The following is a 144,179-nucleotide window of genomic DNA, read 5'->3' on the forward strand; positions in this document are numbered from 1 at the left end:
GCTTGGTAGAAACTATTTTCACAAAGTAATTTCTAGGAACACTTGGTAGACTTTAGAATTTGCTTTGCTGACTAACTGAGCTCGGTAGAATTTGTAATTTTCTTTGCTAACCAATTGAGCTTGATAGACTCTATCTGTTGATTGATATGAAATTTTTGTAACATCAAAGACAACACACAATTGAATAATTGTATCCAACAATAACCCCTAACATACCTTGCAAATACTCAAAAGTCTCCTTAGGAAGAGGCTTAGTCAAAATATTTGCAATCTGCTCTTTAGTGCTCACATACTTCAATCTAATTTCCCTTTCTACAACTTTCTCTCTCAATATGTGTTTCTTGGTAGAAATTTTCTTGGTATTAGAATGCAACACTAGATTCTTAGACATATAAATATTGTGCTTGTATTGTCACAATATATGACAATAGGTTTACTAAATTATCCTTATATCCTTCAGCATCTGCTTCATCCAAACAACTTGATTACAATTGTTTGTTGCTACAACATATTTTGCTTCTTCTATAATTTGTGAGGTACAATCTTGCTTCTTTCTTATCTAAGAAAATAATCTTCCTCAAAGAAAGAAGGCTTCACCACTAGTGTTCTTTTTGTCATCCATACTACCTACCCAGTCAACATCAATATAATCATATAGAGTGAAATAATTAGATTTATCATACCACAATCCAAACTTTGGTGTTTCTTTAAGGTATTTAAATATCCTTTTGACTACTATATAATGTGCTTCTCTAGGGTCAGTTTGAAATCTTGCAACAATACCAACTACATTTGCTATATTCGACTTTGTGTGAGTTAGATATTGCAATACTCTAATAATAGATCTATATTTCTTCTGCTCAATAGTAGGTGTCTCATCCTTTGTAGATAACTTATGTCTAGTTACCATAGGTGTTCCAATGGGTTTACATGTTTCCAAACCAAACTTTTTCAGTAAATCTTTCAAATACTTAGTTTGAGAAATAAAGATTCCTTCTTTGTCTTGTACAATTTGTAATCCTAGAAAATATTTCATCTCTCCTATCATGCTCATTTCAAATTCTTTCTTCATTTCTTCTGCAAACTTGTCACTTTCATCATCATTTTCTCCAAATATGATATCATCAATAAATATTAGCAAAATCATTAATCCATCATGAATTTCTTTCCAATAGAAATTGCTATCTGTCATAGCTTTGCTACATCCAAGCTTTTTGAAATGCTTCTCTAACCTTGCATACTAGGTTCTAGGTGCTTGCTTTAAGCCATAATTTTCTTTCTTCAATTTGCATACTATGTCCTTTTCATCTATCAAAGAATAACCTTTAGGCTATTCTATGTATACCTCTTTGTCAAGTTCTCCATTTAGAAATGTTGACTTGACATCCATCTAATATACTTTGAATTTCTTATGTGTTGCATAGGCTAAGAATAACCTTACTACTTCTATTCTAGCCATAGGAGCATAGGGCTCATCATAGTCTATTCCTTCTTGCTATGAGTAACCTTTACATACCATTCTTGCTTTTTTCCTTACAATATCACCTTGTTCATTCTTCTTGTTTCTAAATACCCATTTGGTTCCTATCACATTCTTGTCTGCTAGTCTTAGAACTAATTCACATGTCATATTCTTATTACTTGATCCAATTCCTCTTTCATATCATGTTTCCAATAGTCATTTCTTAGGTTTAACTTGAGATATCAAACATAGTTCTTCATTGATTCTTCTTCTTATCATCACACCTTTATCTCTACTTCTGATGGTCTTCTCGGGTGGATGATTCTTTGTCATATTCTTTCTCAAAGTAGGAGTTACTATCTCAACTCTTAGCTCTTTTGAAGGTTCCAAGATTTTTTTCTGCCTTGGCTCTCCTTTATTCTACAAATCATTGTTAGTCTCAAAGAATACTTCATCATTCCTTGATTTAGTAACAACATCATCATCTAAATTGTAATCAACTACTCTTTCTTGTATTCTAAATTTCTCGTCAACTCTTACATTTTCACTTTTCATAATAGCCTTAGTTCTCAGATTATAACATCTATAGGCCTTGATTTTCAATGAATAACCAAGAAATATACCTTCATCACTTCTAGCATCAAACTTACCAATATCATCATCTCTTTTGATATAAAACTGACTACCAAAATTTTTGAAATACTTAATTGTAGGTGAGTGACCAAACCATAGTTCATAAGGTTCTTTTTTGTGTCTTTCTTGACTTGCACTTTGTTCATAGTGTAGAATGATGTATTCACAACTTCTCTCCAAGACATCTTCAATACATCATTCTCAACTAACATAGCTCCTACTACTTCAGTTACTAATATGTTTCTTCCCTCTACTATACCATTATGTTCTGGGGTTCTTAGAGTTGATAACTATCTTTTGATTCCATTAGCTTCACAAAAGATATTAAAATCATTTGAAGTAAAATCTCCTCCTCTATATGGTCTTAAACATTTAATCTTCATGCCTGATTCATTCTTGACTCTGTTCTTGAATATCTTGAATTTATCAAATGCCTCATATTTTTCTTTAAGAAATGCAACCCACATCATTCTAGAAAATTCATCAACTAAAATCATGAAATACCTTTCATAATAGAATCCTTTAGCTTTCATAGGGCTACTAATATTTTTATGTACAATCTCCAATTTTAATGTAGTAGTAAACTTCTTGCTGGGAAAAGAAGTTTTGTTATGCTTTGCCAAAACACACTCCTTGCAAATTGTGTTAGTAGGCCTTACAATCTTAGGAAAATCTATAACTACAAACATACTACTAGTATTCACAATACTATCAAAGTTTATATGAAAAAATCTCTTATGCCATAACCAATTGTAACCTACCTTAGCAACCAAACATGTCATTTCAATAGGATTCAATTGAAATACATTACCTCTAGATCTAGTTCCTATTCCAATTACCTTTCCATCTTTGTCTTTGATCATGCATGTCTTCTCTATGAACTACAATTGATAACCTTTGTCCACTAGTTGTCCAACACTCAAAATATTGTGCTTCAAACTATCAACAAAATATACATCCTCAATGTTAGTCTTACCATCAAGAGTTATAGATCCAATACCTTTAACTTGGCATGTTGCATTGTTTTAGACTCTGACAATGCCTCGATCATGACTTTTGAAGTTAAAAAGCTTATTCATATCACAAGTCATATGATGTGAATAACCACTATCAATTATCCTATCAAATTTCTTTTCAACCTATGATACCAAAGCCATTTTCTCTGGATTTTCTTCTTTAATAGCTACAAATCCAATTTTATCATCACTAACACTTACTATTTGTTCATCACAATCATCTTCTTCATTTGCATACAAACATTCTCTCTCGTCTAGGTTTGAAATTACCTTTATACCTTTTCTCTCTTTTAGGACACTTAGATGCATTATTATCATAATCATTACAAGTCCAACATTTATAGATTTTCTTACCATCCTTTTCTCTTCTTACTAGAAGGGTTATTCCTTCTTCAATCTTTCTTTCCTCATTAGTTATACTAATACTAGAAAAGTATCCTCTAGTACTTGTGCTCCTTCATAAACTAGGTTGAATATTTAAGGTACTGAAGGCTATTTCTATTATGGTCAATTCTTTGGACTGTCTAAGCTCATTCTCAACTATTTCAAGTCTTCCAAGCAATGTATCCTTTGTGAAATATTTGGTACAAGATATCAACAACTGTATGATTTGAACTATTGGCCCTAATGGTAGTTTTAAATCTCTTCAATATCTTACATATAACCTCATCATCCTCTTTGGTTCCTCAAGATCTGATAGTTGCAGTATTTCTGATATTCTACCTACACATGTTCTTGTAGATTCATCTTTTATCATTTTAGCATCTTGAAATGTACAAATCCAACTTTGTAACCTAAATTTCTTAGAATGTTCACCTCCTTCAAAGCTATTTTCCAAAGCTTTCCAAATCAAATGAGAAGTAACAAGTGACTTTACCTGGTTGTATTCAATTTGAGGAAGTGTAGACAATAGCACTTTTCTAGTTCTCATATCTCACATGAAAAGATCTCTTTCTTCCTCGGTACAAGTTTCTAAATCTTTCTTAGCAATGATTTTCTTTGATGATTTTATCAAGATCAAATATCCTTTCCTTCCAACTATCATAATTTTTTCCATTAAACTTTAGACTATGTTTCTTGAACATGTTTTCCTTGGATCTCCCCAAGTTGTTAAACTTTATCTTCAAGAACTTGATGCTTTGATACCAATTGTTAGAAATAATATTCCATCAAGGTAACTAGGGGGGTGAATCAATTATCCAATAATTAAAATTTTTGTCAATGTTAAACAATCTTATTCATTCAACCAAAGTAAACAATAACCATAACAAGATGCACATAGATAATTACACCAAATATGTTAACTAGGGAAATCCTTGATCAAAGGGAAAACCCCAGTGGGAATGATGCCCACAAGATAATGTACCAATATAAATATTCCTTGTTAGAGGATGGACCCTATTAGGAGTCTATTACAACATTTAGTACATATGAGTCCTTGTTAGGAGACTTTGAATCCTTGTTGGAAGATTCCAACCCTATTAGGAGTTGTGCCAACCCTATTAGGAGTTGTAGAAGATAGAAGGATCCACCGTCCAAATAGCTTCTAGGGAAAGACCACTAAACTCACTGTCCAACTGATCTCTCAACTATTCCTTGCAGAATAATTATGTTTATTGTACTTTAACTTTCTTCCTTTGTCTTTTCATTCCAACCAATCATTGTTAAACCTTGTAGATGAGGTCACAAACCTCAAATCCAAGTATCCAACTTCAGATCACACAAAAAAAACCTTGGTAATGAAGTTTCCTTCACTTTTTTTTAGCTCTACTTATCTTCGCATTCAACTCTTTTATCTTTCACATTCATCCATGCATACTTATTTCATGATAAAGGAAAATTTTCTTCCTTTATAGCGAATCCATAAAAAAAATTCTTGAGTCAGCTATTACACCTTCTCAATTAATTATTATAGGACCACATTAAGAACATGTTACACTTAGTGATAACATTAATCTTCCACCTTGCAACTTGAATAAATTTTCATACATGTAACATTATGATGAGTGAACTTAGCCACACCATCACCGACATGTCTGCTTCATATCCTTCACTTTGGCTTCTTAGAATAATAAATATGCTAAGAGATATAACAAGTTTACTAGAATATGTCTTTGTAAACTCTATCTTAGAATAGTCTTCACCGAAACTTGCATAACTTCTTCCAGACTTAATATCTTATGCTTTTGAGGTTACTTTCATATACTAGGAACATAGTATAATCTCCCTTTAACCTCACTACTAAAATTACTTGGTGATCTATCTATACCAACTTGATCTTTCCACTATTCTTCTATTAGATACCATAAAAAATTGCTATGTTGACATCAATGACAAACATAGACATGAATGTAACATATCATCATGACAATGATCTAGTCATATTTCTATCATACTTTCCCATAGGAATATCATCAGCATTCATGCTTCCAAAAACTATCAACTCATAGTAGGCTTGCCAAGTTGCAAGCACAAGATGCTAATATCAAATCTACTATAATCAGTATTTGATCAATGATAACTCCTCACATGGAAGTGTTGCACAAGGAACTAGCCTATGAAAAATCTTTGATTAAGAAAGATTCTCATCTTTCAACACATGATATCTTAGTTGACCTTTTTGCCCAACTAGACATACAGTTTCAATCTCTAGAGGTAGAATGCAACAATTGGAATGCAACATTGAAGATAATTATGGAGCTTCACAATCTATTATTGGACAAACACATAGTTAGTACACAACACAAATGACATAACTATCAAAAAGGGTGATTATGAAATTTTGAAGGAAAATATTTGTCAAGGAAGATATCTACTTAGCGAGAGTATTAAAGAATAAAATGAAATGAAATATTTACTTAGGGGGAGTAATAAAGTATGGAAGGAACAACAATTTGGAAAAATGTTGAACTTTTGTATATGAGTGGAGTAATGAAGAATATATTGTCTGACTTATGCATAATGTATAGATGTATATGCCATGACAAAGTGTTTTTGCCACTCATGTCAAAGGGGGAGATTGTTAATTTTAGAATTGGTTTTGACAAGACAATGACAAAACACTTAGTCATAATATATCAAAATTATAGTACATGTTTTGTGCATAGTGTATATTGAGTGATCAGAGTGAGCTAAGAAATCAGTGCAATCCAAATGATCAAAGCATGCCAAGCATAAGTTTCTAACCAATACATGCCGAGTAATATGGATAGTTAGTGCTGAGTCACTCAAGTGCTGAGTAGTCTATACATACCAAGTGATTTAGTTAAAAAGTAAACAAAGATTGTAAAATTATTCAAAAGTTGAGTTACAACATTAGGAGAACAGTGAAGGTCATGCATCAAAGTCTTTAGATGCTAAGTAAACAACTTTTGGAATAGTTGTTTGTAATGGCATAAACTTCTATAAAAACTATTTTTGGGCTAACATAATCATATTTTATGATTATGAAAGATAAGTATGGAGATATATTGTGAATCCCTATGTAGTACATGAAACCAATTAGAAAAAAGGAAGCTTAAGGCAGCAATATGGATCAATTACATTCATTGATTCTTACCTAATCTATTCCCACCAATGCTTATTAAACAAGGGAAACCCTAAAGAGTTTGTATGTGTGTGAGGAGATGAATGCTAAGAGTAGCGAGAGTATTCGTGGTGGTTGAGATAGTTATGACAGAGCTATGCATTGTAGAATTAGTTTGAGAAGAAAAGAGTATAGAAGTGAAAGGACAAAGAAGACATATCTGATCAAGAGGATCAAAGTTTAATCCGTAAAGAGAAGATTTGATATTAAGAAGAAAGGTTCTAATTGAAGGATCATGGTGCTGAATTATTATAATAGGTGATATAGAGAAAATATCTTAACTAGGTAGTCCAAATAGGCTTTTCTAAATCTCTTAACCAAGTGTTTGCTTTATTGTAATTTTAAATCCCATAACAAGGTGAGACCTAGTTGTCTTTGTAAGCCTTTAATAGGGCATACATTTAATAGGGTAGATCATAGATTATGATCAAACACATAGTAGCCATAACAGGCCACACTTTACAACTATAGTAGTGAAGATTTGTGGGTGTCATCCCCACCCCAATTTTACCTTCTCATTGGATGGTTTCTGGGTAACCTATTTACTATGTCATGTGTTATTTTCTTTATGCTATGGATGTGATGCATGTTATGTTATTGTAGTTTACATGTTAAGTTATGACATGGTTTTTAGTGATATGTTTTAGAGGTAAAAAATTTAAGTGTTGATTCACCCCCCCCCCCCCCCGCCCCCCCAACTCTTTCCCATTGTTATTTCCAACAATTTTTTTGCTTGACAAACACTATGTTTTGATGCTTGGCATCCACTAGGTCTTTACTGGTGCTTGGCACATACTAAATTTCTTTACTCGACACCAACTAGGTTTCTCTTTCTTGGCTCACACTAACTTTCTTCACTCGGTACATACTAAACTTATTGCTTGACTTTAACTATTTTCTACTCAGCATGCACTGACTTTACTCAACTTGCATTGTTTTCTTGGTTAGGCTTGGCAAACACATTTATTTACTTAGCCTTCTTCATGTTTTTTCTCAAGTATCCTTTCCTTATTTCCTTAAGTAGATAAACAATACACTATATCATCAATATCTTGCTTTGTCTTTGTGCTCCTTTTATACACCAAATAACTCAAACTTTCTCTAGGTTCTCTCGTTATTCTTTCTTTTCAAATCTTTTTCATCAATCAAACAAATGATAGAATTTAGAACAAAGTAAGAAATTATCTTACCAACAAGTAGTAGGTTTGACATTAGTGACAAAATAATTATTATTCCATGATAAGGTTTCATCAATCTTGTTCACTTCAACAATCTCCCTCTTTGGCATTGATGGAAAACTAATGCCAACAAAAATACCAAAAAGAAACTTAATATCTTTTATTGAAATCTCTCCCTCTATAAATATGTTTACCTTCCTTTGTATATTCTAATATTAGATTTCTCTCTCATCTAATCTTGTCCTTCTTTGACAATCTTTCTCCTTCCTCTGATCTAATCTCTCTCTAATATCTCCTTGATTCTCTTATATCTCCTTCAATCTAAATATATTCTCAGTAAACTCTCCCTCTTTGACAAAAATGCTAAAGACTTGTCATCTATACATCTAGATATAATCAATTCAAATTCTCCCTCTGTTAATTGCATGTGACTCTAAATCGTCTATTTTCAACTCCTTCCCTACTTCAGGCTAATCCTAAAATAAGATACACTACATCAATTTGTAAAATATATCATTCAACTCATTTGACGTAGGACACTACTCATTCTTCTTAAGTAGCTTTGGATAGGGGTATCACCCCTAGCTTACCTATAGTATATTCATGTGCATCCTTAGGTAAAGCTTTTGTGAATATATCAGCTATATGTTCTTTTGTATTCACATATTTCATTCTCACTTCTTTGTCTTGATCCAACTCTCTCAAGTAATGATACTTTATTTCAATGTGCTTTGTCTTTGTATGTATTACAGGGTTATTTGATATGTTTATATCACTTGTATTGTCACAATAGAGTACCATAGGTTCAATAATTTCCTCCTTCATTCCTTTGAGTAGCTATTTGATCCATACCACATTTATGCAATTCACTGCAGAAGCCACATATTTAGCTTGATTAGTAGATTGTGATATACAATTTTATTTCTTATTATCCATGTGACCAATCTCTTTCCTAAGAAAAATGCTCCACCACTTGTACTCTTTTTGTCATCAATGTTTCCAATCCAATCAACACTTGTATAGGCTCTCAATTCAAACTTGTCATTTTTCCTATAGTATAGACCATAACCTTCTATTCCTTTCAAGCATCACATGATCCTTTTAATAGCCATTAAATGATTCTCCTTACGATTTGTAGAAAACCTTGCAACAGTGCTAATAGCTAATACAATGTCAAGTCTACTATGGACTACATATTACAATTTGCCAATCAGAGACATGTAAAATGTTTGATTTACTTCAGAAGAATCATTAGTTTTGGATAATTTGTCTTGTCACCATAAGAGTACTAACAGGTTTTGAATCCTCCATACCAAATATTTTCAAGATTTCCTTCACATACTTGGACTAAGTGATATAAATACCAAATTTCATCTGATATACTTGTAGTCCAACAAAGAACTTTATCTCTCCAAATATAGACATCTCAAATTCTTTCTTCATTTTATTTTCAAATGTCTTACAGAATGCATTTTTTCCTCCAAATATGATATCATCAACAAATATTTCAAATAATGAAATTCATTTACCTCCTTCTATCTTCAAGTATAGATTGTTTTTTTATTAGTCTTCTCAAAACCAATCTTCATGTAATGCCCCGCCCGGAGATCCTTGGAAACAAGGATTCAAATCAAGCCAAGATATTTTTTTTACAAGTATGAATGCACAAGACAACATCATACAGGGATCACAAAGATCGCAACGGAAGACTTCAACACAATCTCGGAAACCAACGAATCTCTGAACGCCACTACCAAACTAACACACACAAACAAAGCCAACAAAGACAACGCACATGATGAGGGCACAAGAAACAACCACTTATCAACAAAACACCAAGCTGGGGTAAAATGCAGAATCCCAAAATTTGGCTAAGCCTGAAATCCTGAAGCCCTGAAAATTGGCTAAGTCTGGATTTCTGAAGCCCTGAAATTTCCTAGAATCCATAACTTATCTCTGAGAGGTCTGAAACCTATCTCAAATGATTTGTCGCATATATTAAAATATATCTTAAGTATCAACTTATACTTAAACGATATATTTTAAACCCCAAGAGACAACAACAGAACATGAAAAACTGCATTCAAAAGAAACCAACAGAATTCAAAATGCATCAACATAGGCTCGAAGAACGCCCAAAAGGGTATCCAAGACCACTCTCAAAAAAATCCGATCACGAAGAAAAGTGCCCGCTGATGGCACGCGCAGGTTTTTCACAAAAATCGTGCGACACTTTTTACTGAGGGCGACACTTCTCCCTTACTGAGTGCGACACTTCTCAAGAAGGCGTGCGATATTGGAAAAGTATCGCACGACATTTCTCATAAAGTCATGCGACACTCTTCCAGTGTCGCACGACACTTCTTCAGTAATGCGTGCGACACTTTACAGTCTCGAGCGACATTCTTTCTATGGGTGTGCAATACTTTATCAGTGTCGCACAATGCTGAACAAATGTCGCCCATAGAAAGTAAAAACACTTCTAGAAATCAAAAACAGGGAAAACCAACAAAAGAACCTCCACACCGGGGAGTTTCGGATCCACAAAGGCTCGAGAAATGAACACTCGAGTGCAAGAACAACACAGAATGAAGAACATCTATCCATCTAAACCATGAAAGCAAAGCACATACTGAAATAAACATCGCAAAGAACAAAAGCAACATTGCAATGAACATAAATACATCTCAGGAACAAAACAACCAAACTAAGTACGCGGTTCCTCCCAACCGTCAATAGCATCATAAGACCATCATGGGTCCTAGCCATCCCTCGTGCGTAACATCCCAAGCCACCGACCAAATCGACGGTACTATTGTAATAGGGACGTCACTACTAAAACATGCAACAATATAAGCACAAGGAAATCTAACATGCTAGTGATAACGCATAAGATAATCCTACAATAGATAACATCACCTATCACATGCTAAATAGCAGTAAGCAACATATATACTACTAAAGCAAATCACATCATCTAATCATATGCTAAACATCATAATAAGGGAATGAGCCAAATAAAATAACATCATCTAAACATGATATACAAGCATCCCAATGAAAGCATAAATCACAAGAAAGCATACTCCAGAACCCGAAGTACCAAGTGAAAACATCCAGCAACGGTCGCACTAGGAAAAAGATCGTCTCTGTACACCAATCCCTAGCAGTGGTGAAGGTAGCTACGCCTCCCAACCACGTGGCACCCATAAGTCCACACTCGCCGTGCTGATGGAGATAATGATCCAACCACAAACACACATAAAGCACAACATCCAAGGCTAACACTCACGCCAGACAGTATGATGGTTGCAACCAAGAACCTAAGACAATGCAAGGAGTAAAGGTCCTGGTCAGACACTCAAAAGGCTACTAAGTAGGGGCTGACATCATGGAGAGTCACTTGGCATCGACAAGCCCAAGCTCGGATCGTGCATTTCAACTCCTCAACGGAGGGCCCCACACACATATTTTATTATCTTAAGTTTTATTATCAGTCACACATTTTTTTTAATTATCACTTATTTAAAACTTCCTCTGCCAACCCTATGGGACTAAGGTCACCAAGCTATGAGATAGAAGCCCCTTCCATATGCTACCCTACCCTACCCAAGCTCATCCTACGACAAGTGCCCATGGGCATGCATACTCCCATCCCAACCCCAATGATCATAACTTCTGGCAAATCCACAGAAGATCAGGCCTCGCAAGTCACCCAAAAAATGTATGCATACATACTCGTGTGTGGCACACCACCATCACAAAGATCATAACACAAGGACAGGAATGAGAACACAATGCAAAGAAAACACCCAACTGAAAGCAACACGGGAAGGACGGATTCTACACGAATCCCAAAGCCAATAAAATCATATATCATGAAAACCACTCAACCGGCCTCAATCTGCGAGTATGGATTCTACACGAATCCCAATGATGTAACAAGACCAAACATCATGAAATCACTCAATCGGCCTCAATCTGAGAGTATGGATTCTACATGAATCCCAATGATGTAACAAGACCAAACATCATGAACTCACTCAATCGGCCTCAATCCGAGAGTATGGATTCTACACGAATCCTAGCGTTCACGAAATAAAAGCAAAGGTCTAAAGGAAACCATAACACCAGGTATAAAATCACTCAACTGAACACAACGTCGGGAGTACGGATGCGACACGCATCCCAATGTAACATAAAAGTGCAAAAGTGGTCTGATTGATATCCAAACAGATCATCAAGGTCCACGACCCCAAAAATCCAAAAATAAATGAAATCGGACACCGTATGCAAAAATGGCCAGCATAACGGCGTAAAATCCCAAACCCTCATCTCAAAAAATAGAGAAATGTTCATACCCGCCCAACCAGGTAGAACTAGCATACAGAAACGGAGGGGAACACTAGTTCTCAGCCTCCAAACAAATGGCTACCAAAAATAGAAGCTGAAACGGAGCAGAAACAATAAAACGGAAAAGCCCTACCTCACAGCCAAAAGGGCAAAACGGGAATCTGAACCATAAAATAAATATCTCGCAGAAGTAGCTGAAAATTGCGGCAATCCAAGGTTTCCCTGAGCTGGATCCAACGAGCCCAACTTCGTGACGATCCCACGCCCGTAGCTCCCACAACGAACAAAATAGTAAATCCTCATGAAGAGGATTTTGGGTTTTACTCTCCAACTTTCCAATTTGAAAGTGAGAAGTGAGGAATTAAATTCCTCTTTGGATACTTATTCACTTTTTGGGTGAATAATCGATTAGGGCAAATAACCAGCCAATCCAGCTAAACCCCGAATCGACCCAAACGAAAACAGGTTATTCCTATAAATAGGAATTCATCTATGGAAAAGTTGCCATAAATTAAAATAAATCAATTAAAAAGCCTGAAAACCCAAAAACACATAAATCTCCTTAACAACTTTCGCAACAAAGCGAAACTCTAAATGCACAGACACGCTTACTGGTCTAATCACATAATGCAAATGAGTTCGGATTTAATAATCACCAAAAGGTTTAAATTAAATATTTAATTAAGGATACGTCGACCATACAAAGGTGACATTGGTAAAATATGAATGGCTGAATCATTAACTCCATGTGCCACTGCCAGGGATATAATCCTGCATACTAAACAACACGATCAAGTGCAATTGCATATAATAACATAGCCAAAGCAATAAATGCATTAAATCACCTAATTTAACCATTTATTTAATTATATTAAAATAATCTATTTACATCACTCACGTTCGCAAACGGCATAGCAACGCAGGAATGAAGTAAATAACCATAGCATTAAATCCATCACATAACATGATCAGAGGTATGTCCAAATACCAGATAACCAAATATCATCATAAAACACACTGTCATCTCAAAATGGCATCATCATGCAATATGATTAACTGAACAGCATAGTAGTCTAATATCTATGATACTGGAATCAAAGAGTAACATTTGACCCTCAGGTCATCTCAAATGTAAACATAACATGAGAACAGATATCTCTCAGATCAAAATAAAACAAGGTAAATGTCCGCAGCACATAACCAAATAATCCAACAAGAATAATCCATTTCTAATCGTTAATGCATTTAATAAGGCACTAAAAACACATAAGTGAACACAGTCATAAACATGACTAACCACTGCTACAGGAACCCAGTCCAATGTAGCATTGTAATAGTACACAGTGCAATCTTTGCACACATCTCAGGGTAATCATAGAACAACCTCATGATACCACATCGATCCAAGTAACCACTGGCACAAACCTCAGTGAACCAAAAATCACATCATAATCTCATAGATCAGTCAAAAGCATAATCAAAGCAACTGATATAGAAACATAAATCTAAACACCTCAATGGTGTAGACCACTCAGGGTCACAATCATGATCCATCACAACAAAAGATCAGCAAGGTTGCATCCATCAAGACGACTTACAAAAGTCAAATGGGAGAGGCACTACACTTCACAAGATAGTTGTGAATCCTTTCATACCATGATCTAGGAGCTTGCTTCAAAACATATAAATATTTGTGTAATCTACACACCATGTTCTTGTTATTTTGATCAACAAATCCTTCAGGTTGTTCTATGTAAATCTCATCTTCAAGTATACCATTTAGAAATGATAACTTCACATCCATTTGATAAAATTTAAAGACCTTTATATGTAGAGTAAGCAAGAAAATTTCTTACTCCTTCCAATCTTGCAACAGGGGAAAATGTCTCTCCATAGTCAATTCCTTCTTCTAATGCATATCCTTTGCAAAATAGTCTTACCTTATTCCTTGTGACTTCACCATTCTCATCTAATTTATTTATGTACACCCATGCACTTCCAATCACATTCTTTGTCTTTGGTATGGGTACTAAAGTCCATTTTTTTTCTTCTCAAATTGATCAATCTCTTCTTTCATGGCTTTACTCTTCTCTTCATTTTCTAATACATCTTTTACTGACTTAGGTACATGCATTTTTAACAAAAAATATTCATTTGTCAACCTCTTCCTTGTTATTGGTGTGTTTTATTTATTTCTAATAATTTTTCTAGTAGGATTATTGATGCATGATCACCTAGGGTAAGGTCAAATCCTAAGTTTACAAAATTATTTATTTTTGTTGATCCTATTATCTAGTTTTGAGTAGTAAACATGAAAAGGGCTATGGCTTGAGTTTTCTTGGTCTAATCATCATGGCTCTTGGATAAAAAGAAAGAGACTCTATGCATATTTTAAATATGTCTTGTGGAGTTTGTGGAAGGCCTTTTTCTATTTCTATAAACAAGCCCTAGGCAAGTAGAGCAGCTTGGAAAGGTGCAAAGGAGATGCTTGTAAAGAAATTTGTGAGGAACAATGGATTGATATGGATAAATATTGACTTGGAAATGTAGTAGTAGTGTATGAAGGTAGTATAAATCAAAAAGAGGAGGTTGGACAAGGATTTTTACACCTGGAAAAGAAGAAACACTAACATTGCCCTTAAAAACCTTTAAAGTAGGGTTTTCTAAATCTATACTATACAAAAATTGGTAAGGGCCAAAACCTAAAAAATATTCAAGGGTTTTTCATGTTAAAAAAAATCCTAGTACATGCCAAGGTGCCTTGTTAAGGGATTCTATGAGTTACAACACTTTCCTTGTTTCTAGGAGGGCTAAAAGGGGCTCTTAGGGCTACAAGGCCTAACTAGTCAATTTAAAGGGTTATGAGGGTGAACCTTGGTAAGTTGGTGCAAAATGATAAGAAATGAGCCAAGAAACATATTTGAGGGGTTCAACCTTATTCTTGGGGCACTTGGTGCATTTTTGTGAAGTTTTGGCAAACTAGGCCAAAGTGTGCATATTGGGTGAACTTGGGGAATGACATGGAGTTTTGAATTTGTGGAGAGTTTCTAACTATTTGTAACTAAAAGGCTAGGTTTTTATGGAGCCCTTTTTGGGTTTGTAAAAGACTATAAATACTGGAGCATTAAACTAGGAAAGGGTTAGCTTTTAGTCATATAGAAAAACACTTGTACCTTAGTATTGTTAGAAGCTTTTTGTTGAGATAGTAATAGAGAGAACTAAGGTGGGAGAAGGATACATGTAGATCAAAATTTCTTAGTCTAAAGAACCCTCATTCTCACATAGTATAAGAATTTAAAAGTGCCTTTAGGATCTAGAAGTTGATCAAATAAACTATGACAGAGAGAGAGAAGCCCACTGAGGAAATTTAGTAATGGACAGTTACCTCTTCGATTCTAAATTTTGAAAAAAATGTTTTAAACTATTTTTGTCTATAACTATTTGTAACCAAAAGGTTGGGTTTTTATGGAGGCCTTTTTGGGTTTGTAAAAGACTATAAATGTTGGAGCATTAAACTAGGAAAAGGTTAGCTTTTAGTCATATAAAAAAAAATTGTAGTTTAGTATTGTTAGAAGATTATTGTTGAGATAGTAATAGAGAGAAGGTGGTGATATATGCTGATGTTATTTCTTTGGAGACTCTTACTTGAGAAATTTACTTAATTATATAGATTTATCAATATTTTCTCATGGTTTGAAGCTTGGAGTTTGAGTTCAATCATTTGTAGTTACTTTAAGGATTGTGATGATCCATCATGGATAATATCTATTACTATTTCTTGTGATTGTTGTATTTGTTCTTTATTACTAGTAATCAGTTTATGTCACTATATAATTTAACTTGTTCTTAGATCTTGTTCTATTGTAGAAAGTCTATTTTCTTTTTAGTTACTTGTTTGATTTCTAAATTTGTGAACTTTACCTATGTACCTAAGAGTACGTGAGATATCGCTAAGCACTTTCTAGTAAAAGTGTGCATTTTTTTGTTCTTTAGTTAATTGAAATTCTTTGATAATCTTTTGGAAAGGGAGTTGTACCTATAAAAATTAAAAGGGAAATGATTAACATAACATTTACCCAACTATTGTGAGCATCATTGATTTTCTACCTTGGGCATAGATCAAATTATTGAATTTTATTGGGAAAGACAATTTGTTTACTAATGGATTATTGGGAACTCTATTGGGGAGTCCCTAGAAAAAGAGAACTAAGCTCTTTAAAGTGGTACTAAATTACAATGGTCCTACACATAATGACATTTTCCCTAGTTTTTAACCTAACTTAGGTTTTGAAGATACATAGAAAGACATCATTTTAGACTTAACTTCAGTCATCTAGGAACTATGTCAAAATAATTAAAAATTCCAATATTTTTTGAAAATCCTATAAAGAGAAGAGGAACGTGTTGAACTTCTAAGAATTATGGCAGAGGTTTAAGAAGTAGTGGTGGTTGATAGACTTGTCCAAGCCCCTGCAAGATACTAAAGTGGAAAGAAAGAAATGCATTTCTGGCTCAGAAAAGGTACAGAAGGGGAGAAAGAGAGAAGGGTATCCGTGATGAAAATTTTGAACCTTTGAAGAATTTGAATTTTCTTCCCGATTTTAATACTCCAAGAAAATAGAGGATTAAAGTAATAGACCTAATTCCCCTCTCAAGTACTCTCCCATCTCACCTCTAGTACAATCTCTCCTTCCACTAAGAGCCCTAATCCCTTCTCACATTAATATCTAGCCATTGTTATTTAGGTTACCAAACATGGCTATCAACCAACCCTGGGGATAGAATACAAGACATTTGAACCTCAGAGTTAACCTTGTTGGATTGTTGAAAGGTGCAACTGGGATTTTTTCCAAGTTTAGTGGTGATGAAAAAATCTCTATAGATGATCACATAAGTGCCTTCCACACAACATGTGAGGTCATAAGTGTTTCCACTCAAGAGATAGTCATGAGGTTATTTTTTCATATGCTTATTGATGCAACCGCAGGTTGGTTCAATCACCTGCCCCAGCATTCCATATCTAGTTGGGATGACATGAAGATAGCATTCGAGAGTAGGTTCAAAATTCCTGACAATGAGTGCTCTGTACTGCTTCAATTAAGCCAACTAAAGAAAGAAATACAAAAACCATGAGGGAATTCATGGCTAAATTCAATAGGTTGATACAAAGGATACATGCTACCTCTAGGCCAAATGGTAAAAGTTAGAAGATTTTCTTTGTAAATGTTGTCCCACCTTATGTAAGTTTTCATCTACTAAAAGATTTAGTGGTTGATTTGGTCACTACTTAGAGACTAGCTATCTAGTTGGAAGATGCATATATCATGACTAGTAAATGAAGAAGAGAAGTACAATCCTTTGGACCTACTCCTACTTCTACCCCCACTAACCCCTTCATGTAGAGATTGATGAATGATATGGTTATGTTAAAAAGGTAGCAGAATATAGCTAGTGCTCCTTACCAATCCCCATATCAGGATTTTAATTGAAGGTATCAACACTCAAGCCATGGAAAAACACCTTTCCTAATAACCCCTCAGCCAAGGTTTCAAATTGAAGAAGTACCTAAGGAGACTATGTATTCATTCCATTCAGTCTTAAAGACATTTCAAAAATCTAGGGCACAAGTCAATGCTTTGCTCTCTCTTATTTTGAATTCATCCTTTAGTTTTCCATTTTTTACATAATTTCCCATAGGTTTCCCTTATCTCCATGTCTCCTATGCTACCCACCTTTCATGTGTAGCAATATCTTACATCTTGAATCATCAAAACTCAAGGTAGTATCATTGACAATGCACTAGATGGATCTTGCTTGTAAGCAATATCAAGAATGTCCCTAAAGTTTGGTTGTCTGATCTCATTGCTTATCAATTGTACATTCAAAACTTCTCTACCCTCTTTAACCTTAGGAGCTTAAGAACTAGACACCGTAATGTAAACTAGGGTTTGCAAATGTTCAAACTACATAGCTCGGCACACAATAAATACCTTTGTAAATTTGTTTTGATGGTGTCAAGCAACTATTGAATCCTACTAGAAAACACTTGCAATAATATCTTCAATTTTCCTTTCACTCTTCATGCTCTCCTTCAAATTTGAATGATGTCAAATGAGTAGAAATTGATCATATAGACCTTAAAACCTTGCATTTAATGCTTAGTGCTTACACAACTATAAGCTTGGCTTCAATAGAGATTTCAACTCACTCAACTTCCATGAATTTTCCTTTTCCACTCAAAAACCACTATGAGCTTGCTCAACACTATCAACTTTGATAACTAAGTATTAAATAACATTTCACTTGGCAACCATAGTGAAATTTTTCATGCTTGATAGTAACATGAAAACTGACAAAACTTAAAGATTTCTTCTAGATTTTAACAACACTTTGCATCTTTCTTCATGCATATATAATCTTCTTAGAACTAAATCCTTGGAACTGATGTATAGTATATATTTTTAAATATCAGCTTCATGTACCTCTTGATTTCTTAATTGGAGGTGGTGGGATCACCTGGCCCATTGGGTGAAGTGATCCCATCTAGACTTGGTGTTTTGCAATCTTCTTTTCTCTTCCATGTCTTGTTCATCTCATCTCTGACATTCTCAATATTTGCCTTTCCTTTGCCTTTATTGAACTCACTGCTCGGTGCCTTTAACCTTGTTGGACAATTCCTACTTATGTGACCAATCTTCAAATAGCTAAAACATGTGGTTTGACTCAACCATCTTTTGTAGTTACTTCCAAAATGTGTTCTTATGCAATTTTCAGCAACATGTCCATACTCTTGATAGTAGTGACAATTATACCTAGTATTATAATCCCACTTATAAGAGTTTCCATTGTGAGTTACCTTTGTCTACCTGTTTGATGACCATTTAGGCTTGGATATGCACACATATGCTCTATGTCCATACTTCTGACAATTATAGTAGTATCCTTCAAATCTTTGTGTACTTATGGTCTTGGTTCTAAATTCATGTGCCTAATGTCCTTGTTTGTTGCATTTGTATCGATGACCCATGAATGTCTACTTAGGATTTTGATTTTTAGTCTTGCTCCTACAAACATTAGTAGTATGACCTATCATATCAAAATTATGACAAGTAGATTTGCAGTTCTTTCCTTTGTTACTTCTTTCTTCACACTTTTGGATGATTATCCTTCTTTAGTACTAGTGTAACCCAATCCACAAGTGTCACTATTGGATCTAAGGGATCCCATCAATTGTTCAAAGCACTTGATGGCTTCACTAGGTTTGTTGAAACTATCTACAAACTCCTTTTCTCTTTTCAGATCAATTCTCAATTGTTCATTCTGCAACTTCAGTGTTGTGATCTCAATATCCTTTGCATTTAGTTCATGATTTGCAATCATCATTTGACCCAAAGTTTCCAATTTCATGTTAGCAATCCTAGTTACCTCTAATGTTTTCTCTTATAGTCTATTGGTCAAAATCCTTTTATCATATTCAATCATGACTTTGTCCTTTTTAGCTTTCTTCTTTTGCTTAGTCACCTCACATAGCAATATTTATTGGACTTCTTGTTCTCTCTTGAGATTTTTGACCTCTTCAATTAAGGTTCCATTATTTTCCATTAGATCTGCAACTACTGCATTAAATTCATTAGTGTTTCCATCTACAAACAATTTAGTAGTGTCAATCTCTTGGTATTGTGTGTCATTCTCTTCAATAAAAATTTCCTTCCTTCTCTTTACTGATTTCTTTAACTCATTTCTTGTTTCATTTAGCTAATGTAGGGCAAGTTGTATTTCAATCTTCTAGTTCTCAATAGTCTTTCCTAGCTTGTAGACTTCCATTTCCAAGATTTTTCCTCAAATTTGCAAAGCTTTCCTTTCTAGAGAACTCAACTATGATACCAATAGTTGGAAATACAATAGGGAAGTAAACTTTGAGACAATGGGATGAATCAGTATTTTAAAATTTCAACCTCAAAAACTATTCACGACACATCCATCTCATAATCTATGCATATAAACTGAAATACCAAATTAAACATATACATCCATAGCATGAAAGTAAAATATTCAACACATGTATAGCACAAGATATTTGGTTACCCGGAAACCCTCCAAGCAGAAAGTAAAACTAGGGTGGGATGACACCCAAAATCTTCACTACTACAATAATAAAGTGTATCCAATGAAGGTTACAATGTTTGCTCATGATTCATGATCTACCCTGTGAAAGGTCTGACATGTTAAAAGCTTACAAGATTATTAGATCTTACCTTGTTAAAGGATTTCAACACCCTATTAGAAGTGTGCATGATAAAAGGACTTTAACTTATAATGAAGTAAGCACCCTATTAAAGGATTTACAATAGCCTATCAAGACTACTCTATTAAGAGATTTTACTGATTCACCTGTTAGAATGTCTCAGCAATGATCCATCAGTTAGCACTCTATTTCTTGATGTTAGATCACCTCTATCCTGATATATACTTGATCCTTTTCGATTAGGTGTATCTATATTATCTTATGATTCCTTTCCTCTATTCTCCTTTAACCGATTCTCTAATGTAACTCAAATTATAACATCTTAGTCACCATGAATTCTCTATTTGCACATGCAAACTCTCTTCAATTCTCCTTAATAATTTATAAAAAAATTAGGGTTTGTCATCCTTAAGAAAACGTAGCTGACTTGGGGTTAGGTATGAATCAACACTAGTAATTCACCAATTTTTTTACTTAATCCTTTCCTTTTTCTGATTGGATGCATGTAATACATAGGGATTAGCAATTAAGGTTCATCCTTATCATCAAAGAGTGTAAAAAAATCCTTAAGTTAGCCTAAAAATGGTTTACATAGAATTTTGTACCATTACAAACATCTATGTCAAAATTGTGTAACTCAGCACTTGAAGTCCTTGATGCTCGACATCAACTGCAACTTCAATGTTGTAACTCAACCTCTGAATGACTTGGCATCCACTAATCACTTGGCATCTAAATAGTTGGCACATACCATCTTCTTGGCACTTGAGTGACTCAGCACTTTTAGTTACTCGACTCATACTAAATATATGTCGCTTGGCATATACTATTTGACAACTTATGATCAACATGTATTACTTGTTTAGCATGAACTAAATAAATGACTTAAGTATATTTTTACTCATATGTCAAAACCAATCTAAGATTAATAGTATAGAATATGTTCTCAATTGTGCATGACCTCATCATCAATATAGAATCTGTAAGACCTCGTTCTATATATGTTGCTCTACCAGTCTTCATAGAAACAATACTATGTTGGCATCAATGACAAAAATAACCATGAATGAAACATGTCATTCATGTTATCCATCTATACAATGCTTAGGATACTCCACCAAAGTAATACCATCAACATTAATGCTAACAAAACCTTCTCACTCTTTCTAGCATACCTACATGTGCTCCACCTCTTATGACTACTTCTACACAAGTGTCCACTCCTTTAAGTGTTGGTCTTTCTAGCCTTTCACTTTAGATGAGTGTTCCTCCTACTTCCATACCTTCTTTGTTACCTTCATATAATGTGGATCCTTTTACTTATTTGGACCCTTCACCCTTTCCTTCTAATCCTTTGCTAAAATCTTTACATATTATTTTCACTTCTTACAAATTTCCTAATACATCTAACATATATATGCCTAGTATCACATCTTTTGATCCTACCATTAGTATCTTGGTTCAAATCATCACTATATTACAACAAGTGGCTCAATTCACTCAATCTAAGTACAAAATTCCTACATGTGATGTTGCTAATACCCTTTCCTTAAATATCCTTCATGTTGTTATACCACAACATGTTGAGGTACCTCGTCTTAAGACTTATAATGGTAAAGGAGATCCTATGATTCATGTAAAAACTTTCCAGATGATATGTAGTGATTTTTCTCATGACTATAGGCTTATGGCTAAGTTATTCCCTCACACTTTTAGGGATAGAGCTTTGCAATTGTATTGCTCTCTAGCTCCTTGTTTTTTTTGTTCCTTTCAAATTCTTTCTAATGCTTTCATTCAATAATTTCATAATTACATCGATCCTCAAATGTCCTTAACTAATTTGATCCATTGTAAGCAAATTGTTAAAGATAAAGTTAAGATTTTATTGGTAGATTTAAACATATATATGCTTAGATTTATTATCTTATGCCTAGTCATGATATTCAACATATCTTTATTTCTAATTTATAGAAAGTCCTTTGAGATAAGATCCTTCTTACTAAATATACCTCCTTTTCACATATTTGTGTAGTGCTTCATCATTACTAGTTACAAGTGAGTCAACTCAAGAGCTCTACTCTAATGGCTCTTGTTTCTAATGATAAGAGTGATGCCACTAATTAATCAAAAAAATTCTTTAAACCTAACAATTTCATCAAAATCAAGTCAAAAAATATAATTTTTGATCAAGTAGCTACTACATCTAAAGGTATGACTAATCTTTCCTCTGTATATCATCTTAATCATAAGTACACTCAATTATCTGAACCTTTAGCTGAGGTGATGACTAAATTGGAATTCTTAAAATTCTCCCTATTCGTCCTATTGACACTAGTAAACTAATGCCTAAGTCATTTGATTCAAATTATTTTTTTCAATACCATCTTGAACCTAGTCATGATACTCAATGATGTTATGCTTTGAATAATTCTATTCACAACATTATTGATTCTAATGCTATATCTATTTATGCTCAAGTTAATAATGTGAATAAATATGTTACACCTGCTAATCAAAATTTTCAAATTTATACTAATACTTTAGCTTTACATTTAGTGAATGTCATTAATCAACCTTCTTCTTTTGACCAAAATATTGACTATGATGATAAACTAGAAGAAGCAAATCATTTGATTATTCATGTTAAGTTACAATGTCAACCTACTATTTCTTCTCCACCCAAACCTAAATAGACAACTCTTATTAGCTTTAGTCAGTCAATTATGTTTAGGGCACATAATGGTCCTCTTTACAACGTCATACTATGCATGAAAACACAAAAAACCCTACATAGATTTATGTATAGTATTTCCTCATGTGTAAAAATTGATGGTAATTCTTCCAACCCCTCAAAACATGACCTACCCTACTCATATACTTGAGCATGGGTACTTACAACCTCCAAAAGTCATAAATGCACTTTTTTAACAAAAATTGCAAAAGTTGATTAAGCAACATTTTTTGGAATTTGCAATTTTGGAGCAACTTTGAATACTTGCAAGCATTCACCTTTGTAATCAAACATGTAAGAATTTGGTATAGCTCTAATACCATGTAAGAATTTTCCTTAGGGAAAAAATTATGTCAAAATCAAGAAGCTCAAGAAGAAAGCACAATATGGATCAAATGATGTATGATCATAATAACAATATGAGAATGAATTAATGTACATGTTCATTATAAGTGCCCATATATAAAGGCATCTAGAATGACTAGGAGTTAGCAAAATGATAAGCCTCACAACTAAGCACATGTCCAATAAGAGTGGATTATCCTCCATTGAGCATAGGGCTTTGTGCATGAGAGGATAAGCTTACATAGTGTGTCACATAAAAAGATGTTATAGACACCATGTGCTTAATTAGAGTGCAAAAACATGTGTTGTCTACATGACAACTCAGTCAAATATGCAAACTCCTATGTTGTAGACACCATGTGCTAAATTGAGTTGCTAACTCCTATGTTGTCAACAAGACAACTCATATGAGTACGCATACTCCTAGGTTTCTAACTAATAAATAATAAAATAATGCATTAACCTAAGTAAACCTAAGTGAAGTGTAATAATAATTAATTATTTACACTAACACCCCTCCTTAAGTACAACTTAGGGGAATGCACTTAAGCTCACAAAAGCTATGATGAAAATGCATAATGGGTCCCGAATACTAGGCCATGTTAGGTACCCATGTACAAATTCAATGCTCTACATATAATTTTATGCAATGCAATCTCTCTAAAAATGGAGAAAGAGGGAAAACCTCATGGGAAAAACCCTCCCCCAAAAAGAGAGATAAGTACAATAAAGAAAGATGCATGTATGGATGGAGTAATCAGGACCCCCCCATTATGACATACATCATGTATATATAATAGAGAATCCCTCCATGAAATCCCCCCTTAGTGAAGGATCTTTTAATGATTATTGATTCAAGAGAAAAGAGAATCTAATGCCTACAAACAACATTTCTCCCTTTAGGAAGAAGATACACCAAGTATAGGTGCAAGTATGCTTCCCATTATGGATAGGAAGATGGAAGAGGTATCCATATGTAGTATGTTGTGGATACTACCTCTGAAGTCTTCTCATATGTTGACAAGTCCTTGAGGAATGTAGATGCCACAAACCAATATAGTGGATGCCAAAAAGAAGGTGGCAAACAAGGTAGCATGTCCATGTATAAAAGTGAATCAACCTCCAAAGACAATGAAGTATCCTGATAGGAAGATATGGGAAGAGAAGCAATGTAGCCTCCCCTTAATGATGTATGCACACACATGAAAGAAGTTCCTTGATGACTAAAGAAGCTACACCATGAAAGTTGAATAATGTTCCTTTTGGTAGGAAGAAATGGTGCCATAGGTGTAGTAGAGAACACTCCCCAACTAGTAGGAAGAATCCTTAGAAGATATGATGCCTAAGGAAACTAGAATACAATCTCCAAAGACTAATATCTCTCCTCTAAAGTAAAAGAGTCATTCTCCATCTGCTATAAAGAAGTATCCACAATCATGCCAGTCTCAAAAGAAAGATCAAGTGGTTGAGGGTCAGAGTGTTCCCTTGCAACAAGTGAAGAAGAAGTCTCCACAACAAAGAGAACATCGATGTCATCAATGATGTCTCCCACATCTTCAATGTAAGACTCCACAAAAAAAACTACAATGTTTAGAAGGAAGTCATCCCATAAAGATGAAATATGAAGACATGGTATTTCCTGTTGCACTAAATAGGAGCATCTATGGTTGGAACTAGATCAGTAGAAGCAACAGGAGCATCAAGAGGTATGATCTCAATTGGAGTTGTAGGTACCATAACTAGAGTGACTAGAGGTAGAATGTCCTCTGGGAATGGAGGAACTGTAGGATCTCCATATGCTTTCCAAAGAGCCATCCAAATATCATAAGGATCAGTGAGCTTTCCAAGGAAATCAAAGCAATCAACATTGATACTGAAAAAATGGCTGACACAATTATGCAAATAGGTGTCAAATCAGTGTAAGAGGGAAATTCTAGAAAAGGAAACACTTTTTTATGCTCTCTTAGATGATCAATCACTAAAGCACTCCATTTGTGACAGTTCCTCTTTGTCAACCTCGGTCTTATACCAAACTGACATGTGTGGCAAGACTCCATGAGAGAAATAAATGTATGCACCCCCCAAAATACAAAAAATAATCAATGAACCCCCCCTAATGTATAATTTGGCACTTTATACTTAGTGTCTTTACAATAGGCCACTTGCCAATTTAGGGCCTAAGTGGACTTCTAAGTTTTTTGGTTACAACAACAAATATGAAGCTATATCAAACTCAACAAGATAAGACACAAGATCTCTCAAGGATCTAATTAATTACAAGTGCTAACAGGCCCAAATGAGACCAAATTCTAAAAGTACTATGTCTACTTAGAATTACTTCAAACTTATACTAGATCTGGAAAGTAGACAAAAAATCATGCGCTCTCAAAAAAATAGGACCTAAATATCTGTCTAGATGAGCCCGAACTAAGCCTTTAAAGTTGCAAATATTGAGATTTGTGATTTAAAGGAAAATTCAAGAATAGAGATCTCAAACATCCTACACCAATGTATTAATCATGAAATTCTACACAAAACATAAAAAATTGCTTGAAAAAAGGAGTCTGTATGAAGGAGATATCGTTGTTTGAAAATCACCTCTGTAATTATTTTTCCTGAATTGTTGCCATCACACCTCTAAAAATCAATTGACTCTAGATTTCACCTCAAATGTGCAAATTTGATAAAACAAAAGTTGATTTGGGTTTTTTTTTTACCTTCTAAATATGATGTCAATATCTGATTGCAGATCTAAAAATCAATTGCACAGATTCAAAGAGATCATACCAATTTTGCAAATTAGGCCTTTGGGTTCTGGTTTGCAAAAAAAATTTGCCTCGTTTGACTATAGCCTATGGTAGGCAAATTTATAGTCAAAAATCATTGATTTGACACTCCAAACACAATGGTGAGGTCCTATTTGGCTCTAGACGCTCCCAATAGCTATTGATACTACGGATCTAAATCATGATCCTCTAAGAGGTAAAGCAAAAATGGTCTCCAATGGCTATGAAATGATGCTCCTATGGCTCTGATATCATTTAAGAATTTTCCTTAGGGAAAAATTATGTGAAGATCAAGAAGATCAAGAAAAAAACATAATATGGACCAAACAATGTATGATCCTAATAACAATATGAGAATGAATTAATGTACATGTGCACTAGAAGTGTCTATATATAAGGCCTCTAGAATGACTAGGAGTTAACAAAATGATAAACCTCACAACTAACCATCCAAGAGATTCAGCTGCAAAGTGTGGGAATGGAGGATCTAAGTGACCTCTACAAGGAGGACAAGGATTTCAAAGAAGCATATGAGGTATGTGTGAAATTTAAACAAGGTTTTAAAACTAATTTTACTGAGTATATGTTGCAGGAGGGTTTGTTGTTTAAGGGACATTTATTGTGCATTCCTCAATGTTCTATGAGAGGCAATGTCAAAAATCATCAAGGTAGCTTGGGAGGACGAATAAACAAACCATTGGAGCAAGTTTCTAGGTGCTACCATTGGCCTAGGTTGTAGACTGATGTAAGCAAGTTTGTGGAGAAATTTCATGTGTTTTAGAGAGCCAAAGGACATAGTAGTAATGCAAGATTACACTAACCACTCACCATAACATAAAGACCATGGGAGTGCTTGAGTGTGGACTTTGTTTTAGGACATCCTAGAACACCTAGAAGGCATGACAGTGTGTTTGTGGTTGTAGATCATTCTAGTAAGATGGCACACTTCATTCCATGCAAACAAACAAAGGATTCTTCACATATTGTAGGACTATTCTTCGAGGAAATAGTGAGGATCCACAATTGGCCACTTAACATTGTGAGTGATAGGGAACTTTTAAAGGACTCTTTGGAGGATTTTTGGGCCTAATTTTTCATTCTCTTCATCTTACCATCCTTAATATGATGGGAAAATAGAGGTGGCAAAAAGATATTTGAGCAATCTATTAAGGCTTTTAACCAAACAGCATGGTCAATCATGGGATCATGTTATAGGGAAAGCAAAATTTACTTATAATGACTCCATCAATAGGAGCATTAGAAGGAGTAAATTTGAAATTATCTATGGAGCTCACCCTAGAAGGATCTTGGAGTTAAAGGATCTTGGCCTACATGACAAAAGGAGTGCCCAAGGGGAGTCATTTACTAAATAGATGAAAGAGCTACATGACCAAGTGAAGGAGACATTGCAAAACCAAATAGCCAAGTATAAAACAAGGGTAGATAAGACAAGGAGGGATTTATAGTTCAAAGTGAGGGATTTTTTCCTTGTGTACCTCAAGAAAGAGAGGCTACCCAAAGTCCATCCAACTAAGCTACTGATGAAGAATATAGGGCCTTTGAAAATCCTCCACAAATATGGAAACAATGCTTATGAAGTAGAACTTTCTCAAAAAATTGGCATATCTCCTATTTTCAATATGTGTGACTTATTTCCATATTAGGTCACTCATGTAGCTTTGATCATCATACTCTTGTAGATGTGGAAGGGGTTGACTGGGTACAGGGTATAAGACTTACCCCAACCTTTACAATTAGAATGTATTGTGGATTCTAAGGTGATCAAGAAGACCAGGAAGTGTACCTACAAGAACTACCTGGTGAAATGAAAGGGACTACCACATGTTGAGGCCACTTGGATGACTAAAGCAGACATTCTAAAACATGGGGTCACCATTGAAGACCTCCTAACTCAAGGGTCTCGATTTCTTTGTCCCAAGGGAGTATGGTTTAGGGCACTTTCCTAAAATTGAGTTTTTGATGTGATTAAGAGTTTGGTTAGTTGGTTAGGTGTGAGAGTGTGTTCAATAAATTCCAAATTTTCTTGGAAGATAACTACTCCAATTGTAAGAGCTAACATGCTCACTAGGTCTCAATTGTTGAAGACATTGCTTATTGATCCAAAGTTGCCCAATAGGGAAAATATGGGAAGGGATGAGCAAATAGGGTCTTTGACTAGCCAAATAGGTCCTAGGTATTCTATCTAGGGTCCTAGGATGGTCCTAGGTGGACCCATTTGGCCACAAAGTCTTGTGAGCAAAAAGTTGCTCCAAAATTGTAAATTGCAAAAAAAAAGTTGCTTCGACAACTTTTGCAATTTTTGAAAAAAAGTACATTTATCAATTTTGGAGGTTGTAACTATCCATTATTGGGTATATGAGCAAGGTAGGTCATGTTTTTAGGGGTTGGAAGAATTACCATCAAGTTTTACATGTGAGGCAGTACTATACAGATATCTTTGCAAGGTTTCTTTGTGTTTTCATGTAGTACTATGGCCTTGTATGGATTGGCATAGTAGATCCAATTCATGTTTTTGGTAGATTAGTTTTTATTGGTTATTTTCCATATTCATTTTGGTACTATAGTGCTATGGTTTGCAAGTTACAAGTCTTTGTTTATTGACTAGCCTGTGTATCAATTCACAGTGTTGTTTGCACAAAAATGCCTCTACCCTAATCACCCATAGTAGAAAATGCATGAAACCAAGGGGGTGATAGGTTATAAGATTTACATAATTTTTCTTTTTTGTTTTTCATTTTTTTTATGGGATTCCAAGTCAAAAACTAAATCCCTAGGTTGATTGTTAGGAATCAGTGAGCCAAGCCAGTTTTACAAATGTCAATTCAAGGCACACCCATGATCACATTGAGCCAAACCAGTGCCATTCATAAAAGCCCTAGGATGTCAAGTTGAATATGCAAAAGAAATGGAGGCTTGATGTGAAACTGGAGGAGTTAGAGGATTTTTTGTTTACTTATTGGACTGGAGGCCTGATGTTAAAGCTAAAAAGTAGGACTTGGTACTAATTGCCATTGTGGGTGTCATAGAGCCTTGCAAGTTTGGATTCTTGGTGTGCTAGGTGATAGCTACCAAATTCCTCAGTTCATTTTTGGGGTTGTATGGGAGAATTTTAATAATAGGAGTAAAGAAGGTTCACTAGACCTAATAGACAAGTTGGAATTCTTTTGAATAAATGAGAGGGGGGTGAATTAGCTATCCAAGGTCCAAATGTAAAATAAAACTTTTCATAGCTTGGTGAACCAATATCCATAAAATATTTTCATCATGCATGCATCCATTAGATTATGCAATCACTTAAACTTTTAGATTACTATCAAATTAATTTGCAAAAATGTAAATATGAAACATAATAGATTCAATAATACATTTGACACAATGATTTAATGTGGAAACCCAATTTGGGAAAAGCCATCGGTAACATGCTACTCATTCTCACTCTTTTGAAGTGATGTCCTATGAAAGGCCAACCTTGTTAAATGTTATAATGCATGCTATTAAATGTGACCTGGTTAAATGATTTCAATCACCCTTTCAGGAGTGAGCCTTGTTAGAGGACTTTAGATCATTCACTTGGAATGTCACACGGTTAAAGGATTTACAAATGACTATTAGGTCAAAGTTAATCCAAAGGATCTACCCTAGTCTAATATAATGATTAGAGAGTAACAATAAGGCTTGATCTAATAACAACTTACAACTCCATTTGTAGATTATAGATCTCTATTTCAGTCCTCCATTTTGCTTGGATTTGACACTCTTCAACTCTGATAGCTTGTTCACCCTTCAAGCATCCATACCCTTAAGCCTTCTTACCTTGTTTTCCAATGTATTCTCTTCTTTTAGGTCATTAAATGAAGCAATACCCTAGACTCCTTTTCTTCCTTAGGTTCTTGCACATGACAACCCTTGCTTATGACTAGCCATCTCTATAAATAGAGTATTAAGATATTTTTTCATTCATCCTCCATCATCCATTTAAGGGTTAGGTTAGATTAGGTAGAATTCAATGAATCTACTCCTCATTTCATTTCATTTCCTTCTAGAAAATTCTCCTACAATCCTCTTTGAATTCACCTCAAAATATTTTATCATGAATTCTGTGCCACTAGCTCATCAACCTTATCTTCCACATGGTTCATACAATCCAAAAAATCAAGCTTATTGACTCGGATTCATTGAATTCACAATTTTTCTCATAATGCTTACACTCGGCATTAACTAGCTTCTAATGCTTGGCACATATTGTGTTGCTCAGCATCCTCTATCAAAACACTTAGTACAAACTAAAGTTTACTAGTGCTTGACATCAACTAAACTTTACTCAACTTATACTAAAATTGACTTTGCTCAGCTCCAATTGATTTTCTACTTGGCTTGCACTAAATTTTCTCAACACTTGCTATGCATAATGTTAAGCTTGGCAAGCAAACTTTATTTAACTTGTTATTCTAAACTAAATTAGTGTAACCAAACTTTGCAACCTTAAGTAGATTATCAATGCACTACAATAACACTGTCTTGATTGATTCTTGTATTCCTTTTCATATCATAACTCAACCTTTCATCTAGGTGTTATTGTTACCTTATTTGATCAAATCCTCTTCATCAATTAAATAAATGATAGCACTCAAATCATATAAGCAATTGTCTTACCAGAAATTAGTGGGTTTGACATCAGTGACAAAATAATGATTGAAACACATTTATCATACTTGTATCAATCTATTTTCAATAATCTCCCTCTTTGGCATTGATGGAAAACCAAACTGACCAGACTTAATTAGTAAGACCAACAAAATACCAAAAAAAATAATTCCTTGTATTGAAATCTCTCCATCTATCAGAAAAACTTTCATCTTCTGAATGGGTTAAAAAATTCTATTCTGACCAATAAACAATCAATCAACTCATCCTTATGACTCCCTCTTGATCACTTCTTATATCTCACTTAACATTATCTCCCTATTACTAGGTAGATGTAATTAGCAAATACACTTTCTCCCATAGCATACTTAATCCCTTAGATTTTATCTCTCAGTACACTTTAACTCTTAGTATATTTTCTCCCTCTTTGACAACAATGCCAAAGACTTGTCATCTTCATATGTAGATATGAATATTTTTAGTTTCTCCCTTGGTCACCTTGCCTGTCACTAATTTATAGCTCTAGTTACTTTAGGCAGCTCCTAAAGTAAGATCCACTGTATCAATGTGTACCATATGTCAATCAACTTGTTTGATGTAGGGCACTCCTCATGCTTCTTAGATAGCCTTTGATAAGGGTATCACCCCTAGTTTACCTCTTAGATACTCATGAGTGTAATGCTTTTGTGAAGATATTAGCAATGTGCTCTTTTGTGTTAAGATATTCCATCTTCACCTCTTTATCTTGAACTAATTCTCTCAAGTAATGATACTTGATTGCAATGTGCTTAGTCTTTGTATGCATCATAGGATTCTTTGATATATTTATAGCACTTGTATTATCACAATAAAGTATCACAGGTTTAGTGATTTCCTCCTTCATACCTTTGAGTAGTTGTTTGATCCATACAATGTTTGTACAATTTATTGTAGCAACAACATATTTAGCTTCAATAGTAGATTTAGATATATAGTTTTGTTTCTTTCTAGTCCAAGTAACTAGCCTTTTGCCTAAGAAAAATGCTTCTCCACTAGTGCTCTTTCTATCATCAATATTTTCATCCCATTTAGCATCAGTATAGGCCTTCAATACAAATTTCTCATTTTTCTTGTAGTATAGACCATAGTCCTTTGTTCCTTTCAGATATCTCATTATTCTCTTAACTGCTATCAAGTGGTTCCTCCTAGGATTAATAGAGAATCTTGCAACTATCCCTATAGATAATGCAATATTAGGTATGCTATGTACTACATATTGTAATTTTCCAATCATGTACCTATATAATTATTGATTCACCTTAGCTGAGTCATCATTCTTTGACAATTTATGTCTGATCACCATCGATGTACTTACTAGCATAGAATATTCCAATCCAAAAAAATTTAGTATCTCCTTTACATACTTTGACTGAGTGATTTATATACCATATTTCATCTTATGTACTTGCAAACCCATAAAGGACTTGATCTCTCAAAACATAGGCATCTCAAATTCTTTCTTCATTTCATTTCCAAAAGCATTACATAAAGTATCTTGACCTCCAAATATGATATCATCAACAAAAATTTTAGATAACATAATACCTTTTTCTTTCTTTGTCTTTAAGTATAGATTGTTGTTATCATCAGTCCTCTCAAATCCAATCTTTAAAAGATAATTATGAAGCCTCTCGTACCATGCTCTTGGTGCTTGCTTCATATCATATAAAGCTTTGTGTATTCTACCTACCATATTTTTTGTTGTTAATATCAATGAATTCTTCTAGTTGTTCTATATAAACCTCTTCCTCCAATATACCATTCAAAAATGTAGACTTAAGATCTATTTGATCAAGTTTGAAATCTTTGTATGTAGAGCAAGCAATTAGAGTTCTTACTCTTCTAACCTTGTAATAGGAGTGAATGTCTCTCCATACTCTATCCCTTCTTCTTGTGTATATCCTTTACAAACTAATCTTGCCTTGTTCCTTGTGACTTCACCATTTTCATCTAACTTGTTTCTATATACCCACTTGGTACCAATCACATTTTTGTCTTTTGGTCTAGGAACTAGAGTCCGTGTCTTTTTTTCTCAATTTTTTCGATCTCTTCTTCCATTGCTTTACTCCAGTCCACATCTTCTAAGGCATCTTTCATTTTTTTGGGTTCTTGCATGCTCAGCAAACATGTATCATTTCTCAACTTGTTCCTTGTCATTGTTCTAGCATCTTTATCTCCAATGATTTGTGCAGCAAGATGATGTCTCTTGACATTCTTAGACAATCTTAGTTTAGCTTTGGCTTCTACATTTGGTCTCTCAACTTTTGAACCACTATGTACATCTTTTTTAGGTAGTTCTACATCTTGTTCATGTACACTCATCTCTAAATTAGAATGTGCATCAACTTCATTCTATAACTTAGCACCTAAATGTAGCTTAATTCCTAAATGAAACTCAACATTCATAGTATGTGACTTGGTAGTCACTAAAACTTGTTGGTTTGCAACTTGATCTACGAAATCTTTTTCAGCAGGCATACCTTCATAAAAGTATACAAATGATTTGTATTCTTCTAGTTCCTTCATAGGTTTAGCCTCATATACTTCTGTATATTCATCAAGTTTCCCATGTACACTCTCCACAACTTTTTTGGTGTTAGTATTTAAACACTTATTAGCTTTACTTCTTATGGAATAACCAAGAAATATACCTTCTTCACTTTTTAAATCTTTGAGAATATAGAATTTTCTTCCAAATACCTTAAAATATTTTACATTGGGTGAGTATCCATACCATAGTTCAAAAGGTGTTGAATGAGTACCTTTCTTGACTTGTACACAGTTCAAGGTATAAATAGTTGTACTTACAACTTCTCTCTGGTATTTCAAAGCAATATTTTTCTCCATCATGAATGTCCTGGCACAATCCATTATATATTTGTTCCTCCTTTCAGAAATTCAATTTTGTGGAGGGATTCTAGGAGTAGACGTCTATCTTTTGATTCCTCTATCATTACAAAACATCTCAAACTCATTTGATGTAAATTCTCCTCCTCTGTTAGATCTCAAACTTTTGATGTTTCCTTCTCAACTCTTGCTAAGTACCACTTAAACATTTGGAAAGCATTAGATTTCTATTTTAGAAACATAATTGTCATCATTCTAGAATAATCGTCAACAAGCAACATAATATACTTATCTCCTTTGTAGCTTTGCACTTCAACTAGTCCATGCAAGTCAGTATGAACAATCTCTAATATTCCTTTAGAGGTATGAGTCTTACTCTTAGAACTTGACTTTGTTATTTTTCCTAACTAACATTGTTTTCAAATTATATTGTTAGGCTTCTTCAACTTAGAAAAACCTCATACTCTTTTCATGTTATTGATACTAACCAAGTTATCAAAATTAACATGACATAACCTCTTGTGCCATAGCCACACATAATCAAATTCTACAACTAAACAAGTAGCATCCTCTATATCAAGGTAGAATATATTACCTCTAGTTTGATCACTTTTTCCAATCAGTTTTCAATCAATATCATATATCTTAGCAATTTTGTTTTCAAACTCAATCTTACATCCCAAATTATTTAGTTGTGACACAATCAAAAAATTATAGTTAAGTCCTTCAACATAATAAGAATTGTCACATAAAATATTTTCTATGAGCTTGATAGACATAGTGCATCATTACCAAACCTTACGCTATTTCCATCATAATAATTCAAGGTAATGAACTTACTTTTATCTCTAGTCATGTGATGTGAACACCCACTATATATGATCTGTCTATCATTCTTCTTAATCTTGTGATGTAGAGACTAACCAGACTCAGGGGTTTGTTCAGCACAATTTTTCTCCCTGTATTATTTATATAGGGGTTGTGGGCCAACACCCCCAAGACAGGGTCAAGGGGCAATGCTCCTGTGGGGGGTTTCAGAGGCAGTGCTCCTTGAAGCCAAAAATGACCTTATATTGTAAAAGGTGTTGGCTACTATTTTTTCTATTATTCTAGCCATAATTTTGTAAGTGGCAAAAACCTTGTATAAAAATTCTTAGGATTAGGGATTTTCATAAAGGTGTGATGCAAAAATTGGTTCTTCTGGCAATATTGAGCTGTAAGGGATTATGGATTGTAATCAAGTTGTAATCACTAAATCATAATAATATTGGACTTTTTGTTGGTGGACATAGCCTAGGGATTGGGTGAACCACATTAAACCTTGGTGTCTTGTCTTCTCTTTTGTGTGATCTATTATTTTTCTAATATTGTTTATATTTGCATGCAATTTTTATTTCTATCCATGGTTAAATCCTAACAAGTGGTACCAGAGCTAGATGGTCATCATTTTTTTTAGCCAGATCATCATCATTTTTTTAAGAGATCCTCTATAGAAAGATCTTATGGTTGAGAGGGAGTCTCATGGTTGAGTGGGAGTGATGGTAGATGAGGGTAAGCTAAGGGTTAACAAGTTTAATGGGTAGAACTTTCAGTTATGGAAGATGCAAATGGAGGACTATCTCTATCAGAAGGATTTATGGAAGTTGTTGGAAGGAAAAACTAAAAACTAGGGAACTATGACAAATGAGGAATGTGAGATTTTAGAAAGAAAGGCACTTGGAAGCATTCAATTTTTCTTGGCACCATCAGTGACATTTAACATTACAAAAGTGAAGACGATAGAAGAGTTGATAGAAACCTTAGCAAAATTGTATGAACTGCTCTCCACTTCAAATAAGATATTTCTCATGAAGTATTTATTTAATATGAAAATGGAAGAAGGTAGATCTATTACAAATCATTTAAAAGAGTTTAATATTGTTACTAGTTAGTTATCTTCTATGGGTATTAATTTTGATGAAGAAATTAGGGCTCTCTTGATTTTGTGTTCTTTGCCTGAAAGTTGGAATGCCTTGGTAATATTTGTGAGTAATTCTATTTCTAGATCTAATACCCTAAAATATGATGACGTGATTGGTATTATTTTGAGGGAGGAAACTTGTAGGAAAACCTCAGGTGGATCTACATCAAGAAGTGCTTTGAATGCATAAAGTAGAGGTAGAACAACTGAAAGAGGAAATAATTCCAAAAATCATGGAAAATCAAGAGGAAAGTCAAAGGCAAAGAGGTCTCAATCTAGAGGATTGAGAGATTGTTGGTACTATGGTAAAATAGCGCATAAGCAAAAAGATTCTTGGGCTCAAAAGAACAATGAAGGAGATAAACCAAAAGGGAACAAGGAGGCAAACGTGGTAACTAACAAATCCAAAGAGAATGCTTTGCTTCTATCTTTAGAAAGTGTTGATGATTCATGGGTTTTATATTGTGGTGCTTCATTTCATGCTACACCATATAGAGGTTATTTCATTGATTATGTTCAAGGGGATTTTGGGCTTGTTTATTTGGGGGATAATGAACCCTGTCAAATTGTTGGAAAGGGAAAAGTTAAGATTAAGTTGCAAAATGAGAATCATTGGCTACTACATGAGGTAAGACATGTTCAAAGGCTGAGTAGGAATTTGATTATAGCAGGGCAACTCAGTAATGAGGGTTGTGTAGTTACTTTTAATGATAAAAATTAGAAGGTTTCAAAATGTTCCCTTGTAGTACTAAAAGGTGTGAAATTAGGAACATTATATCTTTGCATAGGTTATATTGTTCCTTCTACTTTGATTGTTTTAGAGAAAAATGAATGTTCAGGAACAGTTGCTACAATTGAGCAGGGAGAACAAATAGCTACTATAGATTCTGATACAGCATTGTGGCACAACAGACTTGGGCACATGAGTGAGAAAGGTATGAAAGTACTTCATTCAAAGAAAGTTTTACCAAGTCTCAAATGTATCAATATTAATTTCTATGAAAGTTATGTGTATGGAAAACAAAAGAGAGTGAGTTTTGTGAAGATTGGGAAGGAAAAGAAAAGTGAGAGATTAGAGCTTGTGCATATAGATGTATGGGGACCAACTCAAGTATCCTCCCTTGGTCACTCTCATTATTATGTTACATTTACTGATGATGCAACTAGAAAGTATGGGTTTATTTCTTTAGATAGAAATCAAATGTATTTAAAACTTTTAAGAAATGGAATACTTGGTTGAAAATGAGACTAAAAAGAAATTAAAATGTCTCAGATCTAATAATGGTGGTTAGTATTGCAGTCATGAATTTGAATATTATTACTCCACTAATGGTATTCATAGATAGAAAATAGCTCCAAGGACTCCATAGGAAAATGGAGTGATTGAACGCATGAATAGGGCTATAATGGAGTGTATAAGAACCATGAGGTTGCATTCAAGGTTGTTCTTAAACATGTGGGTGGAGGCTATCAATACTACTATATATTTGTGTTGGTATCAGGTTGGTTTTGACAATTGAGTGTCAACACACTTAAGAAAATTTTGAGGTTGATGTCGAGCATAATATAGATGCCAAGCTATAGTATGTGTTGAGCCAAAAGTTCAACAGGTGCCAAGCAAGTTTCAAGTGCCAAGTGACAAGTGATGTCGAGTGATAATAGATGCCAAGCCAGTATAGGTGTTCAGCGAGACAAAGTTACTATAGGAGTTGAGCAAGATAGAAATCCTATATGTGCTAAGCATCAGTAATTAGCATATGTGTTTGTGCCTTCACAAACTCATATGTAAACCATTTTTGAGCTTACTCAAGATGAATCTTGAAGGATCTAAAAGATAGGATCAAATCTATTACATTTCCTATGTAATCAGCATGCAACCAATCAAGAAATATTGAAAGAATTAAGTTGGAAAGATGGATGAATCTCTATCATAGATTCATACCTAACCCTAAGTCTCGAAGCCTTTATAAGGAGATTGAAACCCCATAATTTAGAGTAGATTGGAAGTAAGTAAGAGGTCATGTAGGAATGTATGAAAGAATGCTAGTGAAATTTTGAAGGAAGAAAAAGGAGTGTAAGGACTTAGAGGAAGAGTAGCACTACAGAATCAAGTTGATTAGAGTAGAGTATCAGTACTACAAACAGAGTTATACTAGATCAAGAAGGATCAGATCAGATTGAGTAGAACAAGGATCTAGAATTAGTAATTGAACATTGTAAGTCATCAAGTCAAGACATTCTACTATACTCTCTAACCATTGTATTAGGAGAATGAAAATCCTATGATGATAGGTTGACTTAATAGCTATATTGTAGATCCTTACTAGGGTTGTAAATCCTTTAACAGAGTAACATTCTAAGTGAATGTTTGTAAATCCTCTAACCAAGTCACTTTTCACAGGGTGTAAATCCTTTAACAAGGTAGGCCTTTCACAGGGTAGACCATTGATGGTGGTCAAACTTTGTAACCTTAACAAGTTAGATATTTTTGCAGTGATAAGTTGTGGGTGTCATCCCCACCCTAGTTTTACCTTCTCATTTTGAAGGGTTTATGGTTGATCAAAATCTTGTGTTATCTATTTTCATTCATGTCTCAGTTAAAAAAATTTAGAGGTTAAAGTTTGTTACTTCTGATTCACCCCCCCCCCACTCTCAGAAGTAAATCTTTCCACTTGTAAATTTCAACACTTAGCATCAAAGCTAAGTTCTCACAAGAAGAAGCCTTATAGCTTGGAGAAAAAGATCTAGAAATGGAAGTCTACAAACTTGGGAAGATCATAGAGAACCAAGAAATTTAGATACACCTCATTCTACATTCTTTGGAAGAAGCCAAAGAAGAATTGAGGAAATCCTTAAAGAAAAGAAGAGAGATTGCCATAGCTGAGAATGATACACAATACAAGGAGATTGACACCTCAAAAGTATTTGCAAATGGAGATTCCAAAGAGTTTGATATAGCAATAGTAGACTTGATGGAGAAGAATAGAGCTCAAGTAGAAGAGATTAGAACTCTCAAGATTGAACAAGAATCTCAAGCCATGATGCTTTATGAAGTGACTGAATAGAAGAAAAGAGCCATTGAAGATAAGGTTATGATAGAAGATGACAAGAGAAACCTTGCCAACAGATTGGAGGAAAAATCAATTAAGCTTGCAAGAATTTCCAACATGTAGCTAGATACCCTAAGCCAGATGATGAATGCACATCATGAGTTGAATGTCGAGGACATTGAGATCTCCACACTAAAGATGCAAAATGACCTAAAAAGAGAGAAGGAGATTACAAAGAGCTTCAAAAAACCCAATGAAGCCATCAAGTACTTTCAACAAATACTAAAATCACCAAGAGCCAACAATGATACTTCAAGACTAGGATACACCAACACTGAAAAAGGAGAGTCATCTAAGACTACAAAAGAAAGAAGTGATAAAGGTAATAATACTAAAACCACTTGTCATTTTTGTGGTAAAAAAGGACATACCTCTAATGTGTCTAGGAGCAAGAACACCCATCAACACGAAAAACCTAAGAACATGGGTCACTATCACAAGTGCAACAAGCAAGGACATCAAGCACATGATTGTAGGAGTAGAACCATCAGAACACCAAGATTTGAAGGTCACTACTACAATTGCAAGTATGGAGATAGAGCTTTTGAATGTAGATCAAAGCCTATGTGGACACCAAATCAATCAGTAACGACCAAAAATCATGGATATCACTACAATTGGGACTACAACACTAGGCATAGCTATCATTACTATCAAGAATATGGACACATCCCTGAGAATTGCATAAGAACACATTTCAGTGGAAACTACAATAGATGGTTGAGTCAAACTACATGCTTTAGTTGTTTGAAGACTGAACTTCCCAAGAAGGTCAAAGGCACCCATTTCAAAGTTCAAAAAAGAAAAAGACAAGGTAGATGTTGAACACATCAGAAGAGAAATGAATAAAACATGGAAGAAGAAATATGGAAGTAGCACATCCAATGGAGGGATCACTTCACCTAAAAGGTCAAGTGATCACACTTCATCAAACTAAGAAAAAGAAGGTATGTGGAACTAATATACAAAGTTTTATCATATATTAGTTCCTATACAAGTAAGTACTGAAAAGGAGAGATCAGCATGAGTAGAGATGCAAAGTTAAAATTTCAAGTGTTGTTGAGTTGCCTTCAAATGTCGAGTTAAATCCCAATGTATGTTGAGTTATCTATCAAAGTCAGTAGAAGCTAAGTTGTTAGTTGCAGCTGAGTCAGCAGCGAATGCTAAGCAAAGGGAAATTTGTATTGAAGTTGAGTAAGAGAAACTCTAGTATATGCTAAGTGTTGGAAAGACAATAGAAGTTGAGTAAAGCAAAATTGCTTAAAGAGTCGAGTGAATAGTTGTAAATGCACTAAGCATTAAATGTTATGAAATTAGGGTATATGATCACATTTTGAATCATTTTTCACCATTGTGAACAAAGAGCAAAGACAAAGAAGAGTGTAGAACAATTTCCAAGCAAAATTTCAAGCATTTAAGAAGATTTCTACAAAGATTCAGCATAGTTTCATCGATTTCAAGGTATTTATACTAGTGTCGAGCTAAGTAGATTTAAAATTTCTTCGTGCTTAAACCCTAGATTGCACAAATGACCACTAGTTCTAGAAAACCCTAGGAAAAAGAACCATTTGAAGTTCAATTAGTCTTAAATGAAGTTAAGCAACCTAATTTTTGACCTATCCCTAAAGTTGCCTATAAGAATGACCCAACTAGAGCCCTATCTATAATTCCTCCTAAGGTAGTAATGGTGCAATATGTTAGGAGATGTTATAACTACAAAATAGGTGCCATTGGAGACAGAAATTAGGGCAGCATATGATAGATTTTGTGAAAATGGATTCTTGAAGGAAGAGTTCCAAATGATTGAGAGGAAGGGCTTAACCCATGCCCTAGAAATCCCTACTATTTTTAGGACTAAATAGATTGGAATTGTGTTGAGTAGGATTCATGATGGTAGCTTGTGGTTAGAAGATGGGCCAGTCAAAATCTCAAAAAAGCATCATTCATACGGTAATAAGGTATCCAAACCTAGATCATCCTAAGACACTGAGAAGTGACTCCAAAGAAGCCATTAAGAAGAACATTAGAGCCAAATGGAACAAGAGAGGCATGACCATAGATACCATTAAGGACCCTTTTGTTGATTTTTCTATTAGAATCATTTCCCACAAATTTTACCAATCTAGCAAACTCAACAGTGTTCCATGCATTGTAGTAGATGTTGGCTACAAACTTGTTAAAAAGGATCATACTTATGATCTAGCAAAACTATAGCTACAACAGATCAATGAAAATCTAGGAGAACAAAGCGAGCCCAATGTAAATTTGGAGCAATTTTGATAAGTATATTCTTCTATGTATAGAATGAATTCCCATCTTTTGGAAAGGTCAGCTGGAAAACAAACAAGTCCATAGTAGCCCAGGTGAATGAATACATTGAACAAATGGGAGCAAATTTTGAGACATTAATGACTAGTTATTTTGAAGATTTCAAGAATTCAATGAAGCAGAGACTTAGGATTCCAATCTCACTTGTTGAGAAGCACACAAATGATATTTGTTTTCTTGATGACATTGATTACACTTACATTCAAGCAATCATACCAAAGGTAAGATGGCTTAGACCACTTGGGTATGAGATAAATATTGATGAGGCATCTGCAGCAATAACAACATTTTTAGTAGAGGAAGTAGATAAGAGTGCCCGACATTTTGGCACATATAATGTGGTGAGATCCAAGGTGGATATGGAGCTAAAGAATGCTTCTGCATCGAAGAAAAAGGACAAATTAGTGAAGAAGCTCAAGGCCAAATTTGGAGAAGGCATAGTAGAGGTAGAGGAAGAAGAAGATGAAGAGGAATAGGGGCAAGGGCCACTAGCACTAACCTAAGGCATGGGTGAAGATACTAAAGATGAAGAAGGTGTTGAGCAAGAAGAAGAAGCACCTAAGACAAATCCCAAAAAGAGGAAAGCACAAAAGTAACCTGCTACATAGTCTAAAGGCAAGAAGAAAATAGCCAAGCCAAGCCCAACAAAACCCACCACAAGGGTAGATACAAGGGCTACAACAAAGGTAGCCAAGGAATAGGAAAAGAAGAAAGTTGTAGAGGAGGGAGGGAAAGTAGAGAAAAAGAGGAGAAAATATGTGGCACCTCCAAAATTAGATGAAGAGAGGAAAAATTTTGATGATAATGAACAATTTAGAGTGGTAAGTCACACCACTAAATAAGATTTGGAAAATATTTGTGACAATATTAGAGATAATGTAGACTTGTCAGGGCTTAAAGGCATTGATTTTAATAAGCTGACAAGAGAAGAAAAAAACATAGTGGAAGAGTCAATTTACACTATGATGGCCAAGTTCAAGAATACTCCACTTGAACTGGATAATACTATGCCTAAGGAGCTATATATAATTGTAGAAAATAAATGGCATTATTTCCTAAATATGGAGAAGGAAATAAGAGAGTCAACATTGGCTTGCGTAATACCTAACCTCACAAAAGGTCAAATAAGCAAGGCAAGTAAGAAACCTAGGAGCAAATTCATACCCAAATAAAAAGCCTTCAGCATATTGCAAAATAAGATAGAAGATGTTGTGAAGAAGTCCACTCTCATGAAAAAAGTGATTTATGGCCTTTAGATAGTCAAGGAAGGACAAGAAGATCCCTTTGAGGGAAGGAATAATGATGAGGAAGAAGAAAAAAATGAAAAGAAGGAAGGAGAGAAAGAAAAAGAAGAAGTTGTAGTGGAGAAGGAAACACAAAAAGGTGATATGGCAACAGTTGAAGAGTAGCAATAGAAATAGAGTTTGTAAGACACACAACTACCACCACCTAGTCCTCCACATACAAAACCTACACCTATAGAGACAATAATTATGAAGGATGTTCCTGACACCTCTAGTCAGAACATTAACCCATTGACTACAGAGAATCTTAGAAAGATCCTTCACCAAACTACTTTGTAAGCACAATTGTGTACTAATCTAGTTTTGGTGAGTGTAGAGGAACTATAGAAGTTAGTAGCAAAGATAAAAAAAGGAGAAAGTGAATACACAAGAAACACCTTCACAAACTCCAATAGCTACAAGTGGACAACCACAAAAGCAAATAGCACAAGATGCATTTGCTAAGGTTGACACCACAGTCGCAGTAACTTCAATTGTCTAGAAGAAAGCAAAGGAGAAAATAGGATAGAAGGATACCTCTATTCCTTCAGCACAAAGTCAAGGTGCACCTCCTCAGATCACTATAATTGATCAAGGAAAAATTGAACAAGACAAGGAAGAGGAAAGACTCCTAGGGAGAAAGAACAAGAGGCCATACAAACATTGGTTAATTTTCCTACTACAGGGACTCCTACTAGAATAATGCAGTAGTCGAGCACTGATGTAGTACCATTGCAAATATTAACACCAGGCTCAAGCTCTACCAAGGTAGCAAGGGTACTTCACTATGGAGACCTTGTACTTGATGAGGAGATAGTCATACCAAGCTATGACTATAAAAAAATGAACATAGAGCATATCAATGAAGTGCAAGAGGCACTGGAGAAGAAGAAAAGGAAATAGATACTTAGGAATGATTATAGGCAAATGCAAGCATTTATTGAAATCAAAGACATCTTTCTTGATACATTCAACTTGCAAGTACCTGATGAGACAAACCCCATCATGGAGCAATTATCAAACATAGTGGACCAAGTATAGAATGAAGACCTAGATATCAATGCTAAATTGCTTGAATGGTCTGAGAAGAAATTCCAGTTGAAGGTAAATGAGAAAATATTTGGTGAAATAGCACTTTCTCAAGTAGAACTGCCTAGAAAGGTTGAAAAGGTGAAAGCAGAACTTGAGAACATATTCTTGTTGTACTCCAAATTGTGTGATTCCTCATACTTCACACAAGAAACAAACTAGAGGATATTAAGCTTGGAAAGAAACCTCAAGGTATCTAGCATGCAGCTACCAAAGGATCCAGCTCAAAGTGAGAAGCATTTTGCTACAATGCTTCACACACAAAAGGAATTAGTTGTACTCATAGAAGATGAGGCTAACACCAAGGCCAAGTTGATACAGATACAGTCTGCCATAACCCCTCACATGGAAGTCTTGCACAAAGAGATGGCCTATGTAGAAAATGTCTTGAAGAAAGATCCTAATCTTTCTACATTGGAAGGCCTAGTACACCTTGCAGCAGAGATAGCCATCCAACTTAAAGCACTAGAAATTGCATAAGACAATTGGGATGTTTCTCTAAAGATCATTATGGAGGTAAATAAATATTTGTTGGCTAAATATTTAATTCATTCATAGAACCCTTTTTGACATAAGTGCCAAAAAGTGGGAGATTTAATAAATTGGGGGAGATAATAAAATTTTGAATTTTTGAGGAGAAATAAGAAGATAAAGCCAAAAAGATACAAAAACTGCAATGGAAGATGTGTGAAAGGGGGAGTAAAAATAGAGCAGACAAGGGAATTAATGACAAGGTAGAGATAAAGAGTATCAAAATAATCAACATGATTCAAATCTAGCATAAAGAGTTTTGGTTACAAAAATGGCACATCAACTCAAGGGGAGTTACAAGTTTTAAGGTATATAGTCTTCTACAAAATTTTGAACAAGTTTTTGAAGTTTTGTATATATGCTAAACAAGATGTGTATTATACTCATAAAGATCATATTCATAATGTTTAGTTAAGTGTTTTTTATACTAATGTCAAAGGGGGAGATTTTTGGTCTTAGATTGGTTTTGAAAAATGAGTGTCAACACACTTAAGAAAATTTTGAGGTTGATGTCGAGTATAATATAGATGTCAAGCTATAGTATGCATCAAGCCATAAGTTCAATAGGTGTCAAGTCATTCAAGTGTTGAGAAAGTTTCAAGTGTCGAGTGACAAGTGATGCCAAGTGATAATAGATGCTGAACCAGTATAGGTGCCAAGCGAGACAAAGTTACTATAGGAGCCAAGCAAGAAAGAAATTCTATATGTGTCAAGCATCAGTAATCAGTAAGTTTCGAGTAACACAAAATCAGCATATGAGTTTATGCCTTCACAAACTCATATGTAAACCACTTTTGAGCTTACTCTAGATGAATCTTGAAGGATCTAAAAGATAAGATCAAATCTATTACATTTCCTATGTAATCAGCATGCAATCAATTAGAAAAATGGAGAAAGCATGTAATCAATCGAGAAATATTGAAAGAATTAAGTGGGAAAGATGGATGAATCTCAATCATAGATTTATACCTAACCCTAAGTCTCAAATCCTTTTATAAGGAGGTTGAAACCCCATAATTTAGAGTAGAGTGGAAATGAGTAAGAGGTCCTATACGAATGCATGAAAAATTGCTAGTGAAGTTTTGAAGGAAGCAAAAAGGGTGTAAGGACTTAGAGGAAGAGCAGAACTACAGAATCAAGTTGATTAGAATAGAGTATTAGCACTACAAACAAAGTTATATCAAATCAAGAAGGATCATATTAGATTGAGCAGAACAAGGATTTGGAATCAGCAATTGAAGATTGTAAGTCATCAGGTCAAGACATTCTACTATACTCTCTAACCATTATATTAGGAGAATGAAAATCCTATGATGATAGGTTGGCTTAACAACTATATTGTAGATCCTTAATAGGGTTGTAAATCCTTTAATAGGGTAACATTCCAAGTGAATCTTTGTAAAACCTCAATCAGGTCACTTTTAACAGGGTGTAAAGCCTTTAATAAGGCACACCTTTCACAAGGCAGACCATTGATGGTGGTCAAACTTTGTAACCTTAACAAGTTACATATTGCTACAGTGATAAGTTGTGGGTGTCATCCCCACCTCAGTTTTACCTTCTCATTTTGGAGGGTTTCTGGGTGATCAAAATCTTGTATTTTCTATTTTCATGCATGTCTTTACTTTCATGTTTATTAGATATGTTAGATGAATTTTATTGATCTCGGTTAAAAAAATTTAGTGGTTTAAGTTTGTTACTTTTGATTCAGCCCTCCCACCCCGCCTCCCCCCCCCACCTCAGAAGTAAATATTGCCACTTGTAAATTCCAACAATTTGATTAATGGAGGTCCATTTACTCCTTTTGGCTTGGTATTCCAAAGGAAGCATGGAATGGTAAGAAGGTGTGTTATTCTTTTCTCAAAACCTTCGATTATGAAGCATTTTCTCATATAGATTCTAAAAATAGAACCAAGCTGGAAGCTAAGTCAAAGAAATGTGTATTTGTTGGATATGGCATTAATGAATTTTATTATAGGCTTAAAGATTTTTAAAATCATAAATTGTAAGAAGCAAGGATATCATATTTAATGAGAAAGTGTTGTACAAAGATCTATTGTAGCAACATGAGAAGAAAGAAGATGATTATGTAGTGCTAGATGATACTCCAAAAGATGATGTTCTAGCAATTCCTCATGATGTGCAACAACCACAACAACAAATAACACACACCTCAGTGAATGTTAGATGATCAACAAGGCTAAATAGACCTCCATTAAGATTTTCTCCTTCTTTGTACCTTATTTGACTAACAGATTCTGGTGAACCTAAATGTTATGATTAAGCTATGTAGGTGGAAAAAAGATTCAGTGGGAGTCTGCAATGAAAGAAGGAAATGAATCTTTGCTAAAAAATAAGACATGGAATTTATGCCAGTTGTCTGCAAGTAAAAAGGCTTTACAAAATAAGTGGGTCTATAGGTTGGAAGAAGAGGATGGAGGTAAGAAAATATTTAAAGCCAAGTTAGTTGTAAAAGGATTTGTACAGAAAAAGACATTGATTTTGATGAGATATTCTCTAATGTTGTTAAAATGACTTCTATCTATATTGTTTTAAGTATTGTGGCTACTGAAGATTTGGTTTGGAGTAGCTTGATGTTAAAATATCCTTCTTTCATGTTGATTTAGATGAAGTGATTTATATGGCATAGCCACAAAGATTTGAGGTCAAAGGCAAGGTGAACTTAGCCTATAGATTGAAGAAAAGTTTATATGGCTTGAAGCAAGCACCTCAGCAATGCTATCTAAAATTTGACAGGTTTATGCATGAGCATGGATACAGTAGCTGTCATTCAAATCATTGTGTTTATTTTAAGAGGTTGGATGATAATAGCTACATTATTTTATGTTTATATGTTGATGATATGCTTGTAGCTAGGTCTAACATGGATCACATTAAGGGGTTCAAATGTCAATTAGCACATGCATTTGCTATGAAGGATTTGGAGAATGTTAAAGCTATCAGCACACCTTTACTTGGTCATTTGAAGTTAACTAAGGAGATGTGTCCCAAGACACAAGAAGAGGAGGATAACATGTCCAAGGTACCTTATGCTTCAATTGTAGGAAACTTGATGTATGGTATGGTATGTACGAGGCCAGTTATTACACATGCAATGGGAGTCGTTAGCAAGTATATGAGTCATCTAGAAATTGAGCATTAGAATGAAGTCAAATGGATTCTCAAATATTTGAGAGGAACATCCATTAAGTGTTTACACTTTGGGGGCTCTACTACTTATTTACAGGGATATGTTGACTCATATTTTACAGGGGATATTGATACCAAGTGGAGTACTATAGGTTATGTATTTATTGTTGGTGGGGCAGTAGTGAGTTGGGTTTCTAGGTTATAGAAAGTTAATGCTTTATCCACTACAGAGGAAAAGTATGTTGCTTCTATAGAGGTAGCCAAGGAGATTATATGGATTTAGTTTTTCATGGAAGAGTTGGGACATTCTTAGAAGGATAATTATTTGTATACAAATAGCTAGAGTGTCATTCATCTTGTAAAAAATTTAGCTCTGCATTCAAAAACTAACCACATACAGTTGCATTAGCACTTTATTCAATCAGTTTTGGATGATGGATAGTTAAAGCTGCACAAGATACATATAGCTGATAATAAAGTGGATATGTTTACAAAGGTAGTGACAAGGGAGAAGTTTAACTCCTCTTCATTTTCAATTGGTCTTCTAGACTGAACATAATAAAAGAATAGCAGAATCTATGGTGGTTTGATATATTCTAGTGGGAGCTATAGGTTTAGTAGTGCTATGATCAATCTCCAAGTGGGAGGTTATTGTTGTGGAGTCTGATTAGTCTCCAAGTGGGAGATTGTTGTGATGTGGAGTCTAATTAGACCTAAAGGTTTATTCAATGCAATTTTTCTCCCCATATTATTTCTAGCCTTGATTTTGTAAGTGGCAAAAAGCTTGTATAAAAAGGCTTAAGGTTAGGGATTTTCATAAGGTGTGATGCAAAAATTGGTTCTTTCAATAGTATTGAGCTATAAGGGATTACGAATTGTAATCACTAGATCACAATAATATTGGACTTGTTGTTGGTGGACATAGCCCAAGGATCAGGTGAACCACATTAAATCTTGGTGTCTTGTGTTCTCTTTTGTGTGATCTATTATTTTTTTGATATTGTTTATATTGTTATTTGTGTCTATGGTTAAATTTTAACAGTTCACACAAGACACTAGTCCAGTTGTCTCATCTTCATCAGATTCATCCTTCATTGCAACATACACCACTTCATCATCATAATCATCAGATCCATCTCGTGTTTCTTCTTTAGCAATGTAGAAAAACTTCTTGCCTTTGCCTTTGTAGTATTTTTTGTCTTCATCTCTTCTACTTTTGTACTTGTCACCACCTCTATATTTCTTCTTCTCTAGAAATCTAGTAGCAATATGACCAACCTCATTAAAATTGAAACACATGATAGGTAGCTTACCTTTAAACTTACCTTTACTTTTGCGAAATCTCCTTTCTAATAGTGCTTCAAGTTGATCTACATTTGCCTCATATGTATCACTTTCACTGGACATATATTTTTCCTTTTACTTCTTCTTCTTCTCATCAAGTTCCTTTAATAATAGCTTATCTTTGAAAGTAGATTCAATATTTTCAAGTTTTTAATTATCAAAATTAGATAGCTCAAAATTAATGATCCTACCTACCAGACCTTCAAGAGTTAGATCATTCCCTACCATACATCTTAGTTCTTGTATTGTAGAAACTCTAATAGTATAAATAGGTAGTAGTGTTCTCAAAATGTTACTTAGTACGGTATCATCATCTATTTTACCAATAGCTCATTTTATTGCATTAACAACATCTTTTATCCTATAGCAATATTGAGCAATATTCTCACTTTCTTGTATTCTCATATCATTGGACTTACCTCTGAGACTTTCAACTTTGGCTCTTAGAACATTCTTCTCACCTCTATAGATAGTGTGTAGAGCATCCCACATTTTATTTGCACTGTCACAAACTTTGATGTCATCAAATTTGTCATAATTAGGGCAGAGGCAATCTCCAACATTGTCTAGTTGTGTTTTTTCTTCTTTTTTAGATCTTCAGTAGTTAGTGCTCTAGCAAGATTAGCATGCTCAATAGTAATGGTAGATTTTACATGATCTCCAAGACCTCCTAGGTGTAGCTTCATCAAACTTTTCCATGCAGGAAAGTTATCTCTATTAAGCTTGGGTGCTTCTCTTTTAACATCTTGATCTTTTTGCTTCTAGTACCTTCAAACTAGTCCTCTTAAGCAGATAGCTCTGATACCAATTGTTGCAATTCTTTAGAATAACTGGTGGGTGAATCAGTTATCCAAGGTCTAGATGTACAAATAAAACTTTTCACAGCTTAGTGAACCTATATCCATAAAATATTTCATCATGCATGCATCCATTAGATTATGCAATCAATTAAACTTGTAGGTTACTATCAAATCAATTTGCAAAAATATAAACATGAAACACAACAGATTCAATAACACATTTGATACAATGATTTAATGTGAAAACCTAATTTGGGAAAAACCACCAGTAACATACTACTCATTCTCACTCTTCTGAAGTGATGCCCTGTGAAATGCCAACCTTGTTAAAGGTTACAATGCACATTATTAAATGTGACCTAGCAAAAGGAGTTCAATCACCCTATTAGGAGTGAGCCTTTTTAGAGAACTTTAGATCATTCACTTGGAATGTCACCCAGTTAAAGGATTTACAAATGACTATTAGGTAAACCTTAATCCAAAGGATTTACCCTAGATTGATACAGTGATTAGAGAGTAACAGTAAGGCTTGATCTGATTACAACTTAAAACTCCAGTTTTAGATTACACATCTATATTTCAGTCCTCCATTCTACTTTGCTATCACACTTTTCAGCTCTAATAGTTTTTTCCACCCTTCAATCATCTATACACTTAAACCTTCTTGCCTTGTTTGTCAATGTAGTCTCTTCTCTTAGGTTACTGAATGAAGCAATACCCTAGACTCCTTGTCTTCCTTAGGTTCTTGCACATGAAAACCCTTGCTTCTAACCAACCATCTCTATAAATAGAGGGTTAAGATTTATTTTTATTCATCCTTCATCATTTATTTTAGGGTTAGGTCAAATTACGTAGGATTCAATGTATTTACCCCTCATTTCATTCCATTCTCTTCTAGAAACTTCTCCTTCAATCCTCTTTGAGTTCACCTCAAAATAGTTTACCATGGATTCTATGCCACCATCTCATCAACCTTATCTTCCACACTGTTTGCACAATCTAAGAAACCAAACTTGTTTGCTCAGATTCATTGAATTAACGATCTTTCTCATAATTCTTACACTCAACATTAACTAGCTTTTGATGCTCAACACATACTATGTTTCTTAGCATCCTTTGTCAAAATAATCGGCATGAACTAAAGTTTACTAGTGCTCAGCATCAACTAAACTTTACTTGGCTTAAACTATTTCACTTGGCATACACTAAAATTTACTTTGCTCGGCTCCAACTAATTTTCTACTCGACTTTCACTAACTTTTCTTGGCACCTACTGTGAAGAATGTTAATCTTGCTAGACAAACTTTGTTTAACTTGTTCTTCTAAACTTAATTAGTGTAACCAACCTTTGCAACCTTAAGTAGATTATCAATGCACTATAATATCAATGTCTTGACTAATTCTTGTACTCCTTTTCATATCATAACTCAACCTTTCTTCTAGGTGGTTATTGTTACCTTATTTGATCAAATCCTCTTCGTCAATCAAATAAATGATAGTACTTAAATCATATAAGCAATTGTCTTACCAAAAATTAGTAATTTTGACATCATTAACAAAATAATGATTGAAACACATTTATCATACTTGTATCAATCTATTTTCAATAGACAATAGGTCTAATTGGCTTATGAGAAGAGTTTGGAATTTCTTCGTGTTTTGTTGTGACCAGAAGTGGCAAGTGAGATCAAGAAGGCCATGAAGATTATCTACTTGGTCAATAGAATCTAGGGCATAGGAAGGTTAAGATCTTAAGCAAGGGTTAGGGTTTTAGGAAGAGGAGGACTAGTTGGACTAGTGCCTTGGAATAGAGTTTCATCCATGTCAAATCAACTATACTTAGGAGGCAAGTTGGTGGAGAAGCCTTGGAGGCTTTTATTGGAGAAAGAGACAAGGAACAATAATCTTTGGAAGATTCAAGCTTAGACCTTAACTAAAGGTTGTTTGGTTTAGAATGCCTGACATGAACTTCATTTAGCATGGTAGTCTTTATTTTCCTATGTTGTATTTTCTCCTATGTTGTGTTTTTGTTATGTGCTCTAATTAGATTGCTTAAATTATCCTTGTTGCTTTGTTGAGCAGAAGAGGATAAAGTGGTTGACTTGTTCATACTTATTATTCTATTTGTATATATTTTCTTTGTAGACACCTAAATTTGTCCAAAACTTGTTCCTAGCCAATTAAATAAATATTCATTATTTATTTAATTCCCCTACCTTAATTAAATAAATTTTACATTTATTTAATTATGTTTACCTTTCCTTGATTTAAATAAACTAAGGTTTATTTAAATCCTAACCTTCCCACTTGCATCCTAACACATTCCTTTTAATTAAGTACTTTGTTTACTTAATTAATTCCTTGCCTAAACCCCCATGGAATTAAATATTACATTTAATCATATTTGAGCACATGGCTCCTACCTTTAACCCTCACCTAACCTCACTATCCTACCTAACCCACCTTGCTAAACCTACCCACTTCCTAATCATGCTTGCTTTGCATAATCATCCTAGCTAATCTCCTTTTAATCCTAAGTGTGTGCTCACACATGTGTGAGGAATCCTCACACATGTGTGAGAGATGTTCACACTTTCCTCATCCCTCATGTCTTGCACACCTCTTGCACACTTGTCCTCTTGCATGAGAGTCAAGGTGTCTCACACATGTGTGAGAAGCCATGCCTTCTCACACCTCTTGTACACTTATCCTCTTGCATGAGAATCAAGGTGTCTCACACATGTGTGAGAAGCCATGCTTCTCACACCTCACTGATCATGTCACCATCAAAGGTTTCTCACACATGTGTGAGCATATTGCTCCCTTTGAATTGGTCAAAACCCTAATCCATGTGGAGTCTACTCGGCCTCCAACTCAAGACACCTCATCGATCCTGAGAGATCCTAGCCCTTCATCTTGCCTTCAATCTTAACCGTCCATTGCATCCATTTTCTTATAAATGGAGAGCCCTCTCCTCATTTTCAAAAGCACTATCTACCTCATTGTTATGCTACTGGATTTATGAGCAACCACATCCCATGAGTGATGAAATCATCTCCACTTGATGGTTTCATGAGGTTTGCATAGTGGTGTTTTGATAGTTTATACTCTTTTTTGTTTCATGTCATGTTCATGTCCATGTCTTCTTTCATATTTTGAGATTTTGCATGATAATGTAGGAATAGATGTTAGTTGCTTAGCTTTTATTCCTTGGTTACATTTTTTATGCAACACATTTTGGCACACCCGGTGGGACCCACTTCACGGGTTCGAACTAACTATCTAAGGTGTTTTTGAGTATTTTGTGAGTTTTCAAGCGTGTAGGTTGAAGAAGCACTTGGAGATCAAGTTTCATGAGGAGCCTCTAATAGAGCCAAGGAACCCATCATCGTTTTTGGAGTGCATAAGGGAAGTCTTTTGACATATAACACTTTATATTTTATTTCCTTTTGCTCTATTTTCAAGTTCTAAAAGTGTATATAAGTTGAATATATCTCTTTGCTAATAGGAAAATTTAGAAAAAAAAAAAATTAAAAAAAATACTCCCTTTTTATTAATATATAAATTGTTTGAAAAAAAAAAGTGAGGAGATTTTTTGTTTCATTTCATTTTGTTTTGTTTATAAGCTTTTTTTTAAAATAAAAAAAATCATTTATGTTTGCATATTAATAGGGGGGAAGATCTTTTTTAAAAGCATTTAAAAAAAAAAGGGTTAGTTTAAATCAAAAATCAAAAATCTTTAAAAAAAACAAAAAAAAAAATTCAAAATTAAAAAAAACAAAAAAAAAATTAAAATTAAAAAAAATAAAGTGGTGTTGTGTGTGCAGTTTAAGCATCGAGTGGCGCAACCACCCGCGAGCAGCGCAACTGCCGTCGTAGCCACCTACTCCCCCCTTCTTGCAACTTTCCCTGGTGGCTCCCACCGAGCAGCCTCCTCACTCGTCCCTACGGCTGCTATGCCGCTCGGCATCCCCAACCTCCTGCGAAGACCCCACAATAGCGCGCCGCTGAAGACCTATGCTCCCTTTTCTACCGTGCAGCTCGCAACCCCATCGCGGCTGAGATCCCCACGTCGCCCCCTGCACTTCCCGTCTGTGGCCAAGTTGCCTCCCCTACCCTTCCTCCCCCTTCTCCTAGCCGCGGCCACCTGTTATCTGCACCGCTGCCGCTATCCTTACTCCCTTTGCTACCGCTCATCCACGCAGGCGCCTCCACCAACCTGCCACCCGCAGCTCGCTCTGCAATGCTGGTGAGCCTCACTTCCAAACACCACCACTGCAGTCTCCACCGCCCCTTGCATTCAGAGCTCCACGCGTGGCCACTCCCGTTGGCAGCCAATGCAAACTCCCACCTCACCTACTGCTGCTCCACCTCCCTGCTTTGCACTTGACACCACCCGCTGCGGCACCTCCTGCAACTGCCTACCTCAAACCCTTCCCTCCGCCCCTTCGTCTAGCCATACCTTTGCCCAAATATACCTCCGCCTGCTCTCCCATAGTGTGTTGTTTATTTTTTTGAATTTTAATTTTAATATTTAGATTACACTTAGACGTGCTGAATGTCTTTTCCATTTTATTTTTTTTTAAATCACAAATAAAATAAAAATTATCTTATTTTCTAAAACCATCTAGCTTTCTTTTCTTTTTTTTTCTTTTTTCAAAAAAATTCAAAAACAAAAAAAAAATTGCTTGACGTGCTCCTAACTGTCAAATTTAACCTCGCAGGTCGCTGATGTCAGCACTGCATCAGCAATTCGCGTGCCCTTCTAAGCCATAAGGAGCAGCTTTTGGTTTTTTGCTTATAACTTGAGCATATAAACTCCATTTTTAAAAAATAAAATATTTTCGAAAAGCTAATTCCGAGCCCGTCATCATGGTTTTGGTTTCATGAGATTTTGATGCTATTTATATCTTTGTTTTTCTTGTCAAAGACAAAACTTTGTGCTAACCTTTTCATTGCAGGGTTGTTTCACGTTTGTCCTACATTTTTGTTGCATTAACTTGTGATTTTGCAAGGATATTTTCTCACTAACCATATTGCTTGGAGAGTTTTGCTTTAATTATGTTTTGAAAATGAACTTGTATGCTTAAGCACTCATCTTTGAATGCATGGTTAAACGCTAAAACAATCAAATTCAATCTTGAATGCCTTAAGGGAATGGACATGTATGCTTAGGCTAGAAAATATTTGGAATTGGTCCTTAAAATGAACTCACGCAATCTTGAATGCCTTAAGGAAAATTGATTTCATTTTCAGCAATCTTGCTTATGCACATGCTCGGTTTACTTTCTTGTTGACGAATTTGTGCTTTTCATTTATGTTGACGACAATTTCAAATTGGAAAGAACATTGTATGGTTTAATCACATGTGTCTCCAAGTAGATTACAAAACCTAAAGTTTCATCAGGAAAGAATGCGTATCTTTTAAACCCTAGGGCCACTTACATATTCTCTCCCCTCACGCCTTCGGGTGATCTTGGATGCAAAAGAAATAAGTGGTCTTATTTTTCCTTTTAAGAGGCCTGCTTGGGAATTTCATCACCCCTTGGGATGACCTCAACTCCAGCATTCTGGCGGAGTGTAAAAATCGGGAGGTGAATCGAAAGACACCTCTCTTGGAAGTAAAATATTGTCACTCTTGGCTAAGCCTCAAAGAACTTTATACCTTTGGGAAGTGAAGGAGGAGATTTGGGTTACCCTCTCCCCCTGACTATGTGGCAGTATTTTCTTTCATCTACAAATTTGGGTCTCACGTACCTTGTGTATATCGAGGACACCCCCCTAGTTGATCCTTGTACATCCTAGTCAAAACCTTATAGGATTGTTGGTGTGTTTGACATTCTTGAGTGTTTGAAACACACTTTCCTTGTACATATTTCCTTGTTTTCTTTTGCATCTTAAAACCTAAAAATCCAAAAACATCATAAAACATAAAAATCCAAAAAAATTGTGAAACTTCAAAAAACCCAAAAAAAAAATCAAAACAATTTCAAAAATAAGGAAAACACATCTTGGTCTAGGTCTTCTTAGTCAAGTTGTCCAAATCACTTCCACGTCACTTCCTCTTTCCATCATAGTCATCACCCTTATCCATCTCTTGTCTTCATCATTCAAACCATTCCTCCATGTCTTAATCATCTCTATTCATCCACATCATTTACTTGTCTTCCCTTGTCATTCAATCTACTTCCTAATCTTCATTCTAGTCATGCTTCATCATCATCCAGCTTCAATTTCCTCTGCCAATCTCATAATGCATTCTTAATTCAATCCTCCACATCATCATCCTTCTAATCCAATCCCTTGTCAAATCCAATCATTTCTAATCAAAATTCTTAATTTGATCCATTTACATCTTCCTCCAGAATCAATCTTTCTAATTTCATTGACGCCTTCTTCTAATTCAACTTTTCATCAAATCTTCTACTTTGGACATAAGAGTATAGTCATACACATTGGAATTTCATTCAAATTTCACATTCACTTGGTTAGGATTTTTATCCAATCAAATCATATCATATCCAATCAAATCAAATCCAATATCAAATCAATATCAAGTCAAATCCAATTCAAATCAATTCAAATTCCAAGGCTCCTAGTCCTAAGTTCATATCAAATCTTCCGTCACTCTTCTTTTAACATCTATGGATCCGAGTTTACTTAATCAAATGGTTGAAAATCTTCAAAGACAATATGGAGTTATACCTCTCGTTCAACTTGCATATCAAATCCATCCTTAATACTTCATATCCAACTCTAATCCATCTCATGTTCATTATTCTTCTACCTTTGACAAGGGAAATCCACCTCATTATCCTTCAACTATGCACAATCCCATCCCTAGCCCACACACTTCCTCAAACACAAATGCCCTTGCCTTGGAAATGGAACAACTAAAGAATTATCTCCTAGCAAGTCAACAAAAATAGTCAAACTTCCATGTCATATGTCCTCTTCCCCCATGTTTCGAAGATCCTAGTCCTCATGTCCCATCCAACCCCAACCCTCCATGCAATTCTCATCATAATCCTAATCCTCCAAAATCCAAATCATCACCACCTTGTAAGGGGTTTTTCACATTACTCTTGGCTAAGTTTAAAATACAAAATGAAGTGATCCAATCACCCACAGTGATACCCCCAATTCCATCTCATGACCTTCCTCTAAAGCATGACATTATAGATGCTTCTTCTCCTCTAGATCTGAGCATTTCTCCATCTCATTTTTCCCTTATTCCTCATTATCCATTTATCCCCCCTAGTCCATCTCATGATTCTCTTCCTAATCAAGATCAAGACATTCCATGTACCATGCACCTTACCACTTCCATTCCATCTCAAGAGTTAGCCTCCATAGATCCTCCACTTCATGAAGAGATTCCTTCCACTCCATCCACTAATATTCCTCAATGTCAAGATCAAATCACTCCATCTCATGGTTCTATTCCCTCCACTCCATTCAATGATCCTATTCCATCTCATGATCCATGCATTCCACTCCATGATCCTCTTCTAAGTCAAGATCAAAGCACCCCTTCATTTCTCTTTCATGATCCCACCCCATCTCAAGATACCATTAGCCCTCATAATCTTCCACATGATCCTATCCCACCTATGCAATCCACTCATGAATCCCATGCACATGGACTCGTATCTTGTGTTGAAATGGATACGCATCCCATTGAAGAAATATTATCTCAAGATGTTGGTACACCTCCCACAATTCCTCCATCCAAACCTAAAGCTTCCCATCATTCATCTTCCAAGTCCATTCTAGGTCCTTATATTCCATCCCTTCTAGGTCCTTATGTTCCATCATCCAGCCTTCATCCGTTCCATCCATTTTGGGCCCTTACATACATTCATACACCATATCCATGTCTGCCATTTCATTCGCTCATGCTCCTACTAAAGATCAACAACGGCACACATCCATGACTTCCTTCCAATGTCCACCATCCATTTTCTCTTCTTCATGCACCCCTACCATAGCCAATGGAAACAAATTGGATACTAAAGATAAAGTGAATAAAGCCAAAAATCCACAAAAGCACAAGGATCAACATGTCCCCTCTAAAAGACATGTCCAAGAAAAGAAAAATCTGATCCAAAGCAAAATCAAAAGGCCACAAAGGCTAAAAATGAAAAATGCAAAGATTATGTGGATTCCAAAGCTATTTAATGTAGCAATGAATCTCAAAGAAAGATTCCAAATGGCATCCAATCTTGGTAATCCAAAGGCTTTCCTCATTCGTAAATCATCCAAGCTTCCATTTTCCAAATCCATTTTGGGTCCTTATATACCCAAATCCACCATCCCTAATCCATTGTCTCTTTCATCCATTTTGGGTGCCTATATCCCAAAATCCACACTTTCTCCTACATATCCTCCACAATTTCCTCCTTTCCATCACCCTTCAAGGTGTGTGCTGATGAAGATCTTTCTGCTTCCTTCACAAGTCTTCCAACCTAGCATCCATCAACCATGTCTTCTTCCATCCCACTCCACCCCCTTAATCCAACCTTTTTCATAAGCCATTTTCCTCCGTTCACTAACCTACCAACATCTATGTGCAAATAGTAAAAATTCCTTGAAAATAACAAAAAGAAAAGAAAACATATCAAGGGATACTATCCATATATCTAGATGCTGGAGTCCTCCCTTCATTTTCCTATCATGTATCCATTGCCTTCCACTTCTGCTTATCCATCCATTCACTTTTCCTCTTCCACTTGCACTCTATACTAGGGGAAAGCTCCATATGTACTACACTTACATACCACTCTTCCATACTTCCATCCACCATTCATCATCCTCTTCCCTCTTTGATCTTGACTTTCACTTTCGTTTCATCCATCCATATGCACTTTCCATATCCTTTGTGCATTATCCACACACCATCCTACATACTTCCATCATCCTTTTACATATTTGATCTTGACATGCTATCCATCTCTTGCATTCCATAGTCCTTGTCATGTTCATTCATCCATTTTCCATCCATACTCCTACATATTTTCATCCCCCTTTCATATGTCCTTGATCTTGGTTAGCCCATCTATCCCATCCATTTCATATCCCACATTTCCTCCATACCCTTCATATCATTATCCCTTTTTCACACCCTCCCTCCCATATCCCTTATTCATTCCCCTTTCATGCCCATGCTTGTGATCCATACTAGAGATATAACCACAAAATGTTCATACATGCTTTAGAAGAACACATGCCTTCTCTTCCTCCATATGCTTGCCTTCATTCCATCTTTCCATTTTCACACATCCTTTCCCACCATATTTCTTTCCATTTTCCTATCCTTGGTATGGGGCATTTGGACTCCTTCAAAACATGATCCTTGGCCCTGCATTTTTTTGCCACCATATCATTTGGCCCCTCATATCCTTTCACTATTCCTTGCATCCACCAACATCACATTGCTTTTCCTCCATTTACCATACCTTGACCCTCCCTTGTCATTGGTTCCATTATATTCATTCTATCTCACATTCTTTCAATCCATTCATTTTATCCATTCTCTCACACATTTGTCTAATCAATTCATTTCTATCTATTCTATTCGTTCATATCACATTCAATCTAGTTCTTCGACTCAATTCAATCAAATTCATACTTCAATCAAATTTCCCTTCTTCTAATCCTTTCACATCAAATCAATTTCTATTCTACTCTCATCAATATCTATTCTTCCAATCTCATCCACGTTCATTCTTCTATCCGCCATAAAATCAAAAAAATCTCACTTGTGCAATCAATACTAATTCAATCAATCTAATATTGTAATCTTGTACATCAATCCCTAATCAATTCATCAATTTGACCCAATCAGCTGATGATCCATTAACCATATTTCAACATTATCATGGGATTAATCCTTCCCAATCCTTGGATGTGCATTACACTTATTGTTAGCCCTGCCATCCTTAATCAATCATCATCAATCAATCCATTAATGGGTTTTCAGCTTGAGTAGGGGCAAAATGTTGGTTTTCTTTTGGTTTATTGTGCATGATTGCTTGTTACTTGTATGTATTAGTATTTTTTGCATTTCTCATTGTCTTTACATCCTATTGTCCCAGGAATCATGGTCTTCCATATCATGGTTTCACAAGGCATATGGTTGTATTAGACCCCTATTTTCACGTACTTGACACATTGTCATCTTGGTTCCTCATACCTTGGTGCATAGTGTTGAGTACAATATCAATCTTAGGTTTTTCACACCATTGCAACATAATTTTTCCACTCCCTTCCATCTTCCTATCCATTTCGAGAGAATATTTGTGTTCTCCTAACCCGCATGTCCTCTCGAGGGGCATACCCTTCCATCCTCGTCATCTTTCCTCATCCTTCCATAACTGGGGCATCATGCTACTAGTCTTATCCTCCTAGCCACTATATTTTATTCTTCTTTGATATAACATTACTAATGCTATATCAAAGAGGGGCAAAATGTAGACACCTAAATTTGTCCAAAACTTGTTCCTAGCCAATTAAATAAATATTCATTATTTATTTAATTCCCCTACCTTAATTAAATAAATTTTACATTTATTTAATTATGTTTACCTTTCCTTGATTTAAATAAACTAAGGTTTATTTAAATCCTAGCCTTCCCACTTGCATCCTAACCCATTCCTTTTAATTAAGTACTTTGTTTACTTAATTAATTCCTTGCCTAAACCCCCATGGAATTAAATATTACATTTAATCCTATTTGAGCACATGGCTCCTACCTTTGACCCTCACCTAACCTCACTATCCTACCTAACCCACCTTGCTAAACCTACCCACTTCCTAATCATGCTTGCTTTGCATAATCATCCTAGCTAATCTCCTTTTAATCCTAACTGTGTGCTCACACATGTGTGAGGAATCCTCACACATGTGTGAGGAATGTTCACACTTTCCTCATCCCTCATGTCTTGCACACCTCTTGCACACTTGTCCTCTTGCATGAGAGTCAAGGTGTCTCACACATGTATGAGAAGCCATGCCTTCTCACACCTCTTGTACACTTGTCCTCTTGCATGAGAATCAAGGTGTCTCACACATGTGTGAGAAGTCATGCTTCTCACACCTCATTTATCATGTCACCATCAAAGGTTTCTCACACATGTGTGAGCATATTGCCCCCTTTGAATTGGTCAAAACCCTAATCCATGTGGAGTCTTCTTGGCCTCCACCTCAGGACACCTCATCGATCTTGAGAGATCCTAGCCCTTCATCTTGCCTTCAATCTTAACTGTCTATTGCATCCATTTTCCTATAAATGGAGAGCCCTCTCCTCATTTTCAAAAGCACTATCTACCTCATTGTTATTCTGTTGGATTTGTGAGCAACCACATCCCATGAGTGATGAAATCATCTCCACTTGATGGTTTCATGAGGTTTTCATAGTGGTATTTTGATAGTTTATACTCTTTTTTGTTTCATGTCATGTTCATGTCCATGTCTCCTTTCATATTTTGAGGTTTTGCATGATAATGTAGGAATAGATGTTAGTTGCTTAGCTTTTATTCCTTGGTTACATTTTTATGCAACACATTCTTCTATATGTTGTTACATGTTATGTTGTCCATGTTATATTGTTTGTACTAGTGATCTTGTATAGTCTTCTTGGTTGCTTATGATATGGTAGCACCAATTATTTTTTGTCTCCATGTTATTGGCCCAAAAATACTCTTCTTCATAACTCTTATGTATCTTTTCCTCCATTGTGTTGTAGTTCTACTTCCTTTGGGGAATGATGGTACTTCATACTTTATAATATTCCATATTTTCATATGATCATACTAACCTTAAAGTTAGTAGATCACTTTATCTTCTTTCTTTTTGTCATGTGCCCATTTCCCTTGACATCTTTATCTTCTTGGGGACATCTCATAGTGGAAATTTTCTTTAGTGGATGCATGTACACTTTCATTAAAGTTATTACTCATGTTAAGGTGTTTTTAATTACTTTAATGTGAGGGCATACAATCTACTCATCCTTTTGACCATGAAGTTGTAAATATAGATTCTATGTATATAAATTGTAGTACTTTAGCCTTGTATGCTTGGTATGATTTTTGAGTTATTCCTAAATCTATGCATTGTCACTTCATGTTGGTTTCTTACTCTTTCTTTCCTTTCATGCTTTATTAGTTTCCCAAAACTATTGATAGTTCCTAGGAGCTTGGTCTCTTTGGATATATCTTTAAACTATTGATAGTTTGGGAGGCTTGATCCTTGTTTTAACCCTTCTTTTGACTATTAATAACTTGGGAAGCTCAATCTTGTTTTGATCCCTTAAGGACACACATATACTTATGATTGGTTACTTTTTTATTCTTGTTTTTGGGACATACAGTTCCCTTGAAGTTGGATCCTTTGATGGACTAACTAAGATGCAATAAACACTTGCTAGATCATTCAATTCATCTTGTGATGGGCTAACTAGCATGTCATGCATGCTTGTAGACTATTCAATGAGATTCCCTTTTATAAAGACCTTTCCCCCTCTCTCTTCTTTCCCCTACTTATGTAGTTCACAACAAGGCACACAAACCTTTTTTGGTGAGTAACTACACCCCTCATTAGTTTTTATCTCTCTTATTGTGATTTTAGATGTAATGAAGACTCAAGTCTGTTTGGGGCTTGATGATTTATTTGTCTCCTAGATCATGATAAGATTGATACTTTTCTTTTTATCTACTTTACTATGAGTTTGAGGAATCCCATACCCCACTAAAGTGAGGGATAAATGAACTATCTTAAAATGGATGCACTTTCCATTTAAGACCTTTTATCACCCTTTCCATAATGCCTTCCAGGACCATGGATGAACCTATTCAAGGGGGAAACAACATTAATGATAGCAATGCAAAAAAAATTAAATAGGTTTAAGTCTTTTTCCCTAAGTTGTTCACTACAAGAGAAAGAGGGGCTTCTAAGCATAACTCTCAACAAGCTCTAAATTTGATTAGAAAAATCCAAAGAGGACAAAGGGATGCCAATAAAAAATCTAGATATTTATTAAAGAAGTACACTAGAAATTCCTCTTTCATGTAATGTCATTAGATTAAAGAGATCTAAACAAGATAGATATGAAATGCAGATCTGAAATGTACACAAATTGCCCAATATAGATATAAAAATAATTATATACTAGGAGGGAAAATAAGGGATGAGGTACTCACCTTGAAATTCATACTAGAAGATGTATTTTAGCTCTAAAAATCATAGATTTGAACCTATTTTTGAATATCTAGTCAAGAATCCCCAAATGAAATGATGAAAGGTGTTGGAAATGTAATGATGACTGGGTGAATGAGAGGGTGGGTGAATCAAAAACCACTTAAATCTTCTTTCTCTTAATTCCACTTTATTATATTCTCTAATCTATTTGCATGCATGGAACATAAGGCAATAAAGTAATAACACCATAACACTTTGACACAAGATTGATAACCTAGAAACCCTCCAAGTAGAAGGTAAAACTAGGGTGGGGATGACACCCAAATGCTTCACTACAAAATTTGGCTTTTCAGGGCTTATAATTGATCACTTCTAATGATCTACTTGGTTCAGAGTAAGAAGCAATGTTAGGTTCACCTGGTGAAAGGATTTATACAATACAATTAAGTATGTACTCTATTAGGAGTTTCTGAAAAGGGTTGTTAGGTCCACCTTGTTAAAGGATTTGACTAATGTACATATTATTATGAATTAGTGCATTGATCTTTGTTGTGCAACTTGGTTTACTAAATAAGATCCTTTGATGTGAACTAATCACCTGACTATAATAGATGACCCTTTGCTTTTCCTTGATACTACTTGTAGCCTTCTAATTACTCCACTCTTTCATATTCACTTCTTATGCAATTTTCATTAATGGATACTTCATATTTGGATAAACAAAGTAACTTACATTTATATCCCTACAAAATTATTACATTAACAAGTCTACTACATAATAGTTTCAAAAAAAATTACCAAGTCATCACGATGCTAATACTCGGGTCCAATTATCCACTTGGGTGATATGCTGACACATGGGAAACACAGTGGAATTCAGAACTATAGCATTTGGTTAATACTACGCACTTGATTTACATTGATCACTAGGTGAGCGAAGATCACTCGGTCAACATTGGTGTCTTGGTAGATGCTACTTTAAAGCCAAATGCTTGGTTAACACTGATGCTTAATAGATACTGTCAACTTGGTTAACACTACTCATTGCTTTTCTTGGTTAACATTGTTAACTTGGTTCAGTAAACACGTTTCTTTTTGGTAACTTGGTCAGTATTGTCTTCTCATGATAACTAAGTGTTTTAGCACTAATAGACAATATGTCTTTCCATAAGGTCAACAATCTCCCTCTTTGGAATTAGTGACAAAAATACTTATTATGCACAAAATTTGAAATCAAAATCCTTTAGTCAAACTCCCTCTTTGTGTGTGCTCTATTCTACAACTCAGTTTGAACTAGAAACTCTACAACTTAGTTACAAATTATCTATTTCTTTTATTTTTCAAAATTATTTTTTTTTATCAATTTTTTACATATCTTATCTTTATGTTGTACATATTTCCTCCATTCTATACATATCTCCCTTTTATATGCACATATATACTTTCCCCCTTGTTTTTGTTATAAATGTAAAAAATTTACAAGGTTATGCCAAAATGAGAGAGGAAATCATGGTGTACCTTTAAAATTAAAGACATGGTCTTATTCTAGTTATCTTGCAATACCTTTAGTATGTGTAGATCTATCTAAAGCTTGGCTAATAACTCCAACATGTTTTCTTCTACTGAAAGATTTGTGTCCTTAACTAGTGTCTTTGAATGATCCATTCTCTTTTGCATAATATCCATATGCTAAAGCATCATACTCTAAATATCTACCAAGTTTTCCCTTATTCTAGCCTCTTCTCTTAATAGTTATACCTGAAGATTTGTCAAAAATATGACTTTTGCAAAATGATTTGAACTAGAACTTGGGTTAAGTGCCAACTAACTAGCATTGGCCTTTAAGTCCATGTCAATCTTAGCCAATTTATCCTTGTTTTCCTTGTAAATTTTGTTGTATTACTCAAATTTATAAATAAAGATACAACATTATTCACAACATTTTCTAATGTAGAAATTAAAGTACATAATTCTACTTGATTAATAGCTATTTCTGTGTTACATTTTGTAGCACTTTATTTTTAAACTTCCTTTCAGCCTTCTTAAGAATTTTATCATGTCCATTTGCATCTTCATTGAACTTATGTACAATGTTAACTAGTTGTTAAATGATAGGAACTTTTTCATTTACTTATGTAGATAGTGCATCCAAAAATATTTCTTTGATATCCTCGAGGACTTTGCTTCTATCCCTTTCTTCCCTTAGCATCTATTGCTTGGCTCTTTTCTTCCATAATTCTCCCAATATGTTTATTTTCTCTATAGATAGATTAGATTGGTCTCAATTTAGAATCACAATCCCTTCATCAAGATCAATATCATCAATTATATTTCCTTTTCCTTTTTCCTTGGCTGATGAAGAAGGTATGACTTCCTTTCCTTTGTGTTTGTCTTCTTCATCAACCAAATCCTTCCTTAGTTGATGTTTGGTTGATACCTCTAGAGCCTATTTCTCAATTATTGGAAGGGAACTCAGAGAAGATGTAATAACCTTCACTTCACTACTCGGTTGAACTAGGTTCAACATGGTAAGTTGTAGATTGGGTGCTGACTTAGGAGGAGAGATTGGGAGAGATGCCATGACTTCTATTGCAATCTTCTCAAGATCAAACTCTTCAATAGTCTAAACCTCTGCTAGATCTCCATCTTCTTTAATATCAAAAATAGTTTTCCATATATTGGATGTGGACTATACAAAACCCTCTCTTTTATTTGACAAAATATGAAAATATTTAAATATTCAATTGTGTCTACTTTCATGCTTAGACATTGACTCCTTTATTTCGTTTTTAGAGAGATTTGGCATTATTTTCCTTAAATTATACTCTCTAATGTCTTAATCTATCTTGACTACATTTTCCCAATGATGAGAAATAGTCTTTAGTATGGCTTCAGGAGCATTTCTTTTGATTTCATTAGGGTCATACTGTTAGAAGTCTTTAGAATAACTGAGAGGGAGGGGGAGGGGGGGTGAATCAGTTATTCAAGGTCCAAATGCCCTATTAATTCTTTTAATAGTGAATCCATACTCTTTTCATCTATTCAAACTTAAATCAGTCATATAAGCAAATTACTGTAAATCAACATGCAAAGATAAAACATTCAAGATCAACGCATGACACAATGATTTACGTGGAAACCCAATTTGGGAAAAACCACCAGTAACATGCTACTTGATTCTCACTCTTTTGAAGTGATGCCCTATTAAGAGCCTGCCCTATTAAAGGCTTACAACACACTATTAAATGTGACCTTGTTAGAGGATTTCACCAAACTGTTAGGAATGGGCCTGGTTAAAGGTCTTTAGAACATCCACTTGGAATGTCACCCTGTTAAAGGATTTATCTAATGGCTATTAAACCAACCTAAGTCCATAGGATTTATCTTACTATTACAATTGCTAGAAAGTAATGATAATGGTCTTTTGATCTGACATAACTTACAACATACTTTGCAAATTTCAGATCACTCTTTCAGTTCAATCCTTATGCTTGGCTTCAATCACTTCAGCTCTGACGGCTTGTCTTCCTCTCAAGCTTCGTCTCCTTGAGTCTTCTTACTCATTCTACCAATGCAATCATCCTTTTGGTCATCTATTTAAATAGGGTTCTTGTGCTTTCTTCTCCTTAGCACATTCTTCAGCATTTCATGCTTTTATGCTTGACTACGGCTCTCTCTCACACTATCCCCTCTATTCCACTCTATTTCTTTATTAACTTATGTCTTCTTATATACAAGTCTGATTTTCCTTCTCCACTCAATTCTCCCTCTCCAATTTTAGGGTTTCAAAATTGATTAGGTAGGATACAATGTATCTACCCCATATCTTGTTCTCTTCTTGAAACTTCGCCAGTTGTATCTTAAAAAATGTTCTACATGGTGTTCTGTGCCACCAACTCATCATTCTTATCTTCTTTTTAAGTCATAGATTTCTAGATAACAACTTTGTCGACTTAGTTCTGATGAATCTTCGATTTCCTAAATAATGCAGCAACTCGGCATTATTGAGTTACTGGTGCTCGGCACCTCTGTGTCACTCGGCACCTGCTCGACACTTGATTCTGCTTGGCACTTGAACTTACTCAGCACTTGAACTTACTCGGCACCTGAACTTACTCGGCACTTCAACTTACTCGGCACTTGCTAGCTTGCTCGTTCTTCGTATCTTTTAGTATGTCATCCAATACACTGTTTCATCAATGGCTTAACCAATCCTTGTACTTCATCACAACATCATAACTTCAACCTTTCTCTAGGTGTTCTAGTTACATCTTATTAATTGCCTCCACCTTGACAATCAACTAATTGATAGGATTTGGATCACTAAAGTAATTGTCATCCTTGCAAGTAGCAAGTTTGACATCAATGACAAAACAATGATTGAGGACATTCTTTATTATTCCAAAAAATTTTCTTATGATCATTTCAATCATTTCCAACACATACTTCAACTTTTTCATTTTCTCAACTAATGTATCTTCAATTTGCCTTTGCTCATCCTTGCTTCTGGTTTCATATTTGAGTAATTTGAAATCAACCATACCACTTCCTTCCATTACTATTTTTAGTCTCTATTCAAAGGTATGTGGGGGCCTTTCTAGAGAGATTATTGGAGTGTCATCTTCATTTTCATTATCATTCTCATCCTCAAGCCTCAATTTCTTTCTTGGTTTCCTAGGCTTGGAGGCAGTGATCACAGGAGTTGAGGAACTTGTAGTTTTCCTTAATGGAGTCTTTGCCTTCTTCTTTGGGGGTTCCTCTGCCTCTTCTTCTTCATGATCACCTTCCTATTCTTCTTCCTCTTCTCCATCATCACCTTTACCCTTAGTAAACATGAGAGGGGAATCATATTTAGCAAATTTATTCTCATGTTTTTCCAACCTTTTCTTTCCTCTCTTCAAGATTCGAGGAATCTAAATCTCAAGTAAGATTCTAGTCTTGGCTTCTTCATGTGTTCCAAAATATGTAGCCTTGGGATCTATAGGCTAATTTACAATGTCTTCAATGATGTCTCTAGTTTCATCAATGTTCACTTCATAGCCCAATGGCTTTACCCATGCAATCCTAGGTCTGCTTGCCTGAATATGCACTTTATTATAGTCAACAGGAAACAAATATCTTGCTCATAATCATCAACCAATTATTTGGGGATCCTAAACCTACTCTACATCCTCTCCTTGAAAATTTGAAAATATGCATCCATGATGCCTTCAAAGTTCTCACCCATTTCATCTATGAAATCATTGATCTAATATAACACGAGGGTCTCCTTCTTCCATAAAATAGTCCCTTTTGATGGAAAGAATTTTTGCACATAAAAGAATAAATAGACCAAGAGTGAACCAAACTTACATGAATTATTCTTGGAGGCTCAGATTCTCTCCATGTTCTTACTCAATTAAATGTGTTGAAGCTTAGTGAGGTCAAATGACAGGTTCTTCTTCACAACTTTATATAAAAGGTTAACTACTTCACAAGGCACACTATTTGGTCAACTTGAACTATAAATCTTGTGAGCTATGACATGAATATCAAACTTGATTTCCATTTCAATCATGTTATTCAACTTCATGCCTCTTTTGTCCCATTCAACTAGGATTAGCTTAGCCAATTTTGCACATCCCAGGGTTTTGGTTGCCTTGGATTTCTCTATCATGGGGTAACTAGTGATTCAATGGATCATCTTCTTGGTGATTGGAATTGGTTTCTTGAGCCCAAAGGTCATGTAATAGACATGGCTCAATACAAACATAATCCACTTTATTCAAAAGTTCCTTGGCATATGAATAATGTGTGTCAAACCCTTAACTTCTAGATGCTTGTGTTCTGGTTTCAACACTTCATTCTCACTCAATGCACTGTATGCTCCTTGTGGATCCTTCTCTTCATCAATTGAGGGGTATACTTTGAAGTTGGGCACTTTTTAATCTATGCTTTTTACCACATTTTAGAACCCTTCTTAACTTTTTTGTTTGATTAAGTTTCCATATCACTCAGTTGACGAAGAACTATACATAGTAAACTTGCATGCAACTTAGTTCATCAACAACTTCACTTAAAATTACTAGGGGCTCAAAGAATGCTCTTGATCTATTTGATCTCTTGATATGCAATGAAAGACAAGCCTTCAATTTAACCTTTTATTTGAATTTCAACTTTCAGGGCCTCGTCAATGCTCTGTGCCATGGTAGGTGAAATAAACTCGGTTAAGTCTTCAAACTTGACTACATTGTGAAGCTCAATTAGGACTAGTTGTCAACTTTGCTTGGTTAAGTCATATGACTCAGTTGAGTCATAGAACCTAACCTTGCTTGGTTAAGCTTGAGTAACTCAGTAAGGTCTAACAGTTTAGTGATAACTAAGGCTTGACTTAATCAAAACATGATTCTTACATATTATCCTAGTGCATCTGATATGTTGATTTGGACTTTCTTGTTTGCATTACTAGAATTGATTTAGAAAATGATTTTTGTCATAGCTCTAGTGTTCTCCTTCTATACTTATACAGAGGTGATTGAGTCACCCAACTCATTACCTTGGGTGTCAATGACTTCATTGTTATGGCTTGAGCTCTCTGGAGATTTCCTCACCCATTGTTGCTTCATTTGAGTCCTAATCTTATCAGCTTTTGATTCTTCTTCATCTTTAACTGTAGCTTTGTTCATATAGTTATTAGCTAGATGACCAAGTTCTTTGCATACGAAGCATCTTTTGGTAGGATTCCTTTATCTAAAGTGAGTCTTCATATAGTTAGCTTCAATGTGTCCATACTCACCACATAGATAACATATGCACCAAGTGTTGTAATCCCAACCAAAGATATCTTTAACAAGTTGTTCAATAGGATTAAATTTATTGGTTCTTGCACTCTAAAGATTTATGACCTTGTTTGTTGCATGTAAAGCATTTTCCTTCAAACTTAGTTTTCTCTATGTATTCACTTGTTCAATGTCCATGTTTATTACAAATATAACATTTAACATTAAACTTTGACTTTCTATTACTCCAACATTTTTTTGATGAGTGTCCTAACTTTCCACAATGATTACAAGTAGATATTTTGTTACTTTGAGCTCCTTGTTGTGATGATTCTCCTGGTCCAATGTAGCCTAATCATGCTTTCCCTTTGTGTCTCTTCTAAGATACCTCAACCAATTGATCCATGCCTTCTTGTGATCTCATCATTCTTTCATTGGTTTCTTTTTCTACTCTAAGATCATTTATGAGACTATCATTTTTTGTCCTTAGATTAATGACTTCTTGATTTACACTATTCAACTAATTTATCATATCTACCTAATGTGTTGAAAGCTAGTGGATTTCATTTTCCTTTTCTTCTAGTTTGGTGTTGAGTAATCGTTTGTCTTCATTTTCTATCTCTTTGTCGTTATCATCTTTGTTCTTTTGTTCCATAACTTCACATATCCTGACTGAATGAATTTCTTGTTCTCTTTTCAATTTCCTAATTTCTTGCAGAAAGAGGTTTCATCCAAGTAGATCTTTTATAGCTACATCTGCTTCATCTAAACTTATTTCCCTAAAAATATCTTCAATTATTTCTTCTATGTATAGATTGGCATTCAAATGTATTGCTAACTCTTTTCTTCTTTTCAAGGAATGAGAGAGTTGGTTGTTCAATTTCTTGATTTGCTCCATGGTCAACCATATATCCAATTTGTCATTTTAAATGGCTTTCTCTAGTTTGTACACTTCCATTGCTTCTGATATTTTCTCTCAAGCTACTAAACTTTTGATAAGACAACATTTCTTTGATACAAATTGTTGGAAATGTAATGATGATTGATTGACTAAGGGGGTGGGTGAATTAGGAACCACTTAAATCTTCTATCTCTTAATTCCACTTTATTATATTATCTAATCTACTTGCATGCATGAAACATAAGGCAATGTAGTAATAACACCATAATACTTTGACATGAGATTGGTAACCTAGAAGCCCTCCAAGTAGAAGGTAAAACTAGGGTGGGATGACACCCACAATGCTTCAATACTACACTAATAAAGTTGGCCTATTAGGGCTTATAATTGATCACTTCTAGTGATCTTCTTAGTTAAGAGTAAGAAGGACTATTATGTCTACCTTGTGAAAGAATTTATACAATACAATTAAGTATGTAATCTATTAGGAGTTTCTTCAAAGGACTGTTAGGTCCACCTTGCTAAAGGATTTGACCAATACAACTATTAGGATGAATCAATGGATTGATCTTTGATATGAAACTTGATTTTTTGAATAAGATCCTTTGATGTGAACTAATCACCTAACTATGATAGATGAGTCTCTGCATTTCCCTAATATTTCTTATAGCCTTCAAATTACTCTAGTCTTTCATATTTGCTTCTTATGCAATTTTCTAAAATGGATACTTCATATTTGGATAAACAAAGTAACTTGCATTTATATCCATCCAAAATAACTACATTAACAAGTCAACTACATTATAGTTTCAAATAATAATTTACCAAGTCATCTCAATGCTGATACTCAAGTCTGTAGACACCTAAAAATCTTTTAGAAAATAAAATATTTTTATTTTCTAAAAAAAATTCCTTATGAGATCATCATTTATTAATTAAATTATTTATTTAATTAATTAATTATTATTTTTATGCCATTAAATCCCTTTATCTTAATTAAAAATATTTAATTAAGGAATCCCTCCCAAAAATGTTTAAATCTTATTTAAACATTATTTCCTTATTTATTAATTATTTAATTAATAAATTGACCAAAAATCCCAAAATAAATAAATAATTTATTTTTTGCCCAAAACTTGGCCAATTTCCTTAAGACCACTAACCTCTTCCAAAATCTTCTAATCCTTCTTTAATTTCGATTAAAGGCTAATCCCATCATTTCCTACCCCTAATCCCAACTCAAAATATTTAATTAAGATTAAATATTAATCATCATGTTTATTAAAAATATTTTAATACATATCTCCTCAACCCAAACCCTTGAAATAAATAAAACTTTATTTATTTCCTAAAAACTTTATTTATCCTCATCCTAGGAAGTTCTAGACTCTTTTAGAAAGTCTTCATCCTCATCCAAAGCCTAGACTCTTCTAGAAGATGTCAATCCTTATCTTTGACCCTAATCCTAATCCCCCTCCTAACCTTGTCACATTTACTAAACATGGGTTAAGACTTGCTAATCCAAGCCAAAGCCAACAAATATCTCCTCCTTCACCCACCCTCATTAAATGACATCCACTTGCCCATCTCTAACAAGCCTAATCTAATCTTAACCCAAGCCTAATCCAAGCCTTAATCATTTGCACATTCTTAAGTCAAGCTTAAGACTTTCTTAATCCAACCCAAGTCAAAATATCTCAACTCTCTCACAAATATCTCAACCATACAACTTTATGAAGCCCACAAAGCCATAAATGACTCTTACAAGCTCATTCATTGCTCTTACGAGCCATTATGAGGGTCTTTATGAGCTTTGAGCCTCCTTTGTTGACCCCTCAACCCCTCTTGCTCTAACCAATGACCTTGTGACATGTGTCACTTCCTGATTGGTTGTAAGGAAGCACAATCTATGTGCTCTCCTCTCATTTAATCTAAACCTTCCATAAGCTTTCTCCCATCCTTGCATCCTAGCCCTTGATCCCTCAAGCCCTTTGCCTATTTAAGGAATCCTCTCCCAAGCCATTTTAACACAATCTAGAAAGTAAAGCCATAATGTCATTTTGAGAAGCCATTTTTACATCAAATCCATTCACCAAAATCTATCAAAAATCCTCCATTGAAGCCGATTTGAGAATTTGAGCATACATACATAATCAAGCCATCTAAGCTATTAGACACACATCTACATCAAGTGATCATCCTCATTGAGAGAGCCTATCCATGGCTCATATTCTCATTTGAGGACTTCACGTTGTCTCTCATGAAGTTATGTTAAATTAGTATGCAAATGCTTTTGATTGTTTTAATTTAGTGTTTCTAACATACTAAAGTAGCATATACATTTTGGCACGCCCAGTGGGACCCCGCATGGGTCATCTTCATTAGATTTTTTAGTCAAATTTTGTATGTCATTTTCTAATTTTGGTTAATTTTGCTTGTTTTTGTGATTGGTAGGATTGTATAAATTGGTTTTGTAGGTCCACATGAGCATCAAGAAGACAAAGAAACTCATAGTCTATCTCATAGTGTTTGCAGATTTTTCAAGCTTATAGGTGGATGGAGCACTTGGAATTCTTCTTCCTCTTCTTGTCTATATTCTTCTTCTATTCTATCTACTACTTCTTCTTCTTCTTCTTGAAGGATCTTGGCTTTTTTTTTTTTAAGGAAGCAAAATCATACACACTTTTTTTTAAGTGCTTAAAATGAACCCCCAAATCATACTTAAATCCATTAAAAACTAAAAATTTGCTAAAAAAAAAAAATCTTTTAACAAGTGAAACTAAACCAATCCAATCATTTGCATCCTTGCAACATCAAGGTTTTAGATGCATTCATGCAAAGTTAGGAACACTTCATTTTTGGGAATTTAAAAAGAACTTCAAATTTCCATTTCAAAAGGTTCAAAATCAACACTAAGTGCACACTAAAATCTAAATCAAACTCAAAGGATCCATCAAGGATAAAATGAACCTCATTTGCAAATATTTTAAAGTTCTTTTAAAAATCTCATGAAAACTAAGAGTCCTAAATGGTTGCCAAAATTTTCCTAAAAGCTATGTTATTTGTTCCAAACAAATGTCTTGTTGCAAAATCTTGAATGTTTCCTAGGTTTTTCATGCATCAAAACAATCTAGGAATATCATTTTTTTAGGCTTAAAACATGCAAACTAGAACACAAAATCTTGAATGAAAACCAAAGTCGAAAGAGTCATTTTCATTTTTGAGTCCAAAACAATCTTGAATGATCTAAGGTTAAAACAAAGCACTTTAAAGTTCTTAAAACAACACGCAAAATCTCAATCTTGAATGCTCAAAGGAAAAAACTTGAATGTTTAATCACTTGTCTTTAAATGCATGTTGCTAAAATCACTCTTGAGTTCCATGGATTAAAATCAAGTTTTTTTTTTTTATGAATGCATGATTAAAACAAAAAATCCAATCTTGAATGCAAAAGGTCAATTAATCATTACAATATCTCACACTTCATCTTTTCGGGCATAAAAAGAATCTACATTTTAGAAATTTTCTAAGTTATAAAAATAAATAAAGACACTTTGAGTGAATTTTTTGTTGGACTCACCCTCTTTAATCATCCATCATTCTAACCATTGGTTGCAATATCAGCTCCATATATTAGGATGGGTCTACCTAAGAAGGTGTTAAGTGCTCCACAAAAATCAAATTCCACTCACTTAAGTTTTTATTGGTTTTCTAAGATAGAAAATTTCTTGAATGCACATTAGTCTCACTAACACTTCATTTGGGAATAAAAATTGAACAAATCTTGAAGTGGAGGGCCTCTGGGCTATGCTTGAAATCGAGCTTTACACACATCTTTGTTTTGGGCTTAAAACAAACTCACACTCAATCTTGAATGCCTTAAAGAAAATCAATCGATACTTGATGTGGAGGGCCTCTGGGCATGCGAGTTTACTTTTTGTTGACCCTAAATCTTGTTGGTGTATTCATTCTTCGATCACTTCTCTTTTGTTGGCACATTTCAAATTGGAATTGAACCTTTGCATCTTAAATCGCGTGTGTTTTCAAAAGGTCTAGATTAGAAAAACTTAAAGCGTCAGTTGGAAAAGAACTTTGTCTTTTAGCCCAAGATCATCCAAGTCTTCTCTCCCCTTGCTATCTTTTGAGGCCATCTTGGGTGCATAAGATTAGGATCCAAAATCTTGTCTTAGCTTTTAGGAGGCCTACTTGGGGATTTCATCACCCCTTGGGATGACCTCAACTCCAGCATTCTAACAGAGTATAAAGATCAGGAGGAATCCAAAGACACCTCTTTTGGGATCAAAATTCTGTCACTCGAGCTAAGCCTCAAGGAACTTTATACCCTTGAGAAGTGAAAGAGGAGAAGTGGGTTACCGCTCTTCTTGGCTGTGTGACATTTTTTTGGTTTCATCTATGGATTTAGGCCTCACATACCTTTGGTATATCGAGGACTCCCTAGCTAAACCAACTATCAGCCTTGTAGACAACCATCTAGGATGTTAATGTGTTTGAAGTGACTGATCGAAACATTTGTAGAATATACACACTCCTTGGCGCACGTATCACATTCTGAGAATCAAAAACTTCTATCTAGTTGTTCCTATCTATTTCTTGATCTGTTACTTGTTGAATGAATGTTTGCCAAACTTGGTCAATCCTAGCTTAGGGCACACTTAGCATAGTTGAACAAGTTGAAGCAAAACAACCACGATCTTTCAAAGCCAAATAGATTTCAGAATTTATGTCAGAACAACCCAAACCCAAACAGAAGTTTCACAAAGCCAAACTCAAGCCCTCTCAGGCATACCAAGAAATTTTAGCCAAGAGAAAGGAAGTAACACCAAGCCCTCGAATTGCCAAACTCCACAAAGCAGAAGACAAAGCAGTCGACAAAACCTGTTAGGCTACCTGGTTAGATCGCACTATCAGATTTAGCAAGCATCCAGGAGTTAACCTTGCTTATGTCTTACCAACTAGGCATGATTTCTATGATTAGGCCCCCTTGTTTTTCCACATCTTCTTGCATAAGTTTCACTTTATAGTCATCTTTGTAGGAAAGCTAGCCACTCTAGGTTATCCCTTTAAATCATTTTAGCTCATCCATCTCATCTAGGTCTTTGCCTTAGAATCAAAACAATCCCCTCAAACCTAGCTAGCATCCCAAAAAGCCTAATTTTCACATCCAAGCCTTCAAAATTGTTGTCACCTTGCCAAATGTTTTCCATTCCTACCATCTTGCAAATCCACCAACCTCACCGAGGTTATCCCTCTAATAGAGCTTTGTCTAGGGTAATCTAGCTTTGTCACTTGTTATCCCTCATCACATTGAGCCAAAGGTTGGGATCCACAAGTGTTCAATCTCGTGGTTTTCCTAAAGGATCATCAGTCTATCCTTAAAGTTGACATAATCACCACCAAGCTTGCACATAGGAAAGTAGACCTTTCATGCTTTGGCAACATATCTTCGAAGTTAGAATCCCCAACCCAATCCTCCTTAGGTTTTTCATATAGCTTTGCCTCAACCTAGGAAATCATTTGCATAGAAAAGCCTTCCCCCTTTGCATCCATCAGCATTGTTGAATCTCATCCCTAGGAACATTTCCATGCCACCCGTCACTCGCTTAGCTAAGAAAAGAAAGAAACAATGGAGCCCTATCATTTGGATCAAACAGCATTGCTCCCCTTGAGCACTCAACCATCTTTCAGCCCAGAGAATGCTATACCATCACCCACTGACATTGAAGCTTTCATGAACCAACCAGGAAATGCAGTATTGGTGAATGTCATTATAGACAAGAACAAAGAAACAATCATGGCTAACTTTCGAAGGGACAATATAGGAGCCTTCGACTTTGGAAGACCTCCTCCCTTATCAGATCCATCTCACCCATTGTTTGGACAACTACCACTCCCAATAGGCTCTTATGATTCAGATTATCCTCAATATGTGCCAAAAAAAGAGCCTCAAGCCAATCCTTTTGACCCAACAGACCCAAACATACCATCCTCCACCCAAGTTGAAATCTCCATTCCACAAGCCAATCCAATTACCAACACTCCATCCTTGGTTCATACCTCACCACTCCAAACTATCTTTTCCCAAAACACCTCACCATTAACTCCCTTCACTATTGCTACTGCTGCTCTCCAACCCAGCCTTCCAAATCCGCCCATCTCCCAAATCAGTGCTAGCATCTTTGGCCAACCTCAACAATATACAATAGGGATGCCACCCATGGGGCCAAGTAATCAACCCCTCATAACCCTCAGCTTGTTTACCTCAGCTCATAACACAATTCCATCATTTCCACTAGGTCCTTGGAATTCAATGCCATCAACCACAAATCCACAAGGTAATGCCCTCACTCCACAAAGCTGTCAAATCCCACAAGCTACTACCAATTTTCTGTCAAGCTCTCAAGTGACCCAAGCTCCTACCACCACTCTACCAAGCTTTCAAATCTAGCCACCAAGCTATCAAACCCCATCAGTTCCATTCCCAAGCTTTCAATTCTCACCACCTCCACCACCAACTAATCCATTACCTCCTACTACCAACTATTTTTCTATGCCACTTCTAGGAGGAAATCCACCACCACCAACCACCAAATCCTTGGCCTCTTTTGCCATGCAGATACCTTTTCAAATGGGGGCACAGCCCACATATATTGGTCAAACTCCTCAAATCCAAAGTCAAGTTCCACAAGCTCCCCAATCCTTTCCCCAAGCTTCACAACCATCTTACACCTTGCCTCCACAAAGCAATCCATTTATCCCACAGCCAACTTATGTTCCTCAATCCCAACCTCAAATCCAATATCAATAACAAGCCTCGCAACACATGCAGTAATATGTGCCACCTCCACCTCAGCAACCCATCATCCACCATTTAGTTGCCCAAGCCATGTACAATCCCTAACAGCCCATACCTCAAAGCCATCCATATTCCATTGCCCCATCTGGCACATACCTACCTCAAGGCACTCCTACATTGGGGGCACCCCAGCCATCACCCATTAATGCAGAATAGGAAGCCATGAAGATAGCTTTGAAGAGCGTCCAAGAGGGAAATGATCCAAAAACCTTCAAGTTTGAGAATGTGTGTCCTTACCCATTTGACAGAGCCATTACCATGACACCATTTCCCAAACAATTTGAGATACCCAAGTTTGACAAATTCAGAGGAAAAGGAGACCCTATCACACATATCAAATAATTTTACATGCACTACCAAGAAGTGGCATATGGTGACATCTTCCTCTTGCATCTCTTTCCCAAAAGCTTGGCCAGACCAGCTCTTGAATGGTTTTGTAGAATCCCATATGGCACAATTAAAAATGTTGTTGAATTGTCTGAGGCATTTGTAGCCCAATATGCCCATAAGCAAAAAGGTGGAGAAAGCCCTCCTGAATATCTGCAAAGATGGCAAACCCTTACCACCCGCATATCTTGCACCTTGCCAAAGCGCCATTTGGTGAAAATGTTTATTGATAATGCCCATCCCAGCTTGGCTCACCACATGACCATGAACTATTTGCAGACCTAAAAAGATATCAAAGAGAAAGGAATGATCCTTGAGCAAGGACTCATTAAAGATGGTGTGGTCAAGATTTACAAGGAAGCCAACCAAAATCAAACACATTCAAATGACAAGTCTAGGTATTGGAACAAAAAAAAGCATGTTACAATAGATGGGGTTATTGATATGAGACATGTGAATATTGTTGGTCCTTCCCAAAATTAGTCCAACCCACCATATCAACCAAACAATCAACAAGCTATCAACTACCAATAGTAGAACCACCAAAGCTATTAAAGCCACAATCCAAGACCCAACTTTCAAGGGTCTAGCAATCAAGCTAATGCCATCAATGTAGCTGTAGGACCAAAGCCCAAGTTCCAACCTGCACCTAAAAACTATACACCCCTTGGTGAGCCATTGGATGTCATTTTTGAGAAATTGACTAAGGAAAACCTCATCGAATTTCCTCCTACCCAGCAAATTGACCGAGGCCAATCCAAAGCTGCATGGTACAAAGAAAATGAGTACTACAAATTTCATAGGGTAAAAGGTCACACCACCCTCAGATGCATGAAACTAAAAGATTATGTGCAGAATCTCATTGATCAGAAATAAATCACCGTTGGTGCCCAAACCTCTCCCAATGTAGGCTTACAGATCTATCAAAATGCTTTTCCTCCTCACAACAACCAAAATCCTGGAAAAGCACCTATCCAAACCAACCACAACAACACCAACAACTGCCAGCCAAACCAACAGCATGGGAAAAACAATGACCACACTTCATCCTACATAAAATATGGTAGTCTCATCAGTTGTATATCTGAAAAGGAGCCTTCTATCAATGTTATCAATATCCAAAGCCCAAAAAATGAGTGTGCAGTCACCACCAGAAGAGTGCGATTGAATATTGTAGCCCCATCAGTCCCATCAGCACTATCAACCCCATCAGTATCATCAGCTCCATCCAAAAGCCAATACAATATCTTGGAACACCTTGGGAACATGCCAGCCCAAATCTCCATTTTAGACCTTCTCTGCACTAGTCTTGCGTACAAAAACATCTTTGACAGTGTCTCATAGAATCTCGTGTCCCTTTAGATATCAATGCTACTAATTTTTGTAATCTTGTTGGATACCTATCCTCCTCATGTGCCCTATCATTCAAACCCACCGACATACCCATGGTCGAGCTAGATCACACCCTTCCACTTCACATAGCCATCATGGTATCCAATTTTGCTATAAAAAGAGTAATGATAGATAATGGATCAGCCTTGAATATTTGCACCCTAAAATTCATAAAACAAGCTAGGTATATTGAGGCAGATATCATCAGTGAGGTTATCACCATCAAAGCTTATGACAACTTGGAAAGAACCATAGAAGGAACTATTTTGCTACCAATCAAGGTTAGGCCAGTCATCCAAGAAACACTCTGCCATGTTATTGATCTAAACCTACCATTTAACATCCTCCTCAGTCACCCATGGATTCATGCCATGAAAGTTGTTCCATCCACTTACCATCGGTGTGTCAAATTTCTACATCAGGGCACTGAGGTAACCATCCATGCTGATCCAGAACCCTTTGCTTACTGTAATGTGATTGAAGCTTCATATGCAAACCATTTCCCTAGAATTGATATCGGCACAGCCATCACCAACTCATCCCACACTTGTAATGACCCAAAAACCATCCTCGCCTCCACCCTGTCTACCATGAGGATCAATAACAAAGGTTGTGGAGAGTATAGTCTGTCAGACGCATTTGCTGTCAGGGCACTCCCACTTGATCCACATGCCCATGGATGATCGACATATCACAAAGCAAAGGAGATTCCACCTCCTCGATACAAATAGTTTGGCCCAACAACCTTTGTATCCTCGAAAATCCCTCTCCATGAGGAGCTCACTCCAGATATCAACAATCGATTACATAAGGATGCACCTCCAAGAAATCAAGCACACCTTGATCACTTTACCCAGAAGTATCCCCAAGAACATAAACTCATCACTGACAAATGGAACTATCAAGGTGGTGGTCTAGGATCAAAAGAAAGAGGCATGCAGTGCCCCATCAACACACACAAGTGGGAATCAAAGTCAAGTCTTGGCTTTGGCATACCCACAACTGTGGGCACCAATGAGAACTGTCATGCTTTTTCAAACATTCACTGCGACCTTTTTGAATCGAAGACATTCCTGAGAAAGTTGAAAAGAGAGCCTACGATGATATCCTGGACCAAATCTTCCTCAGAGACTCTGTTCTTCAAGAACTATCCATCCATTTCATTAACCTACCACTCACCCATCCACAACTCATAGATTGGGACCAACCAAGCATCATACACATTGATGAGTTCACATCAGAGGAAGCACTTTTGAGATTCATGGGAGCCGAAACTCCTCACAAGAAAACAAAACCAAGTTTTTCCTATATCTATAAGCTAGATCCCAAAGGGTATTTTGGAGAAAATCCCCAACCTAGTTTTGATACACACAAAACTAGAACTAAGGTGAATCTAGGACTAGCTAAGGCAGCGAAGAGAACCCCTCAGCAAGAAAATCTAGAGTCACAAGTAGAACATGAGGATTTAGCATTGCCTCCTCAAGATAATCGACCAGAGGTGTCTTCTATTCTAAATGAGGATACTAGAGAAGTCAACATCAGTTCTCCAAAGATCCCTAGACTTGTTCGCATTGCTACATCCCTATCACAAGACCAAGTTGACCTCCTCTTTGAGGTCTTAAGAGAGAACATTGGCCGACTTGCATGGTCATATCAGGACATGCCAAGACTTGATCCAAAGCTTGTAGTTCATTATCTTGCAGTCGATCCAAAGATCAAGCCCATCAAACAAAAGCTTAGAAAAATGCACCCCAAGGTGGCATTACTGGTCAAAGCTAAATTAGAAAGAATGTTAGCTGCTAAGGTTATCTAACCTATCGACTACTCAGAGTGGATCTCCAACATGGTCCCCGTCAGTACGCCTTTCGATGACATCAGAATCTGCATTGATCTTAGAGATCTTAACAAAGCTTGTCCAAAAGATGATTTTCCCTTACCCAACATAGATATGATTGTAGACCTTATAGCTGGACATGAAATTTTGTCCCTCATGGATGGATTTTCTAGGTATAATCAAATTAAGATTGCAGAAGAGGATCAGCATAAGTTAGCATTCACTACCCCTTGCGGAACCTTTTGCTACAACATGATGCCTTTTGGCATAAAGAATGTTGGGGCTACCTATCAAAGAGCTATGACAGCCATTTTCCATAATCTTATCCATAGCATTTTGGAGGATTATCTAGATGATATCTTGGTTAAATCTCATACCTTCATGGATCATTTTGCTGATCTAGAGAAAGTATTTGATAGGTTAGCCAAATATCATCTCATGCTGAATCCCAAGAAATGTATCTTTGGGGTCACATCTGGCAAGCTTCTAGGCTTTATAGTTTCTAAATGAGGTATAGAGATTGACCCCAAGAAGGTCAAGGCTATCTTAGACATGCCTCCTCCCCAGACACTATGACAGCTTCACACTCTTCAAGGAAAGCTTCAATCCATTCGATGCTTCATCTCCCAGCTTGCAGATAAGTGTACGCCATTTGCACATTTATTGAAGAAGGATGAAAACTTCAAGTGGGATCCTTTATGCCAATGCAGCTTCGATCATCTCAAGTAGTATCTCATTAATCCCCCTATCTTGGTTCCACTAGTTCCTAGTCGTCCCTTGATCTTGTACATATCAGCAATGCCTGCTACTCTAGGGGCACTTCTAGCATAGCTCAATGACTACGATAGAGAAAGAGCCATCTACTACATCAGTAGAACCCTAGTTGGTTATGAACTCAATTATACTCGTATAGAAAAAGCTTGTTTGGCACTAGTTTTCTCAACTCAAAAACTTTGCCACTACATGCTAAGTCATACCATCCAACTAGTCTCCAAGATTGACCCTCTCAAGTATATGCTCTCCAGAATAGCACTTACATGTCGTTTGGCCAAATGGGTTATGCTCCTTAGCGAATTTGACATCCAGTATGTGGATAGAAAGGAAATCAAAGGGCAAGCTATAGAAGATCACCTAGCTAATGCACCTCTAGTAGATACATATCCTTTGATCACAGAATTTCCAGATGAGCATATCTATCTAATTGAAGAACAGCCCCCATGGAAACTTTATATTGATGGCTCATATACATCTCATGGATCAAGGGCAGGAATATTGTTGGTCACACCTCAAGGAGATTACATTCAAAAAGCCTTCAAGCTACAATTCCCTAGCACCAACAATATAGCTGAATATGAGGCTTTCATAGTAGGATTAAAGATAGTTGTAGAATGGAACATCACTGAGTTACAAATCTTTGACGATTCTCAGCTCATCATCAAGCTGGCCCTAAATGAATATCAAACCAAAGATGAAAAGCTATTACCCTACAAAGAGCTAGTTGATCAGCTAACCCAGCATTTTACAAAGCTTTAGTTTACACAAGTGCCTCAAATGCAGAACAAAGCAGCAAACGCTATGGCTACTATCAGCTCGCTCTTGGAAATTCCCCAAGCAGTTACATAGTATGAGTTTTTAGTCAAGCAACTCCTCACACCTGTCTATGCGAATGATGACTCAAACCGTGTTTGTATCTTGGTTGGTCCCCAATCCTCTTGGTACCATGAGATTCATGCTTACCTTAAAGATGGTATCATCTCCCCTCACCTCACACGTACCCAATGCCAAAACCTCATCCGAAAATCATCCTTCTATGTTATCATAGCCAATACCCTATATCGTCAGGGTTATCATGATACTCTCTCGATGTTTAGACCAAAAAGAGGTCGTGATGGCGTTAAAAGAAGTACACTCTAGACTTTGCAGTGCCCACAAGAGTGGTATTGTCCTAGCATGACAAATCTTTAGAGCAGGCTATTATTGGCCTACCATTGAAGAAGACTCATGTGACTTTGTCAGAAAATGTCTCCCATGTCAACAGCACGCCAATCTTGTGCACGCTCCAGCACAAGATCTACAGCCTATTGCACCACCTTGGCCCTTTGCATGTTGGGGCCTTGATCTAGTTGGAACTATCACACCTCTCTCATCTAATGGACATAAATGGATAATAACAGCTACAAACTATTTCACTAAATGGGTGGAAGCAGTCCCCCTAGTCTCAGCTACAGGAGTTCAGGTCTCCAAGTTCATCTTGTACCACATTTTTTGCCGCTTCGGCATCCCATCCACCATCTTCATCGACCATGGAGGTAACTTTGAAAATCTCAACATGGAAATATTATGCACTTCCCTCCACATCCATCACCGCTTTTCTAGCCCATATTTCCCACAAGGTAACAGCCAAGTAGAGGCAACTAAAAAAACCCTCCTCAAATCTTAAAGAAAGTTGTCAATGATTCTGGCCACGATTGGCACCTACAAATAAATCTAGCCCTATGGGCCTATCGAACCTCCTTTCATACATCCACAAGAACAACTCCATACTCCCTAGTCTATGGTGTCGAAGCAGTACTACCCATAGAGGTTGAACTTCCCTCCTTGCACATATCTTTGCTAGGGAAAATATTAGATGAAGAATATAGAGTAGCTTGGCTCACCCAGCTAGATCTCCTAGATGAGAAGCGACAACATGCCTATGATCACCTCACAGTCTATCAATCTTGTCTCAAAAGGAACTTCAATAAGAAGGTGCTTCCCTGACACTTTTAGCCAGGCGACATGGTCCTCAAAGAAAATATGAAAGTCCAAGCCGATCGAGAAAAGAAAGACAAGTTTGAACCTACATGGCTTGGTCCTTATGTTGTCACTGCCTCCTTTGGCTCTGGAGCCTATCAGTTATCTACACTAGAAGGAGAACACTTGAATGATCCTACTAACATCATTCATCTCAAGAAGTTCTATGCTTGAAGATCCTTGGTATACCTAGCTTTTGAAAAATACAAAAAAAATAGTAAAGAGAAATAAGCGTCCAATGGTGAAAACTTTGCAATTCAAGCACCTTGGATAGGTACCTTGGTGAAAACTTGGTAATTCAGGCACTTTTTGTACAGCTTGTAAATCCCTCCTGTACAGCTTGTAAATCTTGTACCTCAGCTTGTAAATCTTGTACCCCAGCTTGTAAATCTTGTATCATCCCTTGTATCATTACTTGTATATCCAAATCTTGTCCAAAGCTTGTACCATATTCCAGCTTGTATTATATACCAAAGCTTGTATCCTAGTTTGTATCCTATCACATGCACACAAAGAACCCCATTTCCACTTAAGCTTTTTGCAAACCATCTACCTATCCACCTATCAACTATTACAGACATCCCACCCTTCACAAACATTTCCATCTCACAAAACCAAAACATAAACAACCTTGTACATTTGTAACATATCTTGGTCCATCAGCTTGTATATCCTCGTTAGCTTAGTACCATTGTATCTATCTAGCTTTCGTGTCAGTTCATCCTTGATCAGCATCTTGCACACATTGCACAAATATTGGTTAGCTATTCCAATGCATCCTTTACCTAGATCTCCTGTCACCAAAGTGTTATCCTTCTTAGTTCAGCTTGCCAAGTGCATCACTCATCCAAATCCATCAGCTTAGGTGCTCTCTGATAGATCCTTGTAGGATATAGCTTTCCTCATGTCTGATCTTGGTCCGTTAGTACCTCATACTACCCATCTTATTTGCAAACAGTTCTCTTTTAGATTTTTTCTTTCTTTTGATTTGGAATTTTCCCTTTGGGTCTTGAAGTATCTTTTCCAAGAAATCTTTTTGTTCCCTCCTCAAGGTTGCCATGATCTTCCATATCACGGTATACTGCGAATGGGGCAATCTGAGCTTAACGTTTTGATCAAGTCTTTTGTTTGTTTTTCTTTTCTACTTGTGGGTTGCCCAGTGTCAGTTCCATGCTGCTTCCTTTAGGATTCATGTGTGTTATTGGGGCAATCCTTGCATGCTTGTTTTGAGTCAAGTTCGTCAGCCCTCTAGACAATTGGTGAAAAGGCCTTGGTGTTCTTGGTAACCTTGGCAATTAACCAAAAGTCCTATAACAATCTAGTACTCAACTACATGGTGGTACTTCTCTTTGACGTATCCCCCTTCTCAAAAAGCTTCAATGGAATCCCTTCATCTCCATTATTCTCCATCCATATCCAGCATCTGTCTCTCCTACCCCAGCTTATGCATCACTATCTCTTTGAATCAATCTTCACTTTTAGCTTTAGGGATCCATAATCTTAGTCTTAGGGATCCATAATCTAATCAATCCACCAAGCCTCATCTTTCGAGATCCACAATCCTAGTCCTAGAGATCTCTGAAACCCATCTTTCGCCAATCTGACTCTTTGAAATCCTGTTGCATCAGCTTTTATAATCCCCTCATCATTCTCCCTATCCTGGATTCCTTTTTATAGCGCTCTGCTCCTTCATCCTCCACCTTCCCTGAAGTCTTAAGCTTATTTACTCTTATGCCTCTGATTTTCCCCTTTATCATTCTCCCATAGTGAGAGTTTGAGCTAACTAAACCTCTTCTCTTAAGCCACTCTTTGTCCTCCCACCCGCCAATATTCTTGTACTTTTCAAGAAGCCATCAAGCCTCGCTTTCTCTCCTCACCGCCTTCTTGAGGGGGCATCTCGCAATCCATTCTCTCCTCTTCTGCTCTAGCCTTGGGCATCTTATTTTCTTATCTTTGATGTCATGCCACTTGCGGCATCACATCAAAGAGGGGCAAAATGTAAAAACCTAAAAATTCTTTAGAAAATAAAATATTTTTATTTTCTGAAAAAAAATCCCTAATGACATCATCATTTGTTAATTAAATTATTTATTTAATTAATTAATTAAATTTTTTATGCCATTAAATCCCTTTATCTTAATTAAAAATATTTAATTAATGAATTCCTCCCAAAAATGGTTAAATCTTATTTAAACATTATTTCTTTATTTATTAATTATTTAATTAATAAATTGACCAAAAATCCCAAAATAAATAAATAATTTATTTTTTGCCCAAAACTTGGCCAATTTTCTTAAGACCACTAACCTCTTCCAAAATCTTCTAATCCTTCTTTAATTTCGATTAAAGGCTAATCCCATCATTTCCTACCCCTAATCCCAACTCAAAATATTTAATTAAGATTAAATATTAATCCTCATGTTTATTAAAAATATTTTAATAAATATCTACTCAACCCAAACCCTTGAAATAAATAAAACTTTATTTATTTCCTAAAAACCTTATTTATCCTCATCCTAGGAAGTTCTAGACTCTTTTAGAAAGTCTTCATCCTCATCCAAAGCCTAGACTCTTCTAGAAGATGTCAATCCTTATCTTTGACCCTAATCCTAATCCCCCCCTAACCTTGTCACATTCACTAAACATGGGTTAAGACTTGCTAACCCAAGCCAAAGCCAACAAATATCTCCTCCTTCACCCACCCTCATTAAATGCCATCCACTTGCCCATCTCTAACAAGCCTAATCTAATCTTAACCCAAGCCTAATCCAAGTCTTAATCATTTGCACATTCCTAAGTCAAGCTTAAGACTTTCTTAATCCAACCCAAGTCAAAATATCTCAACTCTCTCACAAATATCCCAACCATAAAACTTTATAAAGCCCACAAAGCCATAAATGACTCTTACAAGCTCATTCATTGCTCTTACAAGCCATTATGAGGATCTTTATGAGCTTTGAGCCTCCTTTGTTGACCCCTCAACCCCTCTTGCTCTAACCAATGACCCTATGACATGTGTCACTCCCTGATTGGTTGTAAGGAAGCACAATCCATGTGCTCTCCTCTCATTTAATCTAAACCTTCCATAAGCTTTCTCCCATCCTTGCATCCTAGCCCTTGATCCCTCAAGGCCTTTAATTATTTAAGGAATCCTCTCCCAAGCCATTTTAACACAATCTAGAAAGTAAAGCCATAATGCCATTTTGAGAAGCCATTTTTACATCAAATCCATTCACCAAAATCTGTCAAAAATCCTCCATTGAAGCCCATTTGAGCATTTGAGCATACATACATAATCAAGCCATCTTAGCTATTAGACACACCTCTACATCAAGTGATCATCCTCATTGAGAGAGCCTATCCATGGCTCATATTCTCATTTGAGGACTTCACTTTGTCTCTCATGAAGTTATGTTAAATTAGTATGCAAATGCTTTTGATTGTTTTAATTTAGTATTTCTAACATACTAAAATAGCATATACAGAGTCTAATTATCCACTCGAGTGATATGTTGACACATGGGCAACACAATGGAACTTGACAATTGTGGCATTCGGTTAACACTATGCACTTGGTTCACATTGATCACTCATTGAGAGAAGATGACTCAGTTAGTACTGGTAACTTATCAGACACTACTTGAAGCCAAATGCATGGTTGGCACTATTTCTTGGTAGATACTATCAACTCAATTGACACTGCTCACTACTTTGCTCAGTTAACACTGTTAACTTGGTTCAATAAACACACTTCTATCTAGTAGCTTGGTCACTGCTATCTTCTCATGATAACTAAGTGTTTTGGCACTAATAGACAATTTATCTTGCAATAAGGTCAACAAAAAGGAACATAAATAAAAAATCATTCTTTAGGAAAGCAGAAAAGACTAGGTCAACTTGAGGAAGGATGTCTTCCCACAAGTTGACATAGTCAGATGACACTATGAAAAAATTGAACCAACTTCTCCAAAAATTCCTTAGGGAGTAGTTTCCATATTTATATGCACCAAATTTATATCTTGCAAGTCTATAGTAAGTTTTTTGTGTGTGGATGGCTATAAAGGGGTTTTTCTTAGTCAACCCCTCATTTTGGTGATTTCAACCTCCATAAATAGTCATTAGGAAACATTTTTTGTTTATGTGTTTGACCTAGATGTGTAGATCTATAATATAAATAAGCTTAAATGTTATAAAGCTACTATGTAAGTGAAACCCTAGCATGTAAGTTTGCATGTATGTAAATGTATGAAGGTGCAAAGAATTAGATCTGAAGTATGATATAGAAATTGTACCAAGCCCCCAAGGCTAAAGTACCAACCATCTTCGAGATCCTTTCATAACTCCATGTTGATGTATTCACCTTTGAATTATTGATGAATAATAATAACCTCACTTTGCAATGAAGAATAAGAAACCAACCCTTTTTTTCACCATGTAATTTCCCTATATCAGATTGGAGTGTCCACATGTGCTTGTTTCTTGCCCTGCTCGTGAAAATGAGGGATTTTATGTCTTTTTTTAGTAGATTTTAGGAATATTTATTAAATTACCCTGCAAGGGTTGACTGCACAAATGATATTTTACCATAAGGGTAAAATAACATTGAGCCAAGAATCACTGAAAGCTCCCCAACTAGGTCAAACTGAGTTGACATAGTCTGGACTAGGTCAACCTAGCTTGATCTAGTCTGGACTAGGTTGACCTAGGTCAACCTTGTCCATAAGGTTAACCTTCTGAGTCTACATGTTCTAGATTCCAAACTAGCAAGGGTCAAGGATGAGATATATTCCAAACTATCAACTAGAGATCCAGTCTAGCATTTGAGATCCTCAGAAGAGAGGATACTCATGAGTTAAGTCCTAAATTAGTGGATATGTGAGAAAAAAGGAAATCAAGGAGGATTTTTTAGGTCCTACCTCAGTTTCACCTAGGAGTAGGAGAAGAAGAGAAGAGAAGTGTGTACTCAAGGTGTGATCATGAAATAAAAACACACTAAAGAGGAGCTAAAAGGTCCTAAATTTAAGATGGTACAAGACCTATGCTCGATGCTCCCTTTTCCCTATTTACTTCCACTTTCTTGCTTATTCCTTCTGGCATCTACCTAATCTTCTAGTGTCTCTCCTATCCTCTCATCTAGGACTAAGTTGATCTAGGTAGTCAGGGTTGACCCAAGTCAACATTGACCCTAGGGTTTAATGTAGAAGCATCTTGAGGAAGTCAGCAATCCTCTATAGAGGGGTTTTATGCTCAAGTTTGTGGAGTTATGAATTACACAGTTGGGGATCTTTTCAAGGCATATTGGGGAACCTTTCCTTAAGTGCATGTGATTTTTGGATAACCTTTCATTATGTTGGGGATCTTATTAAAGCACCCCCTTTCCCCCTAAATAATGGATATCTGAAATCAATCTTAAACTTGCATAAATGATTAAACACAAAAGCAATAATAAGAATTCTACAAAGAAAGTCTTAACACCATATTTTGTTAATGAGGAAAACCTTGGTCAAGGAAAAACCTCAGTAGCAATGGTACCCACAAAATGATCCAAAAATCAAAAATACCTTGTGAAATGTTTTGACACTAATAGGAGTCTCTGACATACGGGTAAAAGTACGTAGTTGTGTCACCTTTCAGGCTAACTTATCAAAATGACTGAATTTGAGTACTTCTATCTAAAAATCAATTTTGTTCAAATATATGATCTACATGAATTCATTCTAGCTAACTTATATATGGTCTCATACTTTTCAAATTGGAAATGTCTATTAAATACATGTTTTATACTAGTTTGTATCCAATTATTAAAGAAATAAAATTATTTCAGAAAACCGATGTTACAATAACTCTTTCTAGTTTAATGATATATTTTTAATAATATATAAACACCATTTTATAGAGCTCAAAGTCAAGAATATTTTCATATAGATTTTATAGTGTTTTAATTAGATATAGTATATTGTAATTAAAATATCCTACAAGCTTAGGCAAGAGCCTACAACACAACGGTAACTTGTGAGTCTCTCATGTCAAGGTCTTAAGTTTGAATTCACTTAACACATTAAAAATTAATTAATTATAATAAATTATTATTATTAATCTAGACTTCAATCGTTTATATATATAAACTTGAAAAAATGTCAATTTTGAGAAAGAAAAAATATTAAATCATATTAAAAAAAATTTTAAATTATATGATGTTCTAGAGGAGAGAGTCCTCTTCCAAAATGTATAATTTTTCTTCTAGTTAGAATTGATTTATTTTTAAAAATGTGGTGGGAGATGAAAACTATCGATTTCAGGTGAGTTAAAATTTGAATCACTATAAAAGAGAAAATATAGATCTAAAGCCAATTTTTATTTTTGATTGTTCTAGCTATACATGGTATCTATAACATAGTGTGAGATCAAAGGGAAATAAGTTTATTTCCATATAGTTTTGTGGGGGGAACTAGATCCCTAATTTTCAACATTTTTCAGCAGCTAAAAATTATCTATAAAAATTAGGAAAATATATCTATTCTTATTCCAAATAATTATTAAAAATTATAATCCTAAATTTCATCCATTTCAATACATTTCATTAGTTTACTTCAGTTTCAAATTCTAAATAATAATGTCAATTTTATGTCACTGAATGTGATTACAAAAAGATGACACAAATTTGTGCTTTTACCCATACATATAGTGGTAAACTTCTGGTTGGGGGGGGGGGGGGGGTGTGGTGGGGTGAATCAGCAGTTTAAGCTTGGACCCATAAAACTTTCACCACACATCCATCTCATGCATTCAATGATTAGACTGAAATAACATGTAAATCATATACATCTAAAACATGTAATCAAGTAAACATTTACACACATATGACACCATATATGATTACCTAGAAACCCTCCAAGTGAGAAGGTAAAACTGGGGTGGGGATGACAATCACAAATCTTCACTTATGTAGTAATAAAGTGTATCCAATGAAGGTTACAATGTTTTGACCATGAAACATGATCTACCCTATGAAAGGTCTAACCTATTAAAGGATTTCAATACAACCTATTAGGACTACTCTATTAAGATATTTTAACTAAAATCACCTATTAAAATGTCTTAGCATTGATCCTATGGTCAACACTTGTTTTCCTAATGACTAATCACCTCTAAACAATTGTCTTCTTGATCCTTCTTGATTAGATGTCTCTTTGTTGTATCCTTTTCCTTTCCTCTGTTTTGCTCTAACTGATTATGCAATGTTGTATCACTTCATAACTCCTTAGTCACCATGAATGCTCTATTTATGCATGCAAACTTTTCTCTTTGATCCTTCAAAATTCATAGAAAGTTTAGGGTTTGTCCCCTTTAAGAAGACATTGGTGACTTAGGGTTAGGTATGAATCTACGGCTAAGATTTATCCATTTTTCCACTTAATCCTTCCCTTTTTCTAATTGGCTGCATGTAATTGCATAGGGAATCCAACTTAAGATTTGTCCTTATGTCCATAATATCATAATTCATTCTTAAGTCGATTCAAAAATGGTTTACATAGTTGTTTGTACCATTACAAACAAATATGTCAAAACTATCTTACTCGGTATCTGAAGTCTCTAATGCTTGGCATACACTAATCTTTATGTTGTGACTCAACATCTGTATCACTCGGCATCCACTGTTCACTTGGCTCCTATGTCACTCAGCATACACAATCTACTCAGCACTTGAGTGACTCAGCACATGAGTGGCTCGGCACTCACTGTGAGCTTGGCATGGTCTATTATTTACATGTTGTGCTTGGCAAGTACTATTTGTTTGACATGAACTAGGTAAATAACTTAAGTGTGTTGACACTCACTTGTCAATACTAATTTGAGATCAAAAATCTCCCCCTTTGACATGAGTGTCAAAAACACTTGAGTATGCATTAATATCCTTAATCTTATGAGCATAACATATCTTAACTCGACTTATATACAAAACTTCAAAATTTCAAAATTTTGCAATAACTTGTATACCTCAAAATTTGATAACTCCCTCTAAGTTGATATGTCTATTCTATATCCAAAATTTGTGTACTCCTACTAAGTAAATATGTCTTATCTGATACTTTTTGACTTCATACTCTATTTTGTGCTTGCTCCCCCTTAGCTTAATCTATCTTTACTATGTCCTTTTTCTTACTTTCCATCTTTATTTCTCACTCTCCTTATATCTCCCCAAAATTCTTATTCTCCCCCAAAATATGTCTCCCCCTTTGTCTTATTCTCTCCCTTTTTGACACTTATGTCAATGGGCTATGCACTTATAGTGTGTTTGTCCATAAAATACTTATGGACATCTAAGATTATCTTGAGAGTTACATCCCAGTTCTCACATGCTACATCCAAAGACTTGATTCATAGAAAGATTATCATCAATCTTTCCACATGAAGAAAGACCCAAAGCATTCTACCTTAGATGCTTCTCACTTTGAGCTAGATTCATGGGCAACTTTCTACCTAATGCATTGATGTGGCTCTCAAGGCTCAAAATGTGACTTCTGATTTATTGGGTGAAGAGTGATGGATTGCACAATTTAGTATATAATGAGAATATGTTCTCAAGTACCTTCTTCACATCCTCAACCTTAGTTACCAATGCAACATGTGTTAGTGCTATATCACCTGATATCTTTTTATTGACTTTGCTTTGAAACTTCTTTTCTGACCATTCTAATAACTTAGCACTAGTATCTTGGTCTTCAAAACTAACCTTCCCCACTATGCCTATCAGTTGTTCCATTAATGGCTTGGTCTCATCAAGAGTTGGAAGACTAAATGCATCTAAAAAGATGTCTTTAATATCTTGTAGTGCTTGCTTTTTCCTGTGCTCCCTTCTAAGCATTTCTCGATGCTTTTTCCTTGCTAAGGCTCGTTGGATTATGCCCATTTGTTCTATGGTCATTGTATTAGTCATACTTTGGTAAAATGATTTCTTCATCAAGGCTCACATCTCCATACTATATAACTTCCTTTGCCTTTGATGAACTTGAGCTCTTTACTAAGATCTACAATGGAGTTACATTTGTTCTCTACTTTTGAAGAGTTTGGGTAGAAGGAGTGCCAAATGCTGGTAAGGTTACCAGGGCTTGGATGGAAACTTGCTCCTTCACCTTAGGTGTTAGTAATGCCTCTTCAAGCTTGCCCTATTCTGCCACAATGACTTGGCTTGATCAAGTTCTACCTCTTCAAGCTTGCCTTGTTCTACCACAATGACTTGGCTTGCACCTTGATCTTGTGTTATAGGTGTAGATAAGTCTATCTAACCTATTTCTTATTATTCTATAGTAGCAACTTATGTTTCCACTATCTCTTCTCTATTGTATCAACCTTTGTAATTGTATCAACCTTAATAGATGTATCTTCTAGTATTTTGACCAAAGGTTGTACATTAGTGACTTAAGGGATGATAGAAGGTGCTTCTTGTGGATTCACCTTTTCCCTTTCAATATCAGTCATTGTCTTCTATAGTTCATCCACACTGACCAATAAAGGATTGTCACAAAGTTTCACCTTTAGTGTGGACTAGTTTAGGATCTTCTTGAGATCTTCCTCAGTAAGGGGATTAATTTTCTATGTTGTGACATCAGAAACATCCTTAACAATTATTGTTTTAGTATCCATACTTGTGACATGTGGAGGACTGACACTTGTAAATTGTGTGTCTTGCACACTCTATTCTTCATGTTGCTTTGGCTCAACTATTGCCTTGTCATCTATTTGCATTTTTTTTCCTCCCTCAACTATGTTTTCTTGATCATCTTCTTCATTATCCTTGACCTCTATGGACTCTTCCTCACCTTCCTTTGTTGTAGTCAACCCATAAGTAAGTTTCTACATTTGAGTGGTCTTCTTAACTACATCTTCAATACTATTTTGTAAAATGCTAAAGGCTTTGTATTTAGGTACAAACCTAACTACATATTTCTTTATAGCCTTAGCAATCTATGCCTTAGTTAGTTCAAGCATCACTTGTGTTAGAGATGTTTCTCTAATTTGTCTCTCCAAGTTCAAACAATAGTGCCATTTTTTCTCAACTCTATCATATAAATTATTTGTCATAGAGTTGGCAAGTTCTAGTGGGGCAATCTTGAATTTTTCCATCATGGCATGTATGGCTTCCTCCACTTGATTTTTCTCCACTTTACCCAAATTATCAAAATCAGCATGTGTAAATCTTGATAAGTCTGCACTATTCTTAACATTTTTACATAAATTTTCTAAATCTAAAAGAGGATTGTGGCTTACAACCTTAAATTGATTGTTGTCATCTGACTTTGTTATCTCTTCATCAAACTCGGCTTATGCCACATATTTCCTTCTTGGCCTTTTTTGCTCTTGACCTCCTTGCTCTGTTGGTTTGGTCTTTTCCTTAGCACTTGTAATAGGTGTAGTTGGCTTGGGTTGACTTAGCTTAGCTACCTCTTAGCTTTAGTCATTGGTTGGGCCTTAGCCTTCCTCTTCTTTGGCTCAACACGAATAGGTGCTTCCTCAGCTTCTTCTCCCTTAGCACCTTTAGTCTCCTCCTCTTCTTAGTCTTCTCCCATACCCTAAGTTAGTGCAAGAAGTGCTTGTGTCTAAGATTCACCTTCCTCTTTATCCTCCTCCTCTTCTTCTTCTTCCTCCTACTCGATGCCTTCTCCAAATTTGGCCTTTAGTTTCTTCACTGGCCTATCCCTCTTCTTGATAACTAAGGCAGTCTCCAGTTCCATTTGATTTTGGATTTTTCTAATTTATAATTTCCAAATGACTTAGCATTTTTATCCACCTCTTTTGTAAGAAACGTAGTTATAGCTATACAGGCTTCATCCACATTTATTTCATAACCTAAGGGTCTCAACCATCTCACCCTTGGTGTAGTAGCTTGTACAAAAGTGTGGTTAGCATTCACTAGGGAAAAAAATTCATCATAGGGTTTCTCTACTAGTGACACTAGTATTCTCAACCTCTTCTTCATTGACTGCTTAAAGTCTTCAAAATAACTTGTCATTAAAGATTCAAAATTCTCACCTATTTGCTCAATATATTCACCAACTATACTACCACTGATCTATTTGCTTTCCATCCCACAGTGCCAAATGAAGGGAATTTGTTTTGAACATAAAATAATATGCATATCAATATAGAACCAAATCTACATTATGTGCTCTTTGTCTTTCTAATTGCTCCAAGGTTCTCCATCAATTGTTGCAATTGTAGCTCTGTTAGATCATATGTATGACTTTCTTAACAATTTTGTATCCAACATCCACTACTATATACGGAACACTATTTAATCTACTAGATTGATAGAACTTGTGTGATATAACCCTTACAGAAAACTCTATCAGAGGATTAGTGATTGTGTCAATTGTCATGCCTCTCTTGTTCCATATAGCTCCAATTTTTTTCTCAATCACCTTCTTTGAATCACTTTTCAATGTCTTAAGCTAATCTAGGGTTGGGTAACCAGTAACCCTATGGATTATTCTCTTAGTAATTTTGATAGGTCTGTTGTCCAACCATAATGAACCATCATGAATTTGGCTAAACACTATCCTTATCCATTCTGCCTTGAATACATTTAGAAAATCTAGGGCCCGTATCAATCCTTTCCTCTCCACAATTTTGATTTCTTCTTTCAATACACCATTATCATGGAGTTTGTTGTATGCTTCCCTAATCTCCATATCACCAATGCTTCCAATTTTACAATTATAGCATTTTCTTAATATTGCACCATTAAGATGTTAGTGGTATCATGGATAATGCACTAGAAGGGTCTTGCTTGTAAGTGTAAGAATTTTCCTAAGGGCAAAATTCACCCAAGATCTAAGAACTCAAACACAAGCACAACTATAGACCAAAAAATGATATGATCAATTAATCAAAGTATGTCTGAATACATTGCTCTGTTCAAAATGCGATGTATGTGATGTATAACACACTAGGAGTGCCTATATATAAAGGCCTCTCAAGAAGTACCTAGAATGTCTATAGAAAGAACCAAGAGATAAGATAAGCATCATGACAACTAAGCATTCTAGATGAGTGGATATGAATGAGAAGGTTGTAGACATTGTGTGTTTAATTAGTGTACTAACTCCTGTGTTGTAGACAACATGTGCATAAAAGAGGTGCAAACCCCTATGATGTTAGCATGACAACTCACAAGAGTGCACAAACTCCTAGGTGGCTAATAAATAAATAATAATAAAAAAGATGCAGTAACCTAAGTAAACTTAAGTAAGTGTAAATAGTAAATACTTATTTACACCAACACCCCCCCCCCCCTTAAGTAAAACTTAGGGGAATGCCCTTAAGCTTACGAAAACTAGGATGAAATGCATAATGGGTCCCAGCTACTATGCCATTTTAGGTACCCATGTACAAAATGCAGATGCAAATCTCCCATAAAGAGAGGAAAGAGAGAAAACCTCATGGGAAAAACCCACCCCCAAAAAGAGAGATGAAAAGGGATGTATGGATGGATAGAGTAATCAAGACCCCCCCATTATGACATACATCCAATATATACAAGAGAAAAAAGAAAGAAAGACAAAGCCCCCTTAAGAGGAAAAAGTCCCCCCCCCAAAAGGAGAAGAAGGAGACGAGGTAGTCCCCCCCCCCCTTAAAAGCAGTGTACTGACCAATGAGAAATTCCCAAATGTAGAAGCTAATCCATGACCATTAGATGATGTTCCTCCCATTTGGAAGAAACAAATGCAAGGGCACCTGTGAGATGCATTCCCTAGATGGAGAAGGAATCTCTATGATGACTGGTGTCGCTAAAACCTGTCCAAAAATCCTTTATTGATACCAATGATGGCTTCCTCCAAAACTACTGTGAACAAGTGCAGATCAAACAAGGAGTGATGAAGAACCTGCTTCAGGAAACCAACAGTCTTCTCAAATATGAAAGAGACCTCCTACAGATATTGTACATAAGAATCCACAATCATGCCAACCTAGAAGGATTGATCATGTAGAGAATGTGCAATAACTATAGAAGAATCAACCTCGACAAAGAGAAGTGAGAAATCATCATAAAAGTATCCCATATTTTTTGTGTGTGACTCCAAGAACAAAGCTGAAATTTTTGATAAGAAGTCATCACCTAGAAGATCGTGTGTACCCTGCAGTGCTAAAGTACATGAATCGATCACTATGGCAAAAGAAGAAGAATTCACCTCAAAAAGAAGACGAATGTCATTAAGAATTTCTTCCACATATTCAATTTGAGACTCCATGAATGGGCCTAAAAGGGTAGAAAGGAAGTCATCACATGAAGATAGATTAGGAAGACATAGAGGGTCCTGCTGCACTAAATTTGAAGCATCTGTGGCTGGAATAGGAACTAGAGGTGTGATCTCATCTCAAGAGGAGTCAGTTGCAACTAGAGGTAAAAGATCTGTTGGGAATGGAGGAATGTTTGGATCTCCATAGGTCTCCCAAAGATACATCCAATGAACATATGGATCAATTTCCTTAAGGTCAATAAGTGAATCTAAAATGTCCATATCCGTATATAGAAAGAGAACACAAGTAATGAAGGAGAAAGTCTCAATATCATAGTCAAGTCCTCTCGCATATGGTAGTGCATTATGCTAACTAAGATGTTTGATAGCAATTTGACTCCATTCCTAATAGTTGTCTAGGTGCAAATAGATCAAATTGTCCTCTTCCATGATGGATCAATCAATGAAACCTCCAAAGAAACAAAGAACACCCCCCCCCCCCCCCAAAAGAAAAGATGTTGTCGGTACTTTATATGTGTTGTGTGTACTTGTCAAAATGAACAAAGTAGACTTCTAATTTTCCCTGTTGCAACTACCGCTTGAGGCCTAAGACTGGAACTAAGAACTGTAGCTAAATTCTTAAAGTAAGAAAATGTAGAAATGGCCCTAGTTCTAAAAGTGAGATTTCTGTCTACATAACCCTAGTATTTGACTATAGATCTAGAAAGTTTTTTTTTAAAAAATACACACTTTCAAAAAAAATAAAACCAATTTTCGAGTCTAGATGAGCCTATACAGATCATTTCAAGTTGCAAAATATAAGATTGTGTAGGTACACTCACCATAAGATGCAAATTTTGATAAATCCTTGAACCAAAACTAGAAAATAATACCACCACTAGAAAATTTAGGAAATTATACCCAATTTCAAAAAAAATACACTTGAATCAGAGTATGAATGTCTGAGATATGAGCTCACGAAGTCAGGTTGCCAATCTAAAAAGAAATTTGAGAAGGGGTCTAGAGAAAGTATTGCAATGTTAAAATTGATGGTCAAATGGAAGTCACTGCAATTGTAAATTGACTAGTTATGATGGTCCAATGGACATCAAATTTAGCCTAGTGAAAATGTGACATCAGCAAAATGTCCCCTTTCGGTGACATGGCAGGCTGATGTATCATCTATATAGTACAAATTGTGTACGTGTCAAAATGTGCTGACATGGCACAAAGGTCTAGCTGGCATATGCATGGCAAATGATTTTGGGTTCCACATGGTGATGTGGTAGTCATGACTGAGTGTGCAATGAGTAGCTATCATGGTGACACTTGGCAGATCTCACAGGCTTGCATGGATAAAAGAATAGTTCCACATATCACAATCATTTGCAGGTTGAGATATGACATAGGTGACCAAAAATAAGGATATCTACTAGAATCATGATCATAGGCTGGCCAAAAACCTTAGCGCACAGGCGGGAGGTGTAAAAAATAGTGGCAGTCAGAATATGCATTAATGATATTGGGATATACCACTATTGTTTTCGAAGATCTCTGCAATGTTGGAATACAATCAAAGGCAGCTAGAATCACTCAGAACACCAGGATATTCTACTGGTTTTCGTGAATTATCCATAACCAGTGCTAGATCCTGCTCAAGCTGCCAGATTTTTAAAAATTTCTTATCCCACATTTATTGTGGGTTAGAGCACTACGCTTTTTATAATAAAACCCATGCACACATAAAAAAAATAAGCCCACCGAAATATGAAATGTTGCCACCAGTGTAGTATTGAGGGGGCCAAAATATTAGCCCTTTTTGACTATTGTGAATGGAGTGCAATACCTAGAAAATTTTGCCAAAAATTTGTTGTGCGAACTGAGATGTGGTATAGTTGAAAGTTGCAGTGCCAAACCACAAAAAATTTCTCTGTCAAAAAAATTCCCAAAAATTCTACCAAGAATTATGATAGGAAATTTTTAGAGAAAAATTAAAAGCCTAAAATGATCATACCTGTAATGCAAATCGAGGCCTTTGGGTGCCAATTTGTAAAAAAAAAATTGCCTCACGGTTGACTATGGCTGAAAATAGTTGAATTTATAGTCAATTTTCACCGAATCAATGTTTTGGATGCAATGGTGAGGTCAGATCTGGCATTGGACACTCCCAATTTTTGTGATACTCCAGAGTCAGGCTGTGATGATGAAGCAAGATGCTAGTCTCGAACGGCTTTGTAAAGAGGAATTCTCGAAGAGCTCTGATACCATGTAAGAATTTGCCTAAGAGAAAAATTCACCTAGGAACTAAAAAATCAAACATAAGCACAATTGTAGACCAAAAATGGATGTGATCAATTAATCAAAGTATGTCTGAATACAATGCTCTATTTAGAATGTGATGTATTGGTTGTATAAACACACTAGGAGTGCCTGTATATAAAGGCCTCTCAGGAAGCACCTGGAATGTTTCTAGAAAGAACTAGGAGATAAGATAAGCATCATGACAACTAGGCACATGCCTTATCCATCATTCTAGATGAGTGGATAAGAATGAAAAGGTTGTAGACACCATGTGCTTAATTAGTGTACTAACTCCTGTGTTGTAGACAACATGTGCATAAAAGAGGTGTGGACCCCTGTGATGTCAACATGACAACTCACAAGAGTGCACAAACTCCTAGATGGCTAATAAATAAATAATAAAAATCAAGATGCATTAACCTAAGTAAACTTAAGTAAGTGTAAATAGTAAATACTTATTTGCACCAACAGTAAGCAATATCAAGAATAGCTTTGAAAATAGGTTGCTTGACCTCATTACTCACTAACTAAACATTCAAAACTTCCTTTCCCTCTACATTCTTCGAACTTAATGCCATAATATGAAACTAGGGTTTGCAAAAATGTAAACTACATAGCTTGGCTCTTGAAAAATACCTTATGAAATCTGATGATCTAGTGATGAATCATTGCTCAAACCTTTTGAAATTTCTTTGAATGTGCTTTCTAGATTGCCTTCTACTCTACTTGCTCTTTCTCAAATTTGAAATGATGTGAAATGAGCTAAAATTGATCAAATACCCTTTGAAACTCTTACAATAAATGTTGAGTGTTTACATAGTTGTAAGCTCAACATCAACCAATTTTAGGCTCACTTAGCATCCATTAACATTTCCACTTACTCAAAAACCACTATGAGCTTAGCATCGACTAGCCAGTCTATTAGCTCGGCATCTTCTAATTTCACTTGACACACATAGGAAATATTTCATGCTTGATAGTAACACGAAAAACTTAAAGATTTTTCCTAGATTTCTAATAACATCTTGCATCTTTATTCATGGTAATGTAATCCTTTTAGTACTAGATCATTTGGAACTAATGTATGATATAGCTTTTAAATATCAGTCCCACATACCTCTTGATTTCCTAGTTTGATGAGGTGTAATCACTTGACCCATTGGGTGAAGTGATCCTTTCTCCATTTGATGTACTACAATCATCTTTCTTCTTCCATGTCTTATTTGTTTCATTTCTAATATTTTCAACATTTGTGTTGCCTTTGCCTTTATCAAATTCACAACTTGGTGCCTTTGACTTCGTTGGACAATATCTACTGATGTGACCAATCTTCAAATAGCTAAAACATGTGGTTTGACTCAACCACCTCTAATAATCACCTCTAAAGTGTGTCCTAATATAATTCTCAGGAACATGTCCATATTCTTGACAGTAATGACAGTTATACCTTGCATTATAATCCTAGTTATAAGAGTTGTCATTATTCCTTACCTTTGTTTGCCTATTTGATGACCACATGGATTTGGATCTGCATTCAAAAGCTCTATGTCCATACTTCTGGCAGTTGTAGCAATATCCTTTAATTCTTTGTGTATGCATGGTCTTAGTTTTTCATTCATGTGCCTAATGACCTTGCTTGTTGCACTTATGGCAATTAACCATGCTCTTATGATTGACATTCTGATATGTAGTCTTGCTCATGCACACATTAGCAGCATGTCCCTTCTTTCCACAATTATGACAAGTAGGTTTGAAATTCTTACCTTTGTTGTTCCTTTCTTCTGCACTTTTGGATGACTCTCCCTCTTCAGTGTTTGTGTATCCCATCCCAAATATTTCATTATTGGATCTAGTGGATCTCAATAATTTCTCAAAGTATTTGATGACTTCATTTGGCTTGTTTAAACTTTCAGCAAATTCCTTTTCCCTTTTTAGGTCACTTTTTAGTTGTTCATTCTGTAACTCCAATGTAGTTATCTCAATGTCCTTGACATTTAGTTCATAGTTGGCATTCATCTTTTGACTTAGAGTATCCAATTGCATGTTGGAAATCTTGGTTAGTTTTGATGATTTCTCTTCTAGTCTGTTGGCCAAAATTCTTGTCTTCTTCAATCATTGCTTTTTCTTTCATGGCTTTCTTCTTCTGTTCAGTCACCTCACATAGTAGTATGGCTTGTGATTATTGCTCTAACTTGAGACTTTTGATTTCCTTAGCTTGGGCTCTATTCTTTTCCATTAGATTTTCAATTGTTGCATCAAATTCATTGGACTCTCTATCTACAAATACCTTAGTAGTGTCTATCTCTTAGTAATGTGTGTCATTCTCCACAATAGCAATTTAATTCCTTCTCTTTAAGGATTTCTTTGGTTCTTCTTTTACTTCATTCAGTTGATTTAGAATGAGATGTATTTCAATCTCCTGATTCTCAATAGTCTTTCCCAATTTGTAGACTTCTATTTCAAGATCTTTCCTCAAAGTTGCAAAGCTTCTCTTTTAGAGAACAATGCTCTAATACCAATTGTTGGAATTACAATAAGAAAGGTAAACTTCTGAGGGGAGGAGAGGGGTTGAATCAATAGTTTAAGCTTGGACCCATAAAACTCTCACCACACATCCATCTCATGTATTTAATGAATAAATTAAAATAACATGTAAAGCATATACATCTAAAACATGTAATCAAGTAAACATTCACACACATATTACACCAGATATGATTACCTAGAAACCCTCCAAGTAAGAAGGTAAAACTAGGGTGGGGATAACACCCACAAATCTTCACTACTATAGTAATGAAGTGTATCTAATGAAGGTTATAATATTTTGACCATGAAACATGATCTACCCTATGAAAGGTCTGCCCTGTTAAAGGCTTACAAAGATTGTTAGGTCTCACCTTGTTAGACGATTTCAATACTTTGTTAAAAGTGTGCCTTGCTAAAGGACTTTAACTTACAACTAAGTAGGCACCTTATTAAAGGATTTAAATATAGCCTATTAGGATTACTCTGTCAAGAAATTTTGATTGAAATCACCTGTTAAAACATCTCAACATTGATCTTGTGGTCAACACTTATTTTCCTGATTAGAGATCACCTCTAAATAATTGTCTTCTTGATCCTTCTTTATCAAATGTCTCTTTGTTGTATCCTTTTCCTTTCCTTTGTTCTTCTCTAGCTGATTCTACAATATTTTCTCACTTCATAACTCCTTAGTCACTGTGGATGCTCTTTTTGTGCATGCAAACTTCTCCCTTTGATCCTTCAACATTCATAGAAAGTTTGGGGTTTGTCCTCGTTAACAAGACTTTGGTGACTTAGGGTTAGGTATGAATCTACAACTGAGATTCATCCATTTTGCCACTTAATCCTTCCCTTTTTTTGATTGGTTTCATGTAATTACATAGGGAACCCAATTTAAGATTTGTCCTTATCTCTAAAATATCATAATTCATCCTTAAGTTGGCTCAAAAATAGTTTAGATATGTGTTTATGTCATTACAAAAAAAAATATCAAAACTATCTCACTCAACATTTGAAGTCTCTAATGCTCGGCATACACTAATCTTTTTGTTGTGACTCGGCATCTATCTCACTCATCATCCATTATTTACTTGACTCCTATGTCACTTGGCATACACTATCTACTTGGAACTTGAGTGACTCATCATATGAGTAGCTCGACACTCACTGTGAGCTCGGCATGGTCTATTTTTTACATGTTGTGCTCAGCATGTGTTGAAAATCTGATTGAAAAGATCATTGTTGAAAAAAAAAAAAGATTGTTGCAAAGAAGGAAGAATGTTGTTAAAAGAATATTTTCAATCATGGTTTTTTCATTGATGTCAAACCTACTAATTTTTGGAATGAAAATTGCTTATAAGATCCAAGTACTACCACTTAGTTGATTGATGAAGAGGATTTAATCAACAAGATGTAACAAGAGTACCTAAGGGAAAGGTTGAGTTATGGTTTTGTAATGAAGTGAAGTGATTAGTTAAGACATTAGTAAAATGATGTGTTGAAAATATACTTGAAGATACAGAGGTTGGCCACACTTAGAAACTTTAGAAGTTTAAGTTGTAACAAGGTTGACTGCAAAGCTTAACTAAGTTCATTAGTGAGTGTCGAGCAAGCTAGTTCAAGTCAAGCAAATTTTAAGTTTGTGCTAAGCAAATTCAAAATCTAGTGTGTGTCGAGTGATATAGAAGGAGCCGAGCGTGTATAGGTTCCAAGTAAAGTAATAGGTGTTAAGCGTCAGAAAAACATAGTGGATGCTGAGTGAATCCACAGTAGGTGTTGAGTATCAGTAAAATGTAGTTGATGCCGAGTAACACAATATGTGTTGAGCAACTGAATTTCAATAGTGCAGGCTATTACATTATTGGAAATGTCAAAGATTCACCAAATTTGAGCTGACAAATTTGTTACCTTAAATTTTGTGAACCAGATGGAGGATAAGGATGATGAGCTGGTGGCACGTAAATTTAGATAAACCATTTTTGAGCAAATTCAAGAGGATTCTTCAAGATGTTTCTAGAAGGAACAAGATGTGGGTTAGATTCAATGAATCCTACATAATCCATTTGAACTAAAATTAAAGGAGGGAAGAATTGAGCGAGAAGAGAAATTCCAAACTTCCATTTAAGGAGTCATAGGCCAAGAAGCAAGAGTGGTTGGTGTGCCAAATTGCAAAGTGGTTGAAGGGTGTTAAGGAGAAGACATCAGAAGGAGAAGGAAGAACAGATCACAGAGACTTTGCTTTGATAAGTGGTCAAAAAGAGAGGATTGCACTGGCATATTGAGTATGAAGACTTAAGGAGACAAAGCTTGAAAGGAGGGCAAGCTGTCAGAGTTGTAGAGACTGAAAGCTAAGAAAATTGTGAAGAGTTGAACAGTGATCTAAAATCAGCAAGATAAGTTGTGAATTGTAATCAAGTCAAAACCCTTTATTGTTACTCTTTAGCAATTATATCAGTTAGGGTAAAATCCTATGGACTTAGGTTGGTATAATAGTCATTTGTAAATCCTTTAATAGGGTGGCATTCCAAGTGAATGTTCTAAAGTCCTCTAACCAAGCCCATTTCGAATAGGGTGGTTAAATCCTTTAACCAAGTCACATTTAATAGTTTGTTGTAGCCTTTCACAAGGCATCACTTCAAAAGAGTAAGAATTGTGTAACATGTTACTAGTGGTTTTTCCCAAATTGGGTTTCCACATAAATCATTGTGTTATGTGTTGATTCTTCATATGTTATGCTTGCATGTTGATTTATAGTAACCTGCTAAATTAGAAAAGTTTAAGCTTGGATGAATGAACAGTTTGATGGGCATGGTTTACTTGATGAAAAAGTTTGAATTGGACATTTAGACCTTGAATAACTGATTCATCCCCCCCCCCCCCCCCCAATTATTCTAAAGCATTTCTTACAATTGGTATTAGAGCCATCTATTGATTTAGTTTAAAGGTACTAGAAGCAAGAAGATCAAGATGTCCAAGAGAGAAGTTCCCAAGCTCAACAAAGATAACTTTGCTGCATAACAAAGCTTAATGAAATTGCACCTTGGATCAATAGGTGATTATGCAAAAACCTCAATTGGAGTAGAACATGTAGACCAAACTGGACCTCTTACTGTAGATGATCTGAGCAAAAGGAATGAGCACAATCAAGCAATGATGGAGATTGTCTCTACACTCATCTATGTTGAATTTGATGATATCAAAGGTTGTAACACTACATTCAAAATGTGGAAAGCCCTATCAATATCTATGGAGGAGATCAGAATGTTCAAAGAGCAAAAAGAGAAAGCCTTAGAGGAAAGTTTGATGACATGAAAATGGAGGAAGGTGAGAATGTTGCACAGTATGCTGCTAGAATGAAAAAAGTGGTAAGTGCAATAAGGAGATTAGGTGGTCAATTGGAAGATGATATTGTCAATAGCAAATACTTAAGAAATCTGCTCCCTATCTATGCTATTAGGGTTTCAACCATCCAAGAGTTGAGATGTATACTAGGAATCACACTAACCTTTGAAGTTATAGTGGGAATACTTACTGCATTTGAGTTGTCCAACTTTGATAACTACAGACCTGAGAACCTTGAATCTGCTTTCAAGGCCAAGTTAACATTAAAACACACTGAGGAAGTGAAATAAAAAAGGAAGAGTAGAAAAGGAAAACATGTATCTAGTGATAACAACACAAATGAGGAAGATCTGGAACAATTGGAAGCTCTATTGGCCAGAAGATTTCATAGAGGCAAGGGTAAATTCAAAGGTAAGCTCCCTATCATTTGTTTTAACTACAATGAAGTAGGACATATTGTTGCAAGGTGTACACAGAAGAAGAAATACAAATTAGGAAACAAGTACAAGAACAAAAGAGAAGATGATAACAAAGATTACGCAGACAAAGGCAAAAGATGCTACATTGTTGAAGAAGATTCTGATGAGAATGATGATGAACTAGTTTATGTAGCCATGAAGGATGAATCAGATGAAGATGAAGCAACAACACTGGTAACCTATGTGAACAAGAATGACAAGTGGAACATAGATAGTGGATGCTCTCATCACATGATAGCATATAAAAGAAAGTTTATTACCTTTACCCAATATGATGGAGATAGTGCTAGATTTGAAAATGATGCTCCATGTCAAATCAAAGGAAAAGGTTCAATTAAACTTACAGAGAAAATTTCATGTGATAATGCATACTATGTTGAAGGATTAAACTACAATTTGTTGAGTGTATCACAATTAGGCAATGTAGGTTGCAAAGTAGAATTTGGAAAAAAAATTGCCAAAATTTATGACACTAATGGAAATCTAATAGGAAAAGGTGAACAAACTAGGAGTAATCTATTTTACCTAGATATGGAAGATGCAACCTATCTTGTTGTTAGACTTGATGATGTATGGTTATGGCATAAAAGGCTATGTCATGTCAACTTTGATAATCTAATTAGCATTAGCAAAAAGAAGAAAGTTAGAGGCTTGTCTTAGCTAAAGAAACCTAAAAACACAATGTGAAAACAATGTCGACTGGGAAAGATGACTAAATCCAGTCTCAAGAGCAAAATCTATACTTCCAAAGAAGTACTAGAGTTAGTCCATACTTAGTTATGTGATCCAATAGAACTACAAAGCTACCAAGGAGATAGATACATAATGTTATTTGTGGATAACTACTCTAGGATGATGACTGTCATGTTCTTAAAGAAAATCTAATTCATTTCAAATGTTTAAGTGCTCTTTGACCAAGGTAGAGAAAGAAACAGGAAAGAGTCTAAAGTGCTTAAGATCAAACAAAGGAGGAGAGTTTACATCAAAAGAATTTTAGATATTTTGCAATGATAAAGGTATTAAAAGGCAAACATCAACACCAAAAACTCCCCCACAGAATGGTATTGCTGAGAGAAGGAATAGATTAGTGATAGACTATGCTAGAACCTTGATGATGGAGAAAAATGTTGCTCTGAAGTACTAGAAAGAAGTTGAAAGTACTAAACTCTACACCTTGAATTGAGTACAAGTCAAGAAAGGTAAAAATGCAACACCTTTTGAATTATAGTATGGTCACTCATCTAATGTCAAACATTTCAAAGTATCTAGTTGCAAATGCTATATTCTTAAAGATACTAGAAATGGAAAGTTTAATGCAAAAAGTGTTGGCAATGATTGACAAGATCATGAATGAAGAGTAATGGAACTGGTAAAGAATGTCTTCAATCATTGTTTTGTCATTGATGTCAAACTTTCTACTTATAGGAATGACAATTGCTTTAGTGATCAAATATTATCAATTGGTTGATTGACAAGGAGGTGGCAATCAATAAGATGTAACTAAAGTACCTAAAGAAAGGTTGAAGTTGTGATGTTGTAATGAATTATAAGGATCAGATAAGCCATTGATGAAATAGTGTATTGATGACATACTCTAAGACATAGAGGATGGACACACTGAGACACATCAAAGATGTAAGGATTAACTAAGTTCATTAGAGAGAGAACCGAGCTAGCTAGTAAGTGCCGAATAGATTCTCAATTGAAGTCGAGCAAGTTCAACTTAGTGTGTGCTGAGTGATCTTCAAGTGCCAAGTGAAGATCAGGTGCTAAGTAACACAAAATTTCTTTAGGTGCCGAGCGCTAGTAAAATAACAATAGAAGCCGAGTAACATAGAAGGAGTCGAGCATCAGTAAATCAATGATGTCGAGTTGCTGCATTATTTGTTAAGTGAAAGATTTGCTAGATCAGCAGCGATAAGTTTTTTACATTGAATTTTGTGAATTAGTTGGATGATAAGGATGATGACTAGATGTCACCAAATTTTATGTAAACCATGAAAACCAATTCAAGGTGAATGCTAATGGATTTTTCATGAAGTTTCTAGAAGAAACAATTTGGAGAGAAAAAAATATCGTTTTCTCAAGATCAAATTAAGATTTGAGCAGGAAATGAAGAACATAATTTCTTTATAAGGAGTTACAGATCAGAGATAAAATGCGTATGTGAGAGAGGGAGTTGGTCTTAAGTGTGGTCATGCTAAGAAACCAAGAGGAGTAAGAACACGACATCAAGACTCTGAGTTGATCAAATGATCATGGAGTTCATTGGCATAATGAGTGGAAGAACTTAAAAAGATAGATCTTGAAGGGTGAACAAGTTGTCAGCACTGCAAGGGAGGAAAGCCAAGCAAAGAAAAGGACTGAAGAGCGATCTTAAATTTGCAAGGTTGAAGTTGCAATCTGTATCAGGTCAAAACCCTTCTAATACTTTCTTACCATTGTATTAGATATTGAAATCCTACATTGCTAGGCTAGCTTAATAGCTAGGTGGATAAGCCTCAGTTAAAGGATAAAGAGATCCTCAGGAAAAGAATAAGAGATCCCTAGGAGGAGGATAGGAGATCCTTAGAGAGGGATGAAAGATTCTTTTGAGAAGGTGACTATAAATCCCATGGACTTGGGTGAACCTAATAGCTCTATGTAAATCCTTTAACAGGGTGACATTCCAAGTTGAATGTTCTTAAGTCCTTTAACAAGGCACACTCCTAACAAGGTGTAGAAATCCTTTAACAAGGTAACATTTAACAGTGTGTTGTAGCCTTTAACAGGGTAGACCATCAGAAGTGGTTGAAATTGATTGTGCAGTTATTCAGTGGGTATCATCCCCACCCCAATTTTACCTTCTTATTCATGGAGGGTTTCTAGGTCATCAAAATCCTTAGTGTTATGGTGTGATACATGTTTACTTTTCATGATTGTTTAATCTTCAATTGCATGCATGATAATTTTAGTTATGTGCCCTTAAGGATTAAAAGAAAAAGTTGTATTGGACATCATTGGACCTTGGATAACTGATTCACCCCCCCCCAACCCCCTCTCAATTATTCTAAATAATTCTAACAATTGGTATCAGAGCTCACTGCTGATTTGTTTCAAGGTACTAGTAGCAGGAAGATCAAGATGTCCAAGAGAGAAGTTCCCAAGCTAAACAAAGACAACTTTGTTGCATGGAAAAGTCTGATGAAGCTACACCTCGGATCAATAGGTGACTATGCACAAACCTCAATCACAGTTGATCATGTAGACCCTATAAGACCCCTCACTGCAGATGACATGAGCAAGAAGAAGGAGCACAATCAAGCGATGTTAGATATTACTTCAGCACTAAGCTATTTCGAGTATGGTGACATCAAAGGATGTGATACTGCACATCAGATGTGGGAAACATTGTCAAGAATCTATGGAGGAGATGATAATGTCAAGAGAACCAAAAGAGAGAGCCTAAGAGGAAATTTTGATGATATAAAAATGGAAGAAGGAGAGAATGCTGCAAAATATGGTGCAAGGATGAAGGAAGTAGTAAGTGCCATAAGAAGCCTAGGAGGACAGCTAGTAGAAGAAATAGTATGTAGCAAATACTTGAGAACTTTGCTTCCCATCTATGTTATAAGAGTATTAACCATCCAAGAACTAAGGTGTGTACTAGGCAACGCATTATCATTTGAAGGAATAATTGGAAGACTCACTGCCTTTGAGCTATCTAACTTTGATAACTACAAGCCAAAAAACTTTGAATCTGCATTCAAAGCCAAGATGACATTAAAAGACAATGAGGAGATGCAAACAAAGAAAAAGAGTGGAAAAGGAAAGTATGTATCTAGTGACAGCAACACTAATGAAGATGATGTGGACCAATTGGAGGCATTACTAGCAAGAAGATTTCATAGAGGAAGAGGCAAATTCAAAGGTAAGTTGCCAATCATTTGTTTCAATTGTAATGAAGTTGTGGTCACATTGCAACTAGATGCACACAAAAGAAAAACTACAAGGATGGAGGCAACTTCAAGAACAAGAAAGAGGACAACAAGGACTACAAAGGTAAAGGCAAAAGATGCTACATTGTTGAAGAAGACTGACGAGAATGATGATAAAGTAGCCTATGTGGCTATGAAAGATGAATCAGATGAAGATGAAGCAACTGCCCTGGTAACCTGCATAAACAAGAATGATAGATGGATCATAGACAGTGGATTTTCTCATCACATGACTGGAGACAAAAGTAATTTTATTACCTTTACTCAATATAAAGGAAATAGTGTTAGATTTGGTAACAATGCACCATGTTAGATCAAAGGGAAAGGTAGTATTAAGCTTACTAAAAATATATCATGTGATAATGTATACTATGTTGAAGGCCTAAATTATACCTTGTTAAGTGCCTCACAGTCAGGCAACATAGGATGTAAGGTCGAATTTGAAAAAGGAGTTGCTAAGATCTATGATTCTCAAGGAAGTCTAATAGGAAAAGTTGGTCAAACTAAGAGTAATTTGTTTTACCTTGACATGGAAGATGATTCTTGTCTCATTGTTCAAACTGATGACATATGGTTATGGCATAAGAGGCTATGACATGTCAATTTTGACAATCTGATAAGCATCAGCAAAATGAAGAAAGTCAGAGGTCTACCAAAATTGAAGAAACCTAATAACACCATGTGCAAACAATGCCAACTAGGAAAGATGACCAATTCAACCTTCAAGAATAAGACCTATACTTCTAATAAAGTATTAGAGCTAGTTCATATTGACTTGTGTGGTCCTATTGAAGTGCAAAGCTACAAAGGTGATAGATACATAATGCTATTTGTAGATGACTATTCAAGGATGATGACAGTCATGTTCCTAAAAGTAAAATCATATGCATTTCAAATGTTCAAATGGTACTTGGCCAGAGTAGAGAAAGAGATTGGAAAGAACCTAAAATGTCTCAAATCTAATAGAGGAGGATAATTCACATCAAGAGAATTTGAAGATTTTTGCAATGAAAGAGGAATCAAAAGGCAGACATCAGCACCCAGGACTCCACCTCAGAATGGTATAGTAGAGAGAAGGAATAGATTAGTTATTGACTGTGCCAAGACCTTAATGATGGAGAAAAATGTTGCACTCAGGTACTGGAGAGAAGCTGTAAGTACTACAGTCTACACACTCAATAGAGTTCAAGTCAAGAAAGGTACAAATGCAACACATTTTGAATTATGGTATGGGCATTCTCCTAATGTAAAATATTTCAAAATATTTGGGTACAAATGCTATATATATAGAGTCTAGAAATGGAAAGTTTGATGCAAAGAGTGAGGAAGGGACATTTCTTGGTTATTCTACTAGAAGCAAAGCTTATAAGTCTTTGAATATTAACACTAACAAAGTAGTAGAAAGCACAAATGTGAAGTTTGATGAGCTTGTAGAAGTTCAAAGTGTTGAGAATACCAAGAAAGAAAAAGAATACAAGACCTTTGTATAATTTTATGAAGGTATACCTAATAATGGTGAAGTTGCAACTCAGAATGACAATCAACAACAAAATCTAGCATCTGTTGAGTCATAGACAATGAATGTCGAACTACAAACACATTCAGAAGCTGAGCTGCAGAATGCAGAGAATGTTCATTCAGATTCTGAGAACAGACAACAAGAAGAAAATGAACAAATACCTGATGAAAATATGCATGAGGGATCAAATTCTGAAAGAGACAACATGCAAACAAGGAAAGAACCAGTATTGGCAAAGTATGTGAAAAGACATCATCCTGCAAATCAAATTATTGGAAACAAAGAGGCAGGACCAATGATAAGGAATAGACTCGGAAGTGAAACATGCCTACTCAGCAAAATGGAACCAAAAATAGTAAGTGAAGCCATAAAAGATGATGACTAGTACAATGCTATGAAAGAAGAAATAGAACAAATTGAGAAGAACAAGACATGGACCTTAGTCTCAAGACCAGCTGACAAGAATATAATTGGAACCAAGTGGGTGTTTAGAAACAAGTTAGATGAGAATGGTGAAATCACAAGGAACAAAGCAAGACTAGTCTGTAAAGGGTATGCACAAGAAGAAGGACCAGACTATGGAGAAACTTTTGCTCTAGTTGCCAGAATGGAAGGAGTAAGGACCTTACTGGCATATGCAGCCTTCAAAGGATTTAAAGTCTATCAAATGTATGTTAAGTCTGCATTTCTGAATGGTATACTTGAAGAGGAAGTCTACATAGAGCAACTAGAAGGTTTTGTTGATGAGAAGAACAAAAATAATGTATGAAAATTACATAAGGCTCTATATGGATTAAAGCAAGCCCCTAGAGCTTGGTATGAGAGACTTCACAAGTATCTAGTGCAAATAGGATTTGAAAGAACTGATGATAACAGCAACATGTACATCAAATCAGAAGAAGGTAAGGATATTCTTGTATATAAAATATTTGTGGATGACATAGTTTTTGGAGGAAAGGAAGTACTTTGCAAAAGTTTTGCTGACAAAATGAAACATGAGTTTGAGATATCAATGTTTGGAGAAATCAAATTCTTTGTAGGATTGCAAGTACATCAACTAAAACATGGTATATTTGTGACACAATTAAAATACATCAAGGAGATACTCAAGAAGTTTGGATTAGAAGATTCCAAACCTGTCAGCACACCAATCGCAATAGGACATAAGCTATCAAAAAATGATGAAACAGTTGAAGTCAGTCAAATAATGTACAGATCCATGATTGGAAAACTACAATATGTTTTGCATAGTAGACCAAACATAGCATTAGCAGTTGGAATAGTGGCTAGATTCTCTGCTAATCCTAGAGAAAATCATCTCATGGAAATAAAAAGTATAATGAGATATCTCAAAGAAACTGATGATTTTGGCCTATATTACAAAAAGAATGAGAAGTTTGAGCTCAATGCATACACAGACGCAGATTGGGGAGGCAACATTTATGATAGGAAAAGCACAAGTGGAGGAGCATTATTCTTAGGTAAAAGGCTAGTTACTTGGACTAGCAAGAAACAAACATGCACATCTCAGTCCACTGTAGAAGCATAATATGTGGCAGCAGTAGTCAATTGCACAAACATTGTGTGGCTCAAACATCTATTGAAAGGAATGAACGAAGAGGTAACCAATCCTGTAATATTGTATTGTGATCATACAAGTGCTATAAACATATCCAAGAATCCAGTAATGCATGCAAAAACCAAGCATATTGCAATCAAGTATCACTATATCAGAGAATTGGTGGAAGACAAACAAGTGAAGATGGAGTACATTCACACAAAGGAACAAACTGCAGATATCTTCACCAAAACATTGCCCAAAGATCCTTATGAATACCTTAGAGGCAAGTTGGGGGTAATGCCCCTAACTCAAGTAGTCTAAAGAAACAAAGAAGTTGCCCTGCATCAACAAGAGTAGAACATTTAAATATCAGAAGAGTGATGCAAAGGATGACAATAGGAATAGAAATTTTAGATTAGTCACAAGCATGGTGATAGGGGGAGAAAAGATGAAGATGCAAAGCTTATATTTAGCATGTTGAAGATGCTACATCTTTGGCATTTATGTCAAAGAGGGAGATATGAGAAACTGATCAAAAAAAGGTAAGAGGGAGATGTATATGTATGAAAGGAGAGATGACAGAAGGAGATTTAGAAGAAATAAGAATCAGCAAGAAGCTATAAAGGATCAAGAATACAAAGTAAGGATGCAGTAGTTTAGAGGGAGAAGCAGAACAAAGGATTATGTTTCTATCAGCACAAGAGGGAGTTATATAACAAGTAGATAACATATGTAATTTTGGTGGTAACTAAGTTGATCAATTGATCAATTTGGTTTTTCATCAATGCCAAAGAAGGAGATTGTTGGAAATTATTGAAAAGATTATGAATGAAGAGTAATGGAACTGGTAAAGAATGTCTTCAATCATTGTTTTGTCATTGATGTCAAACTTGCTACTTGTAGGAATGACAATTGCTCTAGTGATCCAAATACTATCAATTGGTTGATTGACAAGGAGGTGGAAATCAATAAGATGTAACTAAAGTACCTAAAGAAAGGTTGAAGTTGTGATGTTGTAATGAAGTACAAGGATTAGATAAGCCATTGATGAAATAGTGTATTGATGACATACTCTAAGACATAGAGGATGGACACACTAAGACACATCAAAGATGTAAGGATTAACTAAGTTCATTGGAGAGAGAACCACGCTAGCTAGTAAGTGTCGAATAAATTTTTAGTTGAAGCCGAGCAAGTTCAACTTAGTGTGTGTCAAGTGATCTTCAGGTGCTGAGCAGCCTTCTAGTGCTGAGTGAAGATCAGGTGCCAAGTAACACAGAATTTCTTTAGGTGCTGAGCGCCAGTAAAATAACAATAGAAGCCGAGTAACACATAAGGAGCCGAGCATCAGTAAATCAATGATGTCAAGTTGCTACATTATTTGTTAAGTCAAATATTTTCTAGATCAACAGCAATAAGTTTGTTACATCAAATTTTGTGAATTAGTTGGATGATAAGGATGATGAGTAGATGTCACAGAATTTTATGTAAACCATCCAAACCAATTCAAGGCGAACGCTAATGGATTTTTCATGAAGTTTCTAAAAGAAACAATTTGAAGGGAAAATAATATTGTTTTCTCAAGATCAAATTAAGATTTGAGCAAGAAATGAAGAATAGAACTTCTTTATAAAGAGTTACAGATCAGAGATCAAATGCGTTTGTGAGAGAGGGAGTTGGTCTTAAGTGTGGTCATACTAAGAAACCAAGAGGAGTAAGAACATGACATCAAGACTCTGAGTTGATCAAATGATCATGGAGTGCATTGGCATAATGAGTGGAAGAACTCAAGGAGATAGATCTTGAAGGGTGAATAAGCTGTCAGCACTACGAGGGAGGAAAGCCAAGCAAAGAAAAGGACTGAAGAGCAATCTGAAATCTGCAAGGTTGAAGTTGCAATCTGTATCAGGTCAAAACCCTTCTAATACTTTCTTACCATTGTATTAGATATTTAAATCCTACATTGCTAGGTTAGCTTAACAGCTACGTGGATAAGCCTCAGGAAAAGGATAAAGAGATCCCTAGGAGAAGGATAAAGAGATCCTCAGGAAAAGGATAAGAGATCCTTAGGAGGAGGATAGGAGATCCTTAGAGAGGGATGAAAGATTCTTTTGAGAAGGTGACTGTAAATCCCATGGACTTGGGTGAGCCTAACAGCTCTATGTAAATCCTTTAACAGGGTGACATTCCAAGTTGAATGTTCTTAAGTCCTTTAACAAGGCACACTCCTAACATGGTGTAGAAATCCTTTAACAAGGTCACATTTAACAGTGTGTTGTAGTCTTTAACAAGGAAGACCATCAGAAGTGGTTGAAATCAATTGCGTAGTTATTCAGTGGGTATCATCCCCACCCCAGTTTTACCTTCTTATTCCTAGAGGGTTTCTGGGTCATCAAAATCCTTGGTGTTATGGTGTGATGCATGTTTACTTTTCATGATTGTTTAATGTTCAATTGCATGCATGATAATTACAGTCATGTGCCCTTAAGGATTAAAAGAAAAAGTTGTATTGGACATCATTAGACCTTGGATAACTGATTTAGCCCCCCCCCCCCCCCCCCCCTCTCAGTTATTCTAAATAATTCTAGCAAAAAGTGATGAAGGCATATTCTTTGGATACTCCACTAGAAGTAATGCATATAAGTGTTTGAATACTAATGCTAATAGGATTGTGGAGAGTGCAAATATAAATTTTGATAAGCATGCAGAAATCCAAGCTAATGAATACAAGAAATCAAAAGATTATAAATCTTTTGTATACTTCTATGAAGCAATGCCTATTGAAGATGAAGTTGTCAATCAAGTTGGAAATCAACAACAAATTTTAATATCAACCGAGTCACGATCAGTGAATGTCAAGCCACCAAGTTGTAGAATGAAGAAAATGCACATTATGACTCTGAAATTAGTACACATGGAAGAGATGATGAAATACCAAATGGTGATGTGCAAAGTGACTCTAAAGTTGAAGGATTAAACATGGAAAGAAGAACAAAACCAAGACTAGCCAAGTATGTAAGAAGACATCACCCTGATGAACAAATCATTGGTGACAAGGATGCAAGACCAATGACAAGGAATAGACTAAGGAATGAATCTTGTCTACTAAGTAAGATTGAGCCCAAAATAGTTAAAGATGCACTGAAAGATGATGACTGGTATAAAGCTATGGTAGAAGAGATAGACCTAAATAAGAAGAACTAAACATGGACCCTAGTTCCTAGACTAGCTGATAAGAATGTAATTGGTACCAAATGGTTGTTTAGGAACAAACTTGATGAGAATGGTGAGATAACAAGAAACAAAGCAAGACTAGTTTGTAGAGGCTATGCACAAGAAGAAGGACTGGACTATGGGGAAACATTTTCCCCTATTGCAAGAATGGAAGGAGTAAGAACACTGCTTGCATATGCTACTTACAAAGGTTTCAAAGTTTATCAGATGGATTTGAAGTCTACTTTTCTGAATGGTATACTGGAAGAGGAAGTCTACATAGAACAACTAGAGGGATTTTTTTATGACAACAACAAGGATATGGTTTGCAAACTACATAAAGCACTATATGGTTTGAAGCAAGCACCTAAAGCATGGTATGAGAGACTTCACAAATATCTTGTGAAGATAGGATTGGAGAGAACAGATGACAATAGAAACCTGTATATGAAATCAAAAAAAGGTAAAGACATTTTGATACCTAAAATCTTTGTTGATGATATAATATTTGGAGGAAAAGATGCTCTATGTAAAGATTTTGATGATCAAATGAAACATGAGTTTGAGATGTTAATGTTTGGAGAAATCAAATTCTTTGTTGGATTGCAAGTACATCAACTAAAGCATGGCATATTTGTGACCCAATCAAAATACATCAAGGAGATCCTCAAGACATTTGGATTGGAAGACTCAAAACTAGTCAGTACACCAAAGGTAACAGGACATAAGTTATCCAGGAATGATGAGTGAGATGAAGTGAATCAAACATTGTATAGATCAATGATTGGAAAGCTATAGTAATATTGTACATAGTAGACCAAACATAGCATTAGCAGTTGGAATAGTGGCAAGATTTTTTGCAAATCCCAGAGAAAATCATCTAATAGTAAAGAGAATACTGAGGTACTTAAAAGGAACTAATGAGTTTGGTTTGTACTACAAGAGAAGTGAAAATTTTGAGTTGAGAGCCTACACTAATGCTGATTGGGGAGGAAATATTGATGACAAAAAAAACACCAGTGGAGGAGCACTTTTCTTAGGGAAAAGATTGGTTACTTGGACCAGCTAAAAGCAAAGGTGTACCTCATAGTCTATAGCAGAAGCTGAATATGTTGCAGCTGCTATCAATTGCACTAATATTGTATGGATCAAAAATCTATTGCAAGGTATGAAGGAAGAGGTAATTAAACTTGTGATACTTTATTATGATAATACAAGTGCCATCAACATATCAAATAATCATGTGATGCATGCCAAAGCAAAGCATATTGCAATCAAGTATCACTATGTAAGAGAATTGGTGGAAGATAAGGAAGTGAGGATGGAATATGTCAATTCAAAGGAACAAATTGTTGACATATTTACAAAGGCTCTACCTAAAGATGCTTTTGAGTATCTTAGAGGTAAGTTAGGGGTGATACCCCTAGCCAAGGCTACTTGAGAATAAGCAAGATTGTCCTGCATCAAATGAGTTGATTGTTGGCATATTACAAATTGATGCAGAGGATATTTACTTTAGGATCATGCCTAAAGTAATCAAAGTGTTGAAGTTCCAAATCAGCCACAAGCAAGGTGAAAGAAGGAGAAAGTGGAAGTTCCAAAAGATGTTATACTTACATGTTAAGATGCTAAGATATTATGTCTCTGGCATTGTTGTCAAAGAGGGAGAAGTAATGTAAAATTAATCAACATTTGAGGGAGAAGTGATGAAAAAGTTGAGGAAGAAATAGCAAGAAACTAATCAAATCTACAGGATCAAGTGAACAAAGGGAGAAGAAGTTGATACCAGTACAACAAAAAATGATCAATGCATGCAAAGGGAGAGATAATGAAAGAAGAAGTCAGAAACTATACAAGATCAAAGTGAATAGTGGTAAGTCATAGAAAAGAGGAAGAAAAAGGATGTTCAAGAAGATATAGCTCATAGGGAACAACAGCTAAGAGGATGAAGCAAAATTAAAGTAATCATAAGTAGAATCAATGGTAACATAATTTCTTTTTAGCATTTGACTTATTGTTCTAACCTAGTTAGCATTTTGATAACTTGGTTGAATAGTTTGGTTTGATGGTTGACCAATTTGGTTTGCCATCAATGCCAAAGAGGGAGATTATTGGAAATTTGATTGAAAAGATCATTGTTGAAGAAAGAAGAAGATTGTTGCAAAGAAGGAAGAATGTTTTCAATCATTGTTTTGTCATTGATGTCAAACCTACTAATTGTTGGAATCATAATTGCTTATAAGATCCAAATACTATGACTTAGTTGATTGATGAAGAGGATTTATTCAACAAGATGTAACAAGAGTACCTAAGGGAAAGTATGAGTTATGGTTTTGTAATGAAGTGTAAGGATCAATTAAGACACTAGTAAAATGATGTATTGAAAATATACTTGAAGATATAGAGGTTGACCACACTTAGAAACTTTAGAAGTTTAATTTGTAACAAGATTGACTACAAAGCTTAACTAAGTTCATTAGTGAGTGTCGAGCAAGCTAGTTCAAGCCAAGCAAATTTTTAGTTAGTGCTGAGCAAATGCAAAATCTAGTGTGTGTTAAGTGATATAGAAGGAGTTGAGCGTGTTTAGGTGCCAAGCAAAGTAACAGGTGCCGAGCATCAGAAAAACTTAGTGGATGTCGAGTGAATCCACAGAAGGTGTCGAGTATCAATAAAATGTAGTTGATGTCGACTAACATAGTATGTGTCGAGCACCAGAATTTCAATAGTGCTGAGCTACTGCATTATTGGAAATGTCAGAGATTCACCAAATCTGAGCTGACAAATTTGTTACCTTGAATTTTGTGAACTAGATGGAGGATAAGGATGGAGAGCTGGTGGCACAGAAATTTAGATAAACCATTTTTGAGTGAATTCAAGAGGATTCTTCAAGATGTTTCTAGAAGGAATAAGATGTGGGTTAGATTTAATGAATCTTACATAATCCATTCAAACTAAAATTAAAGGAGGGAAGAATCAAGTGGGAAGAGAAATTATAGACTTCTATTTAAGGAGTCACAGGCCAAGAAGCAAGAGTGGCTGGTGTGCCAAATTGTGAAGTGGTTGAAGGGTGTCAAGGAGAAGACATCAGAAGGAGAAGGAAGAACAAAGCACAAAGACTTTGCTTCAATAAGTGGTCAAAAAAAGAGAATTACACTGGCATATCAAGCATGAAGACTTAAGGAGATAAAGCTTGAAAGAAGGGCAAGCTATCAGAGCTATAGAGACTGAAAGCCAGGCAAATTGTGAAGAGCTTAACAGTGATTTGAAATCAACAAGATAAGTTCTTAATTATAATTAGGTCAAAACCCCTTATTATTACTCTCTAACAATTGTATTAGTTAGGGTAAAATCTTATGGACTTAGGTTGGTTTAACAACCATTTGTAAATCCTTTAATAGGGTGACATTCCAAGTGAATGTTCTAAAGTCCTCTAACCAAGCCCACTTCTAACAAGGTAGTTAAATCCTTTAACTAGGTCACATTTAACAGTGTGTTGTAGCCTTTAACAGGGTAGGCCTTTCACAAGGCATCACTTCAAAAGAGTGAGAATTTTGTAGCATGTTACTAGTGGTTTTTCCCAAATTAGGTTTCCACGTATCACTGTGTTATGTGTTGATTCTTCATGTGTTATGCTTGCATGTTGATTTACAGTAACCTGCTAAATTAGAAAAGTTTAAACTTGGATGAATGAATAGTTTGATGGGTGCACTTGATGAAAAATTTTGAATTGGAAATTTAGACCTTGAATAATTGATTCAACACCCCCCCCCCCCCCCCCAGTTATTCTACAGCATCTTATAGCATGTGCTACTTGTTCAGCATGAACTAAGTAAATAACTTAAGTGTGTTGACACTCACTTGTCAAAACCAATCTCAGATCAACACCTTGACCCTATTAAAATTTGTGATTATAGAAAGGTGAGCTCACTATTCTTACAACAATATACAACTTTACAAGTAGTATAAGGTATTACGAAAATTGTGACTATGTTGATATCCCAAATATCTTATTAGTCCTTTGATGTTCCTTGCTTCTATCCATGCATGTAAACCTTCTCTTTTCTCTAACCATAGAAATAGAATCTAACCATCATCAATAAATTGTGCATAGCATAATCTTATCATATCATAAGCATTGGCATCTTCACTTAATCAAAAGGTCTACCTTTATACACTTTTCATTGTCCACTCATCCTTACACTTTTTCAACACATTACTAAAACTAATTATTAATTTATGCTAGCTGACGGTTAATGAATAGGATGTCATCTCTACCTTGTCAAGTCCTTGAATTGAAAATTCAATTCAATTCCTTGACCAAATTGATCATACAATTCCATATTCTTTTTTTATGTGACAGTAAACTTTCATTAGGATTTCTTTCCAAAATATGTGAAAAAATAAAACTATCTTAAGAAGCCTTGAATATAATAATTATATTATCCATGTTAATATCTCCCAAAATACATCTCTTTATTTGTTACCAATGAAGTTCCTTGAAACAAATGATCCTCCTATTTATTGATTTCTAGAGTAACACTTAGACAATTTTCTTCATAATCATATACCAAACAAAATAGTTGCCTTAAGTGGTCTTACCTCTGCATAATGTTTTCATTAATGAAAACATCTATGAACTTCCTTCAACCAAGTTTCTAATAATCTCCCACTTTTCATTGATGGAAACATTGCAAAAAATTGGTGATGTATAAAAAAGGTGTGTTCAAAGTTTCAAAACTTTGTACAGTTTGGTTTTGTATGGCCATGCAAAATGTAGATCATCTTTATGTATAATATATGCATAGATGCATTCTATGCTATTTACCGCATGCTCCCCCTTTTATCATACTTTCATATCTATACTCCCCTTTGTATATAATTTTTGCTCCCCTTTACTTATACATTTGTCACTGCCTTCACTCCCCCTTTGACATCAATGATAAAGGTGTTGAAAACAATATTCAATTGTATATTGTTGTTGATGTTACACAAATGTCACACTCTAACCAAGTATAATTAGTGTAAGTTGAGCTCAGTCAGGCACCAAAGAAGATTCTGGTATCAACCAAGTAGAAGTCAGTGTAAATTGAGTTAGGTCAGTTAATGGAGAAATTCAGTGTTAACCAAGCTTGTTTAGTCAACATAGTAGAAGATTTTATGATGTGGACCCTAATTAGACTTAGAGGTTTATTTGGTGCAATTTTCTCCCCATATTATTTCTACAGGGGTTTGGGGGCAATGCCCTCAAGACAGGTTCAAGGGATAGCACCCTAGGTGTGCTCCCTGTTGTAGTATAGGGTGGGGTTAAGGAGCAATGCCCTCAGGGGGGTTTTGGGAGGTAGTGCCCCCGAAGCCAAAAATGACCTAGTATTGTTAAAGGTGTCAGCTATTATTTTCCTATTGGATGACTTATTCTAGCCCTTATTTCTTAAGCACTAAAGAGCTTGTAAAAAAAGGCTTAGGGTTAGGGATTTTATAATTTAATGGTGATATTGTAGCTTCTTGCAGCGCTAATGAGTTGTAAGGGATTGCAAATTGTAATCACTGGATAATAATATTATTGGACTTGTTGTTGGTGGACATTGCCTAGGGATTGGGTAAACCACATTAAATCTTGGTGTCTTGTGTTCTCTTTTGTGCGATCTTATTATTTTTTGATATTTATTATATTTGCATGTAACTATTATTTCTATATGAAGTTAATCCTAATAGAAGATAGTGTTAGCTAAGTTGAGTCCGTCATCGAAGGAAGTTCAATATTAACCCAGTGTTTGGTCCAGTGTTAGCCTATTGAAATCATATTACTTTTATTAATTATTTGGTTAATACAAGCTAACTAAATGGATGTTTATTGATGTTTTGAAAGGATTTACAAGCCAACTTTTCCTAGCTTATGGTATATAATAAAGGTCAAGTTGTGGGGATTATAAGGAGTATGTAGTTGAATAAAAGAGATGGATATGTGAATGAAGACAAGGTAGAGCAGAAAGTGTGAAGTTTAAGCTGTAAGAAAACATTTGGTTAGGAAGGATCTAGAGGTTAAGCTAGAATAGTGATCTAAATTTGCAAAGTTAGTTGCTTCATCAATCAAGTCAAACTACTATTACTTTCTAACCATTGTAATAGTAAATAAATCTCTTAATAGAGTTGACTTAACAATCATTTTTCAAATCCTCTAACAAGGTAGCATTTCTTGATTGAAGTGTCTAAAGACATCTAACAAGGCCACTCCTAACAAGGTGATTCAAATCCTCTAATAGGGTCACACTTAACCGTGTGTTTTGTAACCTTTAATAGAGTTGGCTCCTAATAGGGCTCACTTCGTAAGAGTGAAAATTTGTAACTAGTTGCATTGGTGGTTTTTCCCAAATTAGGTTTCCACATTAAATCTTGGTATCACATGTGTTCATGTTATGTGCTTAATGCTTTATGTTTATGCAACTAAATTACTAAAGGTTAATACAAATTAATATCGTAAGATTTCTTTATTGATGTAGTTATAGTGAATATCTAGTTCTAACCAAGCAATGCAAGTATTTGGTTTAAGAAGTAAATGTTTGTGTTGACATTTAAGGCAGTTGGATTTGTTTTTGTGGTAACTAATTCACCCCTCCAACCCCCCCCCCCCGCACCAGTTACTCCTCTTACATTTCCAACAAAAGGTAAGTCCAAACAAATGTACATGTCAAAATTATGTTCCCAAACTACTTGCTAAAGCAAAAAAATTGTACAATTTGAGAAATTTATTTTCAATTTCTCATATTCCACATCCCATGTCTTCTTCCTATATTATGATACTTCCATATGCAACAAGTTCTACTCCATGTAAGTTCACAGGGATGAACTTCTCATAAGATTTATTTGCCCCAAGTAAGGTATCCAATTGTTTTTATACCATGTCTATCTTTGGAGTCATGATCTCTAAATAGATTATACCTTTCCATTACCTTGTTTCTCTCATGCTCCAATATATGAAGTGCATCAAATGTTTTACTTACTCTTTTATCAACTTCAATAATATTAAAATCATTCTACTCCAATTTTGCAAACTGGCACCCGAAGGCACCAATTTGCAAATCGAGTATGATCTAATTTGATCTACAAATTTATTTAAAATCTGATTTTTAATTTTATTATCTGCAATTTATTTTTGATTTGGGTATTTTCAGAAAATTATTCTGCCCAGTCGAGCTAGTAGAGGAAAAAAATTTAGCAGAACTGGGCAGTCACACCTCGGCCTTGCAAATTTGTGGGTATATTCATTGGTGGTCAAATATTCCTAGGTTTCAATGAATATTCTCAAAAATCTGGCATTAACCACTTGCAAACTACAAATTCCAAATTTTGACTAAATACAGCCACCACAGAGAGCACACTAGTGGCAACACTTATCTACCATGCCCACACCAACTGGTAGGGCATCTCTTTGTTTAAACCCCCATGTGTGAAGTGTTTTATGCACTCACCCCATGCATGTGGGATAAACTGATATTAATTCTGGCATCCATTTGATAGCCCTGAAGCTGCTATATACTTTTTCAACATCGTTGTAGAGCCCGCCAGCAATGTCAATAGCTCCAGCCAAGAAATTGATTTTTGGTCCCCATGCGAAGACCTTTAGCAATTGCATTTAATCTACCTACTAGTGTTCACAAATAGACAACTTTCTAACCACGCGGCCTCTCTACGATTTACCACATGGAACACTCAACGCTGCTCCACGGTGAAAAGTGTACCTCTTAGTGCCTGAGATGTGGCACAATTCAATTGGATCATAGAAATATAGTCAACAGCCAACATTAATCCATGCTATCATATCCAACATCAGCAGTGACATGTGGAGATTAGTCACATCTGAATTAGCGACTGTACGCTAATCACCAATCGTATGACATGTCAAATCTGATGCAACATTCATACGTGTGACTCAGTAGACACATGTCTAGATCGTATGCCAAGTCAGCTAAACACGTCATCCCTATCTATACAATTTTGTACAATACTAACATCATGCTAACGTCATCACAAGGGTGGAAGTCACCGACATCATCCAGTTCTTGAGCTTAAATTTGACAATCATCTGACTATCATTCTAGGGAAAATTAGAACTACTGTAATAGTCATATGACTATCAAATTTAACTCCATCTTTAGCTTATGCAACCTCTCTCCAGATTGATTTTTTATTTTGTAGTTTGAATTTGGGAGGCCATATCTCAGTCATCCAGACTCCAAATCAGGTACAATTTTTTTTGAAATTAGGTAGAATTTCCTAAAAAAATTAGTGTTGTAGCTCTTTTCTAGTTTTGGTGCATGGATTTGTCAGAAATTACATCTTTTGGTGACTATACCTATTCAATCCTACATTTTTTCAAATTCAAATGCTTCGTACAAGCTTATCTGGACTCAAAAATAAGTTTCATTTTTTTGAAAGTGCATTATTTTTTATCTACTTTTCAAATCTACACTCAGATTTTAGGGTTGTGTGGACAAAAGTGTCACTTTCAGAAATAGGGCCTATCTTTGCTTTGTATTACTTCAAATTGTTGTTAATTGTAAAGTTCCAAATTTTTAATTTTTCAAGAGGTTGTAACAAGCAAAATCAGAAGTCCATGAAGGCCAAAATTAGCAAGTGGCCATTATAATCACACTACATTTAAAGTGCCAAAAGCATCTATTTTGGGAGGGTTTCTTGACTTAGTGAAAAGGGGGGATGTTCTTGGTGTTGTGTTCCTTCTTTTCTATAATTTTCTTTCATTTTCTGCATTATGGGAAATTTTAAGTTTCCAAAATTAACTCCACATAACTATGCTACATGGTCCATCAAAATGTGGTATCACTTAATGCATAATGGAGTTTCTCAATATGTAGATGGTACCCTTCCTAAACTAGCAAGTGATAATGTACCAGCAAGTGATTTTTCAGCTTGGGTGACAATGGATAGGAAAGCCCTAGGTGATATATGTTTGGGGGTTGATGACAAGATCATGTATCAAATTAAGAAGTCTTCTACATCCAAGGAAGCTTGGGATACCCTCAAAAACCTATATGGTAAAGTGTCTGAAGAGGATGTTTTCAAAATTGAAGATGAGCTTGTCTCCTTAGATCCTAAGTCATTTGATTCTATATAGGATTTTATTATTAAGGTGAATGAACTAAGGACAAAGCTTACTGATTGTGGGAATCCTATTAAAGATGATAGGTTGGTCTATCTTATTCATAATAAGCTGCCATCGAAGTATTCCACATTTGTTTCTTCTTATAACACTTCAAAGACTACATTAGGGTCTGCCTATAAGAAAGTCTCTTTTGATGAATATGTTGATCTATTGGATACAGAAGAGAAGAAGTTGAAATCAATGGGGATTCTTAATTCACCTAAGTCTAAAGCATTGGTGGCCAACAATGAGGGTTCTCAAAATTCAATTGGACAATCTTCAAATAAAGGAAAGGGTAAGAATAAGAAGTGGAAGAAGAATAAATTAGAGGATGCAGAAAAGACAACACCATCATCCAATCAAAAAGGTAAGTCTTCCTCAAATTCCAACAAAAAGGGGGACAACAATAAGGAGAAGAAAAATTCTGCCTATTGCAAGAAAATGGGTCATGAAGAACATGAGTGTTATCATAAAAAGATTGATGAGTTGACTGACATCATGAAGAAACATAATGGTCCATTGCCTAATGCTTATAAGGATAAAGGGTCTTCTTTAGATTCAAAGGGCAAAGGGCAAGCACTCATGGTAAATTCAAATTCTTCAAAGGAATGGATACTTGACTCAGGTGCCTCTTATCACATGGGTTCTTCAAAGCAGGATTTTTCTTCAATGTAGTCAAAGGTACCACACATCTTTGTGGGAGATGATACTAAAATGGAAGTTGAAGGAAAAGTAAATGTAGAAATGGAAAATGGAGAGTTTCATGATGTTTTCTATGTTCCAAACCTAAGTTCTAATTTCTTCTTTATTTACCAAATCACTCACCTTGGATATGGACATAGAGTTGAGTTCCTTCTAGACTCAGTACAGGTGCACAACCTGAAAGATGACTCATTGATTGTAGTGGGGAAAGTAAATCATGACAAAAGGTTATACTCTTTCTCCCATTTTGTGCCCAAGTCTCCTTCAAAGGCCTTGTTATCTCAATCCAATTCAACAATTAAATTATGGCATGAATGGTATGGTCATCTTGCCTTCTACTACCTTTAGCAACTTTGCACAAATAGAATGGTCAAAGATCTACCTCAAATTAACTTTTCCCATGGTGAATGTTCAACAGATTTAGTGGATATGCATCCAGAAGGGAAGTTATAGAAAGGGAAGTCTTCAAGAGCACCAGTTGTTCTACAGATGGTTCACATGGTATTAGCAGGACCTTTACAGTGACATTAGTTAGCCAAGGTCACTATATACTTACTTTTTTTGATGACTTTTCAAGATACACTTAGGTCTAATTTCTTTGTCATAAGAATGAAGTGTTGGACAAGTTTCTAGCCTTCAAGACTCATGTTGAATAGAAATCAAGGAAAGCCATCAAAGTTCTAAGAATGGACAATGGAAGCATGTATGTGAATAGAAGACTTACAAACTTTTGCAGACTTTAGGGAATTGATCTTCAAAATCCACCAGCATTCAATCTGCATAAGACAGATGTCACAACATTGAGGATCCAAACTCTTAAGTCTATGGCAAGTTGCATGATACAAGCCAAGTCTCTAGATCCATCACTTGAAGTCAAAGAAATTAGTAGTGCCACTCACATTCTTAATAGGTCTCCTCATCTAGCCTTAGATGGAAAAACTCCTTTTGAGGCATGGTGCGGTAGAAAACCTATTGTGACACACTTCAAAGTCTTTAGTTCTCCTGCATGGGCAAAGATATCTTCCAGGGGATGCAAGGCACAGTCACCTCGGCCTTGTACTTTCATTGGTTATGAAGATGGTGTGAAGGCATATAGACTCATGGATCTTGAGACACATCAGATTTTTGTGGAGAAGGATGTGCACTTTAAGGGAAGTTCACCAAACTTGTCCTCTAATCCTCTTCGCACATCATATCATATGGAAACTGATAGTGACACCAGTGATAGTGCTTCAACAAATTTAGACATGTGAGGTTCTATCAACAGTTGCAGTGAGAGGTCGCTACATTAGTCTAGTCCACATGCATATATCGCCACAGTGATAGGTCCAGTATAGTGGGGTACATCCAGTCTTCTAGGTCTAACTTCAGTGATAGATTTGGGGGACAATATTGATGATCTACCTCTTCATCTTGATTCAGTAGCACCTTCTTTAGTTGTCATGAGGGATCCATCTGACCCTCTTATTCATTCTCTACATGATCAATCATTATAGGTTGAAGTGATTGTGGATACTTATGATCAGCAGTTGCAGAGGGGTTCTTCATCAGCTAAGGAGCTAGATAGTTCTTTGAGACAAGTTCTTCACCCAGTTGAGCAGGTTTCAGAGACATCACTTACCTATGGGATTCTTTCCACACATAGCAAAAGTGTCTCATTTGTACCTTTGACCTTGTTTCTTCCTAAGGGGAGGAACACTATTCTGCAGTCTTTGATCAGCTTCTTTATTGGAGCAGTCACTAGCAAGCATTCTTCTTTGGTGGGGGGGGGGGGGGGGAGGGGGAGTCTATCCTATCTCTCTTCCTCTTCTCATCATTCTCTATTGTATGTATTGGATGTATGTCATAATGGGGGGGTCTTGATTACTCCATCCATCCATACATCATATGTGTTTTTCCTCTCTCTTTTTGGGGGAAGGTTTTCCCTCTTTCTCTACTTTATGAGAGATTGCATTTCATTATGTACATGGGTACCTAACATGGCCTAGTAGCTGGGGCCCATCATGCACTTCATCCTATTTTTCATAAGCTTAAGGGCATTCCCCTAAGTTGCACTTAGGGGGGGGTGTTGGTGTAAATACATATTTACTATTTATACTTACTTAAGTTTACTTAGGTTAATGCATTATTTTATTATATTACATTATGTTATTATTTATTTAGGTGGGACACTTAGGAGTTTGTGTACTCTCATGAGTTGTCATGTTAACAACACAAAAGTACGCAACTCTATTTCAACACATGGTGTCTACAACACTAGAGTTTGCATTATTCATTGAGTTGTCATGTAGACAAAACAGTTATTCACACTCCCTTTTTAGAACATGTTGTCTACACTACTAATTTGCGTGCTACACCATTGTAGGCTTATCCTCTCATCATCACACTTACTTATGTGCTTAATGGAGGAGGCCTTTATATATAGGCACTCTTAGTGTACTTTCATATGGCATATTGAATGAATATATCATCATTCCGATCATACTCTCTCTTTGGTCTACTGTTGTGCTTGTGTTTGAGTTCCTTGGTCTTGGGTGAATTTTGCCCTAAGGAAAATTATTACAAACATAATATCTCCTAAAATTACCAATATAATTCATATTATCTTTTCATAAGTTCTACTCATCCTCTCCATGGGTTGCATCAAGTGATATAGGTATACCATTGATATAGAATCTAGGTTGCTTGATAGTACTTACAAACTATTATGTCTCCTTGTCACGACTTGCTAAAAATTTAGGTTCATTAATGGATATTCCAAATGATTTCTTCTTTGTCTTAGACTTTATTGCATTTGGATCCTTTAGTACCTTAAGAAGTGTTCTTTTAGTTTCAACTTGAACTTCTTCATATAGACCTACCATTAGTTTCACTATCCTCAGATTTTTTGAGTATAGGTTTCACATTCTCAAGAACATTATTCAATTCATCATAATTGATTAATGCACACAATTTTCCTATTGTATCTTCTCTTATCTTTTTCAAATCTCTAGTAGTACTTATGAATTTGGTTTGAGTTACCATCATGTTCAATTCCTACAGTAACCTTCTTCAAGTCTAGTTTCCACCTTTTCTACTCATATTCTAAGTCCATTTCTTGCATATTAGGTTCCTCTGTAACTTGTTCAACCTCTAGTTCTATAACCTCCTCTTCTTTTTTTATATACTTAGTACTTTTCCCTTTCACTATAATCTTAGGTTTCTTAAAAATGGGGTCATGGGCCTTGGCCTTTTTCCTAGTAGTTTTCTTTGGTTCATTTTCAAATTTCTCTTCTACCCTTGCCACTTATCTTGTAGATCTTTTAGGTTCACTCCTAAGTTGATCTTATTTCTTGATCATAAGAGAATATCTTTTAGATCTTCTAGGTTTATGAATCTGAGCGATGAATTCTACTTTGGTAATCTCTAGGTCATATTCATCCTTGACATCTTCTATGGTGGCTTCTATACTAGTAGCCTTTGTATTAGAATCCATTGATTGTTCGTTGCTTGATGCTCCAAGCTTGGCCTTTGCATGAATGTCACTTACCATTTTCTTAGCTTCTTTCTATTCTTCCTTTCTCACCCATTGTTATTTGCCTATGTTTTCCATCATATTCTCTACGTCCCTTTTTCTTGTTCTACTATATAGCTTCTCTCTCACTACATTATATTTTTCTTGATATATACCTCATCTTTCACAAGTTGGGCCCCTTTCTGATTCTAACATCACTTTGACATATCCTTCAAGCATTTCTTGTGTCACCTCCAATCCCATTAGATGTATAAATAATTTTCTTCATTCCATTGCTTCCATATAAGTATAATCTATCTCAACAATGAAGCAAATGCTCTCTGCATACTTTTCAACAACTGCTCTTTGTATCCTATGTCTTTCATTCCTTTAATTTTGGAATCCTTTCACCATACAAAAGATATTTATTGTTATCATTGACTTATTTTTCAAATTATAATAGTGTATAATGATTTCCATGGTGCATTTATCTTTTATCCAAGTTGAATGTGGAATATTGGAAAACTTGTGCAAAATATGGAAGAATAAGTACATAACCAGTCTGAAAGGTTGATATTTTTCATGTTGAATCCTCTTAATATTTTTAAGCAATTGTTGCCTCAAGATACCATAAGAATTAAATTTCTCTCTATCAACTGTCATTTTGTATGTTGTCTAAATCACACATGTTGACACTAAATTGTTACTTATACTATAATGCACTTTGTGACCAATTATCTTTGTAATTAATCTAGAACATTAGTTTGTATAATGTTTGTTATGGTCATTCCTCTTATATCCCAGTTATAACATGTGTTCTTCTCAACTTCATTCTTGATTAACTTAGTTGCAACTCGATAGTGCCAATATTGATTAAACCAGTCACCTTATGTATCCATTCATTTGTTATCATAGTTGGTTGATGTCCCATCCAAAACATATAATGTAACCTACTCAAGACTATCCTTATCCATTATTGTTCATCAAATTCTTCATAGTCGATGAATCATAATATGTTAAGGTTTTCTAAGTATCCAAACCCTAGTTTGAATGACTTGTCATCATGGTATACTTGATCAAGATCTGTACATATATCCCCATCTCCAATTATTTCAAATTTACAATGAATATGTGCTCTTATATCTTCTACGTGTAGTACACCCTTAGGGGTTTGAGAAAATGCACTCGTAGGGTCATCTTACATGGAAATAAAAGGATGCTTCTTTTACTGATAATGAGATCATTGACATTACTAACTTGTGGAGTTTCTATTATATCTCCCTTTAAATAAACTCTAAATGATGATAAATATCTTAAATCATTTTATGTTTGAGAATCCACCAAATTTTTATCCAACACTTCAATTCTCCTTCAAACTGCTCTACTAGCTTCTTTCTCAATCTCTTTTTCCAAATGGTGATGAATGCATCCAATTTTTTCCCTTAAATCATTTTCAAATCAATTATGCATGAATTGTGTTTAGTAACATTTCCAAAAAGAAAATAAACCTTATAGAGTCATCAAAATCTTTAGTAATCTTCCAATCCTCAAACTAGATTCTGTAAACTAAGATTTAGAGTTCATGATACCTAACAATGTTATATCTGATCTTGTACAGCTTACGTTGATCATTCATGTGTCTAATAATTTACTAGTGAAGATTCACCCCTTTTGGTTATAAGTGTTAATTCACGATGAAGTAGAAGTGCCAGTGTTGGGCATTGCTTCCACCTTGTTCTATGTGTTCTCCTTTATATTTTCCCTCCATACCTTTGTGCTTGTTGAAGATCCTTCTCTTAAAAATATCTTATCAATGCTTTTAACATGTGTTTAGTTCACATTCTCAATTCTTCTTCTAATATTGAAGTATGACTTATTTGTTAAAGTTTTATATGACTCTTCTATAGATGTGTTAGCCTTAATTGATATTTGAAATGCAATACTTTGGCATTGCTTCCACCTTGTTCTATATGTTATCATTTATCTTTTCCCTCCATACCTTTGTGTTTGTTGAAGATCCTTCTCTTAAAAATATCTTATCAATGCTTTTAACCTGTGTTTAGTTCATATTCTCATTTCTTCTTCTAATATTGAAGTATGAAAAATTTGCAAAATCTTGTTGTATGTCTTAAGTTGTTACAAATATGGCATGAAATGACTCCATTCCCATACCTTGTGTTGGTGTTTTGAAACATCAAATATTCAAATTACCCCGTTGAGAACAAAATACATCTAGGGGTAGCTACTTCCCATCTACAACATATCCTTTCAGACACCAGGCCAACTATAAGGCTAGACCCTTCTTCTACTTTAGGCTCTACAAAACCTATGCGGGTATACCTATAGATTCTTCATATGGTACCAGTATTCAAACCATACACTAAATCTAAAACAAAGAAGATAGAGCCCTTATATCTTCTATACTTATGCAAAGATCATAGACATGAAATAGCTAATAACATCACCTAAGAAATTGATAAGCTAAGTGAGGGAATCCTTTCATCTCTTAAACAGAAAGGGAAATGGATGATTATAATTTTGATTTCAACAAATCCCAAACTATGCAACAGTAAAAACAAGTTGATCTTTTAGCTGATCAATGCCTTATCTATTGGGAAGTTTCACAAATCACACACATACATCTATGATACTAGTGACATATTCCATACATCAAGATATCAGATCTATCTTATCACTTTGTGAATCAGACATCGATGTTCATAAAGACCTCATTCTCATGAAATATCCTTCTCAAATAACCAGCAACCCTATCAAATACATCAAGCATTTACTTGGCTCTTTGTTCCAACAACAAAACATATCAGACATACAACCTTAAGGGGATGCAGATGGGTCTCAGTTCTTTGTCCCTAAACCACATAACATCATAGATTATAGAGATAGGAGATGAGAATCAGAATGAAACTAAGAAGATTCTAGCTCATTTGTATTCATTTCTTTGAAACTATACCTTCAAGATGCATGTAAACAACTCATGAAACCACTAAATAGATCAGAACTATCTATATTATCTTAACTACTATTGTTCATACAAGAGAAATATGCTAAAGAATGGTATCACAATCACGAAAACATATCACATACTGGAACCCTTGGTCTCACATTGAAAACTGCCAACCCTTTACAATGAGTCAGAAAGAGAGAGATATAGAAAAAGAATGAAATCATGGATCTAATCTAGAAGTGACATGTGCCCACTTGAATTTTTATTCCCCACTATTGTAAAACATCTCTCATCTTTCTATAACTAAAATTTGATATGATTTTCATCATTGTTTTGTTACAAACTTGAAATATCTCTTCTTCAATGATGAAAACCCTTGTGTTACGAAAATATCTAAAATACATCTAAAATGTTGACAATACCTTGAACCAACTGACTTGGAGGTAACAAAAATTTTCCCTATCTACATTCATACTACCTTTTATGTTCATTCAATTCACCATTTCACTGGAAATCAAATCTGAACTGCCCCAATTGAATGAAACTAAAAAATAGACACCTGAGACAAATCCTTGTATAACTTGAACTAGTGGCTTCTTGTATAAAAAAGACTCCAAAAATGGAAAGTTCGTTCTCTATCAATTCTGACAATATATAATAATGCTATACTTTCTTACCAGAAACCTCCAAAATTTCAAAATGAAAAGTAGGCTCCTGTCATGGCTTTGAGATTGCATTTTAGCAAATATTTAACTTTCAAAACTATAGGTTAAAAACCATTTTGAATTAAAAAGCCCTATACGTGATTTTCTGGAGGAAATAATAAAATATTTATTTTTATGAATTTGGTTTTTTCCCTCCAAAATTTTCATCCTGGTCAACTGAGTTTGATTGAGTTGTGACACATGTCACACTCTGATTGGCCCATTTCCTACTCAATCATCTGACACTCACCACTTGGGCACCATGTGTCACTATCCCATTAGTCCCTATTCTGCCATGTGGTGGCCCCATGTGCAAGGTATGTGTGGCTTAAAAGGTTGTGTCTCTTAAGACAATGAGTAATAGTGCGGAATGGTATTAAAACAAATAAAAAATAGGCCAGTTGTCGAATGTGGGACTAAAAACATGAATAGTTTTCATTCTTCCTACGGGTTTATGTTACTAGCAGACTGGATCAACCCGGACGGGGTGTGGAGCAAAAGTGACAATACATTTCTAATGCTTGGCAACTCCTTTCTACATGAAAGCACATGCATTAATAAATTTCTCAAAGTGACTCCCCTCTACATCCTTGGAGACCTCACCCAGTTCATTGTCACTTTGCCTCTATCTGGCTCGTGCTTCTCTGTATCCTTTTAATTTGCAAGTCCCTATGAATTGGGTATAATGGTGAGTGAACAGAGCACTTGATGAGGGGCCATCTTTTTTGGCTTACTTCCACTCTCACGTGCCTTCATCATTTCATACAACACTTTGCCTAAAATTTGACTTGTCACTTACCATCGTCTTCATGTCTTCCATGAATCCAATGTATCTGGCCACCTTTTGCACTAGGTATCTGGCTACCTTTTGCAGTGGCTTCTAATCCCCCTTTTTGTGGAAACCATATTTTAGCACGAGCAACCCATCTACAAACTAGATAGTATGGTCTTCATGCCCTTTGAAAACAAATTAATGGTGCATCTCCAAAATGAAACTCCTCAGCCATTACTAGACTTGTGAAAGTCTTCCTCGATGGCCTCCCTGAACTCTTTAATGGTGACTTCTCTGGCATGTCTCAATGTAACTCCATGCATTCTTAGTGCATTGGTGCAATCTACCAATGAGGATCCAAAGTACTTGTTCTTGCTATCTTCATTATGTAATTTGACCAGTCCTTTTCTCTTGCACGTGGAGCTCTTTGGCATTGATTTTCAACTAAAATAGGATGTCTCCCCTATCATGTCTACTTTGTTATGGGCCTCTTTTCATTGTCGGCTTTCTTCCATTTCTGAGCTTTTGTAGAGGATAAACATTTCTAATCTGGGGTCCATGGTGGAATGCCTATCCAGTAACTTCAACATTAGAAAGAGTCCCACCAATAATGAGATATAAATAATCATTTCATGATCTTTGGGGTAAATTTTTCTTCTAATATTTCCCCTATAACATCTATCCATAACTTGTCTCCATTAACATCTCCATACTCTTATATTGAAATGTGAGTCTAAATTCAGAAATTGCATCAAAATTGCCATTAAAATGAGAGAAAACTGTGAGCAAACAAGATGATGCCCTTCCTTTTCAATGGCTTCTCCATAGTGTGTTGCAACAAAATGGTTCAATTCTTAGCAATGGGGATGCAATATCAAGATAATCTAATTCATGGGTATAAAACTCCAAGAAAAGCTCCACATTGAGGGAGAGAAGAGATGGATCATGGGAATTGACCTTGAGAAATTTCTTTTCTTTTGCACAATTGCCATGGATTCAGGCCTCACTCCACTTGATGGAATACTAACAATACATTATTTTATGAGAAAAATCCTTCACACAATGAATTTAAAGTCACTTTAAATTCATTGTTGAGATATGTTTTAATAATTGTACAGCCTTGGACTTCCCTAGCAAGTCTCTGACCTGACCATAAAATTTATTCATATGCCATTTGGATTCGTATCTTTGTGATAAAACTGGGACAAGAATGAAATAGTAAGGACCCTCTACTTTGATCATGGCAATGGCCCCATGAAGGAAAGCATGTGAGAAAATTGATCTCCTCTCTTTTACTATTCCTTGTGCATCTATGTTATTTCCATTCTCGCATTTGACCCTTATCAATCTAATTACATCAGTCAGGCCCCAAAGTGGGTCCAACTTTAAAAATAAAAAAAATCATTTTCAAACAACTAAACTATCAACTGATCTACTGAACACCTAATTCTTGACTAAAATCAATCTGCATCATTGGTTCAACTTTTAAAACTCATTTTCAACTCTTTCTGCAAATTGTTGACTGTGTGCCAAGGGATCTTTTGATTGGCCTTAAAAACTGACAAAAACACCTGACCGAGCTCTGAAAATAGATGTACTGATTCTCTATTCCACATTCTTGTAGCCTATTGAATCTCGTCTCCTAATGAATTCTCAATCAAAAGATATTGATTGTTAAATTTGCCTTCTTAGAATTGCCTACAAGCAAACATGTTATAAAATAATAAATCATGTTCGGTTTTGGCTTTGAAAATAGGTCGAACGAACACCTGGAGACATGAAAATTGGGGAATTGGTTCACTATCATGAGGAGAGTATAAATCTACCATTTAGGCTCATGAAAAATAATTGGGTATGTTTGGTGAGTGGTCAAAGTGGGCTACTTGGATTTGCAAAACTAGAAACACTAGCAGAAAAATGAGTTTTGCAAATGGAATGTACCTAGGAAAGTGTGCAGATGGATTTGTCAAGACATGCAAACTGACACACTTAAAGAATTTTTAGAGTAGAACATAATGATACAATCCATTTAATCTCACATATCATGGATTCAGGGTTATAACATCCCGAATAGGTGTACCGACCAATCTGCACTTTATAACACCAGTAAAACTTTACAATTTTCAAATGGGATCATGTTCAAAAACTAATCAAACAGATTCATTGTAAGCTCAAATGAAAAAAATAACAATTCACTGGCCTCTAGAATGAAATTCAAAAGGAATTATCTCATTTTGGTCAACTAGATCAAAGTTACAACAAGTCAAACAAGGCCTCCTAGAATTCTGAACAATTTACATCTACATGACAACAGTAAACAACCAACTTTGAGGGATTCAAAACCTAGTCAAGACATGCCAAAATGACTCAAAATATGAAACATAGGTTCTTTTATATGGATATTAAATAGTCCCAAAGTGGCGAGTCATGAAACATAATTGGGTGCGAGATATTCAAATGCAAACTAGGCCTCCTATCGCAGTTTGATACTTAAGCAAAAATGTATATTTAGACATTGTTCAAAATGAAACTTCACAAAATGACTCAAAATGGAAATTTATCTTCATGGGATGAGTGGATATGCTAAATGTAAGGTGTTAGAAACATTAAACACCTCTTAGGCCTTAAAAGGATAGTCAAATACAAATGCATTAAATGCACTTTAAAGGGCTCAAAAGCTTAGAATGGTACTCAAATTGGGAAGGTGATTTTGAGTCCCAACACCTTGGTCCAAATTGATTAATTGATAATTTGCAATCCCTAGTAATATGTCCAAAGTTGTTGAATTTGTAGTGTATAACTCCATTGTTGATAATATTATTCATTCCCAAAGGTATTTTAACTATCATGATAGTCCTTTCATTCATCCTCATGCTTAATATCTAATTAGGATTCTTGCATTCATGTAATTTGTTCCCATAAAGAAAACAATTGTAATAGTAACTAGTAAAGGTTTTTTTGTTTAAGCTACCTCTATCGTCTCTCTTTATGTTTTCATACTTATTGCATTAGAAATATATGCCATTAAATGGTATCATCTATTCTTTAGGCTGCTCAAATTGATCTCCTGGTTGCTTTCCCTTGTAATACCCCTCCTTTGTTTTTTATTAAGGAAAACGAGTTTTAATGGGCCCCTGAAACCCTACAATAGATGAACATAGATAAAGTGCTTAAAGAATCATCAGCATAAAATCCACTGACAAAAAACAATAGCCTCCCACAACAAAACAAGAGAAAACATAAATAAACAAGGAAGCAAAGCAAAAAACCAGGATAGGCCCAAAAGGCTAGGAGAAAGGCTCAAGTAATTTCTTTGAGGATTTCATCAACATGAATCTCTAGCTTAGTCATTCTTCCAAACACCTCTTTTAGGTCTAAAAGATCTTTTTCAAGTTCTTGGATGTCCTTTTCCTTTGTGTTGGATCTGGTTCTCTTTCTCAAACCATCCTCCAGAGTCTTATCCTTTCCACTGTTGGGAGACTAGTCATCCTCCTTAGTGGCCCTGTGTTCTTCAAGTTTTCTTATGAGCACCTTTATGTTGTCATTTGATTATTTTAGAATGTTGTAGCTTTGCTCAGTAATTCTCTACAGAGTGCCCTCCATAGTTTTAACTCTACTCTTCACTTCCTCTACTATTTTATCCATTTCCTTTTCCTCCTTTGTTTTCCTATTCTACATGTTGCAAGTATCCCTTTCTAGTCTACCCACTATGTATTTGAGCTCCTAAATTTTATGGAAATTCCATGTGATGGTTCTATAACTATCAATAGCACTATTTTTAGATTATTAAGCACATCCATCTGAGGGTTCTACCAAGGCAGGGTCAATTAGCTCCTCCATTTGAATTTTTCCCTCTTTATTCTCCTTAACTAGAGTTTGATCATATCTCTCTTGAGCCCCATCCTCACAAAAATATTATCCAAATTTCTCCAAACCACTTTCCTATCTTTGCCTAAAATCATACATGTGTACTAGCTAGACCCAAATTCCTCAAATTCCTACTCATTATTTTCCCCACTTCCCTGTTTTTCATCTTCCTCGTCGCCATCCTTCCCCTCCTCCTACCTATCCTCCTTAGAGTCAATATCTCTCCCTCTTTTTAAACTCTTGTTAGGCTTTCCCTCAAAATCCTCATCTCTATTGGTAGGCATCTTAATAGTGATATTTCTCTTTCCACCTATCCTCTCCTTACATGTTGGAAATAATCAAGACTAGCTAGGTTACTAAGAGGGGAGGGGTGAATCAATAACCTCAAAAATTTAAATTAATTTAGCACTTAATCCATTCATCATTAATCCATCTAATCTACTACATGCATGAGAAAGATGAACATTCATAACACATGAACATAGTATTTTGGTGACCCAGAAACCTTCCAAATAGAAAGTAAAACTGGGGTGGGGATGATACCCAAAAAACTTTACTACTGTAGTATAAAGTTGGCCTGTTAGGGCTTACATTGACCACTTCTGATGATCTACCCTGTTAAGAGCAATTTAGACAGCTAGATCCACCTTGTTAGAGGTTTTACAAACATACAATGAAGTACGCACTCTGTTAAGAGATTTATACAAAGACTGTTAAGTCTACCTTGTTGAAGGATTTGAAAACTAATTCACCTATTAGGATGAAATAGTAGATTTGACTTACAACTTAATTTTCTAATTAGATCCTTGAAGTATAGATCACCTCTTGTGACTGATATGACTTTGCTACTCCTTGATGACCTTGCTGCATATTCTACTCTGCTGTTGATTCACATTAAATATCCATTCCTTGATATTCTCATGCATACTTGTTCATAAATACATTCCTTTCAAATGGTACAATACATTACATATATACCATTCCAATATTTACAATTACAAGGTCAGCTAAAACACACGTAAACAAAATATTAGTGAGTCGGCCAAACAATAGAAAACTCAGGTTCTAAAGCTGACTCAATGAACTTCTGATACTTGACGTCCACTGCATTACTTGGCATCATCATGCACTTAGTATAAGTAGAAGCTTGGTCCATACTAATCACACAATGTAGCTTCAAACTTGGTAACAATTGGAGACTCAGTAGATATAGTGTCACTCGGTAGATACTAAATCCTTCGTTTCCCTTGCTTACACTCGGTAAACACTACACATCCATCACTCAGTAGAAATTGGCTTCTCATCACACAACTTGATGACTCAATAGACATTGTGAAGCTCAGTGACCACTATCCACTCAGTGATAATTGTATGCTTGGTAAACAGTACTGGACTGCACATTCACTTGGTAGCTTCAGGAATGCTTGATGTGAACTGTTTAACTGATGAACTAACTTGGTAACCATTGAATGCTCGATATAAACTATAGACTGAGTGATGAGCTCGGTGAACATACAGAATCAAATAAGTGTTTTCAGTAATGAAAAATACAACATAATGCCAACAATCTCCCCCTTTGGCATTAGTGACAAAAACACTTATGGACCAAGACTTATCTACACTAACATACTGATTTTTTATTTTTTAAAATTGATCTTTGTAAAGTTGTTGTAAATACATTTTCACATATCTCGCCCATACATATGGCATAATATATACATAGCCTTTCAACCTTTTTATTCTGTACATATATCAATCTATTATCTCCCTTATTGTCTCCACAAGTCTCTTATCATCACTTACTTTCTCTCACTCCCCCCTTTTTGACAATAATACCAAAGAGTTATACAATATATTCAAATAGAGACACCAAAATGTGAGACAAATTTGGAGTGTACCTTAAGAATAAGAGCCAATCTCTTATCTCAATTGTCTTGCATTTTTTTCCAGGTGGAGGGTGCCACTTGAACTTCTGCAGAAAGTTCAATCATATGATCTGCTATAGAAAAATTGTTATCTTGGACCAATGATTTTGAATATGCAATATGTTTCTGCATTGAGTCCATGACTAGAAGGATCATATTTTGGATATCTATCAATGTAGACTTGATCCTGACTTCCTCTCTTAGAAATTATGCCTACATTTTTGACAAAAATCTCACCTTAATGTGATGTGATGAGCTTGAACTAGGGTCAAGTTGTAGCCTTTGAGCACTTTCCTTCATATCCATATCAATCTTATTCAATTTCTCTTTGATCTCCTTGGTAAACTCGGTAACATCACATAACTTGCCAAAAAGTGATGTCACATTGGTGAAAGATTGTTCAAGATTACTCAAAATTGTAGATAATTCTACATGGTTAATGGCAATGTGCTCAAGCACCTTATTATCAAACTTCTTCTCTACCTTCTCAATAAGCTTTTCTTGTCCAAAAGTGTCCTCATTGAACTTATTTATAACTTCTTCCAATTGTAAAAAAATGTGCTATGATGGGTTCACATCAACACCTACAGCCTCAGTTATTATATTTTTAGCATTTTCAATTATTGTAAATTCTCTATCTCTTTTAGCTCTTAATTGTTTCTACCTTGCCTTCTACTCCAAAAGTTGACTAACTAGTCTCATTTCATCAACAGTGGCAGTGTCTAGATCCAACTTAGGAATGACAATTTCTTTGTCCAAATCAATGTCTTCATCAATTTATTTACCAATAAGTAGAAGTTTTAGAGAAGTATTTAGTTTTACTTCTGAGCTTACTTCCTTGGACTTAGAAATGGAAAAAATTGTAGAAATAGTTGGACTTGCAGTAAAAACTTGAATGGGTCCAACTAAAGGAAAACTAAAAGAAGTGCTAATTGTATCCAAAATTGATGTGCTACCCAAAAATGAAGTAATAATAGGTGGAACACAAACTAGAGTACTTACAACATAAGAACTAACGGGAACAAAAGTTGATGCTATCAAAGTTGTAGTAGACAAAACTATGGAACATGATGGTAAACTTACTGTACATTTTGTTGATGAAGTTGGCACAATTATAGAACTGGGTGCTTCACACACTGCTGAAGTAGATGACTCAGGAGCTGATGAAGAGGGTTGTAGCTTGGTAGATGAAGTGGTAGACACTTCCATTGCAGATACTTGGAGCTGTGAGGTAGCAAATAATGATTGTGCAGATGATATATCTGAAGTGGTCACAATCATGCTTGCTAAAGTTGACTTCAACCCAAATGATGTAGCAATTTTAGGTGGAGCATGAGGAAGGGAAGCAATGACTTGTGTTGCTATTCTCATTGGATCACTTTCTTCATCTTCTTCCTTGTCTTCCTCTTCAGCTTCTTCCTCTTTCTCTTCATCATCATCCTTCAGTGCCTAATAATCTTCAACATCAAAAGTGACACAAGGAGTGTTGTCTTCTTCTTCATCATCACTATCATCATCATCATTCTTTATTTCTACTGGATCATCAATGGGCTTGTGAAGATGATAGATGTTCTTCCACATGTTTGTTGCATCTCTAACCACATGCTCAATGTCTTTAGTCAAAATCAAACATGTATGGAATCTAAACATCATTTTACCTTCATTTTCTTTCATGGATGCCTTCACTTCTACATTTGAAAGATTTGGGAGCAATTGCCTGGGGTAGATTGATTTCAAGCTCAATTCTAGCTTTAGCTTCCTCCTATGTTCCAAAAATTGGTAGCTTTGGATCTACTAGCTCATTTACCAGTGCTTCAATGATGTCTCTGGTTTCATCAATATTTACCTCATAAGGGAGAGGTTTCACCTATGCAACTCTAGGCCTGACTGCCTAAATATAAACTCTATCATAGTCAACCATAAAACGTACATCATCTTTGTAATCCTCAACAAGTTTGGGAGGAATCTTGAACCTATTGTTCATCTTTTCCTTGAAATCTTCAAAGTAGTTATCCATAATGCTATCAAAATTTATGCCCATTTCTGCAATGAATTCATTTATCTGATACAAAATTGGAACATCTTTTCTCCATACAAGGGAACCTTTTGATGGAAAAAACTTTTGGACATAGAAGAAAAGGCATGTCAACAAAGAACCAAATTTGTAGGGGTTATTCTTTGATGTTCGGATGCTATCCATGTTTTTGTTCAACTACTTCAATGGTAACTTTGACAAATCAAATTCCAAATTCTTCTTCACAACCTTATATGCTAAGTCCATTGCCTCACATGGCACGCTGTTCAAATGACAAGAGTTGTAAATCTTGTGAGCAATGATGTGAATACCAAACCTTAATTCAACATCAGAAACAGTGTTAATCTTTAAACCTCTACCGTCCCACTCGACTAGGGTTTTCTTCTAAAGTTCATCTTGACCTAGGGTTTTGGTGGATTTGGCCTTGTTCAGCATTGGGAGACCTGTGATCTTATGTATCATTTTCTTAATGATTAATATAGGTTGTTCTAACCATAATTGTCCATTGTGCACACGATTGAGAATGTACCTAATCCACTTAATCTAAAAGCTCCTTGGCATATGCAAGATATGGGTTAATCCTTTGGTTTCTAAGTACTTATGCTCAAGTTTCAACAAACCATCAACACACATTTCTTCTAGGGCACTATCCATCTCTTGGGTTCCAATCTCTTGAACAGAACATTTAAAATGAGTGCGAATGTTGTTAATCAGAAGTACCTTGGGTGGAATTTGAGATTGGGCTCCATTAGGGTCTAGTGACTCTGCAACTACTAGTACTATCTTGAAGTTAGGCACTTTCCATTCCACACCTTTAACCAACATCTCAAATCCTCTTTTTGCCTTGCTGTTGCTGGTGCTTCTAGATGCCATGACTGCTCGGCAAATGATAGAAACTTTTTGAACAAATTCTTCACTCGAAATTGCCTAGATGCACCTGGAATCGCTTAACTCTATGTATATTGAAGTCGCGGTGAAAAATGGAGTCGAATTCTACCCTTTTGATGAAAATTTCTCCATTAATGCTTGATACAATAATGATGTAGTGCGTGACATATTGTCATCCACTCACTAGCTCGGTAGAATCTTGTGACTCGACAATTGAACAAAACTTTCATTACTCTTGACCTCGCTCGGTTGAGTCTATGACTAACCTTGCCCGATATGACCTAAATTCATGTGATCCCTTGTATCTAAAATAATGATTGGATCTTCTGCTTTCTTTCATTTGGAACTGCTCAAGATATAACTTGAAGATATAGTTCTAGTTCCTCCTTTAAGAATATAATTGGAAATGGTGGAGTCACCCACTTCTTGAGTGACCTAGCCATCATTTGAACTGTTTTGCTCAGTAGATTCGAGAATCTACTGATGTCTCATCTGCTTCCTAATGTTATCAGCTTTAGCTTTCTTCTCATCTTCAATTCTTCCTATACTCATGCAATTCTTAGCTATATGACCAAGTTCAGTGCATGTCTAACATCTTACTATTGTATCTCTCTTTCTCAAGTGATGCCTTGCACAGTTTATGCCAATGTATCCATATTCTCCACAATAATGACATCTACACTAAGTATTGTAGTCCCAACCAAATATTGCCTTGACAATTTGTTCAGCTAGATTGAATGTTTTGGATTTGCATTCAATTGCCTTGTGACCTTGTTTCTTGCATTTATGACATTTACCTTCAAATTTTTGTTTCTCCTTGCATTCATTAGCTTTATGACCATGTTGACTACAATTGTAGCATTTTTCATTGAATTTTGCCTTTCCATTACTCCAACATTTGTTTAATGTATGACCTAACTTACCACAGTGATTGTAAGTAGGTCTTTGATTCCTTTCAGCACCTTGCTTAGAAGATTCTCCTTCTTCTTTGTATCCAAGTCCTGCTTTACCTTTTTGCCCATAAAGATTTTGCTCACTTTGCTAAGTCAATTGATCCATGTCTACTTGAGATTTCATCATCCTTTCATTAAGTTGCTTTTCAAAAATTAGATCAGCTTTCAATCTTTCATTGATTTGTCTTTCAGTGATTAGATCATTCCTTAGACTTTCATTTTCAGATCTTAGATTTATGATATCCTCATTTGCATTGGAGAGTTGATTGATAAGACTTTCTTGTTGAAGGGATTGATTTTGATTTGCATTTTTTCTTGCCTCCAAATCTTCACTTGCATTATTCCTTTGTTCCAAGATTTCACACATTCTTATTGACTGGATTTCTTGTTCTATTTTCAATTTTCTTACCTCTTCTTGTAGGGAGCCATTCTTTTCTAAGAGCTCTTTGATTGCCTCATTTGCTTCATCTGAACTGTTTGAGGGGAAAAATTCTTCAATCTTTTCTTCGACATACTGGTGGTCATTCATCTATCTTGCAAATTTCTTCCTTCTTTTCAAAAATTGGAAGAGATGCTCTTTTGCTTCCTTGAGTTGGGCTATGGCCATCTCTAGATCTAGCTTTTCATTATCAATAGTTTTGTCAAGTCTAAATATCTCCATTGTCCTTGATCTTTGCTCAAGCTGTCAAGCTTTATCCTGAGAACCACAATGCTCTAATACCAATTATTAGAAATAATCAAGACTAGCTAGGTTACTGAGAGGGGAGGGGTGAATCAGTAACCTCAAAAATTTAAATTAATTCAACACTTAATCCATTCATCATTAATCCATCTAATCTACTGCATGCATTAGAAAGATAAACATTCATAACACGTGAACATAGTATTTTGGTGACCCAGAAACCTTCCAAATAGAAAGTAAAATTGGGGTGGGGATGATACCCACAA

This window comes from Cupressus sempervirens, chromosome 6, assembly GCF_028749045.1.
Source record: "Cupressus sempervirens isolate cs-2001-9-10 chromosome 6, ASM2874904v1, whole genome shotgun sequence".
Lineage (NCBI taxonomy): Eukaryota > Viridiplantae > Streptophyta > Pinopsida > Cupressales > Cupressaceae > Cupressus > Cupressus sempervirens.